Genomic DNA, 136360 nt, shown 5'->3' on the forward strand with positions numbered 1-136360 from the left:
TTATGCTTTTGCCGTGGCTTGCTAAGGACGCGTTTTGTGCTAATATCTCTGGGAAGAGTGACCTCGTGGAGGGCGTCTACCTCAAATGGTAGAGCGCTCGCTTAGCATGCGAGAGGTAGAGGGATCGATACCCTCGTCGTCCAGTTTGCACTTCCGTCGATCCCTTTTTTCACGCCAAACTGAATACACTTGTTGCTTCCGCTTCCTTATATACTGTTTTTACGCGCCAAGCAGAGTATGCTTGTGTCCTTTAGCCGCATCCACTTCCTGTGAATCGCAACTAGCAGGTAAGCCATCATATGCTTTTGCCGTGGCTTGCTAAGGACGCGTTTTGTGCTAATATCTCTGGGAAGAGTGTCCTCGTGGAGGGCGTCTACCTCAAATGGTAGAGCGCTCGCTTAGCATGCGAGAGGTAGAGGGATCGATACTCTCGTCGTCCAGCTTGTCATCGGATCACAGTTCCACTTGCAGAGCAAGCTGAATATGTTCATTTTGTTTACACATGTTTCTACGAGTTGTAGACCTCAAATCGCAGTGTTTGGTCTTCGTATCGTGTAGCTGTCCTCCTGTGAAGGCCTCTGACTCCTTGTAGCTAAAGGTATGGCTACCCCTTTGAGAAAATGCAGAGTTTCGTTTTTCCTGGAAGCCCAAAAATGAGCTCATACTTCATCATTGTTCCTGGCAGTTGAGTGCGAAGCCTTACAGCGTTAGATTATCATGTTTATGTCGACGGCGAAAATGGGAAAAAACTACCAGAGATGCCAAGCCCTAAACTCCGAACCCTGAACTCTTCACTTCGTCAAGCACACGGGCTTAGCGGCGGGAAGGCGCAGCAGTGCAGCGAGTTCCCGCTCGTGTTGATGTATGGCCGCAGCTGCCTCTCTCTTACGCCGTGCTTCTTTGTCCTGAAAAAATTATTCCCACTTTCCAACCCTTCAGCTTCGGACAATAAACCCTTATTTCTAAGCCGTGAAAATCAACTCATGGGCGATCCAGGGTTACAATTAAAGCTCGCACACAATCGAATACACTCAAGGCCTGGCCGTTTAAGACGAGACTTTAAGACGAGACCTTCGGTCATACGCCTTAGTCTAAAACTGTGGACTGTGTAACCTAAGCCAAAGTATCGTTTCTGCAGGTCAGAACTTGAACACTCAGTTGCAGATGCTACATCGAAAGCATTAAAGTCTTTAGCCTTAACGATGTGCCATGGGGCAACTCGTTCTTTAGTTACCAAAAAAGTTTGCATGGCGACCCTGGCTGCCTCTACTATTTCGTCTTGTGCTCGACGGCGTTCAAATCTGGCAGAGCATTCTAAAGCCTTCGCGGCGTCGCGCTGATCTTTTTCTCTCCTATTAACCCGCAGCAGCGCTGCCTGCAGCACCCAATAACAGTGGCTATTTCCTTCCCTTTGTTTCAGTATCTCTGCCTATGTTTCGTTTGTCTGCCACCGCTTTAGCCTCTTCACAAGCGTGGCTGCTCTGGTGTGAGCCTCTCCGCCCACGCGTCTTTCTTATTTGCTGTTGGCCTCTCTGCTGTGCTTCGTCTTGCTTTTCCTTTTGCCTTTAGTCACCTCCTACTTATAATGTTCTTTTTGTCTGCCTCCTCTATTCATCTGCCTGTCTAGGTAACTGTACGCCTCCTTATCACTTTGTCCCGCTACCTAGCCTTGGATCTGCCTGCACTGTTATTGCTATCTGTTCATGTCTATCTGCATGTGATTCTGTCTGTGCAGTGGTGACCAGTGGCCCTGCTGACTTCCTCTGCGAGTCTCTGTTGCTGTCTTGCCAACGCCGCTCTCTCCATGCCTTTGACCAGTTGCTGCCTCACTGCAGTGCATCAACAGCGCGCCACAGCAGAAAGGGTGAACTAAAATAAACACATGCCGATGCTAAAATAACTGGTGTAAACAGTTAGAAGGCACTGCAGTAATAAATAGGAAAACTGCTAGTTCATACCACTGAATGCCGCCCTCACCTGCTTGCTCTGCGAGTAGCTTGGTGCCCTGTGTGTACTCGTAACTTATCTGTCTCTCTATTTGTTCCTGGGCGAGAAACAAACAGCACAAAACAAGCCCTTAATCGTCGACCCTAGACCCCACGCCACAAGCCTTTTCTCGTTTGTTGTTGAAGTGAACATTCGCAACGGTTCAGCGCGTGTCTGGAAAAAAGCGCAAACATGACCGACTAAACACTGAGCCCCTGGCCCTTTATTCTTGGTTGTAAACCTTAAACCCCAAGACTCATCTGTCTACCTGCTGGAGGGCCGCTTGTCTTTTAATCTGCCCTGCTTTTTTCTCCAGCAGCTGCAAAGGCGAACCGCACAAACAAGTCATGCCTGTCATGTAGTTTTTTGCTTATATCGGTGGCTACTTTTGGTGCTGTTGCTGTGCCCAGTGCCACGTTTTCTGCTGTTTCCGTTACCCCGGCCTCACATTGTAACAGCTGCTCCTGCTGCTAATAGTGCTCGTGTTGCTGTTATTGCGCTCGCCGCTATGAATTCACCTGCTTTTCTCACTGCTCCTACCGGTCACGCACTTGCTGTATCTACTTTTGCAGCCTCTGCTACTGTGCCTGCCGCCCATGCTCTTACGCGTACTAAACTTTGGGGCTTCTACTGTTCATGTTGTTGCTACTACTTCGGGGCTGTGCGTTGCTGACCCATTTTGAAGCTCTGAGCGCGGCTGCGCCTGCTGCTAATCTCTCTGCCTCTTTGGCCCTCCGCATCTCCTCTGCGCGTCTTTCCCTATTGGTCTCTGCTGCTTCGCGGAGCACTGCCTTTGCACTGAGAGCACAATGGGACTCCCCTGCGGCTGCTGTTGTCGCTAGTGTTGCTAAAGCTGCTCTTTCAACTGTTGCATGAACCTGCCCAGCTACTGCTGCCTGCTGGGATGCTCCGCAGTTCGCCGTTTTGTGGCAGCAGCGCCCCGTTTTGTTTGTTTGGAGGCCACAAAAGTAGTTGGCTTGCCGCTTCATCTCTTTTTCTAGAGCTGTATACTTACCTCGCTACTCTCTCTGCCGCTTTCCTCAGAGCTTCCCATTTTTTTTGTCGTTCTTCCATCACTTTGTTGCGCCGTTGCTCAAGGGCTTCCGCTGCTTTGCGCTGCAGCAGTTATACAAGTACAGGCGTGCAAAGATTGTCACAGAGGCGCTGTAAGCGAAACAGCAGCAGTGGCAACAGCGGCAGCTGCTGCCGCAACAGCTGTAGCAGCTGGAGCAGCAACAGCTGTAGCAGCTGGAGCAGCTGTAGCAGCTACAGCAGCTACAGCAGCTACAGCAGCTATAGCAGCTGCAGCAGCACGAGACAAAAACGAAAGCTGGACTAAATTGTCGGCCTGCAGCGTTTTCTCTTATTTTCCTTGTCTTCATTACGACAGCACGGGAAGAAAGGTGTCTTTCTGCAGCGTCTTGTTTTATCTTCTAACCTTCATTATGACTGCGCGGATGCGAGTCTCCAAAAGTGACATTGAGCCAAGGAATGCAGCGTCGGTTCTGCTGTTGCCTGAAGTGGTTTGATCCTTGCGAACCCGTAGGCTTGCTGCTCTTTTCATTTCAGCAATGATTGATGACGCTCGAGTCAACTCCCGTAGCTGGGAGGCAGCCATGCGCTTCTTCACTGCCGTATCCATAGACTGCCTGCAGCAACGGCAAATAACAGTAAAAGTGGTGACTGCAGCATCAGCTACTATAGCAGGGTCAGCAGCACAGCAGAAACAGTCGCTCTGCTGATTGGTTGAGAGCTCACAGGTGCTGCAAAAACAGAAGCTGATCCAGCGGCTTCAAGAAAATCAAAAGAAACAGCAAGCACTTTGCGACAACAGCAGCGCCAAAAGGTCGCGGAGCCGCAGCAGTAAAGGTAGTAGCAGCAGCAGACGCAGCAACATATGCTTGCTTACTTGAGCAGTGCCCTGCGCAATTCTTGTCTTTCTCTCCGTACTTGCTCTGCGCGGACTGTTCTTCTGTCAAGCAGCTGCTCCCATAGTGAAGAGGCCAATGAAGCACACAAAATCCATCAGAGTAACGCATAGGCACATCTTTCTACTTATTGCAGGAGCAAACGCACACGCAGATGCTGAAATAAATGAAAGCACTTTGCGCCTCTACCTTTGTCTCCGTGTCTCCTGCTGTTTTTGCATCCCATGTTATCTTTGTGCCTGAACCTGCTTGCATTTATGCAAATGTTTATGCTGCTCCACGCTTTATTTAGTCGTACCTCCAGGAGTGCTTTTCTGGTGTTCTCTTGGAGTTGAGATCGTGTGGCCTGTCGCTTGACCGGAAGCTGCCGCAGTTTCTTCACTTCCTCTTCTTTTCGTGCTGACAGCCACTCCGTCTCTGTTTGTCTCTCTTTACGAGCCTCTGCAGCCTTTCTCTGTCGAGCAAGAACAGCAGCACGCAAAGCGCGAGCCCTGAGCGCAGCACACTCACGCAGATGCACTCGTGACAAAACTTTCTAACCCACGCAAATTTACGGCAGTGAGAGTGCCAAACTACAATCACTATCAGTGGCAATACTGGTAACGTCATCGGCAGCAACAGCGGAGGCTGCAAGGACAACAACCGCAGCTGCAGCAGCTGCAGCCAAGCACTAGCAGCAGTGGCCGCAGCATGAGCAATCGTAGTAGCGGTAGTGTGCATGGGATGCAGTAGCAGCACCAGTAGCAGTGGCACGCAAGCAGCACCAGCAAAAGCAGCACCTGGACATCCTCGCTTTTGCTTTTCTAATTGCTACCAGCTTCATTTTTTCTTCATCAACTTCGTTTTCCTGCATGCCGTTTAGACTGTCCAAAGAGCGGCTTCCCTCGAAAGAGCAAAGTGATTCGCCTTCCTTTCTGCGCCTCTCCGCCTGCACGCTCTAAGCCCTAAACTACTGTGTCTGATAGCCAGAGCCTGATAGCCTTGATATCCGTAGTTCGCTGTGCCATGTCTTACTCTCTACGTCATGCCTTGCAGCTCTGGCCCCAAAGTTTGTGCCTTTGGCCAATAGCTGGCGCTTTCGTTCTGGTATTTCATGGTTTATAGTTCAACGACCAGGGTAGAGGGCATCACACGCACGAATCTGCTGTGTTCTGTTTAGGGGTGTACCTGTAGCAGAAGCAAACTCTCAGCTCGTCTTAGGGACGCCGTTGTGTGTCTGACGGATTGCTGCGGCCGGCGGTGGAGAAAAGAAGGAAGAGAAGAGACAATTTTAGCTGCGACGACGAGCATACAAGCGTGGCACGTTTATCTATATGAAAAACTCAAGATTGTGAGTACTTGCATTAAGGCATTCATGAACCTTCACACAACTAAAAATACTTTCATGTTTATGAAAACTTCATCATTGTGAGGAGTTGTAATAACGCCTTTTTGCATCTTCACACTATACATGCTCAGGTGTGAACACATGTAAGCACTGCCATGCAGTGTAAGACATGAATGTATGTCAGCAGAAGCGAATATGCCTACGGAAAGACGAAAACATGAGCCTTGCCACTAATGCAAGGCCAAATACACAGTTACAGGCAAAAGCAAATGGACAGCAAAAGCGACAATGAACCGGAAGCATTATAAGACTTGAGACTTGAGGGGGATGAAATAGGTATTCCACCGGACAAGCAGAAAGGAACAAGCAAAAATGGAAGAAAAGGCAGTGAAGAAGCTCACGCCTAAAGAGATGTGTCGATTTGAATTTTTCTTCGGCTTGCAGACGCAAAGCGGCCAAATTGGTTGGTCTTCTAGCCGTCATAAAAACGAAAGGTCTGGGAACTGCAAAGAACAAAATTTACTGTAAAACAGTCAAAAACTAAGGAAGAGCCACGGATGCAGGCATTCTTCCTTGCCGTGATAAATAAAAAGCGCATTAGTAATGGGCAGAGGTAACGTAAAACAGACACAAACGCCCAGAAAACGAGAAGAGAGAACACAGCCACAAACAAAGAGTATGTTTTGCACAAACAGACTGGATTTTGTGTCCTGATGTGAGTTGCATATTAATTCGCCCCAAATTTGAACAAAACAGCGACCGCTGCGTATCACCTGTAACCTTCAAATTTGACCTTCCTGAGGCCTCCCTGGATACGCCCTTCACCGCTTGCATCTGCAGTTGCTGCTGCTGCTCTTTGCTTGAGTTGGCAGCTGGCGTCGATTCGATGTCGTCTTCTGTTGACATTTTCGGCGCCTCACTTGCTTCACCCGTTTCCATGGCTATGTCCGCTGCGTCCTTATTGTCTGGAAAAGAAACACCTTTGTCCTCGAGAGGAGGTGCTTCTGCAGCTAAGAGCACTTCACTGACAGCAGGAGCGGCATCTGCGGCCGCTGCACACTCGAGCTTCTGAGGAGTACCATCTTTGTTTTCGCTCCGTTCTGCAGTTGGTTTCTCGTCCCCTGAGAAGCGTGATGAAACCAGATTGGGCCTCGAGAGAGAGAGGACACAAGTAGCCTTTCTCTGTTTCATGCTTTCCTTGCACTTGTCGAGGATCCGCTGAGATGAGCCGGCTAGTGGCGTTGTGTGGCGCCGGCGTGGGGCCCCTCTGGGGCCTGCAGACCCCTCAGGAGCCGCCGAAGGACAGTCGCCAGTGGCTCCTTTGTCCACGTACAGGACGGCTCTGCCCTTTGGGCTCTTTTTTCTCCATGCTGCCTTGCCGCCGCTCGTCTCCCCTTGCGGGGGGCTATTAACTCTAGGGCTTTTAGATGCGGAGGAGCCCCCCGCGCTTCTCCAAGACCTCGGGACCTCTTGGATCCCCTGACGCTTCTTGGATGCTTCTGCCAACCTCTTGAGGGCGAAAAGAAGTGAATAGGATGCCTGTTGGGCCCGTTTAATCTTTGGAAAAATTGTAGACTCTATGTATTCTGTATCGTAGCAAAGCTGCCAGGCTGGAAGGACATGGCGTCGGAGGCTATCCTCATCAAACAAAAAGTTCAAGAGAGAAAACATCACTGAGGGATTTCCATATCCCTGAAGGAACAAACCCAACAGTGATGGGAGTTCACGTCTGTCCGCTACTATCTCCGTCTGATCCTCTGACTACTTACGCTTGCGCTTCCTTCTCCGTGCGGGATTTCGCGCATTATTATCCCTGTATTTCCTTAGCGTGTTTCCAGTCTGTTTCATGTCTTAGCTATCTCTTCTTTCCCTTTTCTAAGAAAATTCCTGCTCCTGTGGTGCCTGTGCGCTCCGTGCACGGGTTATTACCCTCTACGTTGCTCTCTGTATGTCTTAGTGTTTGCCCATATTTCAGTCTGTTTCGCGGCTCCAGTGTGTGCTATATTTGCTTGTCTCGCTTCCTATTGCTGCTTTCGAGCCTATGTTTAGTCTTGCAGAGACCTCGCGGGAGATCCGCACTGACTCGGACAAATCCAGCAAAAGCTTCGATTCCTATCTCGGGCAAGAGGAAAGTGGCCATATATACAAGCAGGCTGTACATGTGTTGGTGACCCTGCGTAGGACCCGAGCGGAACTGCCGCAGGAAAGAGTTCACTACTGGCTGCAGCAGCTGCTGTTCGCAGAGAACTCGGTCAGCCAGTTGACAAACAAAGGCCGCAGATGTTGCAGAGATATCTCTGAGACACGCCAAGATCATATGCAAACATTTACTTGTGGTTCCCCATTACAATATCATTCTTGTGTTCCTTTATCGCTGAAAGAAGAGGGAAATAAAGTGCTGGGGTGTATCCACAACCGCTGCTACACGCATGGAAAGTACTGCCCCTGCGTGCAGACTCAGACACCTCTGGTGCTTTCTGTCTACTCGCTTCTGCCTTTGTCTCTCCGTTACTTGCTCTGTCTTTTCCTTCTCCCCATTTTTTAAAGGAAATTCACTCGTCACAATGATTAGGAAGAAAGGTTGCAGATTGTGCACTAACGGGTTGCTTGTGGCTAATTGTGGCTAGCTATATATTGCGCCAGCGCCCCTGCCGTGTGCCCTTGAAATGCGCCCGAAAAAGTAAATTTCATCTTTCTCTATGTCTGCTTCGTGAAACAAAACCCGTTTCCAGTCAAGACAAGAGAGCAACTGACGGTAGGAGCGGGGGCACAACACTGCAATGATGTGCTTACACACACAACTGGACCCAGACATCTGCTTTCAGTTAACATGCTCATTTCTAAGTACTGCGAATGCGCGAATAAACTTGCAGTTCCTGTATGCAGTATCCGCCTACTCGCTACGTTTCGTTCTTGTACACATACGCGCGCAATTACAGCTGTACGTCCGTTTATTTATTTGCCTGCTTGCACCGGCAACTTATTTTTGACAGCTTTGTAGAATCGACTTTGACCGTCTCACTTTGAAAGGCTCGCCTGAATTATATCTATGCTTTGGTTCTCTTTTGTAAGGGCCTCCAGGACGGCGTTGCATTGATTAAGTAGTTTCTTGTAAGACAGAGAAGGGCTAGGGGGTCCCTGCCCCTGCGCTTGGCTGCCGCAGGGGCTGCAGCGTGGGGCCGAAACCCCACGCTTCACTGCAGCCAGTTGCAGACGCATGAGCGCCTAAGCTCGAATACCAGTGGGCTCCGGTCTCAGGAGCCGACGGGACCAAGGGACAGTGAGCTGTTTGCGTCAGTCCATGCCTCAGAACATGAGTCTAGACTCGGACGCATAAGTCCTGCATTCTGTGTAGCTACAGAGTTAACAGAGAAGAGCAGATGCTTTGAGGTGACCCTCTCAGCCCCCCACCCTTCTCCTTGGTTTGTCTGCTGGCCCCTGAATAATGACAGGATATGTACTGTTGCCTATTTGATTTTCATTATTATTTTCAATATTATGTTGCCTGTAAGTACGGACAGAGACGAGCAGCCGCATGCATGAGGGGGCCCCAGCCCAGAGAGCGTTTGCATCGAAGTGGCTGTAGATCCTTCTGGGTACGTGGGCTGCAGTTAGGTTGAGGGGCCTACTCTGCTTCTTACTCGAACGCTTTAGGTGTTGATTGTTTAAGAGGCAATAAACGTGTTATTAAACAACAAATAACGGGAAGCAAAAGGGAACAGCTGGGCGAGTCACATGCAGTCTTCCGGGCTTGGTGTGACCCTCCCACCAGCCCGGCACGCCGTGTATTCCGTGGTTGCAGAGGCTCAACTGCTGGACTGCTACCCTCATAAAAATGTGTTTAATTTTTAATTTATTAATGTACTAATCCAAATGGGATACACAAGGAAAACCGAGACACATGGCAGACACTAGCACACGCTGAGGTCCGTATGCCGGCTTCTGTAATGTATCCATCACTGACAACATTGGTCCGTTCTACACGAGGAAGGGGGAGCCGTTTGCTTCTATGTCTGTGACTTGTAACAATTTGATATTAGTACCTTGAAAAGAAAAGACAATTAAAATAGATAACGTAAAAAGGAAGTGAGGAAGTAGGTGGCGAATAGCTCTTTGCAAGATCTTACGGGCGCCAGGCTGCTAACAGAGGCGCAGTGGGAAGATGAAACAAAGAAGCCAAGTGCGGGACCTTCGCACTTTGGCGTTGTTTTTGCCTCGTTTTCCGACAGACCTAGTCTATTTATGAAATCTTAAAGGATTAATTATTGTTTTGTGGCGTTACTTATTTGCTTTTCCTCCCTGAGGGCCCCTACAACAAAGGAAAGGCCAGAGCACTGGCGCCAGGTGGCCACGGGGGCTGCTTTTTGAGCTCACTCTGCCTCTCTTCAGGCCAAAGCCGAGTTTTAGTAGGTCACTGAGGATTTTTCGGGACCTTCCCGAGTCCCGTCGGCAGCAAGCGGGCGTGCACACCCACTCCATTGACTTCAACCGCAGTGGCGCCTTTCTCTGTCCGTTTTCCTTGTCTTTTTCCCCTTCTCCAGCTGCCCGTCTCTTTGATGTACATCACATTGACTAGGCAGCTGGACTCCCAGGGCAGCACTAGCCGCCATAGGCCGACCACAGGACCTCTCGGTATCCAGACTCTTACGGGGGCCCGCGGCTGGTTCTTTAGACGCCCTTAGTAAGGGCTCATTTTCTCTGCAGCAGCTGCAGCTGCTGCATCTCGGCAGCGGTGCCACCTAGGTTTCCATGCAGTGGCGCTTGTGTTCCGCAGCACAACGAACTTTTTACCACTTAGAAGCAACAGCAGCAGCAAAAGCAGCAGCAGCAGCAGCGCCGCCAGCCGCAGAAGCAGGGGGAGCAGGAGCAGCACGATGGTTCGCAGGGCTCTGACTGTATGCTCGGACCTTCTGCCTTATGATCTGTAGAGGCACGCCCGTTGCCTCTGGTGCTCTGGCCTGCCTTAGGGGCCCCCAGCGGCTTCTCGCAGGCATTTGAGATGAGCGAGCCGTCGCTGTGGGGCAGGCTCCTGAAGCTGCTGCAGCGTACTCTACGCGATGCTGCAGCTGCTTCGCTGCGGCGGGTGGTGCTGGGGTCTCTGCTGAAGCACCTGAGTAAGCAGCAGCTGGATGTGGCGGTGCGAGGGGGCGAGGTATGTCTCCTATCTGTAGACATAGAGACGGGTCCTCTTAATGAGGCTCTTCAAGCTGCAGGCTGGGGCTTCTTGGCGGTGGTTAGTTGCCACGTAGAGTGCATCAGTCTCAAGTTGCCCCTCACCCTCAAAATCTTCAGGCCAGCCGTCGCTTTGCGCTTTCGAGGGCCCCCACAGTCTCTCGCAAGCCAGTGCCTCCCGTATCCCGCGCCTTACCCTTCAGTCCAACAGGCTGCAGCTACTGCAGCTGCTGCAGCAGCCACTGCAGCGGATGCAGAAGCCGCGGCAGCAGCAAAGTACCTGCACCAACGAAATCCCCAGCACTCCCACGGACACTCCACAACGGAGCTCTGCAAGACGGGGAGAGTGCAAGGAGATGCCCACATGTCAGGAGAAAATCTGGGCCTGGGGTCCGTGAGTGGTGGCTTATCGGCTGCTGCTGAGGCAGCAGCAGCACAAGCAGCAGTAGCAACAACGGCGACAGCGGCAGCAGCAGGCAGAGAGCCTGTGGATGGCAGCACATGTGTGCAGGGCACGCAGCATGCGCAACAGAATGAACGAAGTAATTTGATTGGAGGCCCTTTCTGTGTGGGATCACTGGGGCCTCCGGAGGTCTGCGTGGGAGCCCCCAGATGCTCCGAATGGGGGTCCCCTGCAGGAGCCCTCTTGGGGGCTCCAGGAGGGTGCGGGGGCCACCTGCCTGTGTCTGACAGTGCCTTGTACAGCGTGGACTCTCTGCTTGCTTTGCTTCGGAGGGCTTTGCAGAGCGCAGCAGGGGCCATCGACTTGTCCATAGAAATGGCGGTCATTTGCATTTATCAAGACGAGACGGCTGAACAGCCCCTTGAAAAGGGGTGTAGGGGCAGCCCTTGTGCACCAGAGACCTCGGGGGCTTTTGAACTGCCCACACGTTGGGCTGGCAAGGCCAGGGCGGCTGTGGGGGCCCCAGGCTGGGGCGGGGGAGAGGCAAGAGACACAGAGGGAGGGCGTGAATCCTGCGAGGCCTCTCAAAGGGACCCTCCGCGTTTTCGCAGCTTTGCTGCAGGAGAGGACCGCCGAGAAAGCCGCCGGCGGCGTCTGAAGGCGGGATCTCGAGAGGGTTCCTTTGAAGGGGCCCCCTATGGAGGGGCCACTCTTAGAGGGGCCCCAGGCCATGATGGCGTCCCGCGGTCTCTCTGGGCTGTACGGCTGCACCTTGAAGAAGTGCGCGGCTGCGACTCTTATGCGGGCTGCGCTCAGCTGCAGCTGGGCAGCTGCCAAGTCTCTCTGCTGCCTTCGCTTCCCCTGGAGGCTTTCACTTCGAGGGCCAGCAACAGTTGGCTCGGTGCTGCTGGACTGCTGCTGCTCAGCACTAAGGCCCCTAACGTTCACAGTGGCTGGCCTGCGCCTGTCAGCGCCTTTAGTGGGCCCATGAAAGGCTTTGTTGTGGCCCCGGCAGACGGAGCAGCAGCAGCAGAGCTTGCGGCACTCCCCGCCGCTGCTGCAGCAGCAACAGCAGAAGCAGCAGCAGCATCAGCAGCAGGGGATGATGGAGGGGGCAACGAGGACCCTGTCATCATTGGCAGAGTTGCCGTTCAGGCGCCGCTGAGTGCAGTCACCGCTATGCAGTCGGAGGCTCACACTGAGGACTGCCTCTCACTCTTAGCCCGGCAGCAGCAAGTTGATAATCCTGGAGCCGCTGCGGGTGCTGCTTCCGCTGCTGCCCTTGCTGTTCATGCCAGCGCGCCCCTTGCAGCGGCAGCGGCAGCAGCTGCGGCAGCAGCAGCAGGCGGATGGACCCCAGGAAGGTGCAGCTGCGACAGTTGCTTCCGTGGGTGCCCTTGCAACAGCATTAGCAGCAGCAGCAGTCTAGCAGCACAAGCTGTTTTTGACTACGGCGTTTGTCTCTCTGTGCCGCTAGTGCTAGTCCTGGTGGGGACGGAGCACCTCAGGATCCTGAGACTCATAGGCGAGACCATTGGCCTGTACGAGGGGGCTCCCGCAGGTCCTGGGTGTTCCAAAGTTAGGTGTCGAAGCGGCAGCAGCCGCAGTGGCAGCAGCAGCGACGGAGCGAGCAGCAGAAGAAACGGCCGCAGGAGCCACCTGGAAAGCCCAAGGGAGCTTAAAGAGGGTCTTTCTGCGTGTGGATCAGCAACAGCAGCAGCGGCAGCAGCAGCAGCAGCGAACGATGCAAAAACAGCCAACGAAACAGCAGTGCGAAGCAGGAACAGCGGCGACAACAGTGGCATGCCTGTTTCTGGCTGCAGCAGCATCCCTTGCTGCAGCAGTTCGAGGCAGCAAGGGCTGCTGGATGAGCTCACAGGCAATGTCATATCCGCTGATGAGGGGGACGAAGACAGAGAGAGCTGGCACTCTATGGTACCGTTGGGGCCCCCAGAGACTCCAGAGCTTGGGGGGGCGCCCCCAACTCGTGGCAAGCCGCTCCATGGGGCCCCCTGGTGGCGGCGCGCTGTGGCCTTCTGCCAGCCGGGGCCCCCGGTGGCTTCTCGTGAGGCGGCAGCTGCAGCCTTGGAGACTTTTGGGGGCCTCCTGGATGCTGAGGAGACAGGGATGTCTTTGGGGGGAGAGGTGCTGCCTTTTCCTCAGTTCGAGCAGCAGCAGCAACAGGAGCGGCTGCAGCAGCACCAGCGGCAGCAGCACGGACTTCAACGGAAACTGCAGAAAAAGGTCCAAGACGTGCAGCAGCAGAAGCACCAGCATCTGCTGCAGCAAGGCGGGCAAGCGGGGGAGGGGCAGCAAGGGCTACTGCAGCAGCAGACGACCGAACTAACCCCGCAGCAGCAGCATCATGGCTCGCGTCTGGATAAGGCCGCAACGGCAGCAGGAGTGGAGGCGCAGCAGCAGCTGAGACAGAGAGGAGCAAGTAAATCCCTTCACGGTCGCCTAGGGCCTCAAGCGCACCGTCAGCAGCAGCAGGCGCAAATGGGAGAGGCATTGCAGGCATGCAGCAAGGCTGTGGCTGCTCCTGCTGCTACTTGTGGCGCTCACAGTGAGGACCGTCCTGCTGCCTATGCAGCTGCTTCGGAAAGCTGCAGAGTAGCAGCATGCAGCCTTCCTGCAGTAGCTGCGGCTGGAGCAGCAGTATCGTCGTCAGCAGCAGCGGCGCCTGCAGCAGCAGCTGTTGCGGCTGTCGCTCCTCGTGCTTCCTACGCAGTGAGCATATCAGTTGAGTCCCTTGCTCTCCACTTTGTAGCCAGTAGCGACTTTTGTCCGCTGCTGCTGCCAGACTGCGGGCTGCCTTGGGGGCCCCAGAGGGGCCCTCCAGCCACAAGACGAAATTCCTCTAATTGGGGGATCCGCAGAGCATCCGCAGAAGACCTAGGAGAGGGGCCCACGGGGGGAGATGCTGCACAGCAGCAAGCCACGCGGCCTGCTGCTGCTGGGGAATTCGTGGGCACTGGGCGTCCTGAGGCGGCATCAGCAGCAAACGGAGCAGCAGCTGTTTCTCCCAGCTTGGTGAGAGCTTTCCTCAAGGGCGCCCCCTATTGCCTCCTGTATACCCCTTTGCCGTCTACGCACATCATGTCTCTGAGTGTCTCGGATTTCTCGATTTCCGTCTTTTCGCCGAACTGTAGCAGTAGCAGCAGCAGCAGCAGCGGCGGCTGTGGATATGCGTCTGCTGGCTGCGCATTTCCTGATACGGTGCTCCTGATGCCCAAGGCAGCGCCGGCTGCTGCGTGCGCTGCAGCAGCTGCAGCCGCACCTAGAGCAGGCTCTCACGCTGGCATTGCAGGGGGCATCCCTCCGCACAATTTGCTGAGCCAGCAGCAACAGCAGCAGCACATGCAGCAGCAGCGGCAGCACCGAGAGCAGGCCCTCCCTGTCTGCGTCATACAGAGCGTCGTCTCTATCGGCCAGTGGGCTCTTCAGTTTTTCGAGGCAAAGCGGCCAAGGGCCACAGCTGCTTCGCCAGTGGCCCCCGGGGGTCTTCTGACAAGAGTTTGGAGCTGCTTAGACAAACTGAATGGGCAGACCACAGCGCCAGAGAGACACGAAGTGCTCGTTGCTGATGCAACAGCAGCAGCGGCAGCAGCAAGCACTGCGCCAGCTGCAGCTGCGGCGGGCGCCGCAGCAAACGCTGCAGGGAACTCCCCAGAAGACGCCGAAGCAGCCAGGGACACTGAGGACGCTGTTTCTCTTGAGTCCCTGCGAGTTCCTTCTGTTTTGCCGAGCTCTCCAGCTCTGCAGCTCAGCAGTAAGTCCAGCAGCAGCCACACCAGCAAGTCCAGCAGCAAGCCCAGCAGCAACTGCAGCAGCAACTGCAGCAGCAACTCTAGCAGCAACTGCAGCAGCAACTACAACAGCAGCTGCAGCAGCAGCTGCAGCAGCAGCTGCAGCAGCAGCTGCAGCAGCAGCTGCAGCAGCAGCAGCAAATGCAGCAGCAGACTCAGCAGCGCCAGCAAACAGAGCAGCGGAAGCGCTGAGCTAAGTGACTTGGATGCGGATTGCCTCCAAAGAGGCGTGGGCCCTGAGGGCTCTAAAGGGCCCCTTAGGAAGGACGAGCTCGCAGACTTGAAGGGCAATGTAGCTGCAGCAGCAGAAGGCAGCTGCAACAGCAGAGTGGGTGCATGCCAGAGCGCACGTGTCCAATCACCCCACTCGAAACTGCCAGTGACACAAGCAGCATCAGAAGGGCTAGCAGAGACGGAGCAGGCTCTTGACACTATCAGCAGCAGCAGCAGTAACAGTAGCTGCCAAACACAGAGCAGCAGCAGCAGCAGCGGCAGCGGCATCAGCAGCTGCAAGTGCAGAAGCAGCAAAAGCAGCAGCCTCCAGAGCAGCAGCAGGAACAGTGAGGGCAGCAGCAGCGAGGGCAGCAGTAGCCGTGAAGACAGCAGCAGCAGCAAGTCCAAAACATCAAATGGCAGGAAAGTTGAAGACGGAGAAGAAGCCTCAAAGAGCCTTGCTGCGGGCGCCGCTCGTTTTGCATCGCCGGCAGCAGCAGCAGCGGAAGCAGCGACAGCCACAAAGCAAGATGCTTCGGAAGCAGCGGCAGACAGCGAAAAGGTGAATACACCCGTCTCAAGCGGCATCTCATATGCTGTTGTGAGAGGGCGCCGAGGGCGAACTTCAGCCGCAGCAGCAGCCAAAGCGACGGCAGCAGCAAGAGCAGCAAAAGCAGCAGAGGGAGTCAGCAGCACCAAAGGTAACGGCCTCAAGCATAAGGAACTCGACTCGGACGCTGCCGCTGCAGCGTCGGTGGCAGCAGCAGCATCAGCAGCACTTGCTGCCGCTACCTCATCTGTTGGAAAGAAGCAAGGGGCAACGCTGCAGCAGCCTGGAGGAAGGCGTAGCAGCAGCACGTTTGTCTCTCCCCGGTGCAGCAGGACGCCAGAGGCCGGCACTCCGGAAGTCGCTGCATCAGAAGCAGCAGCAGCAACGAAACCAGGAGCAGCAGCCAAGGCAGCAGCAGCAGGGCGAAAGAAGGCCGGCAGAGATTTCGCAAAGTCTAAGCAGGGCAAGCCTGCAGCAGCAGCAGCAGAGTTGCCAGCAGCAGCAACTGCTCCTGCTGGCGCTTCTGTGGGCTTCGCGTTGTCGCGGGGCTCCGCCAGCGATAGTGAGGAAGCTCTATGGAGTGGTTTGTTGGGGGGAGAAGTGCTCGACGACCCCCTGCAAGCTGTTCCCCAGCAGCATCTGCAGCAGGCAGCTGCTGCTGCTGGGCCAGCAGCAGCACTAGGAGCAGCCGAAGAAGCTGCAGCGAGCGAACAAGGGCTACCAGGAGCACCCCGAGCAGCAACAGCAACAGCAGCAGCAGTAGCAGCAGCCGTGAGACTTGTAGGCGACACTTCTTCTCTTTTCAGTTGCTTCACGCAGGCGCGAGAGACCAAGGCCCCATTGTTCACTGCTGTTTCATCAAACTGCAGCAGCAGCAGCGTGTCTTCCGTGTCACTCAAGGACAGCAGCAGCAGCAGCGGCGGCAGCGGCCTCCGTGATATGCAGCAGATGAAATCACTAACTCTTGAAGAGCTTACGGAGGTTCTTCAAGCTGCAACAACTGGGGGCGCATTTTGTGGGGCCCCGGATGAGTACAAAGCCCACGTGCTGCTCTTTGGGGCCAGAAGAGAGGCGCTGGCAAGCACAAAACAGGGCGATGCTGCAGTGGAAGCGGAAGCAGCAGCAGCAGTAGTGGAGAACCACTTGCATAGGCAGAAGCGTCGCACCTGCGAGCTCAGGAGGCACCACCCATTCATCTCTCGCAGCAACAGCAGCTGTGGCAGCAGCTGCCGCAGCCGCAGTGACTGCAGCAGGAGCAGCCCTTGTTGCTGCAGACGCCCAGGGGCCCCTTTTCCAGGCCTTAGGGCCCCACATGAGCAATGCTGCAGCAGCAGCAAAGGAGGAGCAGGCGGCTGGAGGGAGTGGCCGGAGTCCGAGGCAGGCATGAGTCTTTCTGGTGCCTTTCCGTGTGCAGAATACCACTCTCCTACACACCGAAGATATAGCAGCAGCAGCAGCAGCTTGGGTTTGTGGGTCATGAGAGTCCCAGAGGAGTTGGAACGATCAGTGCCAGACAGCGCCCTCGTGGCTCCGGTTTGCGCGCCCATTCCGTTCAATCGTACGCCGCAGAAAGCAGCAGCAGAAGCAGCAGCAGCTGGAGACTATGAAAGCGTGCTCTCGAGCTCTAAGAACGAAGCTGAGATTGGGCTTCCGCTATTCAAAACTTTCAAAGAGGAGCCATTCTGGGATGTCGAGAGAGCGGCAAATAGACCGTTGGTCACACTACGGACCTGCTACTTCTTTCATCCTTTGCTGCAGATGCCTCCAGCGGTGCTGCAGTGTACAGACATCATTGGGGCTGCCAGCGTCGCTTCAGGGCTCCACAGCGTTTCTCCCCTTTCAGCAGGAACGGAAGCAGTTGAAACTGTCAATCCGGCCAGTGCGTTTTCTCTGAGTCAGGCGATCCATGCAGATTCCTCACCAGCTGCGTCTGCTGCTGTTGCAGCTGCTGCTGCAGCAGCTGCTGCAGCGGCTGCTCTGTGGACAGATTTAAGCATCGAGGCTGTGATTGGTCAGCTTCCCCTTGACGCTCTAGGGGAGATCTTACAGGTAATGGCTGCTGCTGCTGTCAGTGCTGCTGTTTCTGCTGCTGGTGTTTGCAGCCACTTTGCTGTTGTTTCGGGATTCCTCGCTAGAGCTCCTGCTGCTGGACTCATACCCCACATTCAACCGCTGTGCTCTTGGGTGCAGTGTGTTTTGCTTTTGCTTCATTGCTGCGCTTGTTTGCTCCAAAGGTCTGTGACAAGGCTTCCGCTGCTCTATTGCCGGCGCACGGTGCTGCAGCGGCCGATGCTGCTGCTGCAGCACAACGCTTGGACTGCACAGCAGTGGCAGCAGCAGCAGCGGGGCAAGCAGAACCGTCGTGTCTTGCGGAGAAGCTGCCTGTATTTTGGGGAATGTCGGTATCCTGTTTGCGTCTCCACATCGGGGCTGTTAACAACATTGAAGCAAGACCACAGCCGTTAGCAGGAGGGGAAGTAGAGGCAGCAGCAGCAGCAGAGCCTGCAGCATTGGCAGCAACAGCAGCTCCAGCCAAGAAACAGACTATGGAGGCCGGCAAAGCTTTTGGAATGCGTGAAAAGGACTGCGGCATCAACACTTGCTGCAGCAACAGCAACAACAGCAGCAACAGCAACGGCAGAGACGATAGAAGCAGCTGCAGCAGTACCTGCCTTGTTGTAGATGTGTGCTCCGTGAAAGCCTCATACTGCCCAGGACGCAGGCTCTTGAGCAGCAGCAGAAGCGACAGGAACGAAAGCAGCAGCAGCAGTCTCACCAGCAGCAGCGCCACGGGAGATACAGAGTTGCGTCGGCCCCGCCAAGCGTCTCTGTCGCTGGAGCAGCACGTGTGCTGCTTCTTGCTTTACAAAGAGAGTGACCAGCTGCAGCTGCTGCGGTTCCGGAAGCAGCCGTGGGTGCACAGGCTTCTGTTTGCTACCTGTGTGCCTAGCGACTCTACGAGGGACCACTCACGGGCATCTCTTGGGGGCCCCTTGGCCGAGGGGGCCCCCTGTAGGGCCCACTTGGCAGCAAGTGCTGCGAGCGAATATCTGGGTGCAGCTCCGGCTAGCCTGAAGGGCCGCTTTGTGCCGCTGCTGGCGATGCTGACAACTCCAGCCCCGTCGGCCTCGTACGAATGCCTTGACCTAGTCGCCTACGAAACTCCTGCAGCAGCAGAAGCAGCAACAGAAGCAGCAGCAGGAGCAGCAGCACGCGAGCCGCCAGCTGCTGCGGCAAGTCGAGCGGTATCAAGCCCCTCTGAGCGCGTGTTTGCTGCGACAGCTCCTGCTGAAGCCACTGACAACGAAGGAAGGTGGTGGGCGGGAGCTGCAGAGCAGCAGCGCGAGCTGCGCTGCGCAGAGCAGCAGCAGCAGCTGCTGCCACAACAAGCGTGTGAAGTGCTGTCGCTGCATGTGCCCTTTGTTGAGGCGTCTCTGGACCCCGACGTAGTCGTCCCCTTGGGGGCCTTCCTGCACAGTATTTCGTCGACTATTGAGGCCCTTAGGAGAGACACGGAAATGCCAGTTGATGCAGAGCAGCAGCAACAGCAACTGCAGCAGCAGCAACTGCAACAGCAGCAACTGCAGCAGCAGCAGCACAGAGAGCCGTTGTGGAGGCGGTTGCTTTGCACGCCTGGCAGCAGTATCAACGTGTCACTCGGGGCCCTTTCACTAGATTGCTGTTTATATTCCGACTGCGGCAGCAGCAGCAGAAATATCAGCAACAGCAGCGAACTGGCAGTCTCTTATGGAGGAGCTGTCTCATCAGAAGGCTTTGCTCCTGGAAATGCAGCAGCAGCAGCAGCAGCAGCAGCAGCAATGCCGGTAGCCCGATGCGCCACCTGCAGCTCTGGGGTTTACATCGAGTTAGGAAGGCTCGTTTGTTCCTTGTCATGCCTTCCGCGGCTGCCCTCCACAGCAGAAGCAGCAGCTGGATCAGCAGCAGCAGCAGCAGATGTAAGCAACCGTCTGCTGGGGTCTCTCTCCTTAGGAAGTTTAGCTGCCTTCTGCTGCTCCGAGCCTGTCCTTTACACATGGAGGGCTTCTCTATACCACGGCTGCAGTTCCCCGCGTGGCGTGGCAGCAGCAGCGGCTACAGCAGCAGCAGCTGCTGCTGCTGCAGTGCGTCAAGGGCCCTCAGCCGCAACTACTGATGGAGCCCCACAAGGCGTTCCAGTTCAAGAACGAGACTGCGTCCTTTCAGTCCTGGCCGAGGCTTGCGTCCTCGAGGCAATGGGCCGGCGCGGCAGCAGCAGCATCAGCAGCAGCGGCAGCGGCAGCTGCAGGAGGGCTTGTGTCTCTGTGGAAACGGCAAAGGCGAACATGGAGTGCCTAGTGGGTGTCTGCAGTTCACTGGCGCTACAAGGCGCAGCGGCGGCACTTTCTGTTCTTGAGCGGTGTGCTGTGGCTGCTACGGCCTGCGAGCAACAGCAGCAACAGCAGCAGCAGCAGCAGCTACAACAGCTACGGGAAGATAGAGAACTGACAGTGTCGTTCGAGGCCCTCCGTCTCAAGGCCAGCGTATACCAGAGTTTGCTGCTCTTCCCACGCCCTTCAGAAGCTCTTCAAGGTCCAGCAGCCCCGCCACGAGCAGCAGCAGCAGCAGCAAGCACAGCTGCTGCGCCAGTTGCAGCAGCTGCAGCAGCAGCAGCTCTCCACGGAAGCTCCCCTGAATGGGAAGGGGCCTCTGATGGGTCTGCAGCGGCGCCCCCAGGCTGCGGGGCGGAGACGCCTCTCAACTTGGAGGGGTCGGGGTGGCTGGCTGTGATGCACGTAGATGCTCTTAGAGTTGAATTGCGGCAGCAGCAGCAGCAACAGCAACAGCAGCAGCAGCCGCAGAAGGGGAAAGAGCCAGCTTCCAAACAGGGAGCCACTGCAGCTGAAGCGGACACAGCGACGTCAGGTGCAGCAGCAGCAGCAGCAACAGCAGTAGCAGGCTTGCTTCTGGGGCTTAACTGCAGCTCTCTAGAGCTGTATCTGCTAGATGAGGGGACTCGTTTGTGCCGTTTAGCAGTGGAGGCTGGAGTGTCGCTGCAGCAGCTGTCGCTGGTGCCACTGCCCTCCCCGCTCATAAGTAGGCCCTTTGGTGTTTATGGGGGACGCAGGGACCCCTCAAACGCCCCCCACTGCTGCAGCTGTTGCAAGGGCTGCGTTAGAAGAGACAATAGATTAATTGGCAGCTCAAGCGACAAGGCGAGAGCAGCAGCAGCAGCAGCAGCGCCGGCAGCGCCAGCAGCAGCAGCAGCAGCAGCAGCAAATCACAGAGAGCCCGTGCCAGCTCTTGTCTTCAGGGCAGACGCAGCTGCTCCCCTGTTGCCTCTCTGCGGTTTGGCGCGGCTCTTGGTGGCTGAAGACTTGGCGTGTTCAGTCCTCCTGCCAGCGAGCCCTTGCGCCCAGCGCTCTCTGGGGGGCCCCGTTGAGGGGCCTCTCTCCCTAGGGGGCCCCCGTGAACCCCCCGGGGGCCCCTCCGGGGCTTCTCGGGGGCACCTGCGGTGTGGGGCAGTGGAGGGTGTCCTGTGTCCAGACAGCCTGCGCTGTTTCTTGTTCGTTTGCGCGGACTTGCAGTACTTGCTGTCTCTGCCGGAGCCGCCCCCTGCAGCAGCAGCGTTTATGCGTTCCTGCTCTCAGTTTCTTGCAGCTACAGGACTAGGGGCCCCCCAGGGGCCCCACCAAGAGGCCCCTGCAGCTGACTTAGGCGCTGAGGCCTCTGGGGTCCACCAGAAGGGCTTTGAAGAGTCCTGTGAGGAGCGGTCAGAAGGCGGCTTGGGGGGCCCCCCGCAGCGGGCCCTTCATGCCAAGCCCCGGGGGGTCCCACAAGGGGTCAACCTTCTCGCAGGGGTCGATTTGGGGGCCTTCCTGACAGACGGAGAGGAAAGGGCCCCACCTCTTGGGAGGCCCAGAGCAAGTTTTCACGAAGACTCGATGGGGCTGTACCCAGCGGTCGCCCTCCCTGCTTTTGCAGGAAGCTCTTCTTCAGCCGCAGCAACTGGAGCAGCAGCAGCAGCAGCAGTGGTAGCCTCTGGTGCTCCAGCAGGTTTGCCGAGAAGCTCCAACGTCGCCCTCATTAGAGATTACGTGGCTGCTGCCCCCAGCTTTCCTGCGGCTGGAGATGCCGCTGGCTCTCCCAGACCAGTGGTCACCGGGCAGTACGTGAAGGCAGCAGCTGCGAGCGCTGCAGCAGAAGCAGCAGAAGCACCGGCGCACACTGCAGCAAGCTTGAAGGAGGCTCTCGTGTCGGCAGCAGCAGCGGGGGAAGCAGCTGCAGCAGCAGTAGCAGCAGCAGAAGAAGACGACAGCGACGGCTCCGAGTCCTCTTGGGAGGCAGCAGAAGGGGAACCCACAGCTCCAGGGGCCCCTCGAGCGGGCCGCAGGAGGGGCCCCAGGGGGTGCGCAGCAGCAGCAATTCAGGAACTGAAGGAGGCGGATGAGGCAGCCAGGGCCCTCGTCATAGAGCTCTACCGCCCAGAGGGTGGAAGCGCAGCAGCAGCAGTTTCGCCTCGAGCGGGAGACAGCGGCCAAGACAGGGATGCTGTAGACAGCAGCAGCAGCAGCAGCAGCAGCAGAAGCAGATGGCCTGTGACGGTTTCTGTCACAGCAGAGGACCACTTTAAGCCTCCCGCGGAGGCCCTGCCCTTCGACAGCCCCGTTGGGGGCCCCCTTGGGGGCCCCCCAGCAGGCAACCGGAAGGCCCCCAGCGTGCGCACCAGCAGCCTGCCTGTGGGGCCCCCAGTGGATGCTCAGAAAGGGCCTTGGGGCCCCCAGTTGAGACAGAGGGCCCTCGTAGAGGAGCCCGAGACAGGCACTGTGCGCGAGGCCCCCTGGGGGCCCCTCTTGGAGGTCGAAGTTGCGGAGGCGCGCATTACTTTATCACAGGACCCGCACTTTTCGAACGGAAGTCCCTCGACTGTGGGACTCAGAGCAGATTTGCTGCGCCTTTGTTTGAGCAACACCAGCTTGATCGTCGCCTGCAGCAGCAGCGACAGCAGCAGCAACTGCAGAAGCAGCAGGGGTGGAGTGAGCCGGTTCTTCGGCGTCACCGTGAGGGACTTGAGCGTGGAAGATCTTGTTGAAGGATCTTCATTTGGGCTGCTGCTAAGGTATCACGAAGATGAAATTGTGCGCCCCCGGCCCACCACCTTGCCTATGGTGACTTGCCTGGCCACGGAGTACTATCTTCCGCAGCAGCAGCAGCTGCTGATGCCGCAACTGCAGCAGCAGCAGCAAGAGCAGCCGCAGGTGGAGTACGACGTCGACATCAAAGTGCTGCCTTTTGCCCTGTCGCTGCACCAGTGCACCGTCGACGCCGTCGCAGCTTTCAGTGAGCAGCTGCTGATGGCCGGGGCTGTAGAACTCCCCCCATCGCGCCTTCTGCCTGATGAGGGGCCCCCTCCCTGGAGATGCAGCAGGAGGGGTACCCCTTCTGCGGGGGCCCCCAGAGAACGGGCGCGCAGCCGCAGTAGTGGGGCCTCGCCCTCCACTTCTTATTCTTTCTCACGGCCGGACATGGAGAGGCTGTACCATCGCCACCACGGCCGCCAGCACCAGCACCAGCACCAGCGCTCGCACCCGCACAGGCAGCAGCAGCACGTGCAGCAGCAGCACCAGCAGAGGACGCAGGTGCGCAGGAGAGCTGAGCACTCCAACTTCGACTGGGGCCCCCCTGCAGCAGCAGTGAACCCTTTCGAGCTCCTAGTGTCACCAAGAGGGCCCCCCCGGGGCCCGACAATGGGGCCTTCTTGGGGCTCCTCAACGCAACGGCATCATCGTCAGGGAGGCGTCTGCAGCAGCTGCAGCAGCGGCGGGAGCTGCTGCTGCAGCGAGTCCCCACGCCGCATGCAGCGGACGCCGTCCTTTGCCCTGTTAAGTACCCTTCGCAGCGCCCCCTGTGCAACTGTGGCTGGCGTGGAGGGGGGAGGGGCCCTCTGCGTAGGGGCGGCCCCAGGGGCCCCTAGTGACGTTTTCATTCGGTCGTTTCGGCTGTCTGCTCTTTTGATCAAAATCGACTTCGCCGCGAGGCCTCCAAACCCCAGCGGAATTTGTCGGGGAGACCTGCGGGAGCTGCTGAACCTCTTTGCTTCGTGCTGCAGGTAAGCAGCATCGCTAGACACAGACACAACTCCATCTGCTTGTGTAGTTATCTTTGCCCAATGTTCCCACAAGCATGAATATTCATGCAGTGAGGAACGCGACCTTTGTTATTCACGAAAATCCACGAACTGCTTTCCTTGCATAGGGCCCGCTTATAGGGGTTTAAAGGAAAGTAAAAGTTTAGGAAATAGGATTTAAAGATGGAGTTTTGCGTTGTGTTTCAGGTTTGAGGGTATTGAGGTGGCAGTGCCTTCTCAGGTGTTGTGCGACATTTCTTCTGTTGAACGTCTCTTCAACAAAATCGCCGCCCACTGGGTGGCGAGTGTCAGCAGGTAAATCCTGCTGCAGCAGTGGGAGCAGCAGCAGCAGTGGCAGTAGTAACGGCAGTCAAAGCAGCAGCAGCAGTGAGAGTAGTAGCAGCAGTCAAAGCAGCAGGAGGAGTAGCCCTAGGAGCCGGTGCAGACGGGTTACCTTCAGAGGCAAGGGAAATGCGTTCAGCAGCAGCAGCAACAGCAGCAGCACAGAGCAACATCAGCACCAAAAGCATCAGCAGCAGCAGCAGCAGGATTAGTAGGGCTCGGATGGCTGTACCATAGCGGGCTCTGCTGCTGGAAATTCAATTTTGTTCTCTGTAGTTGCGTGGGCTGTGAGCTTGTTCACTGTTCTCTGTGCCATTTGTGCTGCTGCCGCTGCGGCTGCTGCTTCTGCTGCTGCTGCTGCAGGGCTGCAATGATGCGATGCATCAACAGCGTTGCTCCTCTAAATGGCCTTCTGAGAGGCGGCCGCACAATTCGCAGTTGGCTGCTGCGGGTGTTCCGGCGCCGCCGTGGCTGGGCTCGGAGGCCGCGTGGGGGCCCCCTTGGGATGCCCCCAGCTCAGCGAGCTGCTGCTGCGCTGCAGCAGCTGCTGGCGTCAGTAGATGCTCCGGGGTTGGCGCTGCTGCTGGCTAAAAATGTCGCTGCTGCTGCAGCCAGTGCAGGCTTCGAGGGACTGTGGGTCGCGCTGTGGCTCGGTGGCTCTGGCAGCCTGCTGTGGGCCTTCCAGCGCTGCTGCTGTTGATGCTGCTGTTGCCTGTGCTGCTGCTGGGGTCGCTGTTCTCGCTAGAGTGCCTGTGTTGCAGTCATCTCGTGCTGCTGCTGCCTTGCTGCTAGCCGTGAGCCGTGTTTGGACGGCCTCAACCTCAGGGTCCTGTTTCTGGCTCTCTCAGTGTTGTTGCTGCTGCTTCCGCTGCTGCTGCTGCTGCTGCTGCTGCAGGTGCCTTTCGGAAAGGGCCCTGAGAGGCCTCCATTCGCTGCTGTACTTGCTCGACCGCGCCTACACTCCCGGCAGCTGCCCTCCCTACCCGTCTGCAACATTCCGCACCCGCACAGGCAGTGACGTGATGCTGCTGCTGCAGCAGCACACGAGGACTGCCACGAACAGGCGGCAGCAAGCCAGCTCCCACGGCAGCCGCAGGCTTAGACTCGGGCTGCAAACCTCTCTTGCATCTTGTAAGGAAACCCTAAGCCCTAAGCCTAAGCCTAAGAGGGGGCAGCAGCCCCGGCACTACGTGTTTGCGGGGCTCACAGCAGCAGAAGCTGCTGCTGCTGCTTCGCAAGTGCTGCTGCTGCTGCTTCCCAAGTGCTCCTGCTTGTGGCGAGCTGCTGCTGCTGCTGCTCCGCAAGCGCCGCTGCTCGTGGCAAGCTGCTGCTGCTGCGCAGATGAGGCCTCTTCGGCGGACGGGGGAGCCCGAAGCAGCTGGGGAGGTCCCGGGGCTGCTGAGAGCAGCAACGAGTGGGCAGTTGTGCAGCTGGGCGCGGAGGGGCTCTATGAGGTTTGTCTTTGCAGCTTTTTTCGTTTCTGCTGCTGCCACCTTGCTTCTTCTTTTCCCCAATTCTCATTCCCTTGTCTTCAAGTTTGATCCCCACTTAGGACAGGCTGCTCCTGCGGCTGTCTCAACTGCGGCTTTTCGCTTTAGCTGTTGCGGCGCGCCCTTTTCCCAGTGCTGCAGGTGCATCTGCTGTTGCTGCTGCTGCTGCTGCTGCTGCTGCTGTTGCTGCTGCTGCTGCAGCCCGAGGGTGTGGTTGCAGGGCTGGGGGACGCCTGTCGGTGCGTGTCTCGGGGCTTTTCTTCTGCGCGAGACGTGTGCCTGCGTCTGTACACCCCAAACTGCCTGGGGCCCGAAGCCCTCCAAATCGCCGGCCGCGTTTTCCCCGCGTTGATTTTGCGGCCTCTCTTGGGTTTCTCAGAGGGCTGCACCCGCGCAGTGCAGGTGGGCTTTGGGAGTCTTTGTAGTCTTAGGTTTAGATTTGCTGCTTCTCCAAGTGCAGCAAAGCGCAGGGTTTAGATATGCTGCTTCTCCAAGTGCAGCAAAGCGCAGGGTTCAGATTTGCTGCTTCTCCAAGTGCAGCAAAGCGTAGGGTTCAGATTTGCTGCTTCTCAAAGTGCAGCAAAGCGCAGGGTTTAGATTTGCTGCCTCTGCAAGTGCAGCAAAGCGCAGGGTTTAGATTTGCTGCACTTGCAGAAGCAGCACTTCTAAACCTTGCGCTTTGCTTTAGGTGTGGCTGTCGCCTCAGCTCTGGCCCAAAGCCACTTTGACTCTTTTGGGGCTTTACTTCTACTGGGGCTTTCAACTTTGCTGCTGCGCGCTGCTGCAGGGCGCCCGCAACCAGCTCAGGCCAGCTGCCCGCGCGGAGTGGCTAGCTGGGGCCCGCCGGCCCCGGGTGGACGTGGGCCAAATTTGTTCTGACGAAGACGACGACATGCTTATCGCGTAGACACCGAAGACCTCTCCAGCTAGCTGCGCAGTCAGCTAGCTAGCTGCGCAGCTGCCTGGGGAGCTGGCTATGCTAGCTATGCAGCTAGCTGTGCACCTGGCTCTGCGGCTAGCTGCATAGCTAGCCGCACGGCTAGCTGCGCAGCTCGCTCTGTAGCTAGCTGTGCAGCTGGCCGTGCAGGTACTTGTGTAGCTACCTGTGCAGCTAGCTGTGCAGCTGGCTAAAACAACGAATAGCTAGCTAGCTAGCCGCAGGCACTGTGCCGCGAGCCACACACTCGTGTGCTGGGCCAGCGCTGTTCCCCGGCGGCTGCCCGGGCTCCCACCAGACACTTGCAGCGGCAGGCTGCAGCTAGCTAGCTAGCTAGCGCTAGCCGGCTCCTGTGGCGGCGCAGCAGCTAGTTGCTGGGTAGCTAGCAGGCCCGCCTAGCTGTCTCAGGGGCCAGCTAGCCAGCAGCTGACGGCAGCGAGCTGGCTAAGTACCTAGCGAGCTAGCTAGCTGCCCACTAGCTAGCTAGCTGGTGCGGCCGCCAGCAGCTTGGCTAGCTAGCCGCCGAGCCGCCAGCTAGCCAAGCTGCTGCAGTGGGCGAGCGCCTCAAGCCGCAGACAGTCCGAGCCACTGCTTCCATCGAAGGCTCAAAACAGCTAAAGGCCTCTCAGGGGCCCCTCGGTTTATTTGTGTCTGTTAATTCTACTGGCCTTTTTGCTTATGCCCCCTACGCGAGCGGCTCGAGCCGTCGGGGCTTCTTTACCTGCTGCTGCTGCTGCTGCTGCTGCTGTTTCATGGCCGCTTCCTTCCTCTCTGCTGCTGTTGCAGAGGCTGCCCGCTGCAGGTGCTCTGCATGCGCTTTGCTGCCTCCAGCCCCAGCCCGCGAGTTCGCTGCAGACTGGGCGATAACACTAAGTGCTGCTGTCTGCTGCATGCACTAGCTGCGTGTCATTTAGGCATTTGAAAGAAGTGCAGCGCAGCAACACGAGCCGCAAGCGCCTTAAAAGATAGTCCAAACAACTAAGCCAACTGGCTCGGGGGGCCCCACAAGGGCCCCCCGAGCCAGCGCGACCCTAAGAGCTCAAAATGCCCAGATGGCGCTCCTCGGGGGCCCCCTCTGGGGCCCATCTTGGGGCCCCTCTAGGGCCCCTTTGGGGGGTCTTTTGGGCTCCAGGGCCCCCCGGGGGGCCCCCATGGCGCTGCAGAGCCTGGCAAAAACTTGCTACCCTCCCTTGCTGGCTGGGGAGGCCCCGCTTGCTGGGGGTTTCCCAAAGATGAAGTTTCCCCCCTGAAGGGGCCCCGAGCCAAAGCCTGGAATGCCTCCTGCGCCTGGGGCCCCCGTGGTGCCTAGCCCCCCGAAGATGCTGGCGCCACCCGAAGGCCTGGCTTCTGCTGCTGCTGCTGCTGCTGCTGCTGGCTGCTTGTTGCTGCTGTCTTGCTGCTGGCTGCCGAAGAAGCCGAAGGCCGGGCGGGCCCCCAACCCCTCGCTGGAAGACAGCAACGCACCCCCAAAGATGGAGGCCCCTTGCAGGGGGGCCCCCGGGGGGCCCCCCTTCCCTGCTTCCGAGCTCCGCAGCAAACTGTTCGCGAGGGGCCTCTCTGGCTCTGTCCTGCTTCTTTTGCCTCCGCCCCCTTCGGAGGCTGGCGCTGCGCCTGAGTGGCTGGGGGCAGCCAGTGGCTGCCCAAAGAGGTTGGGAGCTGCTTTCGCTGCTGCGCTGCTGCTGCTGCTGCTGCTGCCGCCAAAGAGGGAAGGCTGCTGGGGGGCCGCTGCAGTGTTGCTGCTGCTTCCGAAGATAAACGGCTTCTCAGGTGCTGCTGGTGCTGCTGCTGCTGCAGTCGTGTTGCTGCTGTTGGAAGCACCGAATATAAAGGGACCCTTTGAGGATGCGCCGCTGCTTCCAAACGGACTCGGCTTGCTGCTGCCTACTGCTGTGTTGCTGCTGCTGCCGCTGCTGCCAAAGAGAGAAGGTTTGCCTTCTGTTGCTGCTGCTGCCGGTGCTGCGCCGAATAACCCCCCTCCCCCTGCTGCTGCTGTCCCGCTGTTGCCAGCAGCGCCAAACAGTCCCGTGCTGCTGCTGCCACCAAAAAGCGAGGGCTTGCTGCCAGCAGCTGATGTGTTGCTGCTGGCCCCGAACAGCGAAAACGGAGCAGCAGCGGCAGCAGCGCCGCCTGCACCCCCACCCAGGGGCTGTCCAAAGAGCGGAGTCATTTGTGAGCTGTTGCTGTTGCTGCTGCTGCTGCTGTTGCTGCTGCTGCTGCTGTTGCTGCTGCTGCTGCTGTTGCTGCTGCTGCTAATCCCGGCGCCAAATGTAAAAGGTGCAACCTGCCCTTTGTTGTTGCTACTGTTGCTGCTCCCCCCACTGTTGCTGCTAGTCCCAGCACCGAAAGTAAAGATTGACGGCGGCTTCCCGCTGCTGCTGCTGCTGCTGCTTTTGTTGTTGCTGCTGCTGCCAAAGGTGAACAGTGAACTTGCTGGTGGCGCTGCCTTCGGTATGGGAAGATTCCCGAAGATGCTTGCTCCTTGCAGTGTTGCTGCTGCTGGCGGTGCTGCAGCTGCAGCAGGTGCCGCAGCAGCACCCGCAGCGGCAGGCTTCGCAGCAGCAGCAGCAGGTGCAGCAGCTGGCGCAGCAGCAGACGGATCCTGTGTGCTATCTTCATCAGCGTCTTCAGCAAATCCCTCTGGCTCGATGTCCACCTGGCAGGGCTTACCAACATTTGCTAGCCACCAAGGAACAGCAGCAGGCTTGCTGCTGCTGTTGCTGCTGTTGCTGCTGCTACCTGTGTTTGTGGCTCCGCTAGTGTTGCTGCTGCTGCCGCTGCTGTCAGTGCTACTGGAAGGCTTCTCGCTTGCCTTCTGTGTGGCAGCAGCAGCAGCAGGCGTGGCAGCAGCTGCAGTCGCAGCAGTCTCGGCCCTCTCTTTATTTGCCTCTTGTGCCCCAGCAGCAGCAGCAGCAGCAGCAGCAGCAGCAGAAGTGAGCCCCTCCGCAGCACCCGACAAAGTGCTGCCAATCAATCCCTTGCCTGCATTATCCGCAGTGGGGGCCCGCACGGTGGGGGCGCCGAAGAGGCGGAACGGCGCTGCTGCTGCGCCGCCCTTGCTGCTGCTGCTGCTGCTGCTGCTGCTGCTGCTGCTGCTGCTGTCGCTGCTGCTACCTGTTTCTGCAGCTGTTTTGGCAGCTTTCTCTTCTGCTGAAGCTTTCTCGGCAGCGCCTCGAGCTTCCTTAGAAGTCTCCTTGGGATCAGCAGCTGCGCCTGACGGCTCTGCTGCTGCCTTTGCTGCTGCTGCTGCTGCTCCAAACAGGGCCGGCCATTTTGCTGCAGCAGCAGCCTCGGCAGGCGTAGCGGCAGGCGCAGCAGCAGCAGAGTCTCCCGCAGCAGCTTTCTGGGCAGTCAAAACGCCCCCAAACAACGGCGCTGCTGCTGCTGCTGCTGCAGTTGCTGCTGCCGCTGCTGGTGCAGCAGCCGCTTGCTCTTGCGTTGGTTTCGCCGCTGCTGAGCTGCTACCAGCACCAAATACGAAGGCACGTGGGGCCTGCTGCTGCTGCTGCTGCTGCTGCTGCTTATCGTGCTGTTGCTGCTCATCCTGCTGCTGTCGCGTGTCCTGCTGCTCTCTCTGCTGCTTCTCTTTTGTCTGTTGCTGCTCTGTCTGCTGCTGCTGCTGCTGCGGCTGCCCAAACGAGAAGCTGCGTGCTTCAAACAGGCTCCCCGCCGCCGTCTGTTTTGCTTCTGGTCCTCCCGCTGCAGCAGGTGCTGCTGCTGCCTCCTCTGCTGCTTCGGAGGCGCTGCCTGCTGCTGCTGCTGCTGCTGCTGCTGGCGCTTCCGCAGCAGCAGCGAACAGGGTAGGTGCGGAGGCTGCTGTTAACCCAAACCCGCCAGAACCAAACAGAGACGTTGCAGGCTTGTCTGCTGCTGTTGCTGCTCCTGTTTCTGCTGCTGCTGCTTTTGCTGCTGCTGCTGTTTTTGCTGCTGCAGTGCACTCCTCAGCTGCAGCAGCCGCAGCAAACGGCTTGCCTGCTGCCTCTAACGAAGGTCTGCGGGCCCCCAGCGAGGGAACGGAGCCCCTGCAGGGAGCTGCTGTTTTAGGAGGGCTGCCTGCTGCTTCCTCTTCAGCAGCAGCAGCAGCAGCCGCTGCTGCTGCTGCTGCTGCTGCTGCAGGCTGCAGTGCTGCTGCTGCCTCAGCCAGCACTGCCTTCGCCGCTGCTGCAGGGGAATCCTTGGCTGCGCCTGAGACAGTGTCGGCTTGTACTTGCTGCCGCAGGGTCTGAAGCAGCTCCAGGCGTTTCTGCTGCTGCTGCTGCTGCTGCTGCTGCAGCTGCCGCTGCAGCGCTGCCTCTGCGTCCGATTGAAACAGCTCCAGCAGCCGCGTGCGCCACCGCAGAGAGTGGCAGCGGAGGTACAGCTGCTGCAGCTCAATGGCAGATACATCTTCTTGCTGCTGTCCCTGCTGCAGCAGCTGTTGCTGTTGCTCCAGCATTGTCTGCTGCTGTAGCTGCTGCTGCTGCAGCAGCTGCTGCTGCTGCTCGACTATTGCCTGCTGCTGTTTCAGTGCTGGTTCCGTTGCTTCTGGTGCAGCAGACGAGAACAACGGCCGTCTCCGGCCCTGCTGCTGCGGCAGCATCTGCTCCTGCTGCTGCAGCAGCTGCTGCTGCAGCAGCTGCTGCTGCTGCCCCAAGTGAGACAGCGCCGCAAGCTGCGGCTGCATGCGCTGCCGGGGCCCCAAGGCCCCCCCCACATCTCCAGCCCACGCAAGCGAAGCTGCTGCTGTTGCTGCTGAGTTGGGTCTGTAGAAATTGGTGCGGTGCTGCTGCTGCCGCTGCAGCAGCTGTTGCTGCAGCTGCTGCTGCTGCTGCGAGGAGCAAACGTACGGGAGCGAGGAGGTCGACAGGTCTGCTGCTGCTGCTGCTCCTGCTGCTGCTGCCGACAGCTCCGGCCCCCACGCCGCGTGGTGTCGGCGGTGGTGCGGCTGCTCCAGCGGCAGCTGCAGGAACTGCTGCTGCTGCTGCTGCTGCTGCTGCTGCGTCCCGTGGAACGGCGACCCTGAAGCTTCGCTGCGCGTCTCGCTGAAGACCGAGCTGCACTCGCTAGCCATTTCATTGTGCTGCTGCTGCTGCTGCTGCTGCTGCTGCTCACTAGGCCCTGTGGCACCCTTAAAGGCTCGACAGAAAAAGGAAGAAACACCAGCAGCAAGCCGCGACAGCAGCGACGGGGGCCCCCGGGGGGCCCCCAGAGTGCCCTGGGGGGCCCCATAAGGATGTGCTCTGTGGGCATGCCGCCTTTGGGGCTGCCGTCTCTCTACATGGGTCGACATTGCGGCTCAAACTGTTGCTGCTGCTGCTGCTGCCGCTGCTGCTGCTGCTGCCGCTGCTGCTGCTGCTGCTGCCGCTGCTGCTGCTGCTCAGGAAGGGCTCCCTGAGCAAGGGAGGGCCACAATTGAAATCAATTACAAAAATGATGGCCAAGGAGGGGCCGGGGGAGAAGGGCTGCAGCTGCTGCAGCTGCTGCTGTCTGCTGCTGCTGTACGGCGACTGTGGAGGCAGCAGAAGCTGTGGGGCCCAAAATGCCGCAAAAAGAAGCAAAAGCTATCCAAAAGCAGCATAAATTAAACGTGCAGGCAGCTGCTGCTGCTGTTGCTGCTGTTGCTGCTGCTGTTGGCCGTGGATGGTCGTCGCCAGCGAGTGCAGCAGCAGCAGCAGCAGCAGCAAGGGCTGTGCATGCAGCCCCTGTTCACGAGTGCATGCAATGTGAAGCAAACAAGACACATTTACTAGCGGCAACTACCTTGACCGTTCTCAGCGCCGTGGGAGAGGGCTCCAAGCGCTAAGGGTTTAGGGTTTAGGGTTTAGGGTTTACGGTTTGGTGTGTAGAGGGTAGGGCCTGAGGCTGGTAGGAGTTCTCGTCTTGTCTTTCAATTGGAGACTAAAATAAAATGGTTGAGGAGTAGCGCTGCCAACAGCTGCAGGCGAAGCAGCAGCAGCAGCAGCAGCAGCGAAGCAGCAGCAGCAGCAGTAACACTCGCAGCAGCAGCAGCAGCAAAAGCAGCCGCAAATGGATCCCTCAGCGACGACTTTGCCACAGCAGCTGCAAGCAGAACAAGAAGCACCCAGAGAGCCGCTTAAAAGCCACTGCAGCAGCAGCAACGACAGCAGCAGCTGCAGCAGCAGCCTGCACAGCAGCAGCAGCAGCAGCAGCAGCAGCAGCAGCAACCTCGCGTGGCAGCAGCAAGCCCGCAAGTGCGTGCAGCAGGACTTGTCCTTAAAGGGTTTCATCCTTAAAGATGGAACTTCTTTCGGAGCGGATTTTCTCTCTTACGTTGGCGACCCCCAGGAGGCCCACGCGTCCTTTCTGGTGTACGTACACCGCATGCCCAGCAGCAGCAGCAGCAGCAGCAGCAGCACTAGTAGCAGCAGCAGCAGCGTGAGCTGCCGTATTGAAAGTGGCGAGCTGCGAGAATCCGGTGGGTACAGTGTGAGCGGTAACAGCAGCAGCTGCAGCAGCACTTGCTGCTGCAGCTGCTGCGACGGCAGCGCGTCTTGCTGCTGCTGCAGCAGCAGCAGCACAGGCTTCGGCCCTGCTTTTTCTCTCGTTGCGCTGCAGCGTCTCGCCAGCAGCAGCAAAAAAGCAGCAATTTTGGCACTGGTTTGCTGCTGCTTGCGGCCTCCGGTGTACATACAGCTGGACCGCATTAAGCCTTCTTGCTTCTATTTCGCGCTGCTGTTGCTGCTGCTGCTGTTCTTGCTGCTGCTGTTCTTGTTGCTGCTGCTGCTGTGGGGCCTGCCGCTGTGTTTGCCGTTGCCATTTCTGCTGCTTTTGTTTCCTTTGCTGCTGCTACTATGGCTCCCACAGTAACTGCTGCAGTGTTTTCTTCTTCTTCTGCTGCTGCTGCTGCTGCTGCTGCTGCTGCTGCTGCTGTTGCGGCGTCAGTCGGGGAAGCAGGATGAAGACCCCCAGTGAAAAGGCTGGAATGGCTCTGTGCGGGCTTTTAGGGTTTAGGGTTTAGGGTTTAGGGTTTAGGGTTTAGGGCCTGGGATTGGTCGTTACCCTACTTGCCCCATGGCCTTATTGCAAAAGTTCTTATTGGCTTCTTGCGTCTACAAGAGCAGCGGTTGCTGCTGTTGCTGCTGCCGATGTTGCTGCTGCTGCTCTTGCTGCAGCGGCTGCTGCTGCTGCTGTTGGCGCAGCAGTTGTTGCTGCAACGGCTGCTGAGCAGCACTGTGGGCTGCAGCAGCTAGCCCGCAGTGCTGCTGGGCCAAGCTAGCTGGCTAGCTGCAGCTAGCTAGCTGCAGCTAGCTAGCTGCAGCTAGCCGGTGCTGGCTGCCTGCAGCTCCAGGTAGCTAGCTGCAGCTATATAGCCCTGTCTAGCTGCAGCTAGCTAGCGCTGGCTGCCTCAAGCTTTGTAGCTAGCTGCAGCAAGCTAGCGCTGGTTAGCTGCATCTGTGTGTAGCTGGCTGCAGCTAGCTAGCTGCAGCTAGCTGCTGCTAGCTGCAGCTAGCTAGGCCTGCAGCGATCATAGCTGTAGGCAGCTTTTCCCAGCTGCTGCTCAGCCCAGCTAGCTGTGGCTCCCCGCAGCTAGCAGTGGCTGCCTGCTGCTCGAGACAGCTAGCTGCAGCTAGCTGCAGCTCCCCACAGCTAGCTGTAGCTAGGTGGGGCTCCCCACAGCTAGTTGTAGCTAGCTGGGGCTCTCCACAGCTAGCGGTAGCTAGCTGGGGCTCTCCACAGCTAGCTGTAGCTAGCTGGGGCTCTCCACAGCTAGCGGTGGCTAGCCGCGTGGGCTGGACTCTCGCTGTCTGGTGAGAGCAGCTAAAAACAATGCCGCGTGTTTTAAAAAGTAATTTAAAAATTAAATTTTATTCTTAAATTCCCAAAGAGAATTATTTCAAAGTAATTCATTTCTAAAGAAGGTCTGGCCGAGGACATGAGTGCGACGATACCTTCTTCACTTTTGAGTTCTTTTATTTAAATGACAATATTATTAAAGTTTCAAGAAGCAGAAGATTAGGTGGGTCCTCGGTGTACGTAGTTGGAGTGTACGTACACCTGAGCGTGGTGCGCGAGTGGCTAGGCAGGTCCTGTGGCTTCTCGAGCGCAGCGAAGCCCTCACATTATTTTATTTGAATAAATTTTATTTTTTAAAGTTTTTAATTCTCTTCAGACTTTTTATGCCTCGAAAGACAGCCAGCCAGCAGCCAGCAGCGCCAGGTCAGGGGCCCCTCGCATGCAAGGCCGGGCTGTGCAGCTACTCCGGACTTCAACTTTCTTTTCTTTTTTTCTCCTTTTTGCATTTTTCGCTTTTTTTTCTTTGAAGTTTTCTTCTGCAGAAGTTGCTGAGGCTGGAGGCCCCGCCGCCGCCGCAGACGACAGAGGGGGAAGATGAGTGCGGGGGCCCCCCAGAACAAGTGAGCTCAGGGAGAAGGAAAAGTACTTCTTTGCAGGAAAAAGAAAAAATAAACAGAAATATAATAGTGATGCATGCATTTAGTGCCGCTACGCTCTCCAAATGGCGCAGCGTGAACGCAGCGCCTGCGCCGCACTGTACATACACCCGAACTGAGCGTACACCCCAGAGCTGTCCGTACACCTGAGCCACGCGCGCAGTCCAGGGGCTGCTTGTGTGTCTTTCACTTTTATTTAGTCTGCTGAAGCTGCTGGACTTCAGCCAGTGCGAATGCCGCAACGAGGCGACTCCAAATGCCTTTCTTTCTCTTTTGCAAAACCAAGAAAAAGCCAAAGACCAAAACTGCTGCCTTGAGTCCGGCAACGAGGACCCGCAGCTCTTCATCTCAGTGAGCCGCAGACGCAAGCTCCCCTGCAGCGGGGTTTAGGGTTTAGGGTTTAGGGTTTAGGGTTTAGGGTTTGTCTGCAGGTGGGGTTTTCTGTGCCGGTGCGGCTCACTGGGCTCCGGCTGAGGGCCCCCAAAGGCTCTGTTGCTTCTGGAGAGGCCCCTCGCCGTCTTCGTCTTTTTTTCAATGACCCAACGAAGTCCTTCTCCGACGCAGGTAAACCCTAAACCCTAAACCCTAAACCCTAAACCCTAGCGCTTTCAGGCGCCAAGCCCTAGCTCGCTGGCGACTGCGGATACGGAGAGTGGCTGCAATGCACGTCGCGGTTTGGGCGCTGCGCGCGTGATTAAACAGGGTTTAGGGTTTAGGGTTTAGGGTTTAGGGTTTAGGGTTTGGGGCTCTTGTGCTGCAGAGACAGACCCAGCGACGGATGAGTTTGTACGCCCTTTGAGAGCAAAGAGAAGGGCGCCCAAAGGCACAAGTAGAGGGGCCCAGTGAAGTTTAGGGCTTAGGGTCTAGGGTTTAGGGTTTAGGGTTTAGGGTTTAGGGTTTAGGGTTTAGGGTTTGCGCAGGACCTGCCGGAGGACGAAAGCATTGAAGAGGGCCTCTTGCTTCCTCTAAAATCTGTCCGCTACAACGGCGTGGCTTCTCTGCAGATATTTATAGGTGAGGCAAGTTGGGGTGTACGTACACCTGAGCAGGGCCCCACAGCCCGCTTGCTGCTGCTGCTGCTGCTGCTGCGCCGCCGGGCGCAGCAGCTGTGGGGCCCCACAGCTGCTGCTGCTGCTGCTGCTGCTCTGTGCCCGCAGAGGACAACCGGGGGGCCCCTACGACGAAAATAGCTCAAGTGGATTTCTTTGGGACTCCTGTAGACAGTTTGCAGGTATGAAGGACGCTGGGGCATCCTCTAGGGTTTAGGGTTTAGGGTTTAGGGTTTAGGGTTTAGGGTTTGGGGTTTCGGGGTGTCGGCGCTGCGTAGATGAAGGACTGGAAGCCCTTGAAGCCGGAGGAGGCCCTCGCCCAGAACGACACTTGAGTTCTCTTTTTAGTGTCTCCCTTTCCCCCCTCTCTTTGTGCAGCAACAGCAGCAGCAGCAACAGCAGCAGCAGCAACAGCAGCAGCAGCAGCAGCAGCAGCAGCAGCGGGAGTCCAAAGGTGCACGCACACCCGAAACTCCAGCGCTGCAGCGCCCCCTAGAAATAGCTCTTTAGGGTCCCTTGGGGCCCTTGGGGGCCCCCCAAGGGGCCCCAGGGGGGCCCCAGGAGGCCCCCAAGGGGGCCCCAAGGGGCCCCCAAGGGGCCCCTTGCTGCAACAGAGAGGCCCCATTAGCGGGAGCAGCAACGAGCTCTGGCCCAGAGACAAGGAAGCCTTAAAGCTGCAACTTTGCGCAGCACTCAGCGCATGCAGCACCCGAGGCCCCTCTGGGGCCCCTCTGAGGCCGCAAGGGGGGCCCCCAGGGGCCCCCACGGTGGCCCCAGGGGGCCCCCCTGGGCCCCCCTGGGGGCCCCCCCGGGGCCCATCTGGGGCCCCTCTGGGGCCCCTCTGGGGCCGCTGGAGGGTTCAAACACGCTGCAGAGAGAGCAGCCAGAGAGAAGAGGGACTAAGAGAGACAAAGCTTTGCTTAGCAGCAGCTGCTGTTGCTGCAGCGCGGGCACTGTGGGGCTTAGAGCAGCACTTGGGGGCTCAGCGTAGGGGCTCGTGGGGGGTTAAATTGGAGCATATTTAGCTAGAAGGGGCGCTAAAGTCTTGCAAAATCATTTAAATCATTTTAAATATATTTATTTAAGCATTTATAATGTTTTGCGCCTTTGTTTGCATTTGCTGTTGGGGTTTTCTGCCTACTGAGCTGCTACGAGCCTCGAGGTCACTTGCCTATGCCTGGCGGCAGGCGGGGGCCCGAGCAAGCTGCCACAAATATTAAATCATTTTTGCAATTAAATACTCGAATTAAATTCTAAAATTAAATATATTTCAGTTTCAAAATAAATTAAAAAGAGCTTGGCGCAGATTGGCATTTGTTGCATGCCGGCAGTTGGGGGCTGCGCCGGCTGCGCATGCGCGTGAGCTTTGCAGGTCCCACGACGGAACGATATTTAGAACTGACAAAATGAATTAATTCTGAAGTTTTATAATTTTATTTGATTTATTTCATTGGATTTAAACCGGGGGATTTCGTGCCAGCCATAGTCTACTTGAAAGACTGCCTGTGAGTGACCCCGGCAGGCCCCAGCAAAGCCTCAGGCAGCAAACCTGGCACAGCACAAGCACACGCGGGAGGATAATAATAATAATAATAATAATAGCAATAATAATAATAATAAATGCAATAATAATAATAATAATGAGCTCGGACAGAAAAAGGAAGACCAGCGGCCCTCCCTGTTTCCCCCACATGCGGCTGCTCGCGCTCGCATCCAAAACTCAGGTGTACATACACCTGGGAGCGCACTAAGGCACTTCTAGGGCCTAGGGAACTTGACGTTGAGAGCTAGAAACACAGGTTAATAGTCCCGCGGAAGCACCAGCAACAGCAGCAAGTGCTGCTGCTGCTTCTGCTGCTGCTGCTGCTGCTGCTGACATTCATGATGCTGCTCGGCATCGCCCTCGAATTCAAGGGCGCCTCGAGCCCCCCGCCTTGTTACTCATCCCATTGGGGCGCCACAGCAGCAGTGCCACTAGGCCTCTACCCAGCAGCAGCAGCAGCAGCAGCAACAGCAGCAGCAGCAGCGGCAGCAACAGCGGTAGCACTGAAGAGGCGAGCAACACGGGGCCTCTGGCCCTTCGACCGGCAGTCAGGAGAGGCCCTGTTGCTTTTGCCCCTTGTGCTGCTGCTAGCGCTAGGGCAGGCTGTGGATGCAGCAGCAGCAGCAGCAGCAGCAGCAAGACTTCCTGTATCAACTGCTGCTGCAGGCCAGAAGGGGACGTGGGATCTACCGCTGCAGCAGCTGCTGCTGTACTGCTGCTGCAGCGTTCTCGCTGGATTAGCCGTAGGAGGCCAGGGCCTTTTAAGGGCTGGGGCTGGGCTTGCTGCTGCTGCTGCTGCTGCTCACCTGTACGCAGCAGCTGCTGCCACTGCTGCAGAAGACGCCGCTTCCCCATGCAGCCAGCCAACAGCAGCAGCAGCAAATGCTGCAGCTGAAGCAGAAGCAGCATTAGGAGCACGACTCCTGCTGCTGCAGCTGCTGCTGCTGCTGTCATACACTGCGCCAGCCCCCTCCAGCAGGGCCCAGCGGCCTGAAATGAGCGAGCCACAGCAGCAGGAAGCTCAGCAAGGGAAGTGCAGCATGCAGCAGCTGCTGCTGCAGCAGCAGCATGCGCAGCAGCAGCAGCAACAGCAGCAGGGAGAAGTGTTGCCGCACGAACTGCACGGTGAAAAGCAGCAGCAGGAGCCGCCGCAGCAGCAGCAGGGCTTGTCGAGGGAACTGCAGCAGCAGCAGGAACTACTGGGAGAAACGCGAGAGCAGCAAAAGGAGCAGCAGCCACAGCAGCAGCACCACCAGGTCTCGCTGCAGGGCGCGCACAGCAACCAACAAGAGCAGCAGGAAGAGCAGCAGCAGCAGCAGCTGCTGCTGCAGCAGCTGCAGCAGCTGCAGCACGCCGTAAGGTGTGCGCTTGGCGTCGCCAGCGCCGCAGCGGCCTTGGGGTGTCTGTACACCCGAGTGCCCCCTCCCCCTCCTTGGGATGAAAAGCATCTTTTCTGTTTTTTTCATTTTTGTTTATTTCTGCTGCCAAGCAGATTCATCTCCCGGCACCTTGCCCCCAAACCCTAAACCCTAAACCCTAAACCCTAAACCCCACTCGTCCCAGTCCTTTCTCTGTAAACTGGCTAGAAGAAATCTCCCAGAGCTTTAGCTTTAGGGGCCCCCTGTGGGGCCCCCTGGGGGGCCCCCTGGGAGCTCTTGGGGGCCCCCAGGGCCCCTACGGGGGGAGCAGAGCTACGCAGTCTACTTTCAATTAAGAAACGCTGCAGCAGCAGCAAACAGCAGCAGCAGCAAACAGCAGCAGCAGCAAACAGCAGCGGCAGCAAACAGCAGCAGCAGCAAACAGCAGCAGCAGCGCGCTCTGATTTTTTGTGCTCCAGCGCGAGCTGTTTGTTGTGGCTGTTGCTGCTGTGTAACAGCGGCAGCAGCAGCAGCAACAGCAACAGCGCCCCTGCAGCAGCAGCAGCAGCACTGCCTCAGCAGCAGCTGCTGCAGGCAGCAATTGCTGTCACCCTGAGAGCAGCAACACTGAGACTGGGCTACAGGGAGGGCCCCCGGGGCCACTTAAACCAAACCCTTAGAAGGGTTTGGGGGGGCCCCTGGGGCCCCTCAAACCCTTCTAAGGGTTTCAAGAGGTCCTAAAAAGCCTTTAATGCCATTCTAGAAGCTGTGGGGCCCCCTGTGAGGGTTCACGCACTAGGCGGGCCCCTAAGGGGGCCCCCAGGGTACATGCAGGAACTCAAAGGGGCCCCTGGGGCCCCTACGAGGGGCTGTAGGGCCCCCTGGGCAAATCCAGCGACGCAGGGGGCCCCTTGGGGCCCCCTAAGAAGGTACGTGGGGCCCCCTGGGGGCCTCTATGGGCTAAAAGATCTCAACGGGTCTATAAAGTTAAGAAAAAAGTCCCCAAGGGGGCCCCCCGGGGGGCCCTTTTGGGGACTTTTTTCTTAACTTTATAGCCCCCAGTAACCCGTGAGTGCCTTCGAGGGCCGGACACCTTTTTGGAGCCCCAGCAAACGAAAAAGGGGTCAAAAGAATCCATTATTTCCTCCTCTTCTCATTTTGGGATGTAAATTAAATAATTATTTTCATTTAAATGCGCAAATAAGAAACGAAATGGCGAGAAGAGCCAGCAGTGTACGTGCCGGGGGCCCCCAGGGGCCCCCGAAGGTCCAGCAGGGGCAGCCTCGTCCGGGGGCCCCTCGCTGAGGCCCCTGGCAACTAAGTTTGTCCTCTTTAGCTGCCTTTTTCAAATTATAGACTGGAAGATTTGCTGCAGCACATTAAACAGGCTGGAAGAGGCGCAGCAGCAGGAGCTAGCAGCGCAGCAGCAGGGGGCCTCCTGCTGCAGCAGGGAGAGGGGCCCCAGCGGGCCTCCTTTGGGGGCCCCTGTTGCTTCCCGCTGCTGAGCAGCGCCATGTCTGGCACTGTGAAAGTGCAGTGGCTCTGTCTGCTGCAGCAGCAAAAGCCCCTGGGAGGCCCCTCTAGGCACTCTCAGTGCTGCCACTTCTCAAAGAAAATGGGTCCCTTGGGGCAGGCCAGCTCCCTGCGGTGTACATACACCTGAGCTGCTGCGGGGCCTCAAGTCTGCGGCCCCCGAAGCCAGAAGCAGGGCTGCAGACGGTGCAGCAGCAGCAGCAGCAGCAGCAGCAGCAACCGCAGCAGCAGCAGAAGCCGCAGCTAGAGAAGCTCCACCCGCCTACGCGCTACGGCGCAGAGCCGCAAAACCTGCCGCTGCAGCTTTGCCCCCGTCGGTCAAGCCGCTGAAGCAGCAGCAGCAGCAGCAGCAGCAGCAGCAGCAGCAGCAGCAGAAACAAAGAAGACTGGGCCCCGGAGTCTTTAGGCGCCTTCTGGAGCGCGTGGGCCTCTTGAGCGCACAGCGAAAGGAGTGCGTAGGCCCTGCAGCTAAGCGGACTCAGCCTTGAGCGCCAAACCCTAAACCCTAAACCCTAAAAAAGGGTTTGCGCTGTTGCCTGCAGGCTGTTGCTGGACTGGCACTTGCTGGGGGTGCCGGTCTTTGCTGTCGTGGACTCCGCCGGGAACCCCTTCGTCTACGCAGAGCAAACTATCATGCTGCCCAGCAGCAGCAGCAGCAGCAGCAGCAGCAGCAGCAGCAGCAGCATTGGGGGACTTCGCAGCTTGTTCAGATGGCGCAAGGCCAAGACAGGCACTCCTCGTTTGGTTCAAAAGGGCCTTTTGTTTTTCAATGCTGCAGATGCTGCTGAGTATCTCGACCAGCTGCTCAAGTCTGCGCGTAAGTGCTGCTGCTGCTGCTGCTGCTGCAGGGTTTGCTGCTGCTGCAGCGGTTGCTGCTGCTGCTGCTGCTGTAGTGTTCGCGACTGCTGCAGCTGCTGCAGCGGGAGCTGTACTCGCTCGTTCGAGGCTCGCTGTGGGTGCAGCCCACGCTCTATGGCGCTGCTGCTGCTGCAGCACCTCCGCTTCTGCTGCAGCTGCTGCTGCTGCTGCTGCTGCTGCTGCTTCTGCTGCAGCAAACGTGGACGCTCACCTTGCTGCCTTCTCCCTCGCTCGTGTGTGGCCAGAGCTTCGCCGTGTCTGTCGGCTGCAGCTCAGTTTGCCCCCAGACGGGGGCCCCTGTAGGGGGCCCCCAGGGGGGCCCCCGGGGGGCCCCCAAGGGGCCCCCAGCGTGCCTGGGGGCCCCTCTGAAGCAGATGAAGAGGGGGGCCCCCAAGGCGTTTCAGGGGCCCCGGGGGCCCCCCCGCTGTTTCAGTGGGTACTGGTGCCCTCTCGGCAGTCGGTAGGCCTGCTGTCAGCTGCGCTGCTGCTGCTGCTGCTGCTGCTGCTGCTCTAGCTGCTGCAGCTGCTGCTGCTCTAGCTGCTGCAGCTGCTGCTGCTCTGCCGTCGAAACTGCTGCCGCAGCCGCAACTGCTGCAGCCGCTGCAGCAGCAGCTGCTGCTGCTTCTGGTGCTGCTGCTGCAGCTGCTGCTGCTGCTGCTGCTGCTGCTGCTGCAGGTAATGGACGCGCGGAAGCTGGGGAGTGGCGTGGCGGTGCCGCTGTTTTACCGGCCGGGGCTTTCAGTGCAGCGGAGGGGCCGCGCGGTGCTGCCTCTTTGCTTCGAGCTGCGGGACCTCATCAGGACGTGGGCAGCAGCCAGCAGCAGCAGCAGCAGCAGCAGCAGCAGCAGCAGCAGCAGCAGCGGCGGCGGAGGGAGTGGCAGCAGCAGCGGCGAGGACGGGCAAGTGATGGTGCTGGACTTGCTGGATTTGCTGCTGCGAGCCGCGCTGCAGCAGCAGGTAAGCGTTCCCACTCTTGAAACAGCAGCCGCAGGAATTTGCTGCTGCTGCTGCTGCTGCTGCTGCTGCTGTTGCTTAGTCTTATTCCTAAACAGTGTCCCCGGTTTTCACGCAGGCGATCCCCACGAAGATAGATTCGGCACTAGCGCAGCAGCAGCAGCAGCAGCAGCAGCAGCAGCAGCAGCAGCAGGAGAGTTTGGCCGAGCTCATTGACTCCGGCCTGTGGGGCCTCGTGCCCAGCTCTGAGGCGCTGCAGCAAGTGCAGATGATGAGGGCCAGGGGAGTCAGGAAGGCCCAGCTGCACTTGAGTCTAGATGACTAGTTCGGCAGCAGCAGCAGCAGCAGCAGCAGCAGCAGCAGCAGCAGCAACGCAGACAGTGGCAGACAGTGGCCGCTGTGGCGGCGGCTGCAGCCGACGCAGGGCGAAGCAGCACGCCCGGGCCCGCCAGAGCTCTTTAGCAGCTCGCGACGCGGGAAGCTGCAGCAGCAGCTGCAGCAGCAGCAGCAGCTGCAGCTGCAGCAGCAGCAGCAGCAGACGCAAGAAGCAGCAGCGGCGCCTTAGCGGCGGCAGCAGCAGCTGCTGCTGCTGCTGCTACTGCTGCTTCCCACTGCGCCCAGGGGCGCTCGGGGGCTGCCGAGCCGCCAAATGGCGCAGTTTGCATGCAGAAGTTTTGTTGATTTTGTTTTGATTGTAAAGAAAACCGAAAAGTTTAGTTTTCTCCGTTTACGGCGTTGGCGGCGGCGCTGCAGATGCGCAGCTGCGCGCTGCTGCCGCTGCGGCTGCTGCTGCTGCTGCTGCTGCTGCTGCTGCTGCTCATATAAAAACAACTAAAGCAGCACAGCTGCAAATATAGCATGAAAGAACTCTAGAGACAAAACTATTAGTTATTTTCTGTTTGTTCTCGTTGAGCTCGGGTCACTCGCGGCGGGAGGCACGGAGGCCCCACGGCGCTTCAGGTGTACATACACCTGAGAGCGGAGCCCGCCAGTCTTCCCCTCCCTACCTGTTCATCGCATCATTTGTTTTTATCTTTTCGAACTTGTGGCTGCTTTAAAGACAGGAAAGGTCCTGCGGCGCCGTCTGCTGCAGAGCCGCTGCAGGCGCAGGGGCCCCCAGCTAAACCCTAAACCCTAGCCCGCAGAAACCCTCGACTATGACTTCTCTGGAGGCCCTAATAGCTCAAAACTTCCTCGATGAAGACGAAGACCCCCGAAGTGGTCCTTTGGGGGCCCTAAACCCTTCTTACAGAGAAGAAAGCAGTTCAAAAGACCCTCAGGAGGGGGCCCCCTGGGCTGCGGCCGCTGCACTGGGGGGGGCCCCCGGGGGGCCCCCCAAGTGGGGCCCCCAGGGCAGCAGCCAAACTTCGCCTCTTGCCTTTCCGGTCCCTAAGCCCAGGCAGAAGACCCCGCAGGACCGCCCTGCAGCAGCAGCCTCCCCAGCAGCAGCAGCAGCAGCAGCAGCAGCAGCAAAGCCGGGAGAGCACACGGAGGCACCTGCTGCAGCTGCAGCAGCATCCCCTGCCTCCCCAGCAGCAGCTGCAGCAGCAGCAGCAGCAGCAGCGGGGCCAGATGGGGTGCCGGTGGTGAAGTACGGGCCTCTCTTTGACTTCTCCGAATCCGCAAAGGATGACTGGGTGGCAGTGAGGAATTTGCCAAAGGCCAGGAAGAATAAAGAAAGGGGGCCCCCCGAGGGGGCCCCCGGGGGCCCCCAGGGCCCGGGAGGCAGCAGCAGCAGCAGCAGCAGCAGCAGCCTAGACGAGGAGCGCAGCCGCAGACTGGCGCTGCTGCAGGCCCTGCCGAAGCCCCAGAGGTCCCTCGTGGGGTGTTTGGGTGCAGCAGGATTTGGCAGGGGAGTTGATTTGCTGCTGGGGTCCAAAGAGGAAGCTGCCCCAGCAGCAGCAGCAGCAGCAACAGCAGCAGCAGCAGCAGCAGCAGGTGCAGCAGACGGAGCAGAGGCGGAAGCGGCTGCGGGAGATGCTGCTCTGCAGATGATGCCCCGCGTGCTGCAGCAGAAGCAGCAGAAGCAGCAAGTGAAAAAAGAAGAAGACAGCTCCGAAGCCCCTTCTCAGCAAGCAGCAGCAGCAGCTGCAGCAGCAAAGGAGGAAACGGAGCAGCAGCCTGCTGCTGCTGCAGCTGCGCCTCTAGGGCCAGCAGAAGGCGCAGCAGCAGCAGCAAGTGATAAGTTCTTGACTTCCATGTTTACACTTTACGATTCGGACGAAGAAGAAGAAACAAAAGCAGCAGAAACAACTGCCAGTAGCAGCAGCAGCAGCAGCAGCAGTAGCAGCAGCAGTAGCAGCAGCAGCAGCAGCAGCAGGACTGAAGAGGCAGGGAGTAGCTCTGGATCGTCGTGGGCACCAAAAGCAGCAACGGCAGAAGCAACAGCTGAAGCAGCAGCAGCAGCAGCAGCAGCCGCAGAAGAGGCAGCCGCAGAACGGGCAGCAGCAGAAGGAGCAGCAGCAGAAGAAGCAGCAGCAGCAGCAGCAGCAAATCGGTATTGGGAGTACGGGGAGGAGGATGCTGCTGTAGAAGAGTTAGGCATAGAGAAGACGTTGCTTGAAAACTCGGGGATTTCGACGGCAGAGGTAAGGGTTTAGGGTTTAGGGTTTACGCTTTAGGGTTTAGGGTTTAGGGTTTAGGGTTTAGGGTTTAGGGTTTAGAGCTGAGGCTTTTGTGTGCAGCTGCGTGACTTGCGGCGCATGGGCGCCACTTCGGTATTAGGTGCTACTCTGCAGAACCCCGACTGGTAAGCCCTAAACCCTAAACCCTAAACCCTAGCTCCAGGCCTAGGCCCTAAACCCTAAACCCTAGCGTTTCGCCCTAGCCCTAAACCCTAGGCCTAGTCCCTGTTAGCTCTGCACCGCAAACCCTGACGCTAAGCCCTAGCCCGAAACCCAAACCCTAGCCGGAAACCCCTGCCCCAAGCCCTAAACCCCAGCCCTAAACCCTAAACCCTAGCCTGGTTCGCAGAGCCCCTCTGCGTTGAAGTGCAACAAGGCTGCTGCTGCTGCTGCTGCTGCTGCTGCTGCTGCTGCTGCTGCTGCTTTGCTGCAGGCACCTGACCGCGCAGACGGGGCCCCAGAAAAAAGCAAAACTTCGTTTGGCTACAAAAGTGTGGAGTGCAAAGGATAGGGCAATTACGGAAACCCTGGAGCCCAAAGTCATGCAGAAGAGGAAGCACCAGGTCGGCGAGGGTTTAGGGTTTAGGGTTTAGGGTTTAGGGTTTAGGGTTTGGGGCTGCAGAGCCTGCGGGCGCGGCCGCAGGCAGTGGGGGACTTGTGCACGGGTAGGCAGGTCTGGAATGCCTCGCTGGGGTTTAGGGCCTGGAGTGTAGAGCCTAGGGTTTAGGGTTTAGGGTTTAGGGTTTAGGGTTTTGCTTGGGTGCTGCAGATCAACTGGCTGGCTGCGGAGGCGCACGACAAGGAGATGGAGCTGCTGGAACTGACGGCGAGGACTCGACAGACGAAATACCAAACGGCAATGAAGTACGGCTGGTGATGCGGTGTCTGGACATCTGGGGTGTCTAGACACCTCCTGCGGTGTCTAGACACCTCCTGGGGTATCTGGACACCTCCTGGGGTATCTGGACATCTCGTGGGGTGTCTGGACATCTCGTGGGGTGTCTGGACACCTTCTGGGGTGTCTGGACACCTTCTGGGGTGTCTGGACACCTCCTGGGGTGTCTGTACACCGTGTGGAGTGTCTAGACACCTCCTGGGGTGTCTGGACACCTCCTGGGGTGTCTGTACACCTTGTGGGGTGTCTAGACACCTCGCGGGGTGTCTGGACACCTCCTGCGGTGTCTGTACACCTTGTGGGGTGTCTGGACACCTCGTGGGGTGTCTGGACACCTCGTGGGGTGTCTGGACACCTCCTGGGGTGTCTGGACACCTCGTGGGGTGTCTGGACACCTCGTGGGGTGTCTGGACACCTCCTGGGGTGTCTAGACACCTCGTGGGGTGTCTGGACACCCTGTGGGGTGTCTGGACATCTCGTGGGGTGTCTGTACATCTCGTGGAGTGTCTGCCTGTACAGCTCGTGGAGTGTCTGTACACCTCGTGAGATGTGTGTACACCTCGTGGAGTGTCTGTACAGCTCAAGCGAGGCACACACAGCCGCGGGGTGTCTGTACACCTCAGGGTCGACAGCCGTAAAGTGCGGCTGCTGCTCGCTCGGGGTGTCTGTACACCTGGCGGGCCGTGAGCTCCGAACTTTCTGGGGTGTATGTACACCTGCCCCGAAGGTGCTGCGGTGTACGTACAGCTCAGGCTGTGCGTTCAGGGCTCATTTAGTTTGTCTGAAGGGCCCATCGAGAGCTCTTTTGATGTTTCTTTTAAGCCAACAACTCAGACTTTTTGTAGTTTGCTCTTCGGGTGTATGGACGGGAGAGCGCAGCCGTTGCTTTCAGGTGTACGTACACCTCAGCGCTGGGCTGTACGTACACCACGCATGGAGGCTTTTGTGGATTTTTTTAGAGTTTACAAACAAGAGCTTCTCTAGCGAGCAGCACTTTAAAAAATAGTGAAATATATAACTTAATTTGGTGTTTAATGCCCTCTCACTGAACTGGAAGCGAAGTGCAGCCTAATTGAACTTTGAATTAAAAACCCCAAACCCGCAAAAGCAGACTAGATAGCACTCAAGGCCCCGCCCCAAACTCAGTCTCTTCGGGCACAAAATGGCTTCTTCCCTGTTGCCACAAATTGCAAACTCCATTCCATTCGTTCTGGGGTGTACGTACACCTGGGGTGGGGGTGGACGTACACCGCAGGCCTGAGGTGTACATACACCCCAGGGCGCAGCAGCAGCTGCACTACCTGCTCGCGCCGGTCGTTTCTTCTCGAGCTCTTCCCCGACAGACTCACCAACAACACAGCAGCAGCGCGCGAGGCTGCTGCTACTGCAACTGCTGCTGCTGCTGCAGCTGCTGCTGCTGCTGCTGCGCAGCAGCTGCTGCAGCTCCTGCTGCTGCCGGCGGTGGCTTAGGTGGTGCTCTGAGCGTACAGGGCCAGGACCTTCAAGCAGGTGATGAATCTGTCTCTCTTTTCTACGCCGCCTTCTTCCAAAAGAAAAAGACGATTTAGTTGTGGGGCCCCAGAGTCGCAGTACTCCAGCATCACGAGGCAGTTCTTCGCTGCGGTGTCTAGACACCTCACGGCCGGGTTCTGCGCAAGCGCTGCAGTCGACTCGTTCGCCTGCAGAGCCGGAAGGCTGTATGCTTCGTGCAGCTGAGCGCAAACCCTAAACCCTAAACCCTAAACCCTAAGCCCTAAACCCCTCGTCTTCGAGGCGCAGCTCACGCAGTGGGGCTCAAACCCGAGAACCCCAAGTGAAGCGCTGCGCTTGTTGCAGCAAGGGGCTTGGGCTGCGCGCTGAACCCTAAACCCTAAAAAGGGGTTTTGCTGTCTAAACCCTAATTAAACCCACAGCTCCAACGGTTTCGCGGACTCATCGCGGAACTCCAGAAATTAACCCCCACCCCTTAAACCCTAAACCCTAATCCCGACCCCGCCTCTAACCCCAAACCCTGCCCCTTCTCCCAAAACCCCAAACCCTAACCCTCGCCTCGCCGGGCTCAAACCCCAAACCCCAAACCCTCGCCCCAGCCGGCCCAAACCCCAAACCCTCGCCCCAGCGGTGGCAAACACCAAACCCTCGCCCCGGCGTGCCCAAACCCCAAACCCTCGCCCCGGCGTGCCCAAACCCCAAACCCTCGCCCCGACGGGGCCAAACCCTAAACCCTCGATAAACCCTAAACCCCCGTGAGCGCGCACAGCTTTGAGGGGAAATGAGTGCTGCACTCCGTCAGCAAAAACCAACTTGAAGCTGGTGAGGCTTCTGTCAAGAAAGTAGCGACCGGGAATTTGGCGTTTTGTGGCTAAGTCCAAAAAGGCGCAGGGGCAGCCAGCCACTGCAGCCCTGGCGAAGCTTTTCACCTGCGGCCAGCGAGCAGCAGCAGCAAAAAGGCCTGCTGCTGCAGCTCCTCTGCTGGTCCTTTGCTGCTACTCTGCTGCTCTTTTGCTGCTCTTTTGCTGCTACTTTGCTGCTCTTTTGCTGTTCTCCTGCTGCTTCGCTTAAGCCTCATCTACTCCCTGATTGGCCCTAGCCTGCCTGCTGCTGCTCTACTGCAATTCATAGCCGCTCTCTGCTGCTGCTGCTGCTGCTGCTGCTGCTGCTGCTCTAGGCTATGGGAGAAGCCCCAAGCTGCTGCTAAGTCCGCCCCCAAATGCAGGCGCTGCTCAGTGCCCACAAAGTGGCAGCAGCCAAAGCGGTGAAAAGATTAAAACAGAAATGAAATAATAATAAATAATATAATAATATAATAACAATACAATAATATAATGATATAATAATAATAATCGTGGTAAAATGGTAAAGAAATAGAGACAAGGAGAAGAAGAGTTAACCGCATGCAAAATAAATAATAAAAAGAAAACTGGAAATGAAAAGAAGAAAAAGAGGTAAATAGAGAGACAAAGAGGTAAAGAAGGGAAAGGAAAAGAAGACAAACAGATAAAAAGACAAAAAGGTATGAAGACAGGAAGAGAAAGAAGTAAAAATATAAAGAAGCAAAAAGGTAGAAATATGAAATAAGCAAACTGACGCAAAGGGAGGTCCCATACAAAGAAAGACACAAAGAAAAGGAAATAAATAAAAGGAAATAAATAAAAGGAAATAAATAAAAGGGAATGAAGAAAAGAAAACAAAGAAATGAAAATAAAGAGAGGCCATAAGGAGAACGACACAAAGAAAAGGGAATGAAGAGAATGAGACAAAGAAGCAAAGAGAAAGAAATAATAAAAAGCCGCAAAATGGGAAAGCAGCAAAATAAAAGAAGCAGCAAAACAAAAGAAGCAGCAAAAGAAAGTTCCTTATGAAGACACAAAACGACGAAAAGACAAAAGGAAAGATAAAAAGGAAAAGACAAAGAAGAGAAACAGAAATGACGGCGAAGAAGGGAAATAAGGATATTAAAAGAGGGGCAGCAGCAGCAGCAGACGCAGCAGCAGCAAAAGTTCCAGCAGCAGCAGAAGTAGCAGCAGCAGCAGCAGCAGCAGCAGCAGCAACAGCAGAGCCACAAAGACCCGCAGCCCGCGCATGGGGCTAAAGAAATGACTAAAAGAAACAAGAGAGAGATGAAAAGGACCAAAAAACAAAACCAAATAAAACTAATTTAATTTAATTTAATTTAATTTAATTTAATTTAATTTAATTCTGACCAGCGCCTGCAAACGCTCCTTCTCCTTCTGCTTCTGCTCTGCTGTCAGCGGCAAGTCCTCGCACGCATCCTGCGGCTCATCCTCGCACGGCTGCACACACAAACCCTAAACCCTAAACCCTAAACCCTAAACCCTAAACCCTAAACCCTAAACCCTAAACCCTAACCCCAACCCTAAACCCTAAACCCTAAACCCTAAACCCTAAACCCTAAACCCTAAACCCTAAACCCTAAATACAAACCCTAAACCCTAAACCCTAAACCCTAAACCCTAAACCCTAAACCCTAAACCCTAAACCCTAAACCCCTAAACCCTAAACCCTAAACCCTAAACCCTAAACCCTAAACCCTAAACCCTAAACCCTAAACCCTAAAACAAAACCCTAAACCCTAAACCCTAAACCCTAAACCCTAAACCCTAAACCCTAAACCCTAAACCCTAAACCGCAAACCCTAAACCCTAAACCCTAAACCCTAAACCCTAAACCCTAAACCCTAAACCCTAAGCTGACCACTGCGCCCTAAACCCTAACCCCAAGCCCTAATGGCTGAGAGTTGATGAGAGAGCGAAATAAGAGCAAGAGAAACAGATGAAACGCAAAGACAAAAGGCGAATGAGCACTTAGAAACAAAAAATAAATAATGTCGCAACATTAAACAAATAAAGACTTATTAAATTAATTTAAGGGTCATTAAATTAATTTATTTATTTCATTCTCCAGAAAAAATGAAGAGATAAATGGAGCAGATAAAATCCAAAGGAAACAGCAGAAGCAGCGCCGGCGCTGAAGAAAGAAGCAGCACAGCAGCGGGCAGCAGCAGCAGCAGCAGCAGAGAGTCGCAGCAGCCAGGCAGCCGCAGCAAAACAGACACGGAGCAGCAAAAAGAATGGAGCAGCAAAACAGGCAGCAGCAGCAAACCCAGCAGCAGCAGCACCGCCGCGGGGCAGCAAGGGGAGCAGCAGAGGAAGACGCGAAGAGCAGCAGAGATAAAAAGAGCTCAGCAAATAAAGAAAGAGCCAAAGCATACACAGAGGCGGAGCCAGCTGCTGCTGCTGTTGCTGCTGCTGCTGCTGCTGCTGCTGCTTGGTGGCCAACATTTTGTGCTCCAGCAATGAAAAGCGAAGCCGCAGCCACGCAGGGAAAACGGCAAAGAGCTTTTTACCCACCTGGACTTGAGTTTGTGTTTCCTCCTCTGCTGCGGGGTCGCAGTTGCAGCACGAAAAGAGCGCCATTTGCTTCCAGTAACTACTGCTGCTGCTGCTGCTGCTGCTGCTGCTGCTGCCGGGGACACGGGAGGCCATAGACGCGCGCCGCCGCCGCCGCCGCTGCTGCTGCTGCTGCTGCTGCTAACGCCAGAGCTGCTGCTGCAGTCGAACGGTCTCAGGGGGCCCCTGCCAGCCACACCGCCCACTGAGGAGCCCCCTGGAGGCCCCTACAGCTCCAGTGGGGGCCCTAAGCACCTGAAGTAATCCCAACAGCCCGCAGCAGCAGCAGCAAGCGGGGTCTTGGGCGGTGTCGCTGCGGTGGCGGCCAGGCGCAGCAGCGCAGCAGCAGCAGCACTGGAGGTGCGTAAGAGAGGGCAGTAAGGGCACTAATGGGCAAATGTAGGTTCCAAATCCTACAAGTGACTCCAATTTAATGGTTTAGAAGGGCCGGGGATTAAGGGTTTAGGGTTTACGGTCTAGGGTTTAGAACTCGGGGTTTGGCGGTCTCAGGTGAACTGACCCGAAGAGAGGCTGCGCCACGTTGGGGTTTCTGTGCAGCTCTCAACAGGACAGCAGCTAGTCGAATGAGACGGAAATGCAAAAGTAATTGTATTTTAAATTAATTAAAGAAACACCAAGGCGAAGAAAAGCGAAACGGCAGCAGGTTTCCCTCAGCCCCAAAAGACCCAGCTGCTGTTCAGCTGCAGCTCCAGCTGCTGGTCCGCCTGCAGCAGCAGCAGCTGCTGCTGCTGCAGCTTATTGGCCTCCATGAACCCAAAAGAAGCATTTGGTCAAGACAGGAGGGCTGGGACCTGCTGAGGGGTGGCGCTGGCGACAGTAGCAGAGGGGGCAGGAGAAGAAGCAACAGCAGGAACAGAAACAAGCCAAAGACCAAAGTAAATAGAACACTGGCAGCAGCAGCAGCAGCAGCGGTTTGCTGCCACAGCAGAGCTGTGGATCACAGCACAGCTGTGGGACAGTGGTGACCTTCAGAGCTTCTGTTGAAGCTACCTTTACGTAACCAGCCAGCCCTAGTGGCTAGCTTTGTTCTATCAGTTTCAGTGTCTGCATGCAAGTAGAGAAAAAGAGTGTGGGGCCCCACAGGGTAAACAAGGACAGTGTTTCCAGCTGGCTCATGTCCAAAAGTGCCTGAGAGCCTGCAGGGGTTTGTAGAGTGCAGCAGCGCCTGAGAAAGGCGAAGGGGTGGCCTGCGTGGCAGTGCTGGGGCTCTGGAGGTTTAGGGTTTAGGGTTTAGAGCGCGAGACCTTGCTCCTGGGGGTTTAGAAAACAGCCCTTAGCCACAACTGCTGCTGCCAGACTCTGGCCCTGCAGCTAGCCATGCAGCTGGGGAAGCTGGGAGCTACTGGGGGCAGTTTGCAACAAGCTGCAGTCTAGCTTTGGCCTGCTGCGGGCGTGATGGGTAAAGAGAGGCATTTTTGGTCCATTTGGGGCAATTCTAATTCAATTTGCCCCACAGCTCGGAGGCCTCAAGTCTAATTTGCAAATCCCAGTCTAATTTGCAAATCCCAGCCTTTCTTTAAAGCGCTTTGCGCCTTCAAGAAGGACTCCTTCTGCGAGTATTGAACTTTCCTGGTTTCCTGGCTCCCTTTTTTAGCGCCCAATGGCATTAGGCTTTTCTCAGTGATAATCACTTCGAAACTTTCGCCGAAATAAGATGAATCGTGCAAAGACAAATCAAAACGAACAAACGAGCCATACACCTACGTGGGTCATTTGCCACTCCACGCGAAACACACACCCTAGCGACTCAGCTGTTTCTCATTTTTCCTCTTTCTAAAAGAATTAGAATCCATCGGGCAGCTCGTGTGTCTGATCTGTTCAGCTTTTGCTGGGTTACGCAGAAGCCTCTCTGGCGCTGCCCAGAGCTGAACTTGACTGCAAGCAGCAATTCAAGTCAGTGCAGCAGCAAAGAGCTCGAGCACAGCAGCTGCGCCTCTCCATGGGGGTAAGCAGAAGCAGCAGAAGCTGTGAAGTGCAGCTTCTGGGCTTCTGCGAGCAGCAGCTTCCACAGAAATGGGCCTTGTTTGCTTTGCATGCATTCAAGCATGCGCAGAGCCCCTCTTTCGCCTTGGTGGCCTTAACGGGGCACTGCATTCGTGGCGGAGCTGGGTACACAACTCATTTGCGGGTCTCAGAGATTCAGCATTTTGGCTCTTGCAAAGACTTGAAACTTAAGAGGCCAAATATAGCGCAGACGCCACTTACTGCCTTCTAATCAGTAGGCAAAGACCTGCGCTAGGCAGATGTGGCGCAGCTCTAGCTGTGTGGCGACTTCTGCAGAGCTGCCGACGCTTCGCCTCTTCTGAGCACTCTGTACAGCAAACGAAAAATTGCATTCACGAAACAGCTCTTCAGCCAGAAGCGGCACACTGGCTCTGTCTGAAAGGCTTATTTTCGAGCTTTTTTGCCAACTTCGCGTCGTCCTAGCAGAAGGTTTCACCAGACGATAATATCCTTGAGCTGGAAGTTTGGGTTTCGCGCTGCTGCGCTGCCACAGCCTGTGGCTCACGCTGCAGCAGCACAGCAAAACCGTCAGGACTTCGTTGCAGGGGAGCGCCATAGACTGTTATCTGCAGTTATAAGAGTCCGTCTGCTCTAGCGAAAGAAGACATGCAGGTTCAAAGAGGCCCAAGAGAGGCAGTCCTCAGTTCAGCCAATTCGAGTTATGTTCTAATTTCCTATTCACAGGCTAAGCAGCAACTTTTGCAACGATTGAGCAGTTTTGTCAGCAGTCTTTCTCCCCTCGTTGTTGCTGCAGAATCGATGCCCTCTCGTTCTTCATGCAGAAAACTGCAATTATAAATTAACTTCGTTGGCCATCAGAGGTTCACTTGCAGCAGGTTGCTGCCTTCCTAAAAAAAGCACGCACTGGCCCCAGGATGCTCCCCCTCACTACCATTGCATTTGCAAACTGGCTGCTTCTACAGCCGTTCATATTCTTACCGCAATACGCCAAAATTTGTTTGCTTGGCGGGGCTTATGCCCCGCTGGCCTGTGCATGCTATCACTTTGGCTTCACTGATCGAACTGTTTTCTGCATCGAAAATAACGATCCCTTCCTCAAAAAATGCACTAGAAGAGCAGCAGTATATTGGCGCATCTCTTTGGTGCCGTTGCTGTTTCCACAAAGACTGGCTGGTGCTGCTGCAAATGCACAGCAGCCGCGTTCTGTGGCAGAGTGCAGCAGCGCCTGTCAGCGGAGCTTTTCTTGAAGAGGTGCCGTTCAGTTTCGCTGCTCACTGGTATCACAGTGAACTTCCATAAGCTTCTATTTGCACACTATAAGCCTCTATTTGCACTTTTTCATATCTCCAAATCTTTTTCCTGCTGCATTCTTAAGGTGCCACAATGCGGTTGCTGCCTGCCAGCCACCGGCTAACAAGATCTCAGTTGCTCAGTTGCTGTACCGCATGGAGATTACAAAAGATGAAATGAAATGGATGTTGAGCCTCGGAAGGGCTTTTGAAAATCCAGGTTGTTCCAGACAAACGGCCTTCTGCTCGAAGGCAGATGCCTTGAACCAAAAATGCAAAACGTCTAATGGCGGCAGCAAAAAAAGCAAATCTTCACCGCATGCTGCCTCCCGTCAGACGGGATGCAAGCGCAGAAAACTAACATAAATGGCTCCCGCACAGTTTCTTAGAAATTGTTGCAGTTCTGTTGATCGTGGGTACAGCCTTGTCGAAAACGGAATCAGCCCAAGCCCCCATGATCGCTTCAAATGTGCTTCTAAGCGGAAGCTGTATGTTCAAAACTTGCCACCCGCGACGAACACAACACAGCAAAACTCCTAATGTTTTAAAAATTCTTAAAAACCACTTCAAAGTAGTTTTGTGTGTCACGGGTTCGACCGAACACCCGGAATGACAAATGACCGAGCGGAAAACAAAACATCTATTGTAGCTGCTTCGACTACTGTTGCTGCTGCTGAGCGGCAACGCACGTGCACCAAGATGCAGCAAAAGCCATCGAAACTGCAAATGTGCTGCTGCACCAAAAGCATTAGCAAAAGCAGCAGCAAGAACAAGAGCAGCCCGAGAAGCCGGAGCAAGAGTCTCAGCGCCAGCCTCCCGGCATGTCTAATTGCTGGGCTTTTCGCCCAGGGCCCCGAAACCGAAACTGCATGCAGTGAGGCCCTCTAAGCCTAGCTACTTGGGTTCGGAGTTCACCCTCACAAAGGGAGCAGGCTTCGGCTTTGGCTTTGCCTTGCGGGCTGTGGCGCCCTTAGCCACCTCCTGCAGCAGCACAAACAGCCCAACTAAAAGCCCTGCCCGTTGCAGAGGGTTTCTACTTTTCAGCTAAAAGACACAAGACAAATGGGGCCCCTCTGAGGGCCTCCAGAAGCTCGACAGCCCTCCTAAATGGGGCTAAAAAGCCCCGAGAGCTGCACCTCTTCTCTGCAACTTACCTCCAGTATTGTCTGGACAGCCTCCTTGTCTATTTCCTCTGTTATCTGCACAAGCTGGCTTCGCCAGCGACTCAAGTAAGTCCTCTCAGCCTCCAGACGCGCAGCCTCCACCCCCACAATATTCCGCACCACAGCTGCGTCTTGCTTGGCCTGGGCAATGGCCGCGAGGGCCACGCGAGTTCGTTGGTCAGACACTGAAGCCGCAACACACGCAGCAGCAAAGGCCGCCGCAGCAGCAGCAGCACAAACTGCAGCAGCGCCACAAGCAGCAGCACCACCACAAACAGCAGCAGCAGCACCAGCCGGAGCAGCAACAGCCAAAGCAGCAGCAGCCGAAGCAGCAACAGCAAAAAGAAAAACAGCCAAAGAAGCAGCAGCCAAAGAAGCAGCAGCCAAAGCAGCAGCAGCCAAAGCAGCAAAAGCAGCAGCAAAAGCAGCGAAAGCAGGGCGCAGTCTTTGGCTGTAGGTGGCAGCTGCGGTGGGGGCTTTGTCTCACAATCCTCGATGATTCCCGGAAACAAAAGCCCCTCTGTGTCTGAGCCACTGGAAGTGAAGACCATGAGGCGGGCGAGGGCCTCTGAGAGTCTTCTGCGGCAAATGCTGGAGAGCAAGAACAGCATCAGCCGCGCAGCCTTTTCTTTGTTTTTTGAATTCAAGAGGCCGGCCTTTTGCGAGGCTTCTTGGCGAGTCTTGGCGAGCTCCTCCTCCATCTTTGTGCGCCCGCACGCGGCCAGCAGCAGCATCAAAGAAGTACCCAGCTGCCGCAGCCGCCAGCGACACACAATGCTGCGAAAAGCACAAACAAATAAATGCATGCGCAGCGCAGTGCCTACACAGCAGCAAACTCCGCGCTGGCCAGCGCCAGCTGTCTGTACACTGGAAAGTGTGCAGCACGGAGCTGCGCATACACCGCGCGCCCGCGCGGCGCTGAAGAGCAGTTCGGGGCTTTCTCAGCTCAGGAGTTTGCGGGTTAATTGCATGCATGCAGCAGTCACGGAAGAATAGTTGAACATAATAGTTGAATTCGAAATAAAATGCAATTACCCCTCGATCTTGGCGATGCCCCTGCCGAATTTGATGGCCATTCCCGACGCCTCCTGCAGCTTCTTCTGCTGCAACTCCGCCATTTTCCGAATCAGCGTCTGGTGCTCCTCCGCCTCTTTCTTCAACTCCAACTCCAGCTGCAAAGTCTTATCCCTCAGGGCCTCGCTTTCGTCCGACAGCCGCCCGATTTCCTCGTAGGCCACAAAGGGGGCCCCCCGAAAGATGAAGTGGTGGGGCCCCCACCGCACCTCCTTCCCGAGCTGCTCATCAGTCTTCGCCAGCTCTGCAAGCGAAGTGCAGCAGCAAAAGGAAGGGGGCCCTCTTCAACTGCTGCAGGCTGCTGCAGCTGTAGCAGCAGAGACCAAGTGCGAGGCCCTTGCCCCTCTCTGTGTCAATACGAACAGTGGGCAGCAGCAGCAGCAGCAGCAGCAACAGGAGCAGCAGCAGGAGTAGCAGCAGCAGAGCCAAGTAAGCGGCAGAGACAGGCAGCAGACGCCCAGAGCTGCCCACTGTCTGCAGGAAGACAGAAAGCAGCAAGAAGAAGCAAAAGCAGACGCAGCAGAGTGCCACAAAAGGCCCCGAGCAGCAGCAGCAGCAGCAGCAGCTGGCGCTTACTGGGGTAAACCAGCTTGGGGGGAGAAGGGACAGAGTCCTCTTTTTGCTGCTCCAGAGGCTCCGGCTTTGGAGGGGCAGCAGCTTTTTTAGGCGGGGGGGACAGAAGGGCTGGGGAAGGAACACTGAGGGCCCCCTTGGGGGCCTCAGCTTGCCGCTGCTGCTGCTGCTGTTGCTGCTGCAGCAGTAGCTGCTGCTGCTGCTGCAGCTGCTGCAGTTGCTGCTGCTGCTGCAGCAGCAGCTGCTGCTGCTGCTGCAGCTGCTGCAGCAGCAGCTGCTGCTGCTGCTCCTGCTGCGGGGACGGTGGCGGAGGAGCAGCTGCTGCAGCAGCTGCAGACACGGGAGGGGCAGCAGCCGGCGTGGGGGAGGCAGGAGCAGCAGCAAGAACCTGCTGCTGCATGCGCATGATCTCAGCAGCTCTTTGCTGCTGGTCCTCCACGGCCTGTCTCAGCGATCTGGCGGTGTCTTGGAGTTCTTTTTCTTTTTCTTCAATCAGCTTCTGCAGCTGCTGCTGCACTTCGCGCCTGCGGCGCTCCCTCTCCTCTCTCTGCTGCTGCCGCCTGAGCTTCTCCTGCTGCTGCTGCTGCTGCTGCTGCTGCTGCTGCTGCTGCTGCTGCTGCTGCTCTTGCGTGTCGGTGCCGGACTGCGGGGTCTCTGGCTGCGGGGCCTCGGAGCTGCTGCCAGTGTCTTCTTCTCTTTTTTTTTCTTTTTCTTTTTGCTTCCTCTCCTTCTCGCGGCGGCGCTCTTGCTGCTGCTGTTTTGCTGCTTCCAAGACTTTGTCGATTTGCCGCTGCGACTCTTCAACTTGCTGCGCCAGAGCAGCAAGTCTTTCTTCTCTTTCTTTCTTTCTTCTTTCCTTTTCTGCTTCTTTTGCTGCTTCCTTTTGCTTCTTTTCCTTCTCCTTTGTCTTCTTTTCCTGCTGCTTCTTCTCCTTCTGCTTCTCCAGTTCCGCCAGCCGCTGCACCGTCGCGGCCACGTCGGTGGCGCTGATCTTCAGTGGCTGCTGCTGCTGCTGCTGCTGCTGCTGCTGCGCTGCAGCAGCAGCAGGGCGGGGGGACGGGCTCGCGGCGCTGCTGTCTTTGGCTTTCTTTTTGCTTCCTTTTTCTTTTGCACTGTCTCCTTCTGAAGATTCTCCTTGTTTCTTTTCTGCTGCTTTCCCATCTGCTGCAGCATCAGCAGCTGCAGAGTGCTTCTTCTTGCTCTTTTTCTCCCCGTGGCCCTTCAAGTCCCCCTCGCCAGCCGCCTTGCTGCTGCTGCTGCTGCTGCTGCTGCTGCCCGCATCTTCCTCGCTGTCTTTCTTTTTCTTCTTTTTCTTTGTTTCAGGAGCTGCGGCAGTTCCCTTCGCTTCTGCTGCAGCAGCTTCTGCATCTCCTTGAGCTCCCTATACACTCCAAGTCACAGCCACAGCCACAGCTCTGATGAACACATTTGGCGCTCTGAAGAAGCAGCAGCAGCAGCAGCAGCCAGCAGCAGCAGCAGCAGGGGCCCCTCCTGTGCAGCAGCGAGACAGGCAAACGGCTGCCCACTGCAGCTGCGCTGCAGTGCATGCATGCCCCTCTTGTCCTTTGTGGGCCCCAGCAAAAGAGACTCAGCAGCAGCTCTAACTTAGTTGCGGCGCACTCCACTTGAGTGAGAGCTGCAAGGACACCTAGCAGCAGCAGCAGCAAGTGCAGCAGCAGCAGCAGCAGGCGGGCTTACTGGACTGGCGGGCTCTTCTTCAGCAGGGGTGTCGGAGTACCCAAACCAACTCCAAATGCCCCCGCCCGAGCTGGCCGCGGGGGGCGGGGAAGCCTCATCGGGGGCCTCTGCGGGGGCCTCGGCCTCGCTTGCTGCTTCCTCTGCAGGGGGGTCACTGTAGCCGAAGAGGGACCACATGGGGAGGCGCAGCGGCGAGGAGTGCAGCGCCGCGCGAGGCTTTCATTGGGGGAGGCGTGGGGGGCAGCGCAGCTGCCGGCGGCCACTGCAGCAGGCGAAGGCTGGGCTGAGCAGCAGCAGCAGCAGCAACAGCAACAGCAGCAGCGAGCAGCGCCCACGTGCGCGCCGAAACTGCAGGCGAGCAGCGGCGCTGCGCAGCTCCGCGGGTCAGCTGGGGGCCCCGAATGGCACTGAGGAAGGTGAGATCTGCATAGGGGATTCAGGTGTACAGACACCCAGACACGCGTGGTCCCAAGGGGTGACGCGGCGCCGGCAGTCTTTGCAGAGGCCGACGCTCAAGCCCCTCTCCTGGGCTCGAAAAAGGCCTTCAACGAGGTCAGAAAAACCGATTTCGTTTCAAAATTAAACATGTTTTCTAGTGGAAGCCTGTGGAGGCCGGAAAAAAGCAGCAGTGCATGCAGCTGCTGCACTCCAGGTGGCGCCCTCGACCGGTCGGTCACCTGTTCAGTACACACACCGCGTCGGGGCGCGCCGGGGAGCTCCTTTAGAAGAAATAGGAGCTTTTTAGTGTGGATTTTCCGCCAACAAGGCCATTAAATGCTCGAGTTGTTGTAAATACTAGGAAAATTAACTAAACTTGGCCCTGCAGTGGCACCAAAGACAGAGAAGGCAACAACAGCGCGGGAAGGGCTGCGGCCCACCGCGCCCTTCTGTTCGTGTGCTTTTAGAGCCGTCGGCCAGCGCCTTTGTTTCTATATCTTTTCAATAAGTGGAATTCGCTTTTCGGTCGCTCGTACAAACTCAATTAACTCAAATAGAGACACTCTTTTAGCCCGTTGTCTGCGTGGGGCCGCTGCCTGACCTTGCTTGTTAGCTTGAGGCGCCCGTCCGCCTGCTGCCTCCCGGCCTGCTGGGTGTCGTTCTTCTTCTTCTGCTGACGGCTGTTGGCTAATTGACTGTTTACTTGAATTATTGAGAAACTTTTGGACCAGCAGACACAAAATGCAGCTTTCTGGCCGCGTCCTGGGGTTCCTATTCGCAGTCGGTCTTGTTTGTTGCTTCACGATGCCCGGCGCAGCAGCAGCAGGGTCCTCCCCCGAGGAGCTGCAGCAGCATTTGGATAATGCAACTCAGGTACTGTGTTGCTGCTGCTCAGCCTTGCTGCTTTCTGCCGCTTGTCCTCTGCTGCTGGGGCCCCTCTCGGGGGCCCTGCAGCCGCCAGCAGGTTGGGGGCGCTCCCGGCCCGCAGCTTCTGTGGCTCTTTCTCCCCATAGTGTGCTACCTCGTTTTGTGTTAGCTTCTGTCCTTGTCTGCGGCCCCTGGCAGTCGCGAGTGGCACTTCATCGACTTTCTGAGTTGCAGCCGCATGCAGCGGTTGCCAGTGTCTGCCGCTAGTGCCACTGCAGTGGCTGCGTGTGGGCGCTGGTTCCCGTGAGGTGACCAGTGGTCCTGACCGCTGGTGCGGCGCAGCTGCGCGGGTGGCTCCGCGGGGCCCCCTCAGGCTGCTGGCCCGTGTGGCGCGTTTGTGGGCGCTGCAGGTGGTGGAGTTCTCGCACGTGGGAGGCGCGGAGTCCGCAGACACTGCTGAGATCCGCGTGCCCGTGGGGTCCACTGTGGTGGTGCGGCTTCAGAGCGTTGGGGGCTACAGGCCAGTGTTGGTGAGTGCCCAGAGTGGGGCTGTGGGCCTCTCCGAGCTTTCCCAGGCTTCCCCCAGCTCGGCCGAAGACGTCAAGCAGCTCATAGAACAGGGGCCCCCCATCCCCGAGGGTCTGCAGGTACAGCTTCCCACGCCTTTCACCGGTAAGCCCGCTTCTGTGCCCTTCTTTTTACCTTTTTAGGACTCATTTTGAATTTTTGAGTTTCCCTTTGCTCCTGATGCCTTGTAATTTGGCTTGTGGCCGCTGGCCCGTGGCTTTTGCCCGAGGCGGGAGCCTCAGGCCTTCTTGAAGGGTCTAGAGCCCCAGTTTTTCTAGCTAAAAGCTGCAGTGGCCTTGTGCAGAGGCCCGGGCTGAAGGACTCAGATTGGAAGTGCTACTAAAAATAAGATAATAATTAGAACTCTGTGGATTTTGTGTTTGTGTGGGGGCGTTCGTGGCTGCAGCCCCCTCAAGCGGAGGCGGCATGGGCCTCGTGGGGGCCCCCGTCCCGTTTCTAAGTGTGATCCGGGCGGGCGAGGCGGGCACCTACTCGCTGAGATATGACATTGTGAGGCCCTGGGCCCCTTCTGATGGCTCCCAGTTCCTGCTGAAGCTCCACGTGGAGAAGTCCTGAACGTGCTGCGGGCCGTTGAAGGCCGCTGCTGCTGCTGCTGCTGAGAAGCTGCGGCGAAAGCAGCAGCTCAAAGGGTAAATTGCAGCAGCAGCAGGCTGCTGCTGCTGCTGCAGCGCCGCCTGAAGACTGAGGCCGCGTGGCGGCCACTGCAGCCAGCGGAGCGAAGGTAGAGACAGTAACAAATGTTGTGGAGGCTACCGAAGCTGTAGAAGGGGCCGCTTAAAGCTTAACTAACTGGAGGCCCGAAGTGCTTTGTGGGAACCAACTTTTAATGCCAAGTGTCAGTTTCCCATGTTCACAACTCAGAACAGCTACGAGCAAATTAGGAACATAACACAAATGAGTTGACTGTAGGGAAGCACCTGAGTGCAGTGCGAAAGGGTATCTGCTGGTACGGGTAGGGCGGCCTGAGCCAAGCCCCACTGTAGTTTAGGGAGGCCAAGCAGCAGCCGTTGCAGCTGCTGCTTTATTTACACAGTGTGGTTATGAGTGGGCAGTCTGAACGGACACACAGCAGTAGGCGTAGAAGGAGCTACCGCGTGAAGGAAAGCACAGGCTAATGGCGCGGCTTGTTTAGTCGCGAGACAAGGTGGCTGCATGCCTCCGCGCGAGCACCTCGAGAGCCTTCCTGATAACGCTCTTGGATCCCTCAATGTCCTTGGGGATCTCAAGGTGGACCACACGGCTAGGTGGCAGTTCGTTTTTAGGTATCGGGAGGCCAGGGGGTGGATTTTTTGGGACGGTGTAGTAGACGACCCACAGCCATCTGTCAGGGTCGTCTCCCTTCTTGGTGATGAGCCCAGAGCAACTCCAAGACGTGAAGAAAGGGGTCTCTCTCGCTAGGTACGTGCAGCTGTCCAGGATGTGGGTTTCGTTCTCGAGGTACATGTCCTGGGGCCCCGTGTACCCTTCCAGCGGCAGCTCATTCTCATCAGCAAAAAGTAAACGAAAAATTAGCTCCATTTTACGGCAAACAGTAGCGGAGGTGGCGGCAACAACAGCGGGCGGTAGGCAAGCACCACCGACGAGAAGCTCGAGCAAACGCAGCCAGCGCTTTGTGCGTTTGATTTCGAGAGCGGAGAGAAGCTGTTAACTAAAACAAAACCTTATAACCGTATTAAAAGTGGCCAAGAAGCAGATCTGCTGAAGAAAGAGGCACTCGGCAGCAGCAGAGCCGGCGGTTTGCTGCAGTGCAAGCTGTAGGCAGTGGAGTGACCTGGTGTTGAGCCCATGCAAAGGCTGTAGTGGTGCCTGGGGGCTCCATTTTCGAGTGTTCTACCTTTTGCTTTAGTGAAATGTCAAATTGTAACTATAAAAAGCAATTACGTTGAGAAAAAGCTGCAGACAAGGGCCTGCTAACACTCATAGAGCTGGTGAATGGTTCGGAATGACGGTTCTGCCGACGTCGAGTCGTTGTCACTATTCCCTGTGTGTTGGCTAAAATTCCAGTTTTTGTTCATTCCCAATGCATTAAAATGAATAATTCCTAATTAAAAACCTGACAATGAGAAATTTTCACTGAGATTGCGCTGGTCAGAGCAGAAAAAGCGTAGCTGTTTCGATGGCTGTGGCTTGCCCGAGGCTCTTCCCCCCCGCCTACTTGGTGAGCTGCTGCTGTTCGCGCGGAGGCATCTGGCATGATATTAAAGAGGCACAAATATATTTCTTCTTGCAGTTGCCTCTTTTCGTCTTCAACTAATTTTGTTTATACTCTCTTTCCAAGATGAAGGTCCTCGTTTCAAGCGTCGCTGTGGCAGGGGCCGTGGCCCTCTGCGCAGCCTCAAGCATGGAAATGGAGGCCCCAGTTGAGTACTACTCTGCCGTGACTAGCGAGCAGATTGAAGAGCCGACTGGCTTCGAAGCCGAGGCTGAGGAGGGCCATGAGGCCGCCTACTCTCCAGAGATGGAAGGCCTTGGCGCTGAGGAAGAAATGGAAGAAGGCGTCATGGACAGCCAAGTTGATGACGAGGAAGACGAGGACGAGGAGGGCGCTGAGAAGAGAGAGCTGTGCCACGGCTATAAGTGCAAAAAGGCCAAGGGCAAAGGCAAGTACTACAAGTACAAGAAGGCTCACTATAAGAAAAACAAATACGCCTCATATGTTGTGCCCCAAAAGGCCGCCGTCGCCGCCGTGCCCGCCAAGACTCCACCCGTACCCACAAAGTACGTAGCTCCAGCGCCCTCCAAATACGTGGCACCTCCTCCCCAGAAATTCTCTGCAGCCCCCACTTACGTCCGCGCCGCGCCCCAGAAGGCCGCGCCCGCATACGTTGTTCGCGCCCCCGCAAAGTACTCTGGAGTCGTACAGGCCGCCCCGAGCAAGAGCTCGCAGAACAACAACCTTCTGCAGCGGCTCATGCTCCAGCCGAGCAGCTACTCGCAGGGCAAGCAAGGCTAAATGCACTGCCACGGCAGTAGCGCTGGCGAAGCACAGCGAGTGAGGGACTAGGCAATAGTAGTTGCAGCCGCAGAGACTCCAGACTGGATGTCTCTCTGAAGACGCGGCCTTCTTACAGCGCCGCTCTTTAGCGGTTTCCCGCGGAAAACCTTTTGAAGCAGCTTTCAGGCTGAAGGCTCTTCGTTGCCTCCATTGGTGTCAGTCTGTATGCACTTGGCACACTGGTGGCGACCCACTGCAATCATCAGTTTGCATATTTTGTCAACGCCTCCCACACACACAACTCTGTGCGGTGTAGGGAAACAGGCAGAAGGCTTTCTGGGCAGAGAAAGCGGCTCCAAGCCCCCACTATGGGACTTGGCTTTTTTGTGAAGCAACCACAGCCTAGTTTTGTTTAGGCTATTGCCTGCGTTTTGTCCGCACAGACCTGTCTAGCTTTTTATAAGTAGCCTTTTCTATATATAAGGCGTATCGGCTTTTGCTATATGTTAACAGCAGCTGCTAAACTGGTGTTGCTCGCGACGGTACCTACTTGGCTTTTGCCAGGACAAGCACACAGAAACAAATACGGATTCGCCGAGGAGTTTCATCGCTAAGGCTAGTCGCAGACGCGTAATTGCTGGCTCGAATAAACGTAGGATGATGAGAATTAATACATTCCGTTCTGGAACTAATGTGTTTACTAGAGCTTCATTAGTTTCATCGACAAGGTTAGTCGCAGACGCATAATTGCTGGCTTGATTAGGTGTTGGGTAGTGCGAATTATAAAAATGCTGGCTCGAATAAACGTTGGATAGTGCGATTCAATACATTCTGTTCTGCAATTTATGCGACTCTACCTTCTTCAGTTTTATCCACTAGTTGCGGACGCATAATTTCTGGCTCGAACAAACGTTTGATAGTGCATATTTATATTTTAATGTTGGCTCGAATAAACGATTGACAGTGCGAATTAATGATTTCTGTTCTGTAACTAATGCCTGCTTAAAGATTTCTCTAAGGTAAGTCGCAGACGCATAACTGAAACAACAACAAATGAGCGAATCCCCAGTTATCGGCAGCTGCTAAACTGGTGTTGCTCTCGAACGGTACCTAGTTGGCTTTAGTGCGAACTGTTATATACATTTATAAATGCTGGCTTGGATAACCGTTGGATACATTCTGTTCTGGAATTAATGCGCCCCATTCGAAAGAGTAGTTTTTCTGGTAGCTATTTATAACGCGTATTACTGGACATCTGCAACATAGTACACTCGAATTTTATTACTCCGCATCGGGATCCCTGTCCGCATTTGGGCGCACAGACGGCTCCATGCTTCCTGAGAAACGTGTTTCCATCGTACGAATATGCTAGTGAAGTCTGAAAAAACGGCAAAATATCCGTATTTTGCAGAATGAAATGAGTCAGTCTCATCAGTGTGCGGGCACTAGCTCTTACACCCTGACCTGACAGTACACTAAACCACGATACGGAAACTTTCCAGTGACTCTAGAGCGCACAGGCCACAGCATAAACCATAGCCCCTATCTCCTGGGGCGAAAGTTTTTGCTGCAGTCTGCGGAATAGCAGAGTGTCTACGGCAGCGTTGAGTGTGAAATCCTAACGTAAGATAGTCTTTGACGGCCTCCATCTACGCCCGAAAATTTGAAGCTGCTTGTGCGTGGAATAAAAAAAAGCAATCCACGCGGAAAATTTTTGTGAAAAACTTTACAGTGTGTCGGCGCTTGCCCCAGCCGGGCGCATGCAGCCACAGCAACACTCGTTGAACAACGAAGCACGTTCTGCAAACCCTTAGCTGCCCACCCCACATACAGTGTTCCTGATCTTATCGTCAAATCTTAGAGTATAAATTATAAAACCCAAATAACAGGGTTTGTAGAGAGAGCTAAAGGAAGCACTTTTGCTGCGCCGCCGCAGAACCGCTCGACTAACACTGGGTCACCGCGGCCGCTCTAAATCCAGAGCTCTTGGCGTAGCCCGTAAACCCTCGCGTCTGTTTGGTGACGCCATGAGGGGAATTTAATTATTCAACCCAAACCCTAAATATGGGCTCTTCCAATGTCCGGCCTCGTGTAGAAGGTGAGCGGCGCTAGACCCGCAATCTCAGACACTACATGCGAAATCACAAGCCCCTAACTCCAAACCGTTTCTTCTGCTGCGTGTGTCGCAGCCGCCTTCCCCAGGGGAACACTGCTCCTGAGCACTGGCGATCGGTACAAAGGGTGGGCGGCGCCTTCCGCACTGGCTGCAACCCTAGACGCTAGCACTAAACCGAAGCCCCAGCCTGCAGCTATTCGTTTGTGATCTCCCCCTGGTGTGTGTGGACTTGAATTCGTGCAACAAGATTTTGGCGTTTAAGTCTCAAAACTGCGTTTCAGGCCCATTGATCCTTCTGGCGTTCCATCCGGTCGAGGCATTCTTCTACTCAAGTAAGAAGTGCACTTTGAACTCTGTAAACAAGCTAGTTAGAGCTTTTCAGCTTCTCCCCATAAAGAAAATAACAGAAAAAGAACTAGGAACGTGGGGCAGCCTGCAAACTGCAGCAAAGTGTTGCCCCCAGTGCCTAGAACACAGGGAGAAGCGCTACAACTCAAGTCTGCTGCTTTAGGGATGGCCACTGTTTCTCGGGAACCTTCAACAAGGGGCGCCGCGAGGGCCCGGGCGTCTTCGTGGAGCTCCGCAGCGGGGGTGGCCTCGCCATTCACCAAGGTGAAGAATGCCCCACTCTTTTCTTGCCTAGATCGCATTCTGGGGCCCTTATTTGTCACCTAAACCCTCTACTCGCATTAGCGGGGCCTCAGTGCTGCATTTTAACCCACTTGAAATGCTTTAATGCACAGAAGCCTTTTTTCCCAACAGTTAGTGAGGAGCGGGGCCCTAGGCAAGAAAACTTGGATTTGCTGGGGCCACTTGAGACCTTTTTTCTCCCGCTTTCTTGGCTGCTCTCAAGGCCGCATGAAGGCCACTAAACCCTTAATATCTGAAAACCTCAGGAAAGGGAATAAAGCGAGCAGCTGCATATTTTGTGGTTTTCAGAAATAGGGCCCATGCTAACCTGTGCCGCTGCGCACAGGCACATGGCATGAGTGTTTCTTGCACGGCCCGTGCCGCTCCCTGCTGCTGCCTGAACGCCTTCTGGTCTATTCAGAATGGTCTTTGGGCCGCAGAGTCCTCGTGAGGGGCCCCGGACTCCTCAGTGAGGCCCGCAGCCCCGTGGCTGCCCCGGGCCCCACAGCCTGCAGCGCCCACGATGCTGTGGGACCTCTTGCCTCGCCGGTGCAGGACGAGACGGCCCAGGGGGCCCCCCAAGGATCCTGCAGCACGGGGGGCCGGGGAAGCCTCAGCAGCGGCCGCAGCGACGCAGCGAACGGCACAGCACGGCACAGCAGATCTGCTGCTGCTGCTGCTGCTGCTGCTTCTGATCGGTCGTGCTTGGAACGTAAGGCGCCACTCAAACTCAGGCAGCTTTGAGGGGAAACTTTTCCGTTCCCCCAGCTTTCTATGTTTGACGTTTAGGATCTAGGGTTGAGGGTTTAGGGTTCAGAGTTTAGGGTTTGGAAGTTCATTCCTAGCGTTTGATGCCGTTGCTTGCAGGCGGAGATGCGGCCGAGCAGACATGGCCAGAAGAGGCAGAAGGCAGGCATCAATGCACTGCTCCTGCTGCTGCCGTTTCTGCTGCCAATTGACGCTGCTGCTGCTGGCGTTGCTGCTGCCAATTGACGCTGCTGCTGCTGCCGCGAATGCAGCAACTGTAGATGCTGCTGTCTTTGGATTAACTAGAACTTAGAGCCTAAAAGTCGCTTTTGAGGTATCAGGGCTAAATAAGTAGGATTTGACATTCAAAATTCAGGCTTTAGGGACGATAGTTCAAGCAAATGGGCTCGCTGTGCGTCCCTTGTTGCAGTTACTGTGTGGTAGCAGCCTCAGGATTTGGGAATCAGGGTTTGGAATTTACTGTGAAGCTTGTTGCTGCATTATTGGCATCACCTTGCCGTCCTGCCTGCTGCTGCTGCTGTTCCTGCTCCTGTTGCTGCTGGTGCTGCAGCGGTCCACTGGACCCCTTCTGAGTTGGCTCGTTGGCTTCGCCTGGCTTCAAGCGAACTGCGCAGTCAAAAACTGCCGGAAGGTTTTATTGAGGCGCTTCTAGCACGGCGGGTGGGAGGTTAGCAGCAAACCCTAAACCCTAAACCCTAGGCGCCATCGACTCCCCACACGTGCTGTTGGGTGGCATGCATGGCTTGTGCTTATTTTTGGACCCATTTTGCAGGGGAAAGCTTTCTCTCTCTGAACGCCGCCAGGCTGAAGAGAGAGTTTGGAATGGCAACATTCGGGGGCAGGAACAGAGTTCTTATGTTCGTCAAGCTCCTCAGGTAAACTAAAGCCCCACACTTTGTAGCTGATTTTGGGCAATTTTTGCGTTAGGTAAGACCCTCAGAGCTTCCCTTGTGGAGACAGGGCTTAGGGTTGGGCCTCATTTAGGGTTTGTGGCGCAGACTCCAGGCCTCTCGCCGTCGTCGTGTGCATCGGCTGTTCTTGAGTTCTTCCCCGAGCAGCCCTTCTGTGGATTCTCAGACAGCTTACTCTTTGAGGGGTTCTCCAGGGGCCCCCCCTCTAATAGGGGCCCATGCCCCTTCTCCGTACCAAGGGCCGAGTCTCCTGGGGGCCCCTGGTTGTGGCGCAGCCACACGGACGTCAACGTCTGTCTTCTCAGAGACTGATGGCTTACCGGGGGCCCCTCGAGGTTTCTCGTACCCTACAACGCCTCCTGAGGGGCCCTCTATTGGAGCTTCCCGCTGCAGCATTGACAAGGGGACCCCAAACTTGGGGTCCCTGATCCCGTTTGAGCAGCTGCACTTCGTCAGGTGTTTGGGGGGCCGCCGCACGAGCGTCTTTTATGGGTTTTGGCTGGGGAAGGAAGTGGCAATTAAGGTGTTCAGGAAGCAGCACTTCTTCTACCACATGCCTACGAGTGCTGCAGTGCCAGCTGCTGCTGCCGCTGCTGCTGCGGCAGCAGCTGCAGCAGCTGCCGCGGGACCGCCGTGGAACGAAGGCCCCCTCACTTTTCCTTTGCTTGAAGGGGAAACTCGAAGCTCTAGGGCGTCGATGGGTTCGCCGAGCCACCTGTCGGGGGATGCTGCTGGAAAGCTGAGGGAGAAGCTGGTAGAGGTGCAATGTAACAACACAGACTTGCTGTTGCAGCACCTGCTGCAGCTGCAGCAGCTGCGGCATCCGCATCTCGTAATGCTTTTGGGCGTTTCGCTGTCCCACTCTTTCCACGTTTGCCTCGTAATGGAGTATCTCTCAAAGGGTCCTTTAGGAGCCCACCTGTCTCCTGGGGCCCCTCATCTAGGCCTACCCCCCAGGCACCCCTTGGGGGCCTTCTCCCTTTCACATAGGGAGGTCCCCGCTTCGGGGTTCCCCCACTGTGAGGCCTCTGGCAGCCCTAACAGCGGAGACTGCTCTTCTCGCTGCGGCTCAGTTGAACAGCTCCACTGTTTGGCCCCAGGGGCCCCAGAAAGCTCAGGCCAGTCAGCTGGCTGCGCCACGGCAGCCAGCGCTCCTGTGGAGAGCGGCAGCTCTCAAGACGCAGTGGGGACCTCCACCGAGCGCCGTTGGAAGCATGACGAGTGGGGTCAAAAGCGCCATAGCAGGGCCCCCAACGGGGGCCCTAGTGGAGTCCCGGTGCTGGGACCTTCTCAGAATGAAGAAGACCCTTTCCTTCTGCCTCCTGCATGCTGCGTCGTTCCACTGGTACTCGCAGGGGCCCTTGAGGGCCCCCAGTACACTGATAAGAGCCCCACAGTCTCTTGGAGTTCTCCTAGAGGGGGCGCCGTGGAGGGGTCTCCTCGCGAGGGAGCGCATGCTGGGGGAGGCTACAAATCAGCCCCTAAGAGAGATCTTCATAGGGCAAGGCACTCTGCTGGTGTATCTCAAGACAGCGCTTCAGTGGGCTCCCCCCAATGCGCGCATAAAGGCAGTGGCGAGCTGAACTACCGAGAGGGGCCTCGTGCTCCCTCCGGTCTCCCCTCTTCATCGCGTAGTAGGGCTCTCTCAAGAGGCCCCTCGTGGGAAGAATTGGGGGGCAGTCAGGATATGGGGGGTATTCAGGGGCACTCAAGTAGTCAGAGTGCCCCTGCAGGCATTCCTTTGGGGGCTCTCGCTAAGATGTGCGGAGTACCCTTCGCAGTGGCGGGCCTCAGGGCCCCATGTGTGGGTCACACAGACCATCGGAAAGGTGCTGGAGGCCTCCACAGTCCAACGAGGGGCCCGTGTCTGCCGCACTTGCTGGACGCCTTGAATCTTGCTCGGGGCATCGCTTTGGGCTGCGCCTATCTCCAGAGACAGCAGGTAACAAGGAAACCCCAAGAAGTCTTAGAGGCCCTGTAGAAGCACAAAAAGCCCGTTTACCTGTTGCTCTGTGGGAAGGCATCGAGCACCCTGGCCGTAGAGAGCAGGGGCCTGCAGCGCTCAGGTCTCCATGAGCAGAACTGTAAGGGCCGAAGCTGAATGCATTCTGCAAGCAGCAAGACCTGTGTGTGTGGGCTGCTCAGGTGTACCATTTGCAGCTCAGTCCTTCGAAGGTGTTGCTTGATGGGGCCCTTGCCCCGAAGCTTGCGGGATTTGGTAAGGGCAGCGTAGGACACAAAAGAAACGGAAAGCAGAGAAGCCTCCGTTCTTTGCATGGGTCAGACCCTTTAGGCCACAGGGCACCTCTGTAGGCTTTGGGTTATACGCACTTGTGTTTGAGCCTGCGTTTGGCAATTGAGGCTGCCTGTGTCAAGTGGGCTGTTGCTTTCGCTTCTGCACCATTAGTTTGTGTTTGTTATCTGTGCCTCTCTGCGGTGCCCTCTAGGAATAGCGGAAATAGAGTCCCTGTTGGCGCAGAATGTGCGTAGTTGCATCCAGCAGGCGCTCGAGGGGCCCTTAATGGGCCCTGCAGGCGCCAGTCAGGGTCCCACCCAGCAGGGCCTCTCGGCCGAAGCAGCTCCATACAGACGCCGTGGCTCGGACGAAGGCCCCAATTGCCCAGCAGGTTTGTTGAGTGCAGCTTTGCCTCTTTTGTGATTTTCTCAAATCCGGTGCCTCCCTGTGGGGCCCAAGGTACAGTGGCCCATATCTCAAAGAGGTTTGAGAGGTCACGAGAGGCCTCTTCCTCACAGAGGCTCCATGGAAAACTACACACACGTTTCTGACTGTGTGTGTGCCTTAGATAATAGGGCTGAGGGAATCTCTTTGCAGCAGGATCAGCAGCAACAACAGCAAAAGCTGCAACAGCAGCGACAGGAGGATCTCCAACAGCAGATCTCTGCCGCCCGCGCCATCTCAGCCGCCCTGCGCCAATTCAGTTGGTATGAGAGGATGCTGCAGTTACCGTGGAGTCCTCCTGCGGTGAGGCTTTGCTGCTGCTACCACTGCTGCTGCTGGGGCACTTGATAGCGTGCATGTATAGCAGCAGCCCGATTGTAAAGTGAATATTTCATGTCTAGTGCTACTGATTTTGGGGCTCTTTATTCAGGTGTGTTTGGGCTTGAGTGAGCCGGACGAGAAGAAGTACATAGACGTCTACTCCTTTGGAGTGGTTTTTTGGCAAATCGTAACTTTGCACCCTGCTCCCTACAGCCCATTAGTCGACCTCATTAGAAACGTACAGCTGTGCAGCACTGTTGATTCGAGGGTTTAGGGGAAAGCCGTAGGGCTTTAAGACTTATGCTTTTGGGGTCGTGTCCTTGCAGCTGACGGGTCTACAGCCCTTTGCCGAGCTGTCTTCAGCGCAGATCGTGGTGAGTAGGAGACCCCCGGTGAAGCATATCTAACTTGGGCTCCTAGTGGGGCGTAGATCAAAATAAGCGGAGGCTGCAGCTGTGCCTGAAAAGCCTCAGTTGAAATGCTGACACTTCCAGGGGCAAGAACTCAGCGCATAGACATATGCGCAACTAATTCAGTGTCGGCAGTTTGCTAGCTGTTTGTTTGCTGCTTGTAAGCTTGTGTATTGCACTGCATACCCGTTTGTTTCTTGTGTTTTCAGGGCTGCGTGGAGTTCTGGAAAGAGCCCCTGGGGAATCCTTATGACTACATCCCTTATCAGTTAAAGGTAGGCACTCACCCTGTTGCTACTGAAACTGCGGCTGCTGCTGCAGTTCCCGCAGCCTTCGCTGGTACCCTGTAGCTGTCCTTGATATGGCTTCCGTACTCTTCCATTTGCAGTGACCGTGGATACATCTTTTGTGGTTTTGCGTGAAGACCTTAATCGACAAGTGCTGCCAGCGAAATGGACACCGGCGGCCAACTTTCCTGACAATCGTCCATGCGATAGCTGCTCTGCACGCACGGGTGAGGAAGTGCAGTCAGACCCTTGGGCATCCAGGGGCATTTCGATATCCCGCCGGGCACTGGCTTCACTCAATAGTTAAATGGGTTCCCTCTGCACCCTAAGTAGTGGGGCTGATCTCGCAAATGCGTAGTTTGCATGCGCTGGGTGGTTATGCATGGCGTTGTCCCTTTGTGGCCGCAGACAAGAGATTCAGCAGAGGACGCACTGGAGGAGTTCATGGGGGCCCTCTGAATTTATTTGTCAGATGCCAGGGGCCCTCAGACCCTATAAGCCCCTGAAGCCCAGTCAGGGCCTCTTTAGGTGCAAAGCCGGCCCCTTCACCATTTTTAGTAACATGTATCTCCATGTGTTTACGATGACGGTCACCATCTGAACGACGGCAACCCGGTGCCTTCGTTCAGACGGTGACCTGCTCAGCAGTGTCAGTTCTAAACAAGTGGGGGTTGCTATGTTGATTTAGAACCCTCTCTCTAGGCTTTGGAACCTTCCATCACTCACGGGGCTCCCTTGGGCCCGGTCCCTTCAGCCCATTGACAGAGCCCCACCCTGTCCTTGGTGCCGCAGCTCCAGAGATCCCCCAATTCGTCTGCATTTTACAGTGCTACGCAGTGAGGGGAGCACTAGGGCTCCCCTTAAGTCAGGGCATTTCAGAGACAATAAGGGGCACTAGAGCTGCCTGTTTTGTGTGCGCTTTGTCTGTGTACGACTACTAATTTATACGAAAGTCATATAGACGAAAAGCTGACACGCAGGGGGCCGCAATAGGGCCCCCCCGAATTGCCGCGAGTGGGCGCTAAGTTGCACATCAGAGTTTTCCCTCAAGCGCAGTGTACGTGAGGTCTTCTTGTCGAAGGCCTCACGGATATCCCTTAGTTGCCCCATTTCCCTGAGTGTTCCATACTTTCCCTTTGGGGACCTAGCAAGGTCCCACAACTCGACGGCCCTTTGGCTCACCAAGAGTCCCTAATTTGCCATTATGGGCCATGGCATGCGGAACTATACTTCGAGGACAACGCTCCCTCTTCAGAGTGGAATCTACCTGATATGCCTCGCAGCCTCTGTATGCGGATTCTGCACGTGCTGCAAACAGGTCAGAAGACCGCTAAACGTAACATCCCCAGTCTTCTGCAAAGCTGTCGGCATCTTCGGTAACCCCACATACGCTGAAAGCCTCCTTAGTTGGGCGCATGGTCCTGGAGACTCGGGGGCACGTACTCCCCCCTATGCGCTGCGAAGCACACAAGAAGAACATTCACAACACCGCAAGCCTGAACCACTTCAGCCCGGAGCAACTCAAGCCGGGAATACACCCTTCATTCCCAAGCTCTGAAATGTAAGCTCTAAAAACCTCTGCCCTAAGCTCTCAAGGAGTACTTCGTCTCCGGCGGCTCCCCCTAGGAGGGGGGCTTTCCTCATCAGAGAAGTAGCTGCACAAGCCGGACACAATGAACAGCTGCAGAGGCAGTGAACAGCAGCTTTGAGAGCCATATTACTCAGGGCATTACGCTTCAGAAGACTCCCTCTCATGAGGATCAGTAGAGAGGGCCGTTTTCAAATACGCTTGGAGTTAAGGCTTCGAGTTTACTGAAAGTATCCGTCATTTCGAATGCTTGGGTCGCTGGCGAGAACCTTGATGTGCACATGTGCAACCTGAATAAGCCAAAAGTCCAAACACTGGTCCACATTCCCTAAGCAGCTAATAGTAAACCCTAGCTGTGAAGGGCGCAGGTCGGTGAACGGGAGAAGCTATTGAGCTCTAAGGGCGGCTACTTTCTACCTGCTGGCAGCGCACAACTTCCACTTAGTTTAAAACATTATGTCATAGGGCTTCGAACCTCTGCAGTTGCTGTAATGTCTTGATCCAAGCTGCCTTCCCCTTCCTCATCTTCGCCCTCTTCGCCATCTCTCCTGCGAAGAAACCCTCGACCACAAGTATCACGGTGGGTAGCCTAAGCCCTGATGAGGCTGGGCCTGTGTGCGTTCGAGACCAAATCAGACTAGGAAGTGTCTTAGGTCTTGCCCACAAACTTCCAGGCGTAAATGTATCGCCTAGGCGCCAGGCTTAGGGTCTAGGGGGCCCACGCTGCTTGTTTACACTTACGCTGCTTTGTGTCCGCCCAAACGGAATGCCAGAAGGCCCACAAGCAAAATCAGCTGAATCCAAAAGACACAAGAACGCAAGACGAAAAGCAAGAGAGGTGTGCCAAAGAATAAAAACAGGAAAACAAGCAAGAATGGGAGGGGTCAGAGGCGGGTAGAAAAAACCGATCAATGAGTAAAAGCTCGAAAAGGATGCACCCAGAAAATAACCGGAGTGAGGGTCGAACAGCAAAGCGCCAATGCAAAGAAATACAGGCAAAAAGGACAACATTGACACGCAATGAATTCGAAACAGAGAGCAAACACGTAGGCAATTCTCAAAAAATAATGGAGTCGGCTGCTAAAGTGTTTGGCTCGTCCTGTTTGTCCATAGCATTCACCAGACCAAAGAAGTCCGTGGCCTTTGCCGGAACCGCGCTGTCACCCTGCACAAGCATCCGAAGAGCATTCACACCAATATTCAGCATTTGAAAAGTGTGCTTTCGCAAGTAAGTACAACACTAACCTTTCCATCCTAAACAGTTTGCAGCAGCAACCGCAGCTGGTGCTTTCTCCGCTGTCACGGCTCTAGAGTGCATGGTGCCTCCTTAATGCCTGGTCCTAAAGCCCTAAACCCTAACCCTAGGCCCGAAACCATACCTCGAGGTAGCTTACCACAATCAGCGGAGAGTAGAAGGCCATTGAAGTCAACGGAAGGCGAACAGTCATCACGAGGAACAATACTGTGGCTCCACAGTGTTTCAAAACCTGCGAAAACACCCTAAACCAGAATCCCTTGAGGCACCTTTGTAAGATATAAGCCCCGGACTTCCGGATAAATGGCAACAGGAAGACGAAGCAGAGCTAGCGGCTACCTTTAAAGGCTTCATCCTGAATTCCAGGCCGTCAACCTTGACTTACAAGCATCGAGCAGACATTGTATATTAAGTTGAACAAGACATAAATGAAAACTTCAATCTGAGCACCGCAGACACGCCCAGACCTTGAACATACAACGACGCAGCTGTGGGAATAGTCCAGGTCCACTTCGCAGCTTCTAGGTTAAAAGGGTCACTGGCAGTTCTAGGGTATACCTACCCATGCCCCCTGGCAAGAATCACAGGGAACTCCTGTGAGGAAGCCACAATCCTGTGCAGAGAAATCACAGAAAGCCTAGGGAGCGAATGCTGTGGTGGAAGACAAACAGGAAGTCGTGTAAAGATACAACGAAAACGCCAGACAAAAGCGCGTAAAGAGAAGTGCAGCAAAAGCGCGTAAAGAGAAGTGCAGCAGTCCTCAAATATCTCATCTCGGAGTCAAAGAAAAAATACTAACGTATCTCTGGCTACCCGCGTAAATCAGAGAAGCAGAGACACATCGACAAGATGGCAAGTCAAGGAGTGCCATGCAAGAAAGATGAATATTAACGGGCAAGGACGAAGGCACAAGCGGAGCCATAGGCAGAGACTTAATCAGAGGCACTATGAAGGGATCAAGTTAGGCAAACGCATAAACACAAGCAAAGAAGTTGAGCATTACAGGAGAGGTGCAGACACACGCAGGAACAGAAATAACTCAAGAAGGCCTTACAGGTGGCACAATAGTGTCCGTTCCAATCAGGCATTTGCCACCATCCAGCAAGCGGTCCCACAATTCCCCCAATGGAACACCTTCTACGATCCAAGAAGACACACAAAGATGGAGCACATGGACAAGGAAGGGAGCACATTGACTGGGATATAAGTGCAAAACCTTTCAGTATAAACGGGCTGAAGCAGTAGAAAGGGTAGCTATTCGTGAGGCAGGATCTGCAAGTGTTGTTTTTAAGCCATTTCTAGGGTTGGAGGCCAACCCATTTTTAGTGTTGGCTGTTAAAGCTTTAGGGCCTTCAGCTGCACCATGTACCCTTTCCGAGAAGTGGAAGAGATGTGAGCGGCAAGAGGACAAACCCGACAAAAAATTGAAAGAGGGCCACCCAGAACTGCAGAAATGAAGTATTCATTTGGACGCCCCGGAAAGCTATCTCCTTCACCACGTATGACAGACTGCTGGGCTGTGCGTACACCCCACACGTCACAGCAACTTCAAAAATTTACCTCGAAGCGCGCAAACCTGTGCATTCTCCGCTGTTCCATCTGTCACCCTAACGCGCAAGTGCCTACAAAAATGCATTAGGCATGTGTGTCCATTCTTGAGAGCACATGGAACGCCCGCCTACCCATGGGGCTGTATGCGCCACTTATTAGCATGAGTCCAGCAGAGTTGAGTCCCCGCACGCCCATTAGTGAGCAGAGAAACGAAAACAGAGAAGGAGAAGTGTTCGTGCAAGGAGTAAGTGGGTGGCGCTAAGAGCTTACAAGAATAGACAATAAAAATAAAAGGTTGAAAAAAGGAATATTGCTGCTGTCCTCTTTGCTTGGGTGCAACAACCCGGGACTCTCAACAACTAGGACACCAAATATAATCACCGCCGCCCCCAAGTGCTGGATAGCGTTGTACCTGCACATCCACCCAAGCTCCTGAATTCTACCCCTTGAATCTGCCAATAATTGCATTTAAATGCAAACCACAAGCCAGCAGGGAGTCCATACAGCTCCAGCGCGTGACGCTTTAAGCCCTAAACGAGAAAGCGTGCATGATGACCCTGAAATACCATCTCTAAATCCTAAACCCTCAATGCTGGAAGACGCACTTCTTGCCCAGCATGAAGCGGCAGAGGATAAGCATCACTGGAATACCCAACTGAGACAAAACCACCTGCGCCGTCCCTGTTAAAGGTCTCAGAAAGGAAGCAAAGCACAGGCTTTAAGCTTCAAACCCTGAGCCCCATAAGTCCGGAGCAAATACAATAGTTATTTTTGCGTATTTTGGGGTCCGAGCTCTGGGGCTAAAACATAGAAGTGGGGCAGTTCCGGGGCTCCCTAGTTCTAGGGGAGCCCCAAGCTTCTTTGAATAGCAATCAAAGCACAAAACCCCGAATCTCAAATGCTAAGCCCTGTGCGCTTGCACCCAAATCACCTGAAGTGTGGACGCCTCCTACGACCGACATAATGCCACAAACCCCGTCGAGACACCCCATCAGGGCGAAATTCTTTTTGGGAAAGCTTAACACCTCCTGAGCACAGTCACTTAGCCCTCAGCTCTAGGTCTCAGACCCTAGAGTATAAATTTGCTGCTAATGTGCAGCTCTCACCCTTAGGCCTTACACCCCAAATTCTACACCCCCAGCCCTTGCCTGCGACAGCTTCCCGACTGAGTATTGGTAGAGGCAGAAGGCGGCAAACACCGGGATGAAGACGAAGTTTGTGAGCTGGTTCAAAAATCCCGAATAATTCGGCATCTTGTCAAGCATGCGCCTGCAGATCCACTAAGTCGTAAAGTCCAAACCCTTAACCCTAAACCGTAAAACTAGGGTTCCCGGTGGCACAGCGGGCTTTCCAGAAACATAAACGCACGGAACTGATGCAATTAGTTTCAGCCTTGCAGCGTGGAGTTTATGCCCTATGACTGAAAGCTTTGAGATGGCCTCTAGGGGCTCAGGACTCAGTGCCAAAGCCTCACTTGAAGGCTATGGTGTTCCCAGTGGAGGAAACCAGAAGCCCTGCGGTGTAGAGGAGTACCTTCAGCTGCCTTTCGTTAGTCTTAATCCAGAAAAGCAGAAACCTCAGGCCCAAAGCAAGCCGCCGGCGTACTAGGTTAAAGTACACACTCAGCCACCATGCAATTCTTTCCAAACGGGACCTCCAGCCTTCAAGGCCCCGCCCCCAACGAGGCCTCCCTTGATAACCTCGCGGAGACCCCCTAAAGCGCGACCCCGGGGAGGTGCTTTCCCCTTCATCTGCGCTGCTGCCTGACTCTGCGTCGGTCAGGTGGACATATACCTCGCGGTCAGCAGCAACTTGCGAGAAAACCGCTTGCCCCTGGCTGCCCCTTCGAGGTCCCCTGAGGTTGAGGGTACTTGTCATGTCTTCTTTGACACTGGCCTGGGGAGTGGTTGCACGGGTTGGCTCCTCGTAGGAGTAGGACTCTGCAGGGAAACCCCCCTGGGGCCCCCTCGCTGGGCCCCTGGAATCCGCCCTTGGGCCCCCCATGTCAGCAGGGAACCTATGCATACCTGAGGTGGCTCCCTGAGTAGCAGGCTGAGCTGCATTAGCTCCTGCAGGACTGATTCCACGGCGGGAACCATCCGTGGTAGACGAAGGCGAGGGCGAGGACCAGCAGATGGGGCCCCCAGGGTCTCCCCTGCACGAGCCCGCGTGAGACCCCCTGGAGCGAGAGGGACTCTGACGCTCCCTTGGGGGGCTAGGCATTGCTAGGAGCCCAGAACGTGCACCAGTATTTGTCTGAGAAATGTCTAACCAACGGAAGCACCAGCTGTGAAGTGTCCGTACAACTGAGGGGTGCCGGCCGTTCCCCCAGTTCAATGAAGGCGTCCACGCCGTTAACACAGGCTTAAAAAAAGAGGATAGTCGTCGACTGGACCCACATTTAATCTCAAGGGAAGAACAAGGGATACAAAGAAGAGGCAGCGTGCATGCAGGCAGTCTAACAACTGAACACCAGGTGTTAGATATTTCACTGCTCTACAGGAAACAGTTCGGCACTATAATAACAGATAAACTATATAAATCTGGACTGGGAGGGATTAATGACCGTCTGATGAGGTGCACATACGCAACAGGCGCAACTAGCAGCCCGGTGGACAATGCGGAAAGCATACGCGGTTTGTCGGTTTGCGGTAATAGTACACTTTTGGGACCTGCGTTTGAAGAGGCCTGCATTTAGGCTGGTCTGTTAATTGCGGAAACATTGAGTTTCGCCTTAGTATCTTCCTCTGCCGCTCCGTACAGGTGCTCCTCCATGGTGTCCAGTGGTGCTTACGGGCCCGTCTGGCCCGTCTTAAAAGCGTGGTTGCCTTCTTTAACATTCAGGGCCAGTCTGTCCCATAATTGGCAACCTTACATAGAATTAAGGGAACTGAAGTCTCATCGGCCACTGTATGAAGATGAGAATCCACAATATTTCCTGCTGAGGAGCCTGCCAGCGGAGCAGAGGCCTCAACAGAAGGCCGAATCCCCCATGGAGCACGTAGTTACGGGCTCAGATAAACTACAACTTGGCTAGAGCGTTTTTGTTTGCACCTACGGGGCCCGCACACGTATGCGTCGCCGCCGCTGGGCAGCTAGGCCCAGTGGACGAAACCGTACTTGCCGCCCTATGGTGCTCTGTGTTGGCCTGACAGCCAGAGTCGAAACACCTTGCGATACAGGCTGGCAGGGGCCCGACACGGAGAGCCCAGGGAACCTTCGTTTCGGAGGCGGGCTGTGGGCAGTGACGCTGCCAAGTAGGTAATTGGACACTCTAACCGTGAAAGTTCTGTAGTTAGGGACCGATTTATTGAGTATCAGTGGCATCTGTGTCGAACTAAACCGCACTTAACATGTTCGCAGCCTTACAATGGCAACTAACGGTTGAAAATGGAGCGCTTGTGCAGTGCCTTGGAAGTATGGCAGCCTTAGCTGCCTTTGCTAGCATTTACGTATCTGCGCTGGCGTTGGCTCCCTTCTACCATGTCTTCGCATACATCGGAAAACAAACACACTGGTTTTGCCTTTAAGGGGAGGCTAGCTTTTCCGGAGTCTTCAGTGGTGGTCCGTTGATCAAGGACCCCCTAGGGTGGCCCGCAGAGAGCGCTAGTGCATAGCAACTCGAGAAGAAGGCGTCGAGGTAGCCCAGCGCTTCCCACCTGTCTGTAGCACAGCGAACTAAAGTGGTTTTGGGGGAAACAGTGAACTTGAACAACAAGTGGTAGCGCGGAGGGAGGAAGATAAGTGCACGCATTGTATCTAGTTGCGGCCCAGTTGCAGGGGACTGCACCGGGATTCCTGAAGCCTCAGTAGAGGGGGCATCCAGCCCGCCCTGCACGCTTCTTTCGGTGTCTGTAGAATCTTTGAGGATATCTCTGTAAGGGACTTGGCCGTCGAAATAGTCATCCAGGAATACGTCGAATGAAGCAGTATCAGCATTACCTGCCATCTGTGAGACTTCTGCTGCTTGCCAGTCTACCCCCTGAAGAGCCCCTTGGCCAGAAACGCTCTCCGGCACGGACGGCGAACTCGGCTCTTCTGCTAATGTGGCACCACCTAGGGGAGGGGCTCCTAATGCAAATGCTGCCGAAGAAGCCTCACATGCCTCAGCTAGAGGTTCCGGGTCCTCGTGTAGGTACTGGTCCTGCTTGCATGCGCAGACACCAGGCATCGGCTACGGCTACAGTGTCGCATGTATCGAACGTAACCAATCGATGCACTTGTGGAAGGGCTGAACGCAGAGCTTTTATGCCCTAGAACCCAGGGCACTACGTGTGTGCAGAGCAGCATGCACCCACACGCGTGCAGTCGCTTGCATGTGCCTTGTCGTAAGAAAAGGACGAGGCCTCAAGCGAAAAAGGCATAGAGATGCCGCTAAGACATTCGCTTCGTAAAAGCACGAAAACGCACCCGACAGAAGTCGAAGGCTTCTGTCTCTACTGAGAAGTCTTCTTCAATTAGAAAGGGTCTCAAAGACATTTCAATCATTTGCTTCACCACTGTGCTCTTTAAGTCAAGCGTCTGTACACACCGTAAAGGCATAAGAGCTCCAAATCCAGCTTTCCGAGCAGAAACAACCAGGAACACAATCTGGAAACCCCTAGAGTGAGGTATAGTGGCAGGATCCAAATCTGATGCACACGCCAGCAGATCTTAGTAGCACTACGAAATCGCTCGTTCTAGGCTGTACACCGCAAAGTGCGAACCTTGACCGATTTAGCAGTATCCGTCTTCTTCCATATCGCATCAAAAAGAACGGCACGGAATTCGGGGGGAGCGCAGACCTGAGTGCCCACAGTGACCCGGAGACACACGCAGCAGAAAGACGCAAAAACCCACCATCAAGCTGACCAGAGAGATGCGTCGAATGCGACTGAATGCTACTCTTTACAAGAGAAAATCCCACATAAGGTCACTCACATACAGAAAACCACAGACTACGTCCAGCAGAAAGAGTCGTACAGTCAGCGGCATCAGCAATAAGTAAAACAGCAAATGCGCAGACCGGCAGGAAAAGGTCCTGAAAGGAAACAGAAAAGGGCGGCAAGCTGCCCGAGTACGTGGCGCCTCTTTCATCACTGAATCGAACCCCCACAGAGATGACGGTGGGCACAGGCTCAAGGGGCTCAAGCCTAAACACATAAGCTTCAGAGCGCAAGCAGGCGCAATCCCTCAGCTGCTGACCATCTGTGGTCTAACGAAACAGAATGAAAGCACGAACAATCAGAATACTCGAGAACGCATTTAGTCTTTCTGCTGCTGGCCTCGCTGTCGGTGGTTTTCAGTGACACGCACTGCAGACACGGCGAACAGATAACAGAAAGTACAGCGAGCGGCAGCCTTGGCAGCAGCGCCAACAGTAGCAGTGCCAGCAGCTGCAGCTCATACTTGAGGATTATTTCGTAATTAAAGGGAAATGCATCCTCAGAGGCCTCTTGGAGTATCTTCTCTTCATTTTTCGTAAGGGGGCTCCACGCCTCCGCCTGAGACCCTACCGCAGGCCCTGCTTCAGGCCCTGCTATAGGGCTTTGCAAGAAAGGTATGCAAACACTGTGGAGCGGACGGTAATGGGGAGAGTGAGAGAAGAACAACTCAATAGAGTACAGAGCGCTCAGGCTAAAGGATCCCTGAGAGCCCCAAATTGAGAGCGAGGGGGCCCCACCCAGTTCAGCTCCAGCCGAGGCCCCAGTTCCGTCCAGGGACTTATGCACGCCCGAAAGGGGTGCTCCTATAGCCCTCAAGCGAAACGGCAGGCAAACGGAAAAGGAGTGAGAGGCCAAGAAGTTGTAGTAAGCCGCCACTGCTGAAGGCCCCTGTAACAATTCACGAGGACCACCCCAGCAAACCCCGGTTGGGAGCGCCTCTTTATCAGATGGGGTTATCCTGACGTATGTCAGCGCCTGCACGAGAGACATGAAGCATGAGCATACAAATGCGCTAATACAAGCAGCAGCAGCGTCGACCAGCGAACAGACATCGGCTTTTGAATAGTATCTGACTGCGTGGGCCAACGTGGCGATTTAAATGAAAACAAAAGCAACAAGAACAGCAACCGCAGGAGTCGCTGAGCCAGTGAAAACTACCTCGATGGCAGGGCCTCCGTGCATCTGGTTGTATACAGCTTCAAAACAAGCCTTCTGCTTGTCTAAGTCCTGAAGCTCTGCCTGAAGAGGGTTCGTAGGCGCCTCGTGTGCTTCTGCAAGGCCTCCTTCAAGGCCCCCTGGGGGGCTCTTTGGAGTGAGGAAGAAAGCAGATTGCTCGTCTAGCAGCCCACAGAGAAGCCGGCGCTCTCGTGTGGATTTGCAGAGAGAAAGGAATGGCACAGAGCCATTAAATCTGTGCAAACACAGAGATAACTTCGGTTGATAACAGAGCTCATGGTTTAGGGCTTACAGCTTATGTGCAGCGCCGCACCGTTCGCGCGCAGACACAAAACTGGAAACGAGCAGGAATCTAAATCTCCAGTGCAGGAGAAGCGCAGCTTTGACGAGAAACATCAGCTACACCGGTTCAAGCAGTAGCAGGCAATAGCTAACAGGTAACAACCGTAGCAATGCGAGTGGCGGCAGCACAGCCAATGGTGCCAGCAACATCCAGCATGGCTCTATAAAATGAAACCACTGCGCTGAAGGACTGCAACAGTGAGGGCACTTTGGGCCTATGATGTCCCTCCACCACCAGCAGCAACTTTGACAGCAGCACGGGGCATACTGGCAACAGCACAGGCACAAGACTAGGAGGGGAAGGGAGGCGGTGGCGTACCAAGCAGTGTGAAACTACCTGCTTCCTAAGCTACGGTACTCACCGGAACTGCGGCGGGGAGACATGAGAAAGATAGCGCTCGACGAGTGGCTCTGGTTCGCCTCCCTGTGGGGTCAGCAGCGCCACTGCAGCAGCAGCAACCGAAACATTTAAAGCATAAGGTCCCACCGGCAGCACAGCAGCGGCAAAAACTGAAAGGCAATATGCGCACTGCTTGTTTCCTGCAGCCTCGGCTGCAACATCAACATTCGGGCCTGCATTAATAGCATCAGCTGCAGCAGCGTCTCACTGAGTGCATTGGCGCTGGCGTTGTTAAGTGCTCGCAGCAGAAGCTCAGCTTCTTGCCGGGTGTCCAATTCCCCAGGGCCCAGGGAGATCGTCTGAAGAAACTCTCCGACGCCGTCTCTAACTTCAGTGCTCCCTCTGTGGGTCAACAGCAGCTGCAGCAGCAACGGCAAAAACAGTAGCAGCTGTCACGGACAGCCAAATGATCAGCTGAAAAAGCTTTTGCAAGGAGCCTCTGTCGGCAGTCAAATGATTAGTGTCTGCCCTTCACACTTTGGATATGTCATGCAGCCCGTCTTCACAATAACACCAGATTTTAAGGCCTTATGCTCTCTATAGGCGCCTCCTGTATTTCGTTCGTAAATGCACCTGTTTAGTCACCGCGAGGACACAAAGGGCAGCATGCCAGCTGCGGGAACTGTCTCCTTTATCTGCTGCGGTAGCTGTAAGACTCAGGCGTCTGAGGAGGGGCAAAAGTCGCTGGGGCGGAATGATGGGGTAGACCGATAGCTCAAAAATCAAGGGAGAAAAACAAACTAAGTCCTCGGGGGGCTCAATGGTCTCCAGAAAGTATACAAGAGGAAGCAACAGAGACTCGCAGACTGAAGAAAGCGTGATAGTCCACAAACACCGGCCGCTGAGACGGGGCCCCTTGTACGCAGCTGCAGCAGTAGCTGCAGCAGCGCGGGAGGCATGGTGTAGCAGCAGCAATACGCTTGGCCCGAGCTCTACAGGGTGGCACCTGGAACCGCCGACAGCAACACCACAACCAACGCAGCATTTCAGTTTCCCATGTTGCTGTTCTTACTTTAAGGGATCATTTCGCCGCAATAGAAACACGAGCAGATGCAGCAGGATCAGTTACTCAAGCTTCCAGATCGCTCTTTCCAGAGTGTATCCATCTCTGTGGAATCATAAGGTCAGCCGGGCGCTTGTGGTTCCAACAAGGCGTCTGCGGGCACCTCTAGGCTACAAGGCAATTACAGGCCTGCGAGACCCCCCAGACGACAATACCACTAGTGCCTCTGAAGACGCAATGGCCTTTAAGGAGCCCTTTGACTTTGTGTGGTTACCTGAGGTGCTCGCAGAGAAACGCCTGCAACTGAGGGCTGTAGAGATGAGGCATGAGAACGCTCCTTAGCAGGAACCTAAAAACTACAGCATGAATTTCCGGGGCTTTTCGGACGCATCTGAACTCGTACATGACTCCACAGACATCGTATAGGTTTGCTGGCGAGCCCTTTCTGGTGCTGCTGCGGCTGCTGCAGCGCAGCAGCAAAGCTTGCAGCAGGTGCTCCTTCACAGAAGGCGGGTCAGCTGCTGACGGGCAAAATACGGACGGGGAGGCCGAAGAAAATGCCGCTGAAAAATCAGGATGCTGCATTAAAGCCATGTACCACCTGCAAACACACTCCAAATCATGAAATCTAAACCGTTAACTCCAGAGGCTTCAAGCGAGTACCAAGTATTTACAGGGTGTAGGGAATCGGTTTAGTTCTACCTGATGCACAGAACGCGATCGTGTGGGCTAAGCGTTTGGTCTTGCAGTAGGCCCCTGAGTCTCTCTTCCAGGAGAACTGCGTGGGGCCCAACTGCTTTGGTGAATGGGCACCGCGCCCTTTGGGGGCACTGGCCGGAGCCCGTGGATGGGGGCCCCAGGGCCTCAACGAGGAGTGCCCACGCATGGATGAGGTGTAGACGAGATGAGAAGAGAAACGGCAGCAAGACATTAACTGATGAAAAGGCAGGTAGGCAGAGAAGGCTGCACACGCGAGACAAACAAAAGAAACACAATAAGACGCACCACGCAAAAGTCAATTCTCCATGACTCTCTGGGCTTGCGTATGAAGAGGCAGGGAGAAAGCCCCAACAACAGTAACTACCTCCACCCCTTCCTGCTTTGAGCAGGTATTCCCTTATTAATAAACGCTTCAAGGCCCTACCGAGAGAAGAAGGCAAGCTGCATGCATACGGACGCCTGCGCCCAATCCCCGTAGCCCCACAGCCCCTCCAGGACTAAAGCAAGCGCCTTCTTTAAGAAGAGAGTCAAAGACCGCACCAGCCGCGGTGGCCTCGAGCTGGTGTTGCCTCTGCTGCTGCTGAGAGTAATGGAGGGAAGAGGCACGGGGGATACGCCGATCGAAGGGACTGAAGGCAAACGCAGGATGCACAAAATCGGGGCTCCTCAAATGCTGCACTTGCTGCTGCTGTTGCTTCTTCTATTGCTGCTGCTGCTGATGCTGCTCCTGAGGAAGCAGTTGGTGCCACTAATTCCCGTAGCCCAGCAGCTGTGCCCGCAGTTTCTGAAGCTTTGAGACTTAGGGTCCATCATGAGTGCGTCATACTTTTGTAATGCAGATCCATCTGCGGAATTTCTCCTCCCTTTGTTCGTGCGTGTCCTAAAGGTCCTCCTGGAGGCCTTCCTGTGTGTGTCCCCTTGGTGTCAGGCTCCAGACTGAATTTGAGCATTTGCTGGTCCCCACTCACACCCCTGCTGCTGAGGTCCGCGCTGCCTGCAGGGCTGATGTCCAAATGCGCAGAAGGCCCTTCAGAAGGCCCTTTCCCTTCAGCACGGCCTGTGCCCTCTGTGTATTCCTCCTGCGTCTCTTCCCTTGTGATCTGTCCCTCACAAATTACATTTTCACAGAGGTGGCGCATGCAGCGCAGCAACAGAACGGCACAAGCCTCTCCCCCGAGCTGCGCTTCCCTCTGGAGAAGATCCACAAGGAAGAGGGGCCCCTTAGGGGGCCCCTGGGGCCCCCAGAGGGAAACTGAGGGGCAGAGCTCGAAAGTGCCCGCAGCAGAAGCGCCGAGAGGACCCTCCAACCCCTCCGGCCCCAACAGAGGAAACAGCAGCCCTGCAAAGAGGTAATCAGACGCCGCAGCAGCCGCAGCCAGGAACCGTAGAGACACTGCAGCACCAGATGAAGTTCATGGGCCGAACCTAACTCTCAGTTCATCTCTCTTCCCTTTTAACCTCGCAGTTATACTTGCACACGGCTTAACTTGCTGCTGCCAACCCCTGCTTGCTCAAGGCGCTAAATTCCGCTTCATTAGCGGCGCCTCTAGCCATAATCCCCTAGCATTAACCTTCTCCTGGGACTCCCAGCAGAAGTCCCGACGCCCCCCACCACCTTGTGCGTGCTGCGAAGGTCACCTGGGTGAGACAGCTCCAGCTCCTCCAAGCAGCTGCAAGCAGTCGCTCGGATGGGCTGGTCCGCCGCGGTCCCGCCGCTCCTGGCGAGCGCATGCAGCAGCCCGACAAGGCGCTGCAGCCACTTGGGGGCGACGAGGAAGCAGTCAAGGGTCACTGCCATGGAGACCCAGACCTGCAGGGACAGCAGACGAGACAGCACTGAAAAGGGGCGGCGAACCACCACGTAAGACTCGGACGAGGAGACTCGAGGCGGGCACGGAGGGCGACTAGCTGTTAAGCTCTTGGTGTTGTTCATACTGCTGCTGCTGCTGCTGCTGGGAATATCCGAAGGGGGAGAGGGCGGCTCAGGAGGAGAAGCAGATGCCACTGAGTCGCTGCTGCAGGTGAGTGGGCGCCCTGGACTAGCAGCTTCTGGCGACTCGGGACCGGGAATGACAAGCTCTTCTTCCCTTTGCTTCTGCTGCGGCTGCCATCGCTGGGGAAGCGCAAGAAGGTCTGGCCTTGCTGCTGGGGTCGCAGCTGCAGCCAAGCCTGCCGCTTCTGGTGCTGCTGTTGCTCCTGCGACTTGTGCTTCTGCTGCTGCCGTTTCTGCTACTTCTCTCGCCTGAGAGCTACTTATGCCATTCCCCGCCACTGGCTGCCCGACGGGGCCGCTTGGGGGGCCCCCTTGCAGCTCATATGAGCTGCTGCTTGCGGTGCGGGTTCCTCTTGAGTCCTCCTTTTTTTGCGGGCCCGCATTCGCTGCATTTGTTGCTGGCTTTGCTGAGACTCCCCCTCCCTGAGAAGTCTTCCTTCTTGAGCCCCCCGTCTTAAGGGTGAACGGCACGGCATTGCAAACAATAGCGTCCAAGGCAGTGAAGGCCGCATGTAGCCGTTGTGTGTCCGAAAGAAGCGACACACAATTAGCCTCCAGAGTCAATAGCGCAGACACCCGAGACCTGTCATTCCGCGCTAGAGCGATTGAGTACAGCAGATGGCCCAGGTGGCCCTCACTCGCAGAGGGAGCCCCGGAGAAGCCTGCGGAAAGGCGCCCAGAGGGGCCCCCCGTGGATGCTCCAGAAGAAGGTGACTGAGAAAAGGATGCATTTGGATGACACACACGCGAACCGCGGAGTCTGCTGCTTGCCTCCTTTGCGCGAGTGGAAAGTGATGGGGGTCCCTCGCCGCTCGTGTGTGTTAAGTTGGGGTAGTACTGGGGGCTTTCAGAGAGCGATGACATTTCCCTACTTATTTCCAGACACGGACACTCCAATGACGGGACGAAGCCAAGGCAGGAGAGCTTGGAGAAGGAGACCACGGGGGGCCCCCTGAGGCGCAACAGTGGTTCAGGTCGGCACACAATGCTTGTTTCCTCTGCTCCTACGATGGAAACTTCATGAGAAATTAATGAAATGGGCAGAGTCAAAGCCATATCTTGTCAATCTTAATGGAGACATGGAGCCCAACTGACCGTAGTGCACGTCGGCTCAGCTGCTACAGCTGCTACAGCAGGCGCCCCACGCTGCCACCAAATTAATTAAGAACTGAGGCATGCTGGACAGGCTGCTTGCATATTTAGTTTGGAAAAACCTGAAATATCCTGAGGGATGATATACAGAGTTTCCCACTTTGCTCACTTTGGTTCCATTTATCTGGCCCAGGTGTGCCCTCTTGACTAGCATCGAGTGCCTGCGGCGGCGAAGTACGTTCTTACTGTTTTTTGTTCCAGGCTCTTTCATTTGTTCAAGCACTGTGCATGAGAGGGTCCACACTGCGAGCCCGCCATCTCACTGGATCGCCCTCTTTCGCAGTGAGCGGTATACAGAAGAAGTCCCTTCGATTTGCCTCAAACTGGAATGATTACTCGTAATTGCCTTACTTAAGGTCTGTGATGGAGAACAGGATCCGCTAGCTTTTCATGGCGTATGACAAGATGAGGGAGGGTGCACGGGGTGTCGCTGTGGGCCTGTTTTTCCGTTCATTCACTTTTTCATGCTTGTTAGCTTCTGTTTCCTCCTGCGCTCGCACCTTTCACTCTTTCTTCTCGTCTTGAACCGCCTTGCAGAGTATGTTCAAATGGAGAAAACAAGGAAGAGCGGCTTCTTTGGTGTAAGGGACCTCCTGTGTCCTGAGGTTTACAATCACCTGGAGCTTCAGTGTCCCTACTCTCCCGAAGCAGCTTCTTCGTTTGATTCATTCATCGACAATCTCCTTGTCCCCGCACCAACCAGAAGCTTGAGAGTTAACCGAATTAACTGTACAGACAGCTCAGTTGCACTTGCAGAGGCTGAGCAATGCATTGGAATGAAGGGTCACGTACACCCCCAGTTCCCAGACATCCTCATATTCCCCCCAAAACAAGCCCCTGAAGTTCCCCCCAAACGTTGTTCATTTCTCAACTTGGAATTCCCAGATACGCAGGAACTAGCTGCGGAAGACGAGGTAGGGGGAAACCCCAAGAAGGTGACTGAGGATATGGGAGCCCCCTGCCGGCAAAACAACTCCATAATGGTGGTTGTAGGCCCCCAGTGCGGGCAGGCTGTACTTCGAGGTGCTCACGTATATGCCCCGGGAGTCCTTGCAGCTGAGCCTGGCAGCAGGCTGGGCTCTGTGGTGTCGGTGTGGGCTATTCCTAGGCCTAGCAAGAACACACCAGGCTGCGCGGCCACGTGCATGCGTTCGCTTGCGTTCCTGAGGGGCGCATATTTAGATGGAGAGAGAAGGAACGAGGTAGAAAAGTGGGGTGTTTTCTGCGGAAGAGGCACGCTGGCGCAATCGCTCAAAGATGTTTTCCTTCACAGCAAGGGTCTGGCCATTAGAATGCAAAGGTATGCACATGTGGGGCGCGCATCTCGTGCAGGTCTCGCTTTGTTTGCATAGACGAAAGTCTAGAGAGCTCATTCGCGTAGATAGGCCGAAGTCTCCCGTGACGGTGCAATGTAACTTGCAGCGCCTGCATGCATGCATGCTTGGATGCTCGCAGGCCTTGTTTTGAATGTATCCAAGCATTTATGGGTTATTTGCACACGCTCTCAGCTCGAGCTCAGATCTTGTGATGTGGTGGCTGGTGATGACGGCCAATCGCCATCCCCACATCCCCGTTATGTACGTGGAAGAGAGGGGGGAAGTGGCCTGCTGCAGATGGCTATCTCCAGGCACATATTGATACTGCAGTGTGACTGTGTGTGCTTCGCAGCGCTTGCGACCTATCGTCACTGCCTGCTTCTGTAGTAGCGCAGCAGTTGCCCTCGTGCGTTGCGGGGTTCGTTTTATCTCCTCTTCCAGGGGAGCTGGTGTTAGACATGTGTGCCGCTCCTGGGCACAAAACCTCTCACCTTGCGTCTCTGATGAAGAATAAAGGAGTAGTAGTGGCCGTAGAAAGGAGTAAGAAGAGAATGGAAGAGATGAAGGCGCACTTGGCTTCTCTTGGTGCATCTGCTGTCGAGTGCATTCACGGGGATAGCGCCAAGAACAAGTGGCAGTGTTCTCTCGGAGGGCCTACTCAGCTCAAGGACCGCTTTGATAAAGTCTTGGCAGATGTGCCTTGCACGGGACTTGGCCTCAGGCCACGCATTGTCTACGACGACGTGGACATGCACTCCGTGAGGGAGGCCGCCCGGTACCAGCGGGAGTTTCTAGCCGCAGGGTGCGCCCTTTTGAAGCCAGGAGGTGTTTTGGTGTACTCTACATGTTCTATTAGCTGGGCAGAAAATGAGGAGAACGTCCTTTGGGCCCTCGAAAATCTGCCACTGACGGTAGAACCTCCAGAGCCCTACTTCCCAGGTGCACAGCCACCTCAAAACAAAGTACCCGTGCAACGCTTCTGCCCATCAGGACAAACCATTGGCTTTTTCATTGCAAAATTCAGAAAACAAAAGGAAGCCACTTGAGGTTCTTCACCCTCAGGGCTTCAGTATTAACTGTGCCCGATGGAAAATCCGCTCAAGGTGAGGAACAGCCCCTAGGAAAAGTACGGCTTCCCTCTTGCGTCCAACCAAGAACAAATGCTTGGAGTCCACGTAGTAAAAACATCATCTCTCGACTTATTAAAACGTTTGCGCACTGTACGAGGCTTCACGCATTGATTGATGCTGTATATATGCTTGCCTGGCTACATGTTTTCAAACAAGCACAAAGGCAAGCATGTTCCGGTACGATTTCGCAGCACGAGAAATCGCGGCCTCCGGAAGTCACGGCTTCGTGGCTCTCCTAATGGGAAGGGTCCTCACGCACTACCTGCCCTTTATTGCTTGACAGTTGTGTTGGCCAGTGGTTAAACAGACTCTGTGACTTGGGGGAGCGACGCAGCTATAGGAACTGTCTCCTCAAGCTTTTCCTGGCTGGCGAGTCCCCTGAAATGTGCGTAGGAAGCACCCACGGCCACCATTGAAAAGAAGATGTGCACGCAAGTGAAGACGATCCAGTAGACGCTGAAGTAGCTGAAGATGACTGATATCATAGAAGCTACCCCAAGAAAGAAAGAGACCGTAAAGCATAAGACTGTCAGGCTCCCCAGCGTCTTCTGCATGCACGCGGGCAGAGTCACGAGGAAGCCAAAGATGCTGCCTATGAGGGCGAAGGCGTTAGTGGCCGTAATCAGAGAAAGCGCAGTGGGATATTTTCCAGCACCCGCCGGATGCGCAGTTTGTGTCAGTAGATATATGGACAGAGCAGCATACACCAAGGTCACCACTCTGAGGCCTGCATTCCGTCGCTCCCCAGGACATTCCAGCTTACTCTGTAGAGAATTACTGGAATCCATTTTGGCCTAAAAATTCAGCACAGCAATCCACACGATACCTAGTTCAGTTCCACTCGAGATAAGTGAAATTGCACGGCTAGTCGTTTACTGTCCGCAGAACACCACTTCGACGAGCCGATGCCGGCTAGAAGTTCCGAAACGTGGCATGTAGACTCAAGATTTTCATGTATAATAGTGCTGGAATGCCCTCAAATTCTTACGGAGTTTTGAAAATGCCTTCACTCGGTTGTCAGGAGGAACGAGGGAAGGGACCAGTTGGCGAATGAGACCTCAAGGGTGAGATGGTTATTCACTGTCTGTTAACATGTATTGCGCACGAAAAGCCCAAAACTATTGTCAGGTAACTGATAAATATCAAATGGTTCACACAAATTAAATGTTTCAAGCTGGAGAAAGAAATGGGCCGTTGCCTCAGCTTCTAAGCTGTATCAGGCTGACCACCGCGCTAGTGGGAGAGTCGGCTAGACCACTAGAGGTGCCTCTTAGCAACTGCTGCCATATACTCGTTTCCCTCTCTAGTTAAAAAAAAAATTATCTTCAGTTTCTATCCATCCAAATTTATGTTTATACTACATGAAACGCCGGGCGTTGCTGCGACTCGCTGAAAATGCATTGGCACGTCGGGTATGGCTTGGACCAGCCGACTCGCCAACCATTTTTAGTCGAGGCGAAACAGCCAGCAAAATCCTCCGGCTAGATAAACAGCCCAAACCCGAACAGTAAGAACTGATGCATGCACCTTTAACGGTACTCCTAAGAAATATGCCGAGCAGTGCAGAATCCCGTGCACAGGCCAGCTCTCCACGAAGAGACCTGTCTGCGACAGGCTCGAAACTGAACGAGATACACCACTGGCCTTTTTGCTGTGCATTTTACCTTAATCATGATTTCAGTCTACGACATGAACAGCCCTGAAGCCGTAGTCCTTCACGAACAACTTCGGAAAAACGTTGCGGTCCTTTCTTGTGGGACCCAGATAGGGCAAGGTATGTCGCAGGCAGAAACAGTGCGAAACTAAAGCAAACGCTCCAAGTGTCCATTTTTCCACCTTATTTCCGCCGCGCTAATACCTGTAGGGAAGTCCGTCGTGTAGTTATTATGGATGACGACGCCTGTGCAGCGATTGGGGAGAGCGGCGTCCCTGTTCTGTGTTCTGCCTGGAGCAAACGGGCTTGTTTACCCTTAGTATTTCTGAAAGAGGTCCCCGTAATAATTAAAGATCTCTTCAGCTGAAATGCGATCTTCTCTCTCTGGTTGGAGCAATTCGAGGGTGAGTTGCTGCCACCTGGGGGTGGCGCTTGTCTGCTCCAAGCGGCTCGCTAGTTCGGAATTGGAGACTTCGCCATTAACGAGTTCGTTTCTGAGTCGTTTGCTGAATGCTTCACCAGTAAATAGCTCATAGAGAAGGACTCCTAGACTCCACATGTCACTCTTCTCATGTGGAAAAACAGCCGCACCCTCCGTCATGGACTTCTTGTAGTGGGACAAGAGCTGTGGTTCGGTGTAACGAACTTCTAACTGCGCTCGCGAATGCAGCCGTTCCCCAATTCTCACTGCCGCATCCATTCCAGCCAGATAAAACTCCCCATCCTCGTTAAGGAAAAAGTTGCTCCACGTGAGGCTGTTGTGGCTTACTCCAGCCTCGTGCAAATGCAACGTCTGGAGAAGAAGGCGACGCGCGATGTATTCCTTGGCTTGCGCAATCTCCCACAAAGGTGCTTGCAAAGCAAAGACAACGCCCCTAAGGTCAGTTAGCAACCTTCCGTATAGATCCACACGCTGAAACACCATAGTTGTGCTCTTAGACTCAGTAGGTGGTAAATTACCTAGGTTGCCTACGTGGTCTGCCACGAGGAGGCCCCGCAGGTTTGCAGCCAGCACCGCTGGGGTTCCTGCGCAGGCGAGAACAAAGCCCCTTGTCTCTATAGCCTGGTCTACCCACAAGTTCGCTGCCTCCACGGAGAGCAGCTGGCTTTCCTTTGCTGCGCACACATGCATGCGGAGGGTGACATATCTGCCCGCTGCCATGTCCTCAGCTTCAACAAGAAGGCTAGACGCTCCAGAGCCCACAATGCGCGTGATCTTCAGGGGGGATTTGAACTCGCCGGGAACGACGGGCTGTCCCAGAGGCAGCAAGTTGCTGAGGTGAATCTTCAAGCCGATAAGGTTTCGCGTGGCTCCTCCTGATAGCGTTTCCGCCACGGCTTCTGCCATCCGCAACTGCGCAGGGGTAAGAATAGCTTCAAGGGGCCGCTGAGCAGAACTCTTAATCAGTGCCTCGGCAACCCCCGCAACAGTTTTTTGCGCGCGCAGCGTCTTTACAGGAGTGTTACCCTCAGGCTCATCCACGGACGGTATCCTTTCCCCATGGTCAACGGACGTCCAGGCTGGAGGCTGAAAATTTTTTTTCTCCTCTTCAGGGCTAGAGACCTCATATACTTCACTTCCTCCACTTTCTTCTTCTTGAGGACTGGAGAACTCGGAGGGTTCGCCTCCTTGCTCATAACTGGCGAAGTGCGCCGGGTCAGTGCGTGAGGGGAACAGCAATGCTTGTCGCTGTCCCTTGTGCTGGTCTTCCTCTGATGCCCTCAGCAAATGGTGGACGAGGGATCCCTTATCCCTTATTTTCTGCCGCGATGTCGCCATTTTCGTGACAAGAGGCCGTGCTGCTCCGAAGACTGTTAGGGCCAGCACCGTACTAAGTATGGCCCAGCTGGCGGCTCGCCTGTGCTTGTAGCGATTACTCGGGCGTGTGGCCGAGCTACCCGCAGCGTGCACGGGCGTTTCACCTGTTGCAGTTGCAGGGCTCGACTCTCCAGGCTGCTCCACAGCTACAACTGAGTCATCACCCCACAGTGCCTTGCCCCCCTTCAAGAGCGTTTCAAAGTGCAAGGGCATTTTGTCGCGTTAAAAACCTTAGTGAAAGCAGACGCAGGGGACAGCTGGAGGACTTTTCCAGCAAAAATAGACTTAGTTCAGCCTAAGCCTAGTTGCAAGCAGAGCCAGAGGGGCCCATTGCAAGCGGCAGCCCTGCCGCCTCGATCCCTTTATGCCTGTCGGCGAAAACAGCACTTCTTCACACTACTCCATTGAGGCCGAAGATTGTGCATTACTTCGTAGAGCTCGTGCACCGACAGGCATACACAATCCCGCTTGGGCGCAGTGGGTGCTGTGGCAACAGCACCCAACCGTAAGAACGCCTACTGTATAGAAACCATATAAGTCCCAAAACGGTACCCTTTTTTTGCTTTCCGAAAAACAGCTTTGATGGGGAAAATATGGAGCAAAGGAGCTCGGACCCATCATAACATCAACGTGAGAGGAATGCTAGACAGGCAGTGCTCGTTCCCGCAGCCAACCGCGCCAGTAGCACTACCTATGTTTTCCTGAATTCGCATCCGTCACGCGCTGGTGTTGTAGTGTTCACTCTAGCCCAAAAGAAATGCAAATTGATAGTTTTACAGGGGAAGTCGTATGGTCTTCCTATTTCGCGCACTTCATGCAAAAACGGATTCCTAGCGTCGATCCAGTCGCGCAAGGAGCTCGCGCAGGCCTCATAGAGGCCTTTGCATTCCTGATTTCAGTAAAAACACCTACTCTGTGATTTAGTTGTGGGCTCTACAATGTGTGACCTAGAAATAGACATTTTGCCATGGACGAGCAAGGGGACCTCGACAAGGACCTACCTTGAGCTGCGCTACATGTGATCTCGTCCTGCAATGTAGAGGCTCTTACTGCAATGAACGGGCTGTTTTGTGAGCCACTTGTTTCAGTGTCCCCGTTCTTTTTCCTCTTATCACAGTTTTTCCTAAGCATTATTTAGCTCATATCTCTACTTTAGCCAGTAAACATTTCTGCCGCTGCTGATCTGCACACTGGGTAGCAAGAAGGTTTCCCCACCTCCAGTCATCTCCGGGGCTCCCGTACATTGCACATAACTTGCACTTTTAATCAACGAACTAGTTAACCCTTGCTTATCTGTTGGCAGTCACTCACAACCGCACCAAAAGAGCCCAGAACACGTCCAGTGCTCTTCTTCCCAGACGCGCTTAAGGCGAAGCAAAGATCAAGAGCAAACCAGAGGTCGCGAGCAAATAACTAAAGCACAAAGCTTTTGACCACTTACCCCTATCCTGCCCATTAAAGGAAGAGCAAGGCTAGTGCGTCCCATCCAGCTGGGCCACAGACTGCAGGCAAGGCATGACACGTGAAAAAGTATATGCATGCACCGCGGACCTCAACTACACTTGCGATTGTGTGCGGGGCTAGCTGCAAAAAGCGTCATCCATACAGTTGCATGCAAAGAATTCAGTAGCATGCGATTGTGCATGGGGCAACCTGTGCATCCTCACGCTTTGTAAAACGAAGTAAGCGCTGTGTAAAACGGCCTACTTAGGGGACCAAGTTAAGACGTGAAACGGATGCCCTCAACGAAGAACTGGACAGCATCAACTTGCTATATTCTTCCAAAAGCCACCTACAGACACTACATCACTCCACTGTACATCAGCCGAAGTGCAACGAGGAGCTTTGCCCCGGGACAGTCCCCCAAAGGGACAAAAATGGTTATACGAATATTTGTGCTATTTACGGATGTGCTGCTGTTACAGGAATTTCAATTTTCACTAGCCTGCGTGAAGCAGCAGGACTTGCACGTTTGCGCCTTGGGGCGGAACGAGCGCCAACCTTTAAGCGGAAGGACTTTGGAACGGCGGAACCAAACTCCAGCTATGGGGGCTGTGCCTCTTCCTCGCCAAGCGAAAGTATCATGCCACTTTGCAGCTTCAATTGGAGCACGAGTCGCCGAGGCCCAGTCTTCATGGTGTACCTCCCACTTCAAATGTCGTCCAGTTGTAAAAGGTCCCCGAATTCACGCACGATATCCTCAGAAGAAATGCGCTTGGCTCTGCTTGGTTCAATCAGCCGGATGACCAACTGTTGCCACTTCGCGCTTGCCCTACTGTTCCGCAGCTCTAGTGCTACAACGTTGGTGCCTGTCTCCTGAAGGCTCAAAATATCCCTAAATTGGCTGCCGCTGAAGAGCTCGTATAAGAGAACCCCTAAGCTCCACAAGTCGCACTTCTCATGAACCTTGGCAGCGAATCCGCTACTTTCAGAATTTTTTAAGTCCGCCATTAGCTGTGGCTCAACAAAACGTGGGTTTATCCTCGCGGAGAGAGGTAGGCTGTCTCCGAAACGGGTAGCCGCATCCAACCCCCCCAAAAGTACAGTGCCGTGGGTGTTTACAAACAGATTAGCCCATTCTAGGCGGTTGTGACTAACGCCTAACCTCTGCAAGTTAAGCGTTTCGATAACGAGCGTTCTTGCTACATAGTTAATGCCTAAATTGGCATCGAGTCCAGGCGCACGCAGAGCGGATAACGTCCTCTCTAGGTCTCCCACGAGCTCCTCATAAGCTTCTGCATCCTTCAAAACTACGTAATTACCACACACAGTTTCTGCAGCCAGCCCCTCCAAGCTCGCTGTAAACAGAGGCACCAAGAGTCCACTGTGACTCGTCGCCAGGGCCATATCTGTACCTCCATGAGCAAGAGCCGTTGCTTTCATTTCCTCCACCACAGCCGTCGTCCTGTTTGGAGAGCTACGCAGTGTATCAAATACGCGGATGCGGACAGTTAGCACTGCATACGTGCGTACATCTCTAACTGCTACAAATATGCTGCTATGTTCAAATTTAATAATGCGGACGATCTCCATCTGCCGTTTGGCATACTCTGGGGCAGAAACAACGTCAGAAAAGCGGATACAAGTGCCTACCAATCCTCGTGTGGCCCCATGCGAGAGTACCGCACCTACAGCTTCTGCCATTCCTCGGTTAGTGGCACTGAAGGCTTCCTCAGCAGGCTTTGCAGAAAAATAATGCGCCGCCAACTCTGCCGCGAAGTATACAACATCCTTCCCTTTTTGTGTTGCGGAGGCAAGCTTCTCTTGGTCCAGCAATTTTGGATCGAAGGGAGAGACATTTTGTGTGGGAAGCGTGCCAGGCTCTGCTGGATATGAAGCTGAAGCTGTGGGCTGCACTGTTCGTATCCCCTCTGCCACTTGCGGTCGTTCAGACCTCAAAACCTCAGGTTTTGAAGAAGGAACACGCGGGCTGGGTGATCCGGTATTGGGAATATCTCGTGCTGAAACTGGCATCAATGAAGCTAATGGCTGCATCTCCCGCCCTTCCTTTGCACCTTGTGACCTTTCAAGCCATTTCACAGGGCTCTGCGCTACAAATTGTGCAGGAACAGTGTCATGTGCAGCGAGATTCTGCGAACTTGGCATCCTCACTGCCATATGTACATGCTCAACCTTCCCCGCATCGTCCAGCAACAAATGGGGGGGGCCTTGCTCGGGCGGCCCGTCGCCGTCCTTCAAAAGGAGCCATGGTGAAGTAGAAGGGTACTGTACAGAAGGCGTATCTGGTTTTCCCTCACGAATGAACAAGTGCACTGCATTAATAAGCGCGTTTCTCTTCACAAAGTATTGCGAAGCCCCCAAAACACCACAAGCGAACAGGAATACCAGTGCAGTCCACAAGGCAATGTGCACGCTTCCTTTTTTCCGGGACCGAAGCATCCCTTTTGTATCAGCCACCTTGTTTTCATAGTTCTTATTGTCCCTCATCTGCATAACTTCAGCTTCACCGTAAGCCTTATCCGAAGCTGCAGCAGCAAGACTCCGGATTTGCATTGCGTCTTGCATTTTGGACGTATATTTCCATCCAAGGCGCCTGCTTGGTGTCAAAGACTTTGATATACTGTGGGGGGAAAAAACTCAGGGCGGAGATCCAACAACGCATTGAAGCCTAACCGCACGAAGATAGCTTGGCCCACAGGGTAGCCAAAAGTGGGCAGCAAAAGCACTACGATGCGCTGTTGATAGCCTGAATTCTTCACTTGTAGATACGATCACGTATACATACTACAGAAGCATCCATATCCGCCCAAACCATGAGCACAAATGAGCGAAGACGCAGCGCGTGTGGGCCGAGGTCTGCATGATGAAGGAAACCCCCGAATCACAATGAAACGTTCGCGTGGGTTCAGCAATTTTTTGTCTAGAAAACCCTCCAAACTTTTCCTGTTGATGAGTGAAATGGAAACAAGCAGGCGCCGATGCCCCACAGGGAGTTGATTGACCCATTCGAGTTGCGTGGATCCACAGGAGGAAAAGCACACCTGCCATGATGCAGCAATTAAGGACGTGATAGACCAGAAAACGCTCAAAATACTTAAACACTTAATGGCTCGTAATTGTAAATATGAACAGCATACGTAAAAATATGAGCAACGCAGTTTAGTACTGCACCGGTCGATGGACCACTGCGTTGTGTTACCAACCCCGATTTCGTATTGGCCGGTGTTCACACCTCTTTGTCAGCCCCATCGGGAGCTATTGATAAAAGCAACTGTTCGCAATTTCTGGAAGGTCCTTATATAGGAACTCATGGGCGGGCAATTCTTTCTTCCTGGTGTCAGCCAGACGCGGCGTTATTCTGCAATGTAATTATCCACCTGGCTGGTGGGTAGATGCTGGCCTAACCATTGTTGCCCTGGCTTATATGTATGTCACGCAAATTGATTTCTTCAGTACTAGAACACTTAGCTTTTGTTGCTGCTTGCCCGATGGACGAAACTAGCTTGTCCAGAAACACATGGTCTTGGACTGCTCGGAGCACTTGCTACTGTGGCTCTATGGGAGCTGTACCGTGCTTCACAACTATTTCCATACTACCATCGCTATTGTCCTGTTGCATTGCTGCAGGCTCTGGAGGGCTTGCCCCTCAACTCAGCAAGGAGCGCACCAAGATGAAGCGCCCAGCTTCAGAACCACTCCTCTGTTAAACAACTACAGGCTTTAGAACAATTGCTTTGCCACCGAAGTTTGTAGAGAATATAAGGAAAGACAGGATTTGTCTCTACCCTTCACGCAGATGCTCTGTCTGGGTTGCCGAGGTAAGAGGCGTCTTCTCGTACGTTCCTCCCCAGTACTTATTGGGCATCGAGCAATAATAAGCGCCAAGATTGGAGGAGTGCTATTAATGCCGTTGCAACCACTGTCAATGTTCGCCCATAACATCCATGTTCGTGGGCACTTGAGTGGGTTGCCTTGGGTGAGTGACAAGGTTGGCGCTTTGAAGCCTTTCAAGCCTCTTTTTACTTATAAAAAAAAGCTTCAAAGCGCCAACCTTGTCAATCACCGGAGGCGACCTACTCAAGTGCCCACGCTTAGTGTGAGAATGCAGTATAAATTATGTCAAGAATGGAGCGTGTGTGGTTGCAATGAACACAGTTTGCGCGATATGCAACAGATTTACTTCTTAATTTAGTGCTTTGAGAATTCGTGTGGCGCTGCGGTATACGTAAGTATGAATAGCAATGTGAACGTGAACTGCACTGTGGGCTGACCCTCGCGGATTCTTTACCAAAAGTCTTGCTGATACGTGATTTTTATGGTTTGTCTTATCAAAAGTCATCGGAGTGCTTCAGGGGGAACCCTTGCCACCGATTTGCTGCAACCTGTTCAGTAAGGACTGCACGCCAAGTAACGGAGAAATGTACGAGCGTCCCATGCTTTATTCCTCCAGTCCGTGTTCGCGCTTGTATCGTTTGGGCAGGTCCAGCGCACGACAGTATCGCCTTATTGAAGCCCTCTACGTAGACTGCGTTTCTGCTATATCGAGCACGGTTCTCACGTTACCAGCTTCTTCGTGTGGCAGCGGCTGTGACACCTCTCACTTTCGTCATGCCATGCTCTAGTGGAGGCATATGCCCCGCAGCTGCTACAGCAGTGTTTGTGCCCCGATATTGGTGAAAACGTCCCTGACTCAACATTCAACGCTTCCAGGTTTTCGCAGTAAGTGCTCCGCTGCCTTTGTGGCACGCTTTCCTATGCACAGATTAATGACAGACATTGTGTGGTCAGCACTAGCCCACAACGCAGCCCCAAAACGGACCTCTTAGTGGTCTTTCCAAGGGACCGCTGCTGTCTCCAACAAACCTATGATAGGTCGGCGACTTAAGCGGCCTTTATGCCACGCACTTTATGACGTTTTCTCCGATTACTATCTATGCTCTTGATACATTTCTCAGTCACGCTGTAGTAGTCATGTGGTGTAGTAACCTAGCCCCTACTGGCGGCAGGCCTTCAAGTCGGCAACGCTACGTTTCCACAGGGCATCAACCTGCGAAAACCTGGTAATGCCTTGGTTGCGCATAAGTTAGTTTATAGCAACGCGGAATTTAGTCAAGTATGCACCCGTCAACCACAGGGGCGCATTTGTACTTCAAGAAAATATATATCAAACAGCAGACTGGCAGCAGTTCGTCTGTCAAAGTGCCCAACAAGCTATGCGCATGTTTCCCTCCCACGTTTAGACACTGCTGATCCAACTCGCAGGGCTAAGCACATGAAGAATGAACTGCATATGTAAGCTGTGTAAGCTGTGGGGAAGGCTCACCCTAAGCACAGCGCCACTTGCAATGGAGTAGCATTAAGCTGCACTGCGGCATCCTTCATTAAGCAACAGCACCAACAGCAGTCACTGTCGTGATTTCTACACGTTTTGTCGACATGCAAGTCCCAACATGCTGTTTTCTGGTGCGCTTGTACTTTTAGACGCCCGATACGCCCAATGGGATTCAACCCTGGGTGGCACCCGTCTGTGCTGTGGCAGTGTCCAACATCAACCTTATTCACAGAATCACTAGCAGCAGTGGCGTCCCTTTCCATTCGAGAAGCCGTGCAGCTGCTAGTGGCAGGGGGCCTCGAAAGAGTAACGAGACCCAAAGGCTCCGCGTGTAAGAAAAGAACATCGAAAGCAGGAAGCCGGAGCATGCGCTGCCGCTGATGATGCGGTTGCTGCAGAGGAATCAACAGCTCCGTGGGCAGGGCCGCTACCCACAGATTAAGGTCCTGCAGAAGAAGACGCAGCCGGAGCAACAAATTCCATAGATTCATGGAGCTGTAAGCTGAGCGCCTGTTGGCAGCAGCAGTGCGCTTGTGCGGCAGCAGCAGCGGCCCCCTCTGAAAATGCATTCGCGTCAAGAGCACGTGCTGACATGGTGAATAAAGCCAACGCAGTAGCATACCTCAATGAACTTGAGCTCTTCAGACAGGCATTCATTCCTGCCGCTCTTGTGGGTGCCGTTGCTGGTGCTGCGGTTGCAGTTAGCCTGTATATCCGCTGATACAGCCGCCCGCAGCAACAGCTCCACAAGTCTTTTCCCCAGTGCATGTGCGAGGGAACTCCTGAGTCCCTGCCTCCATCGTTCACCAGAGAGGAGCCTTGTATGTAACTCATGTTTTTGCCTCTCCTGCTGCAGCTCCTCCATAAGGCGCCTGGGAAGGCTCCTGACATAAACCGCCGCAGCAACAGCGCCAGTCATCAGTTTCTCAGAGCCTCAAAATCCACTGCAAACAGGAATTCTATGCCACACAACTACTTGCAAGCGTGTTCGGCTCAAGGCAGAGGGAAAAGCGGCACCCGCTGCTCCGGCACACGTCTTCTCGTAGTGAAAAGACAGTAACATCAATCCGCACCTGATAATCTGGCGCTCCAAGCTAAAAAGACGGCGTCCAGTAATCAAAGACCCTCTATTCTGTTGCCAACCGTGAATGTCAGAGCAGCAGCAACGCGAATTTGACTCTGCCCTATCATTCGAAGCAGCGGTACCAAGGGTGGGTGAAAGTGTTGTCGGATCCCCTGTATCTCCTGCTGCTGCTGCCGATGCTGCTGCTAGCTGGATGCATGGTGCAACAAGATACTCTCCCTTTGTTGCTAGGACTGCAGCTGCTGCATCTGCTTCATGAAGCCTCAGGTGCAGCAGTACGGGAATAACGGCAGCAGCAGCAGAGTTGCTGAGTGTGACAAAACGCAGCACCGATACGGAGACAGGGCAACTGCCACCTGCGGCATCTCCTAAAATTTCTGTCAAGGGTCCCATGGGCTGGATGCGGACAGTTTGTTGCTGCAGCCACAGCTCAGTCTCTAAGTAGTTGTGGGTTCTGCTATTGCTATTCCTGTTCTCGCCAGCAGCCCAGTTTCTGCAGCACCGGGTTAGAGTATGGCGTGCGAAGCCACAATGCTGCAGTCTGAGCAAAACAGGACAAACAGTGAGAACCCTGTCCCCGCACCAGGCAGCATACAGTCTTGGGCTTCGATGCAACAGCTGCTATGATGCTCCATCGCCAGGGGCGACAATAGGATACCTGCAGCCAAGCCCTACCCGGCAAGGACTTCGTGCACCTCCAGCCATTCAGGCAGCTGCCCCACGCGGCACATCAATTCCAACACGCATGCAGCGTTGTCCTGAGCCGCTGTCGCTGCTGCTGCTGCTGCTGCCGCTGATTCTGCTACAGCAAGGGTCGCCTCTGCCTGTGTTCCTGTGATCTTACACGCGGGCGTTTCTTCCTCGCCCGTATGTCCTGCAGCGACAAACATTGCTGGCTTTGTGCCTGTTGCTGTACCTGTTCCCAAGCTGTCCGATGAAATGTCTTCAAGGGTCTCCACTGGCTGTTGGCCCCCTTCTCCCATGAAAAAAGCCTGGGCTAGAATATCACTGCTCCCCAATGCTTGCCGTTTCCTGCTAGTTCTGCTACAGTTGCTGAGCCGCAGTGTCAGCTTCGGGCGCCGTTTCATGCTAATGCTGCCTGTATCGCAGAAAGTAGCCGCCGCTGGCCAAGACAACTCTGCTCCTGCTAATACAACTTCTGTATCTGTTGATGCAGATTCCCCTTGCGTTGCTTCTCTCTTGACGCTCGCATCCGATGAGTCTGTCGCCCGTGTCGGCCCTGCTGGTGTAGACACAGCCGACGCTGTGGCAGCAGCGGCGCTTGAGAGACCTGAGTATGCGTTAGACCGCCGATGCTGCAAGCAGGTCAGCAGCGCAGGAAACACAGTGGAGAGCTACAAGTACAGCGGCGGTCTAGACAGAAGATGCAAGTCCTTGCAGTTTTGCTGGTGCTTTTGCACCTAACTTAGAGGTAGGAAGCGTCTCAGGAGCACAACTCACCGTATACCCCTGAGGTACTGGCCCCTGGCCCCTGCCCCTCCAGGGCAGCAACAGGAGCTTGGGAGGAGGAACCTTCTTGCGTGTTGATTCTACCACTATGCGAAGCTTTGCTGGCAGCAAATCGTCCCGGGTTCGTTGCTGCTGTTGCTGCTCAAGATAGTGCAACGCTGCTCCGTTTTGCATGTCGTGCATGTCTACCACCCCTTCCAGTGGCGGCGGCAGTAGCAGGGGACTCACACCCGCAGCACCTCCTGCACATGCTGTTGTTCCTGCTGCGATTGCAGCACTGTCTGAATTCGTTGGCAACTGCGGCAGTACCATTCCTGTCAGCCAAGGCCCCAGAGGCACAGCAGCAGCAGGAGCGGCCGACGGAGGAAGCGCCCCATGGGTTACATCATCAGCAGCTAAAGGAGCAGCAACAGGAATCGCAGGAGGAGCAGAAACAGGAGCAGGGGAAGCAGCAGCAGCACAAGGCGGAGCAGCTGACATATCTTTCATACCCATCGCCTCTAAAATCTCTGCTGGCGGGGCTTCAATGATATCAGAAAGTCTCGGCGAGTCTCCCAGTGAGCGGACGGGCAGAAGAGAGCCACCCGCAGTATCCCCTGTTGAAACCGCTGCATTATCTCCTGCTGGTGCAGCTTCTGCTATTTGTTGGGCTGTAATTTCGGAATACAGGGACGAAGCATTTACTGAAACAGCGGATGCTACCGACGGCCCAGGCGGGGTCTCAGCACTGTTCAGCGCGACCGACGAAGCATCTATGCCTCGAGTCCCACCTAGAGTTGTCGCAGAGCATGCGCCTGCCGCGGTTTCTCCCACCACTGCTACCGTCGCGAGCTTCGCCTGAATAGCGGGAGGATCAGCCGACTGAATGGCCGTCAGCTCAGCGGAGGAAGGAAACTGGTAGGCGTCAGAGACTTCATGCTGTAGCTCCGCGATCTTCTGCTGCTGTTGCAGCTGAGGGTTGCCTCGGTGTGAATATTTTTGATGCTTGTGCTTCTTACTCTTGTGCTTTTTGCTGTCTGTGGCTGCGGCGGCAACGTCTGCTGTGGGCACGCCTGCGTCTCCACCCAGTTGCTTCACGTGACTGTGTTGCATTGCAAACTCTCCCCGAAAAGCACCATCGCCAGCCGCATGATAAACAGAAGTCTCAGGAACAACCCCCGTCATATCATTTGCCTGCTGCTGGTGCAAGTTGGTGGGGCCACTGAGCCCAACACTGCCAGGGCCGTCAGAGTGAAGAGGCCCATCTCCTGCTCCAGATGCGCGCGTCATGGCTTGCTCTTTTTCCTGCATCTCGCGTTGCTGCTGCTGCAGCTGTAAATGCTCGTGCTGCAGAAGCTGCTGCTGCTGTTGCAGCTGTTGCAGCTGCTGCTGCAATGTTTCTTGAGTTGCTCCCCTGTCCACAGAGCTGTTGCTTGCATCTTCTAGCGCATCCTCACCCAGAAGGTCAACGACAAGTGCTCTGCAAGCGTACATAGCAGCGAGTACTCCACTACAGAGTCGTCAACAGTAACAAATGCTACACCGCCAACAGTGGCACCTGCAACAACTGCATCATCAAGCAGTATGTCTGAAAGTGCACATGCCTGTACTTCGGATCCTTCGCGGCGGCGGCTGCATTTGCTGCCATTGCTGCAGCGTCATGTGGCTCATCCGAGCCTCGCTGCTGGTGCTGCATCTTGTGGTGTTGCAGTTGTGGGTGGTGCAGGTTAGGGTGCTGCAGTTCTTGTGGATTTGGTGGCGAGAGTGCTGTTGATTGGTGGTTTCGCCTCTCCAAAAGTTCAGCCCTGGCAGCTGCCAATGCTGCAGCGATGGAAGGCTCTGCTTCCACTGCTGCTGCGGCTGCTGCTGCCTCTGCATGCTGTAGCACAGGCGGTGCCGCTGCTGCCCCTGCTGCGTTGTGCTGAGCAAAGGCGCGCCAAATACGGACGACCCATCGGCGCCATCTGAGTAAAAAAGCATGCAGCACCGAAATCGTCTGAGCCACATACCCATGATGCGTAGCGTCAACAAAAAAGCAACGAGGAATTGCTTAGCAGAACTAGGGTTTACCTCTCCATGAACTTATCCCGGCTTTTCTCCGCCACACGATGCAACCAACCACACTGCTGGTCGTTCGGGGGATTGAAGGCCATGCAATTAGAGTACACCTGTTGCAGTTATAAAAGCAACCGCAAAACCGTCGATATATGAGGACTGGGGGCAAATGTGATGTGACGAATGCAAATGATGTGAAGAATGCAACGAGAGTGTCGTGGAGGCTGCCAAGAAGCGAACCGTTTGTCTGCCCTACTGTTCAAGGCCCCTATTTCCTCCGCCGCAACTGCTACGTTTGCTAATGTTACTGAAGCTGTTGCTGCGTACCAGGAACATGTCTTCGAAAAATTCCACCGGATGGCGATAGTCTCGGGCAGTCAGTTTGGTCTGCAAAGTGTACAGTGGTGGGGGAAGTGTACAGTGGTGGGTGGGAAAACCATCTTAACACGACAGGAACGACAAGACTTATTTCCACCAGAACCCTGGTGTTTCAAAAGTTAAAATACCCTTCGTTTTCCCATCTCCATGCTGCTGCGGAAGCTTCCTGTGGGCTGCAACCTATCTGCTGTTGCCGCGGCAGCTGTGGCATACCCAGATGGTGCCGTAGTCCATTGGTCTAGCAATGACAGATTTATACGAGGTCTTGACCGCGTCAGGAAGCTCGGGGCTGTCCAAAACTGGAGTGAGGAAGAGATAAGCGTAACGATCTCCCTTTAGGGGCCTCAGGATCTGACAAAAACCCCACGGAAGCAGCAGCAGCAGAGGCACTTGTGACGCAGCGAACAAACATAAGCAGCAACGCATGCGTTAGCAATAACAGCAAAGGCAACAGGAAGGGCTATACAAGTTGGCACGGGCAGGTATCCAGATGAAAGGAAGTACAGAAAGATGCCACGCGCCGGCTGGCAAACGTGGACACACTGCAAGGAAAGATAAAGAAACCACGGCTAACATTACGTAGACAGAGGCACAAATAGACACGGAAAACAGCTACGCCTGTTCAGCCTGACGTTCGCCGTGAGCGGAATATTAGAACGAGAGTACGACACGCTAGGTATTACTGCTTCTAGAGCCGCTTGGACCTTCAAGCAACAGAAAACCTCCGCACAACAAAATGCTCAAATGAAGTCCAGAATCTTGCAATGATGCGCGGTAGAAAGCGTACATTGTCTCTGCAGTAGATGTACCAGCTTTTCCCCGTCGAAGAGTTGTCCACATCTATGATCCCTGCAGGTTCAGGCGCAGCCACAGCAGTGACAGCAGCAGAAAAGGGAATGAAGGACGCAAGAGCAACCGCTCCACAATAGATGGCTCGCGAAGAGTCAGCAGGTTTATTAAGTTGCTGGCCTACAATGTCGTCCCAGACTACCGCCAAAGCCAAAGTCCACCAGGACTAGCACGCTAAGAACGCACCTTGTCCTGTTTGACCCCCCACATCTCCGTGCCAGGCATACGCAGCACCAATGTGAGCCCCTGATGCTGCAGGGGTAAGCAGCTCTCTGGAAGGAGAGATACCAGCAAGAACAGAAGCGGCTGGGGCCTCTGAAGCCTTCTCAGGAGCAACACAGAATCCCTCGACCCCTTTTGACAAAGTGCCCTCTGAAGCTGAAGCACCGTCCTGTGGTGCAGTCGAATTTCTCATGTACGCGAGTCCGCCTATATAAGGAACCGTTGGAGAAGCCCCCGCCACGTCACCACCCGCTCCCTCAGAGCTCGGCTGCTGGTGTTGGAAGTCAGCAGCACCTGAACAATTCGGAGCCGCCGCTGCAGCGGCAAGAACTCCCGTTGCTGGTAGCGAAACATCGGGCACCGACGATATCCCAGAAGCAGCGCGCTTCGATGATCCCCCGCTTTTGTTCCGAGGCCCCGCCTTCTGCTTTCCGTGAGAAAACTGCTGCTCAAGTGCTGCCCACAGCTGCGCAGGCATATTCCAGCAGCAGCAGAGCGTGCAGAATCACGGTTAATATAATTCGAGGTTTTAAAACGGCTCACAGCCCTCCCCAAGACTAAAGCCATTACAGTAACAGCAGGAGTCTAAGTAGAAACCCAGATACAGCAGCACCATTCGATTTAACAGTAGGAATAGTGCAGCTAGCACAGGCAGCAGAAGCAAGGCATCAGCATCAGTCCCAGCAGGCATATACCTTCGAATCCTTGTACGCCTTCTTGAGATCCTCAAGGCTCCGTGTCTCCGCCTCAGCGCACAAACGCAGTACAAACTGCCCAGCTGGTGTTGACTCATCGTTGAATCTGCACATACACAGAGTGCACCGAAACCGCTAGGCTTGTCAAGGGCCTGGTCTCTTCAGAACCCTGTGCTGTGTACTCTTAAATCCCTAGGGATCTTGGACTTCCCAAAGTTTCGGCACCTCTCCCTGCAACCGAAAGCAGATATGCAGCTTCAGCTACAATTAGGGACTGCCGTAAGTAGCACTAGCTGACGTGCGGCAGTTGCGGAAGATTAGCAGCAGGTCAGAGATGAAAGCCTCCTCGCTTCTGTATTCGTCTCTCTCAAGTTTTGCCTGCATACCCGACGAACCAACGCGCACATATGAAACCTGCAGCGTCAAAATCAATGATCTAGAGAATCAAATAAGGCCAAATATGGTAGTGTCGGCTAGTTGTTGAATTCGTTGTATCACGATTTGTAGCCTGCCGATACCTCCATGGTGCGCAGGTCCATTGGATATTTTATGATATCGTAGTATGTAGGACACTCCATCTGCTCGACATCAACCGGTTCCAGAAACAGTCGAAAACTCTTTGCGCGGCGCCAGCCATCTAGAAGACCCGCGAGCTTCCGCTTTACGTGCCTTGCGAGGGATGCCCCAACACCACCAGGAGCCCCACGCTGGGGGTCTGCTCCTGCATTCGCCCCACCGTCTGATGGAGCAGACCCCAACGAGAAGCCAGTACCTGAAACTGGCATGGTGACACCGCTGTGCGCGCTGTCCTCGTCTGTTGAAGGCTACAGAAGCCTGTCCCCTTCTAACGCGCACGGCTGCAGCAACTGCTGCTGCCGTGCTGCTGCCGCTACAGCGCAGCAAGGCCGGAGGTTCTTGCGGTCATTTCTAAGTGCATTGAATGCTTCTTCTGACGCGCCAGTGCGGCTCTAGCACTTGCAATTGCTCGCAACTGCAGGCGCCATTCTGGCGTCGGACTGCAGCGGAAAGCGCCTTAACCTGTTCACCGAAGGATCCGTCAAGTGGAAAACGCACAAACAGCAGCAGCTGCACGAGACCCCCTCTAAACTGAAAAACAGTGAGGAGCTGATCAGTAACGCCTGTTGCGCCAGAGGGTTGAATGTGATGCAGACAAGGACGGCAATAGTTCTTAACAGAGAGTGTAATCCTTTTCTCTTGGTCTGAATCAACAGAGGGGCTTCATGCAGTGACCAGTAGAAGGCTGGCCGTGTGGCGTGGGCAAGGTGAGTACGCGTGGTACTATTGTCCGATGTTGACGATGGCTTTTCCGCCACTCCTGTCCTACTTTCCTCTTTTCCTTAAGAGTCTAGTTCTCAGATTTGTGTACAGGGAAAGTAGTACTTGCTGCATGATACGTTGATACAGGGGCCAAGGCGCAGCTGGGTCGGTTGTGCCCGTTGCATGCGGGCTGCTGCAGTGAACCGCAGCTGTGACTAAACGCTGATTATTCGCAGAGTCGTAGCTAAACTAATTATTGACGAAACAGTTGCTGTAGAAGTTCAAGGTATGATCTAGAGGTCGCAGTTCTTGTATAACGGGTGATCCCGAATCATCCAACCGCAGCCGCCACTGCTTTTATTGTTGTTGAGCATAATCGTACATGAGTTTTGTCGTATGCATTATCGCACTTGGATCTCTTCCAGTTTGGTGTTCAACGTATTCCAGCAGGAGGCTTGAGAAGGGACAGTGCATGCAACCAGCTGCCAAGTGAATCATGCGGCTTGTAAAAGTGCCCCAGCTTGGTCCCTCATGCAGTTCAGAGCGTGCGTTTCTCCAGAGTTCATAGAATGCTGATGGGCATTAAAGTGTTGGGGGAATCGCGTGCAGCAGTGGCCAGTCTTCCTCTGCCCGCTTAGCGACGCCCCCCGATAACAAGATGCAACAGCAGCAGCAGCTAGAACAGATCTTTGTCGTACTGCTGCTGCGTTGTGGCATGTCGTAGAACAGACGCAGCGCGAAACGCCTCGCGTTGCTCTACAAGCCGACGCACATTTCTGTATGCATTTCAGGGTGTAAAAACTTCCCGTCTGCGAATTCCGAGGAGGCAGATACTCGGTACATTGTGAGATGAAAGTCTTGTCGTAGGGCGAGTTGAAAACTATAAAGCACATTTTTGATTCGCTGTAGATAGCAGAGCGGGGGTTATTAGTGGAAGAAGCAGCACAGATGAGAAAGCAAAACAGCTATGGAACGTCACGTTCAGTAGCTAAGAGGGTTGTAAATGGGAGGGAAGCAACGGCGAATGTTGATCTATGGCCCCGCCATCTTGACGTCCATGTGATCGCCAGTCAGTCTGGCTGGTTGCTTGTTACTAGCTCATTGTCGCAGAGGCCAGACGGACGCTCCCCACAATTGCGTGTGTTCACCTTCGGCAGCCCATGCTATGCATCAGATCGGATGTACTAGGAAGTAGGATCATGTTTGTGCAACAAAGAGACTTCTCTCTATGCTTACTTTGGATCTATGAGTCCAAGGGAATTCACTCAGTAACGTCATGCGTAACAAAACTTACGGGAGACGCATCACGCTTGCCAAATTTTGAAGGGCTCCCCACTAGGTGAGTTCAAAGAGCTTACAATATGGTGCCGAGAGGTGTGGCTTTATGGATAAGTTTTTAGTGCGCGACTTTAAGAGCGCACTGAAGACCTATCGCGACTTTAAGAGCGGTGCGGGCTAGCCCAGTTCACACTTGTAAATGCCCGCAGGTATGGTGGGCTGCACGGCAGTAGCGAAGACACAGTAAGGATAACGAGAGAAGTTGTTCTCAAGAGGCCTGGAATGTCCCGAATTTAAGTCGTACAGGCCGGGCATATCCCGAGTGTAGTTTGTACAGGCTCGGTGTACCCTAGAATGCAGGTCGTGCTGCCTGGGACAATACCGGCGAGCACCTTTTCCTCCACGCATGTCCAGCGTCATTTTCCCTGTCTTTGTGGGCCTGAATTGCTATTGGTAGCATGTAAGGGCCTTTCTAGTTTTTCGAAGAAGGACTCCCAGAAGTGCAGGAGTGGTACAAATTATCAGGTCGATATGCTGCATGTGCCGAAATACTTCATGGGGTCATATCCTTAGCACCGTGGGCTCTTCCAGTGCTGGGAGCCTTTCTATTGGGGCCACATGCTGTTCTGAGCAGTACTTTGCCTTACAGCAAGACGGTTCAAGTAACTTGATGCGCAGAGAGCGCATAAACAAAGGCCAAGCAAAATCGCGGCAACCCTCTTGATACACTTCGTGGGATCGCATATTCTGCACCGTGGTTTCTTGCAGCGCTCGTTATCCTGGGGAACTGCTAAGCTCGACGAAATCGGAGAACCGCATCTTCGCCGCGTTGAACCCTGGAAAATGAAAACTGCACGGTGTATTCTGCTTTAGACCGAGTCCGCATTGTCAACTGAACGTCTCGGAAACTAAATATTCCTTGATTTCCTCACAGCCATGTGTGGCTTTCCCTCTAGTGAACCACTTCTCTCCTGGGAGTCTCTACGAGCACAGTGTTATATTTGGACGCCTACCTAACTGCGCCAGTTTTTCAAGGCATCTCCCAGACATCTTTTAGTGCCCCACCAAAACGGCATCACTCTTGGCGAAAGAAGTTCCGACGCTACGATGTAGGTAGGAGCACTTCAACGTCAGCATGCTCCTGTGCTGATGTGGCCCCATGCACTTCGCTGCTTACTTAGCTTGTACGACTCCTGTTGCTAACTGGAGCAAAGCTGTTCATTTGGACTCAAGAACAGCCGTAACAGTGTCAGCTAGGTTGCCAGCAGCTGTGTCATGTCGATGCTGATGGGGGACACCGGTTCCCCTCGTGTTGTGCACAGATTTCCGAAGAGCTCGCTACAATGTAGCGAGCTCTTCGACTCACGCGTGCAAGCTATTAGTCGAAGTTTCCTCAGAGTTTTAAGACAGCACGTAAGGTGCGTCGGGACTGTTCCCACTTCTTCTACTCTCTCGCAAGCAGGTTGGCAAAGTCCCTAGGTTAGCTGCTGCAAAAGAGTGCCCCTTGCGGCATACCTAACTGTAGAGGTTGCAGCGTGCTTTCGCCCATGGTAAAGATCTGCAGCATACTCACGTGCTCAGTGCGAGCTCCCGTTCACTGCTGCGGGCAGGTCCCCACCGTGTTTACGCTTGAAGCAATGACGGCGACGAGATGCACTTCCATATCCTCGAACTCAGCAGCAGACCCCAATGATGCTTCTTAGTGTTGCAGCTGCCCGAAGATGGCTACCTCTTAAGGGAACATGGTTTGAAAAGACGGTTAAGCAATTCCCGCGGAGTTCTCACAGGGCAACCACTTGGTGCGCAGGTGGACCAGCAGGCTGCCAGCGCCTTTTGTGGCTGCTTTCATGCTGTCTAGTACGCAGAACCTCTATGTGTGATTCAGGGGAAACACATGCTTTGGTACAGCAGTTCCCAGCAATTAATATGCTGGCTTATATGTTCACTCTCTCGCCCCCATCGTGCGCATGTATCAAATCTGATTAGGCCCGTTCCCGACACACTTCCACTGCGCTTAGTTACACTCTCCCTTCTGTATCGGTTTTGTAGTTGTGTTCAACAAAGGCCTCAGTTTTAAGGACAAGAAGGCGATGGACACAATTTCAGCATGAGTGTTGAAGAGGCAGCTACGTGAAGGCTACGAGCTGCCTGGAGGACACTCTTTGGCTGTCAGCAGTCTCCGTGATAGGTAAAGTTTGTTTGTTGAGGTCTGTCAGATGCGACAGAGTAGTGTGACTGAGGGCTAGCTTCTCTTGCGTGCCGCCCTCCCGCCAAACAAGGTCTTCATGCACATGGCCTCAGTAGAGAAGCAGCATGATCCAGCCGTTTCCTTGTCCGCTCCTAACAAGACAGCGGCTCTGAGAGGCAGACGGCGCTGCGGTGCATGCTGTATGAAAGGAACCAAAGCGTCTGCTTGCAAAGGATGCCTCTAAAAGGTCATCCTTTAATCTGCGTACTCCTCGCTTACGGCTGTATGCACTGAGGGATACATAATTTTGTCGCGGAGCCTCTACGCTTTGCAAATGTGTTCATGACACCATTTTGGAATCATCGGAGGACGTAAGTCGCTGCGAAGTGTTCATGAGACACGTAGGAAGGGGCCGTAGCTGTAGAGGTGGCAGATGCTTTGGTAGGGCTGTAGTTCTGCCCTGCGCTGTTGCCGCCGCGGGTTATGTCGCCGTAGGTTTGCTTGCCCCACGAGAAAGGAAGGTACTTGTACTTTATCATTCTCTTTACTTGCTGCTTCATGGTAAGAATAAAGAGGAGTATGAAGTAGATCAGCAGGATGGGCCAGAAGACAGGCAAGTCGAAGACTTGGAAAAATGTCATGCCGATAGCGATAAGCAAAGCTCGCATCCCCGAAACCCACGCTTTAAACTCAGGGACTTGGCGCAAGAAGGGGCGAAATTCCCCTGCATCACCCTGCGCGCCACCACCTCCACGGACAGGTAAAACATACTCGTCTGTCTCCGGGTCCACCTGTGGCGAGATGAAGCCAATGAGGAGATTCAACAGGTATATGCCCAGTCCGTAGCTCACTACAAAAAATCCAGCTAACAGATACACGCGAACGATGTAGAAAGCAAGACATGCGAAAAATGCAAGCCAACGAGTCTTCAGATATAAAATAGATCTATTCAAGTACGTGCTGCTGACGCGGCCCACGCTCGCCCATACGCGTGAGGAGAAAGGCTGTTCAGCCAGCTCTTCTGCACTCATTGAGGCCATCATCGTCGTCACAGCCCTCTCCTCTGGAACCTTGAGGAAGGTATCTTCACCAAGCTCGACCCTGAGGGTCTAAGGGAACTCCGGAGGGAATGCTGCACCACGTATGCTGCTTCCACCTACCCCAAAAGGCTTAGAAGTGATGCGTTGTTGGGAGGGAGGGGGATCTGTAGGATTGGACGTGAGGATAAGCCTCGCTCCGTCAATCAAGTAAACAGCAGCAAGCTCCTCAGCAATGCTCAGACGCGTCGGGGGGAAGCCCCACGTCGCAAAGCGACACACAGTCTTTTCTTCTAAAGCTATTGGGGCTCTTTCAATCTAAAGAGTCCACAAAATATAAGCCACCTAGCTACAGACATGCTACGACGAGCATGGGTGGTTGGGACTGGAATTGATGGCTGCTAAGGCGGCTGCCACCCGCGGCCGAGGACCCCAACGGCAGCTGCATTTGTGAGGAGGAAGGCGATGTATAGAAAGATATTGGAGACAAATAAATTAAGGCCATATTGCGGAACGAAGACAAATTTAAAACGAGGGCGATACTCACGAGCCCGTCTGGAGCCGTTAACGCTATGCACGTGCAGGACTATGAATGAAGTCACGACAGTCAGTACTTGCACGACTCCTTTGAGCATGAAATGAACGGATGCTAGTTGTTTCTACCTTCAGAAGTTGAAACTGAGGGCGTTCTTACATGTTGAGCTTACGTGTTGCGCGAACACAGCGCTTGTGCGTGGGAGACTAGCTGCAGCGGTCCGCCAAACACTCGCAGTGAGTTAAGACAACCCTTTAGAACAAAACCAAGTTAGAAACGAACGCTTCATGCTTCAGCGTGGGTGGACCCGCTGACGCAGTGCACGTGCGCGGTACCACGAGTGTTGTCGCTACAGCCAGTATTATCTGTCGAGCTTACGCGTTGCAAAAATGCAGCAACTAGTCGTGTCAGAAACCGAGTGGGACGGCCCGCTAAACAATTGCAGCGAAGCCAAATGTGTGGGAGCGTGCATTACCAACCAAGTTCACGCTAATTCCAAAAGGCCCGGAGGAACGTCACAGCCTAAAGAAGGGCTGGAACCCCTCACTCCCGTATTAAAGGCTGTAGTAGGATCACAGTTGCAGTAGACTACAATACGCCGCTCGGAGTCTCTCCCTACTGTATTTAATACACGACTGGAAAGACAGTTGAAGTACACTACAGTGCAACTATTGGAGGAGAACAGCACTACCTCTGCGGAAATGTCTAAAACACCTGAGACTTCGCAGTAGCAATTCTCTGACAGAGGATAGACGGGGAGGATAGACGGGGTGAGTGAATGGGGATGAGGCGGCTGTGCACCTTACACCCTGTCCTGAAGTGGGCCAATCTGTAGAATTGTGGAGCCCATAGTTTGGTACGGTTACGGTTTTCAGAGATAAAATGTCCGTACTCCTGGTCCGAATCCAGTGGGGAGCAGGTAACGAGTATATTGGAGAGACTGCAGAACAGTGAGTCGTATGGCAGTGATGAAAAACGAGAATTGCTGAGTCTCCACTGCGCAGAGTCTTTACATATGGAGGTTCCGAAAATATCTCCCGCAGGAAGCGCTTTTCTCAACCCTTCTTCATGTTGCTGTCGCGTCAAGAGCCCTGCATTCCTGCCGCTTGCTGTGAAAGTTTAACGCCATAGACAAGGAAACTCAACATGTCCTTCCAGCCTATCCTCGAGCATGATGCATAATAAAACAGTCCTAAAACTACCCAGAGCAGTTCCTTGTGAATGTGCAAACTACCCTAATGACGACAGAGGGTCGCTGTGGCACCACGCTGTGCATGAAGAGACGCGGTCGAACGGCTGCACGGTGGAAGAGTAGAATTTCCGACGGAGGTACCAGATGCATTCGGAGAAAACAGGGCCTGCAGAATTACCGCCAAAACAACCCCACCGCCTACTCATTTGCGTTAAAAACTCCAAACGAAGTCCGAGAAGCGCTGCATGATGCCCAACCCGCTCAACGCTGATCCAGACCAGATTGCCTGAGCGTGAACGCGCACTAAGAACTACGCTGCAGTTCTCCCAATAATGATGGGTGCTAATCTAGAGGCCCAGTTGAGCGAGGCCTCCGCTCCTATCCCGAGATGTTACACTCCGGCATGGTGCTCCATGGAGCGGAAGGACCCCACCGCAGCTGTCATGCATAGCCCACAGTGAGCTGGGAAGGCACGGGAATCCCCAAGCGGCCTCCTCCAGAAGTTAGAATTCGCATCGCCGCGACTGTGTCGGGGAAAGGACGCAGAGGTCTACGTAGACGCAAAGCCCTAAATCAACACCCGTTGAAATATCCAGAACTAGCACTCTGCTACTTAGGCGTTATGCAAATCACTGCCACCTTCATTCGTTAAACGAGCATATCGCAAGCGACCGGAGGCACGCAGCACCCAAGGTCCCTGCCGTGGAGGCCCGAAAGACGGAAAACAGTACAACCTAGTTCGCCCAATATGTGAAATGCCGTGGTGGTCGCGTGCCGCTCGCATCCAGCAAATACCCAACCCTCCAGCGACCAAACACAATACGGCTGTAGAAAACAGCCGGCTGGACAAAGAGCAATGCAGGAAACGCATAGTTGCCCTCAAATACTAGCCCCGTGAGCACACGGGCAGGCAACCTAGCACCCATGTCTAAACTATCGACCGAAATGCTCCCTGGTGCGGCAGGGTTGGCAGTCGCTTGCCGCAGCGGCCGAGTCGCTTCTTTTTGATTGGGTGTTAAGTCGTCGGCCGTACATTGGCGCCCTCGTTGCCAATCGCCCTCCGGAGAAATAACAATGGAGAAGCTTATGCCGCGACACCCGACTCCATGAAGAACCTTACGCCACGACGCCCGCATCAGTTTCTTCATGTGGCGCTTCAGAAGCCTAGGATACTACTGTGAATGCGTGGTCTGGGCCTTCATCGAGATATGGGCGACGACCTGGTGCACCGAGTGCCGCACACTCCCCATCCCTACCGTAGTGACTGCGTGTTAGGACCCTGTGATCCTGCATCCTGGGCCATGCCGAAGGAGAACAGTCGCATATGCCTGGCGGAAGACAGCTCGTTCAGAAGCGACGAAGCCATGAAGTCCCCTCCATGCGCGAGCCCAACCGGAGAACGTGCCGAGGGATCTCCCCTGACGCCGACATGATCGGCCAACCGGTGCCCCTAAAAGGCAACGCTGAAAGAAATGAGCGACTTCCTGAGGAAGCTGTGTTGCAAAGCGCCACTTCATCCCAAAGCCAGCGTCACCACCCAGTACTGCAGTGGCGTGCTCCTCGATTTTGTGTACTAGAGAGCACGGAGGCTCCGTATGGACGAAATCCGCAGAATCCTCGACGTTTACGACTGCCCAGCAGCGTCCAGAAAAAGGCGGGATGCCGTAGACAAGTGCGGTGACCATTGTACATCTACAATCAGAAGCGGTGCTCGCAGTGTCCTTGCTAGAGAGCCCGCGGCCTCATCCTGCCCACACGAATGAGCCCGACTAATGAAAAGCCGTGTGAAAGCATAGCAAGCTGCAAGTCTGACTACGTACTCCCAACGCACAGAAGTGTCCATGCTCGCGAAATCAGTTTTTGCGTGCCGTCGTCTGTCGTGACAGTATGGGCGCCAAACAGGAAACGTTGGAAGCGGCTGCTGCACACCGTTGCAGTCTGAGGCAGTGGAGAAGGCGAGAGGGTCACCGCAGATAAGCCACACTAGGGCCGAGCCAGAAGAAACGAACGTACAGAACTGGGCCGGCAGAACCCCAGAAGCGGGGCTTTTCAGCACCACCCTACTATGAGCCAGGTTAACGTGAGAACCAGCCTCACGACAGGTTGGCTGCTCGCGAAGGGCTAGACGCCAACGCAGGCACAAGTTGCAGAAGCAACTCCATGACACATGGCGGATGAGTGCCAAGATAAAAAGTGCCTCAAAGAGCGCAAAGCCACCAAGTGTACTCGGCCTAACGCTCGCCGAAGAGAAGCACTCTACAGCAAGTACCGCAGAACAACCTAAAAACATGCCCACCGCCTAATTCCGCAGCTGCAGCCGTTGTGAAAGCAGTGCGCTAAAGAGCACCAACGACGTAACGCAGTGGAGACTACCGAAGCTGCACCTATTACGAATGGCGTGTCATAATGCTCGTGCGCCAGCGAAGTATGAAAAACGATCCACTGTGGCGTGCCCCCGAGCCAGAAAGCAGGAACTTCGCGCAACCCATCTTGCGCCAAGCAGACGAAATCTCCGGACGTGGCCGTAGCCGCGCAAGTTAAGAATAGCCGACCTCGAAGCACGACTAAACATGCTAAGAGAAGGCTGCCGAGGTAGCTACGTAAGTAATGCCAAATAAATAACTAGATTCTCGACAACTCGCTCCATCTATAGGCCAGAGCACGCGGAAACTAACCAGTCTACTATAAGTTGCAGCGATCTAGCACTGAGGGCGTCCACGCCGCTTCGCCCAAGAGCCCCTACCCAAAACGTAATAAAAAGCACTGGAAAACCGTGTGAACGTCTCAACGGTGGCCCCGCAGTAAACTAATCTATATATACGTTGACTTGCAATTCGCAGTTTGAAAACAGACCTGAAATCAGGCCTTGCAACGTCTGTTTGCAGTGGCACTCCGGCTACCGCTTAAACATAGAATAAGGTCTCAAGAAAAAGCAGTAAAAGTCCAGCCTCAAGATTTACTGCCATAATCAAATAATAAAACTGTCATAAAGTAACCCTTTCGAGCGACGCCTCGTCAAACCCATACGAAGCACTGAACGTCCCGATAACTAATTTCAAATAGCAAAAAGGCGGAGAACAGCCACCAAACAGAATATATTCAAAATTGCATAGCAACCATGCCCTGTGGCGCTACGAACACTCGCAGCAAAGCCAAAGGCTGACTTACTCACTTACCTCCCATTCCCATAAACAGCCAATCAAAATAGTGCAACACTCCCGCAATGTGGCGAACAAGAGCCAATAGCCTGACACGTCTCATTGATCGCTCCCTACAGAGTATTTTCCTAAAAATAGACCTGCAATTCGCCGCTTGAAAAGAGCAAGCCAACTCGCTCAGCACCTACTCGACACGCATGCCCGTAGGGCAGCCTACAAGGAGAATGGCTATACAATTTGCAGAGAACGCCACGTTCTAAGGCGTGCTGCAGGACAGGGTGTCTTGCGCCAAACAGCTCCGAGCTCACAGATGGGCGGCATTGCTCGTTGTCTAGCCACGTCCGCCGGACCCATGCGAACTGCAGCTGCTGAGCATGAAACTCCGGGCCGTCCCTCGCAGGTATGCTGATAGGACATGATTGCAAGTGAATAGATGGGAGCATGCACCATGCAAAAGGCTAGCCACAGTATCGTCCATCACGTGATTCAGGTATTAACTTTAGGAGCTTAACTCCCACTGCCCCAGACCAGTGCATGCTGCTTCCTTAGCTCACTTGCTGCAACTGTTGTTTTGTCCAAGATGCGCCAGAAGGGTCCTCCAATTCTGCACATTCTCGTACGCATTGAACGTAAACAGGGGATTCAAAATCCACCTTTCATCTATAGGATCCACATAGAAGCCTTGCGATCACGGCGAAACAAGAACATACATCCTTATACCAAACCAAAGATCCTCAGCAAAAACTGCATGCACACGCCATCCACATACGGGAATTGCGAGTCAGCATACAGCACACACCCTTACTTGTAACAATGCAAGGAGCATACGTGGCGCTCGGCAGGAAAAACTGCCTTCAAAGTTACTAAATAAAGATGATGTGCATGGCAGCTCAAGCAAATCGGGTCACTCACAGACTACAAAAAAATATATAGAGCCGATCCATGACCTCTTCTTACAATTTTCCTCACAGCAAGCCGTGCTGTGCTTAAACTGTCGACCCTAAAGCAGCAAACCAACTTCATACGGGAGGCAAAGCAACAGATATGCAGAGGCTCAACAACGTACGAGCTGACCGCAAGAACAAGCTGAATGTGCCATAAAATACAAAGTGAAAGGGATTTTCTGGATCCTTTATGCATAAAATATACCAAACTCGGGCGGCACACGCCGCAATGCGTTTATAGTCCATGGCCAGCACCATAAACCTGATTATCCCATGCTCTTACGATCTGATATCCCGAACGTGGGCACAGCACACGGAAAGTCCTTTTCCTTGGCACAACAATGACTAGACACAACGCAAACAAACTTGGGAGGCTTTCCGTAAGCACAAAAAACGGCTCTAGTCAGCACACGCGAACGTACGCCCTGCGCGTGGTCGGAAACAAAGAAAAGCAGCTCGAATCCCAGAGCCACCTTGGAATTCTGTCAGCGCAAACGGGATCTGGTCGCTTAGATGCAATAAGGGAAGTGCCGAAGGCGTGTAGGAGATGCAGTAGAAACCGCTGGGAATTATGACGAAAGCAATACCAAGTGTAGGGAATGATCACAACAGCAGTGGCGAAGGCCATCGAGCCGCACAGCCTGCGTTGATGTTACATAGCTCGCTGCAGGAGCTGATCCGCAACTATGGCTAAGGCGTCATGCCCGATGATCTGATTAATGGCACATATGGGATTATTAAGGCGACGTCGCTGCATCCAGGCACAGAGCTGAGCTAGCGTAGCGCAACTTACAAACTGCATGAATGAAATTGCAGTTAGCTTTCCGCCACCGCTAGCTCGTAGACGCAGAGCTCATGAGATGAACTCAGAAATATGACGCAAGAAGCAAGTACGACTGCACCGATATTCTCGCGCCAGGCTGCTTGTGAGCGCCATCCGCCTAGCGCGGGGGTGGCTTCATGAAACGCGGGAACAAAGCTCACGTCCTGTATCCAAATAATTATGAGCTAAAAATGAAGGTGGTTATTTCATAACTGCGCAGCGGCTAATGAGCGTCCCTGACATCTTTCCGTAAGCCATTCCGAAGCCATTCCGAAGCCTCCTCATACGTATGTACAAGCACCGAGCCTACTTCCTGCAAGCACGTAAACGCCAAATACTCTGCATTGTCCTGCAAAAACCCAGCAAGGTCGTGAATGCCTCAGAATAGCATGCCACCTGGCACATCAAGACAGAGCTATGACGATCTTCGAAGCTAGCCAGAGCCCACAAGAATATCTCTGATCAATCACACGCACTTCCTGGTCAAAAAAGGCAAGCCATGCCAGCATCCGCCAATGTACTCCATCTCAGACAGCTGACCGAGTTGTATGGTCCCGGAACAGCGTATGGATGCGTGATTTGAAGATGTAGCACACTTTCTGAGCAAGCCACAACCGCTTCACTGTTACGAGAAAGCAGCATTACCAGCTCTGGGTGTGGTCAACTGACTGTGTCGAATAAACAATCCAGCGGAGTTCCAGCTGGAGCCGATGACTCTCAACAACGCCAAAGACCTTCACAAGTGGTTCCCGCGCCGTGACAAGGGCGTATCACACAGGTTTGTCCACGCTTTATAAAACGCCACCAGATGAAAATTCGTGATGCTTTACGGTAGAACCATACCGGACCCACGCACAGCTGAACTCCTGTATTGACAGAGCCCTTGGTTTTACACATGCGTCACCGAACGCACCAGCTAGAACCGCAGCATCCACGTCGACAGAGGTACCGGCGTCCCACGAGCGAAACTATTGAATCCACCCTCAAGCAAGCAAACCGAAGGATCGAACCACATACTCCTAAAAGCGTCCCAACCACACACATCGAAAGCATTGCAATGAGAAGGAAGCAAAAGGCGTCCAACAGAAGGTGCGGCGCACTGGGGGCAGGTAACCAGCGAAAGAAGCTGCTTCTGTTTTATTATGCGGCCTACGCTCAGCATCAAAGCAGCATCTGAGCATTATATGGGCCAGGGCATTCAAAACAAACTTTCTGTAAGGGTGAAAACGTCAGCTATCTCTTTTTGAATAAGACCTAGGTGCGGATGTTTGGGACACTGGTGAACATTCTTCGCAGCTTGCATGTGCTGGCAATGTGCATCGCAAGCGAGTAAATGCTACGTTGTTTCAAGTTGGCCCAAGGCATTGGGTAGCAAGATGCTGCCTGTTCTAGCTCTACAACTCCTCACAGTGCCCCAGCTGCCTGGTGCTAGACAGTGAAGAGCGAACTCTCTGATCCCACGGAAAGTCGATCTCCTAACCATAATAATAAGTATCCCACGTAGAATGCTTGTGCATCTCACGCACAGTGCTCAACCACGTACCACCATAACTCTGCACAGTGCCCGCATGCGGTGTAGGTGCTGCGAAGCCCTCAAGCGTAAGCGCCACTTTAGTAGTCACTCTGCAGTAATGGGTTCGGCAAAAACAAGAAGGAAGGATTCGATTGATCTGCCACAAGACAGGCTATGAAGGCGACAGGATACTAACTTCCTGAACAAAATAGTATTCAGCGCCAGTGGCCACACGGCAAAAGTTACCTCTTCAGTCGAGTGCATACGCAAAAGCAGCAGTGCGAAGGCGGTGCGGTGCCACTGACTTGCCAGAAAAGCCACTAGACTAAAGCACTCACAGATTGTGAATCTGCATAGCGCTGATGAACTTGCCCCAGAGCTTCGCTCACAAGACACAAGCATGAAGGACGCAAAAGTTGCTTGTCAGCGCAAACATACTAGCTGGAGCCAGATACTTCTATCGCTCGCTTTCAACGTACAGCCCAAAAATATGCAATTCACAGTTCGACATGGACAGCAATCATGAGCAAACGGACCGGGAAATGTCGAAAGCTAGTATCCACTTCCAACATGTCGAAAATAATAACTAGAAATGGACCCACTTCCTATAATTGATTTTTCAATCCACGTGCGACCATGACAAGGTTTTACAGGCAGCTGTTCGGCAGGTTGCAGCGCCCAGTCCCATATGCCCCAGCTCTACGCCCCAGCTGGCTCGTTGCAGCGTGACAAAGGTTCCGTGGTGAACTCACCGCCTAGTGAATGATGGTCGGACAATGCAGAACCGTCCATTGCAAGAAGCTCGCATGTACATTCATGTTATCTGAAAGTAACGTCTGCTGCCGAACTTGATGCGTGGCAGGAACTATACGCAATTAAAAAGCAGACTACCACTATGTCCTAACAAAACGTAGACCAAACTGCATTGTTAAACAAACCGTACTTGTGTGGGAAAGCTCACGGTCTGGAATATCGACATCCAGCGGGAAGAGCTGTGTCCAACGTGTGCAAGTGACTTTCACCCTCGGCCTCAAAAGAACTACTGAAGGTTCAGTAAGAGGCGCTCAAAGCAGCCGATGCAGAAGCAGGCAATATGGCGACATACATCCTATTTCGCAGCAGCGATGTTTGCATCATTGCCCAAACATATACGGAATAGAAATAAGTAGTCCTGTGTCAGCACAAACTGCCACTATATTCCAATTAAACGTGGTTCCCAGAACGGGCATCAAATATCCCGAAGATTAGAAACGACGGACGCACTTGCTGCATGTGACGCCGGACGAATATCGCATGCAGAAATGAAGACCAAATCTGTCGTAATTTGCACAGTTGTTTCGCCGCATAGCCCCTACCCGACCCAATACCTAAAAAGTTCCCCATTCTGAATGAGCCGTCGAGGCGAAACAACTGCGCTGAATGTCCCTGTACAGAGCCTTTCGCGTATGTGGCGCCTGTCGCCTTCCCGTCAGCAAGCGCACACTATGAAAGGTCTGCTCTTAGGTCAGATTTTCACATGGCCTTGCCACTTCGAGAATGCCTGTACCTAGCGTGGCAAAGGCACACAAAACGGGAAGCAACTGTAGGAAAACAGCACCGTGGTCGATGGATAGATCCGCACCGTCTGAATGAAGGTGTTGAACCCCATATCCCATTATCAGCATGCATTTTACAGACGCAGCCCACGCCAGCGCCGGCGGCCCTGATATCTTTGCCAACTGAAAATGGAGCACTCCGAGTATCGTAGTGCGCTTGATTAAGCATACGCATAGGCAACCATTTGAACGCACCCATTCTGCAACGCCTCGAAACGCTCAACATGCATATGCAGAGCGCTTAATTACGATGTCTATAGGAAGAGCTGCTAGATTGGGAAATGTCAATACCGTTCGCACATCTCAATAAAAATAAATTGCGACACAAAGTTTGCCCAGGGTACCTGCAGGCAAAGAAAACCTCTTCAACTCTTCGTGGGGCTGACCAAAGCATGGGCGCTGAGATGCCTACTCTGCTAAAAATGTAATCATCATCAATTGGTGATTTGAAAACAGCGACACGTATCACCTGCTTGCCCAACAAACGGAAACGCCGCCTTCTCGTGCTTCCGCTGATAGCTCTTCTGCTTACCTACGTCAAGCTTTTATGATCCATTGGTGCTCCGCTGCCATGTCTCTCCTCTCAGAAAATGGCACGCCTATGCCCACACGACGGTCGGGCACATCTTTCAGCAATGGTAAAGAGTCAAATGCAGAACTTACAGTCTGCACCGCAACGAAAACAAAAGTACTTCACACAGGAGTGCACAATGAACTCAGACCCCTCAAACATAAATGCCGACCTGCCCAACGCAGGTACAAGAGAAGGAACGGCGGCTAAGAACACCCGTTTCGGTGTCATAGGACAGAACGTACCAACTGATTGATGAGTAACCTTGACATTATACCCGAAGACCTTGTGTTATTCACACCTTGTATGGACCGCCAGGCTGAGCACCCCAACTGGTTTTCAAAACCGTCGCTGCATATTGTGGCCTGTGAAAGTGAATGTTGCTCACAGAGGACTCTAGCCTGTCAACATACTTTCTGCAAACCAGCAGGTGCGGAGAATTAGTACATTCAACACTCAAGACACTTGGGTAGTCACTTTTTTGCGCTCAAGCATGCAGGGCTATTCTGGCTTCCTACAAAGCTTATCGGGATATAACCGTTAACCGACCCAGCACAAAGCCGTGACAATCGCATTCTCCCGTCAAAAAACCGGTATGCACAGAAACACCCGGAGTCCGTTGTCTGTTCAAGCTGTGGTGAAAGCAACGGAGCAAGCACTGAGCAGCAATATGCAAAGTGCAAGAAGCGGACACATTCAGGTTTTCATGTTATGGTCCTTTTTCGGTTTCTGTAACATTATCAATTCACCATGCTAGGCCACTCACGGACTGAAGTACCGCCGGCTCTCTTCCCTATGGATGGAGCATGCAATCGCGCTGTTCATAGTGTTGAGCGCTGCACATAGGAATTCGTCTTTAGGGCGAAGAAAGCCATTTATGAATATTTTGCATGCCTAAATGTAAAGGCAGTGCATTGGGCGCTCGTGGTGGATTACGGTTGCTTCACAACAGCAACATAGGGAATGCAGGGAGTAGCAGCGACCTTCTGGGAAAGAGAGATGCAACCAAGGCTCTGCACAGCGGTGGATATTGCTGGAATGGCACTCTACAAAAGGACTCACTCTCTTTAGTCACACAAGTTCATGCAAGCTCGACTAGAAGACTTTCCCGTGCATTGTGCAATGTCTGTGCTGTGGCGTCAAGCTAACTTCCGTGGCTCACGAAAGTATAGTATGATGACCTACCAGCTATCCCAGAATAATCTGCCCCCTAGGTCACAGCTTCATAGCGGGACTAACAAAGGCGCTTCTACAAGCACTCTTTATGTAAAAAATAGGATCATAGTTCCTTGTTTGTTTGCCAGTCCCTAAGACTGTGCAAGTTGGGCCGCGTATGATCCTCTGTGATGCAGGGAAGTGCATACTAGCTGCTTTCAAAAGGAATCGCCGTGTTACGCTCATACGCTCAAGCGGAGCCCGTAAAAATATTGACGTGGAAAGGCCCAACAGTGTGTAAAGCCTTTGCACAGCTTGACAGAGGGAGGGAAAAGCTCACATCCTGCGGACAGCAAGGCAGCATCTTAGGTGGGTGACGACTCGTTTCAAACAAGTCCTACCGTGGGAAGACACTAGTATACAAGTTCCAGAAATCTAATTATGAAATAAAGCTGAAGATTGCGTGTTGCAGCATATTCTTGGGTGCACCTGATTTGCGCGAATCCTCGTAGTTCGCGCAATACACTATATCCGCAGTATGGTTCAGCAACGAAATCTTGATAGGTAATCAAACGTTCACGTTATCACAGCTACCTGAAAAAGCTGAGCAGTGACCTGCAAATGGAAAAGCGCATGGCAGGATGCTCTCTGCAAAATGATCTGTGGCACTGGTACACATGCGAAGCTCTGCATTATTTCTAATCATCTGCTACCAATGCGAGACCATGCAACATCCTCATATTCCTCAGCCTTCTTGGGCACTAACCGTCTGTTTCCAAATCGCATGATCGCGACCTTGCTCTGTAGCGAACACTTGCATGCTGAACAAGCTGTGCTTTGCCCTTACTGATTCACAGATAAGAAATACTCTAAATGGCACTGCAGGGAAGAAACTCCACTGCAGTCGAGGCACGTAGCAGCCAGTGTATAGCGTCAGCCAAACGAAACACACAATCTGATGTTTTGAAGTCGTTGTTTGGGTGGCCTGCACTATACAGGGAACGGCACTTCTCCAAGACTGCTGGAGGCAGTATATTGCTGCGCGTAGACTAAATTTCACAGGTGATATCAGTCGTGTAACGATATGCATGCATTACCGGAAAGTTCAGGTGAATTTTCAATTTCCGTAAAAAAAGTGATCAGAATCCGATGACAAACTCACCTCCTGCATATCAGAACGCAAAAGGACAAGAGAGCACTGGTAATTCTTGCGCCGCGGGCCGACCTAAAGATTGGGTGTGAAGACAACGGGAACGGACCACTACCGCCGACAAAAACTTACCTTCTGGCATTCAAGTGTCCGCAGTCCAGATATTATCGCAATGCAACGAATCATGAGATACGTCAGCTTTTCCCCAAAAATAAAGACGGTAACAAACAAAAAAAGAACGAAAACCCATAAACGTTGCCAGTAATTAAACTGGACGTAACCTACTCCCTAGTTTGAAAGTATTTTCACGCCAGCAAGAAACATTGCAACAGTCAACTCCGCCGAGTGACAATCGTGGAATGCAATAAAAGGATGCACTGTAGCAGAAAAATGCAGCGAAAATGGCGACAGGAATACGCTCCGAGAAATATCTGCTGAGCTACTTTTCTGGAACCCACCAACTGAGTCCCACAAAGGTGTCTCCGAAGCCGTTGCATCGAGGGATTGGTTAGGAAAAGGAGCTTGCGAACGGCCAAGCAGCTTCATTAAAGTTGAAGCGTCTATCTGGCGACGGCATACGCGGAAGCTGAAACTCACTTGCTACAGCAATTATGCTCATAGGCCACAACTGCTGCAGCTAATTCTCGGCTGCACAGCGGCCACATAACGCGGAGCCTCAAACACAGGCGCTCTAAGCCAATGAGCTCAGTAAATTAAGCAAGCGGAAGCTCACTTCCTGCCGAAAGAGCCACAGCTCATATTACAGGGATGGCCATACGATGAGAAATACACTACGTCAGCGTTCGTGCATGTGGCAAAAACGTTGCGTCGAGCAATCCCCTGTGAGCAGTCTTGAACATACTACCTGAGTTTTGTATGCGTGAGGACGTAATATACCATTCTTACGTTTGGCATTTCCAGTTTGCACGGTGGAACTTTCCTTATGAATCGAAAAACGGTCGGAGCAACGACCCACGTCCTGGAAAAAGAAAATTAGAGGCCGGCTGCTAGGCCCATTTGAAAGCCTCACTCTAGCAAAAACCAAGTTCACGAGAACTTTTGCGTAATTCGTGTTATCCCGGTAGGCACGAAAACGCGCCTGTGACTCATCTAAAACCAGGCAGCTCCACGTGGGGGAGGTCACTACATGCTTATTCCCCGTGTCTCAGCACCCCCAACCCTTTCTAACTGCATGTAAATTGTTCAGATCGCCCGCTCTTGTCAAAAAAAAAATCAGCACTCTTCTGGGTGTTGCCATTTCTCCTACTATGCACGTAGCATATTCAGACACAACATGTAGTCAACCACACACAATCTATTTTCGAGAAAGGGAGCCACGGAAGGAAACGCCAGAATTACCCGAAAGCGGCCCACGTGTCTACATGCGCGGTGCTTGCAAAAGCCGACGTCAGTGCTTTGAACTTAGTGTTCAACAACCATGACAGTCGCCACCAATCAATTTCATCCTCGGAAACTGCCAGCGCGCCTGCTTTCGCCATCTCGGCATTCTGGTAAAGTGTCAAAACGCACATCCTGCAAGACCAGCGTAGGCCCATATATAGCTGGCTTCCTTCCTGCCTACTGACGTCGCTGAGTGCATGCATTGCCTTTAAAGTGCCATTACATCACTGTATCAAACAATGGAGTGCTGGTCTGTTGGTATGCCTCAGGTCTATGAAACATGCTCCCCGGTGCATCTATAGGCATGCCGCATCACGTCAAGTCCTGAAAGTCGCCAGGGACGCGTTACGAAAGAAGCGTGCTGAGACACGACATACATACATTGGTTGCATGTCCACATATAGCAGCGCAGGGTTTCACTGTCTATGCGGGCAAAATTTAGCCCCAGTTATGTTTACCAGGTCCCGCCATTCAACAAATGCATTCACAAACTAACCCTCTGTTGTTAGGTATGTGCATTCACGAGGCTAGGCTCAATTGAAATACGTGGCGTGATCGAAGTAGCAGCGAGTGATAAACTCAGCATCTGCCGACATTATATCTCAGCAGTGGTGCATCGGGATGCATTCTAACGCCTTCTTCTAGGGTCATTCATCCTATGGACCATTCCGGCACAAAATGTACAGCACGCATTTCGGCCTCTTACAGTCTGTTATGCAAGGATGTCCAATCTGCATGCGGGTGACAGCTGTGCTTAGCCAGTAGCATAGATATCCCGCTCAACGTTCACAACCGTAATGCAGCGAGCCCATTGCAATTTGCCCTCACCTAACCGTGGGACAGAGTTGGCTGCCCAGCAACGGAATCCACAACCAGCAAACAAAAACTGTTCACTGAGTATACGCCAACAAGTACAGCTTCCAAAACCTCATGCGTCATGCAGTGGGCTCTCTTTCCACAGAACAATAATTCAGGTGCGACACTCTTAAAGATATTCAAACGATCACAAGCTCTCGGCAACTGCCGGCAATTGTCGAGCTCACTTTCTGGAAACCAGCATTCTTTGCTGCTGCCGCTAGCTCATGTACATTCCATAATATGACAAATACTTTCGTAATGCTGTAGAAAATCTGGAAATACTTTTTTACCTACGAACGTCTAGATCCTGAGCTGCTTAAAGTGAATGCACTGGTACGACGGCCCTGCGCGAAAAACATAGTTGTTCGACACACTGTGTCGTCTACGAGGTGTTGTGTAATCTAAAACAGCGATACTCGGAACTTGGCAGCCTATACTGGTGCCGCAGGAACAACGAACTCCCTGAAGAGTTTGCGCTTGCGCCGGGTGTCCGCATGTGTTTAGAATACAGGGCGCGCGAGCATGCAGCCACAAGTGTGCCTGAGATCTGTGAGCTTCCGTACATGTGGCTGACTCACAAGCTTACATTATGCAAGGAGCCGTAGATGGACCTTTGTATACAGCGCCCATCGTGCTGATCTGAACAAAAACGCGGCCCGCAGCGTATTTCAAATTTGCTGGACTGAGAAAGTGCGCAAACGTGCAAACACAACGCGAAGGAATCTGCTATTGCGCCCGAAGTACTTCCTGTGAGAGCAGCACCACACCAAAATAGACGCGCACTGCTTTTTAACATAGGGGCATTGTACACAACTCAGCACGCACGAGGTAATGAAATCAATCTCGTATTTCCGATAATTTCCTCATCGCTGCACTAAGAAACGCGGGCCTGAGCCTGCCGCTGCAGCGGAAAACGGGAACAGGAAGCTAGCACTCAATGCTACGCTTCAGCTAAGATCAACGAACTTGCTGGAAAAAATAAAGAGCAGAGCACTGTACTATGGCGAATGTCGAACATTAAACAAATTCGGGAGTCGTCGACAGTATCTGCATACGCACACACATCAGTTCAACCAATATATGCAGCTTTCGTCTATCATCCGCTGAGTGCTGCATCTCTTCTGCATCTCTCAGCAAAGATTTAGCAAAACACTTTGCTGCAAGCACCGCACTATCTACGTTTTTAGCTGATTACCAGGTATTCTCCAGCTTTGGATGCGTGTTGCCTGCCAGCAGAGATAGCTTAGCTGGAAGCAACCCTGCATAAGCGCGTTTGGCATCATTGATATAGACTCGCGTAACAGCGACTATGCCAGCATGCGCACAAAGTCGAGCAAGCATTACTATTCACTGGAGCAGTATCGGAGCGAGAGGGCTCTGGAGCAGAAGTTCCCCCTTTGTCAACAACCGCGAGCTTTGACGTACTAGCTGGATGCACAGCAGTTGCATTGGCTGAGAAGCTGCTTCTCAAAACGAGTTATCTCAAGATTTGTGCTGAACGTCTCAGAAAAGGAACTGCAACCGAGTTGGGCGTTTCGTCGGTGCAGTGTGAACATACGGCCTTCAACAATGGGCGCATCAAGGGACCGCCTGCTCGCACAATGTAAGATCAGACTACAACGGGGGATATTCTTGCAAATTATTCTGGTTGGACGTTTTCTCTAGACCGATGAGTAGCGTGCTCATGAAGAGAGAACCCTCTAACGAGACTAAACTCACGTTCTGGAGGCGCGGTCAGAAGGCTAAAAGATCAGCGGCATGGATTCTTGACTCACGCTACAATAAGACAAAACTTAATCAGAACTGATGAGCGGTGGAGCAAAGTGCTTTCGGCTATCTATGACATACAGTACCTGTCAAAGAAGTTGTGCACGTTTACATCAGGTGGCGTAACGCACCGCCTGACAATGCATAAAATGCATTTTTGGCACAAAACGCCTATTGTTCTGCTCTACCTTCTCATGTCGTAACTCCTGAAATGTAGTTCACTCCAGAACCGCGGCATCTCCAAAGAGCAGCGAATTGCACAATGGCTGAAAGCATCACCTGGAATAGTCGTTATGCGTCGCCCTAAACGCACTAGCTGGTCCGTCGGAAAAAGCAGCGCCTACGAAGCACAATGCACTTCGAACTACTTCCTGGACATCTGATTCATTTCCCACTTTCTTGTTGCTTGCAGTACTACGCGAATTTGTCAGGGATTGACACTAAATCTCACCGCCTGTGGTATAGAATCCGCCCTCGGTGACCCGCAAAGGGAGATACAAACATCGTGAATGCGTATTCCACAAATTTTCTCATATCAAATGGCTTGAGAGCTGGACCCCAGGTGTTGCGCTGTTCCTCAAATGAAGCAGGTATCACTTTCCATAGACTGTCACGGCGCACACTGCTAAAGCCTTATGGGCACAATCCAATTCCTCAAAAAGATTTCGATGCCTGAAGCATGTGGCAGGTAATTATGCTGTCAATCAACGCACTTTCTTATTGCATCACTAACTATGCGGCAATGCCACCCGGAGTCATCCTCTTCTTAGAAGATAATTTTAAACTTGTGTGCTCGGGTTGGAAGAGCTGGCCCGCAACTTCCAGAAATATGCGATGGACTTCGCAGGATATCCCTAATAGCTGCGCCAAACTCGCCGTGAAGAACGTTCTTTTCAGCTCACAAGCTACACATGCAGGTAGTTGAAAATGGCAGACCCAGGTGATGCGGTAGTCTTTGCAATTATTACAACGAGCGAGGATCCAGCGGCCTTCAGCGCGTCACCCGCATATCCAAGCTGCATGAAAAGATGAATGATCCTGCTGTTTCGCAGCGATATAGCATTTTCTTCTTGTGAGAAAACGCGCGGCATGCCGGGACGTACGTCCTTAGAAATCACCAAATATTGCAGCCTGACATAAACCTTGCTTCGAACACATCTCAATTTCATCTTTAGTAGACGCACGTTCGTTGCTTCAGTGAGCCTAAGCATTTCAGTAGCAACTCAAGAACGCCGGAGTCGTATACAGGTGCCCTCAAGTGTTGATGTTTAGAAATTCTGCTCCCAAACTCACTGCCTGTGCACGGCAGCAGCGCCCGTCATTATGTTTCAAGTTTCACTGTTTTGATAGATATCCCACCAACACCGCCGTTTACATGGCTCATGACACCAGCGGCCCACAAGTTATTACGCCTCCCAAGCTGCCATGAATACCTAAAGGCACACACTTCCACAGCATTGCACGCTATATACAAACGCACGTTCTATGCCAACGACGCCTCAAAGAAACGGAAAACGAAAAACATCGACCTATTTTTGATATGAACATCAGCTCCACGAAATTTGTAATTCCCCAACTCAACTGACAAGGCACGCACTCGCTGAGCTCCATCCAAGCATAACGCCTAGATCCTCACGCCCAACCTCTGAAGGCGACTACATAAACCATAAGACGAGACCAGCCAGCTTCCAACATCGTCGTCTTTCCGATGTTGTCCCACAGCCGCGATGCACACAAAGCAGGGGTATATAACGATTGCATCGATATATTCTCAGAGGTGCAAAGTCTTCTTTCGCTTCAATCCAGCACGTCGGAATTACTTTCTGTAAGTAGCAATCAAGCTCCGGCGCATTAAGACCGAGCTGTCAGTCTCGCGAAAAGCAGATCACGAAAAGCAAGCACAATTCCCCATTGGAGTGCGCGTTTTGCGGAGCTAGAGGCCCGAAGCACGTGCAGCACTAGCAATGCACATGCTGGCGAAAAGTCTAGGCTGAGGCTTTCAAAGTGTCATACAGCTATATCGAGTGTACACTGCTGCCCAGGAGTACTGCACCATGGGCTGTTCTAACGGACGGACTTCCTGCGTGCAACAGACAATGAAAATAGCATCATTCGTAGGACACACTGATAAGCAATTGCAGCTGAGGCTTTAAAAAGCCCAACAAAGTAGCACGTACTAAACGTCCGAAGAAAAATCCGCCATTCACACATATTTTCATCAGCTAGCAGATGCACTCAATCTGGGACTTTTCGCCACAAATGGAAGATTCTATCCCGCCAATAGATCTCATGCGTTAGGGGTACTCAGACTAACCAGCTAAGTCGCAACAGGAGAATTCAAAGCACTTCTGGACACTCCTCAGCACGTCAGGACAAAGAAAAGTGCTTAATGGCTGCCACAGGCAACGTCATCCGTAGCAACTGAGTGCATGCTTTGCACACAACTTTGAGTCGATATGCTGTGCTGCAGTCCTGCCTGTGATCCAGCTAGCGAATTGGCGGCTTGACAAGGCTCAATTGCTATAAAGTGCGCAAAAATATTGCAGGACAGTGGCAAATATCAAGACAACCCAGTTTTACACACGGCAGACGCTTTGCACGAGACATACTTCCTATGCAAGCGACACGTTGAGTATAAGGGAAGAACTAAAACATCTGCCACATAACACCTGTCCATCTTTACCACGGCCAACAGCACTGATATACTGAGTGCTTTCATCCCTGATATGCACGAAACTGCGGTGCAGCCTTTGGCATCTAGAAAATTTCAACACGGAAAGGAGGCAAGCAAGAATAGTCTACAGCAAAACGCTGACTACTAAGATATAGGTCTGAACTGGAAACCTACTGACTGCATTGCACGAGATCGAAACACGAAGAGCAGCGAACACTTTCCCATGCAGCCTCAAACTTCATGCTGGTCGAAGCAACGGCTGCTACTCTGTCAGAAGGACAGAATAGGAACACGAAATGTGGTGGCCACACGAACTGCAGCACTTTTCTGAAAGCAAGTCTGCCGTTTGAATGGACTATACCGGGCCCAAGCAATCTATCACTAAACTGACAATCTGCATTGTAGCAAACTCTTGCCTTTTCACCTTTGTCAGACCGATAGAGTCAACCGCATGCTGATAGATGAACAAGGCTACGCAACAGTTACACTGACAGGGCAAAAACGCAGTAGAGTGCAGTAGGACCATATTATTGCCCCAAAGCATGTGACCTGTAACCACCACTGCTACGAACACTTTCCCAAAGGCATTCCTAAACTAGCATTCAACAACGACGGCAGAAGCCTGAAGCCACATTTAAGGCGCGAAAACGTTTATTACAACGCACATAATTGCGACATACTGAAATGTGAAGGGTTAAATGGCACTGGAACGCTGTAAAAAGGATTCGCGCTAGATAATGATGCAGGAAAAAGTTCAGGGCAGCATACTGTCTACACACGGACGAAATAATACAGCATTAGGCGGCAAATTGCCATACCCAAAATGCATTTGCAAACTGCAGTACCTGGACATGAATCGAATCCAGACAAGCACTACTACTGCTTGCCAGACATCTGCAGTCTAAGGTTTTAACTCCTGGGAACACCTCCAAGAGCTGGAAACATACAGACACGTATGTGCATGGCTTGAAAGCCGTTCTGATCCGCTCTTCAGCTTTTTAAATATGGCTATGCAATATGCTGAATTTTAAGTTGTCACGTAGACAACAGCGCAGTTTCGACGTTGAGGCAAAAACTATCCAAAAATGGCGCGTCCAACTAAACAGCGCATCCAGTGTGACCCATCAGAATTGCACGTACCGGATACAGCTGCGATTTGAAAGCAGGTTGAGATCACCCCTGACCGAATTTGCCCTCACAGGCTTACCATCTGCACCTGGAATGCGTTGGTGCATCGCGAATCGCCAAAATTTACTTGAGCCATCAGTTTTCTAAGCACACCCAAGTTACGCCATTTCAAGGCACAAGGATAACAACTCAAAAGCAAACGCACGCTCTTTGGGACAAAAAAATGCACGATCGCGTCCATTAATTGAGTAGCAATGGAACCAAGCCCAACGCTAGTATCTATGAAAGCAAGCCTAGGTCTTGAATATTCCAGACACTCTCAGTGCACGTTCTTCACACTCACCCACACTCAAACATTCACCTGGTAGTGCCATAGGACACTAAGACCAATATTACGGCTGACGCAATGCAAAAGGTACGAATTCCTGTGTGCACATTTAGGCCTTCGCATACAGCAACTAAGAAAGTCCGCAATGCATTTCTACAATTTGTGAAGAGTTGCGCACCATTTTTTCCAGATTAAGATATGCTGATCGTAATCGCGCGAGTGTTCGAAACGCCGCCCGCATTCAGGTCGTTGTGCACAAAACCAGCCACGCTATCACTCCATGCTTTTGACGCAGGCAACCTCACCAGTTGGCTCAAAGAACTTGCGTCCTTCGTCCGAAGCACTTGTTTGCAGTAATCGATTATAAAGAAGGCGGCTAGTCTTATTCCTACTGAGGTCATATGCATGCTTGCCCAGCAGTCCTCCAAACGCACCTGCTGTGTTTTGCAAGGAAATACTACTGGAGCCTGCCTCAGGATGGCGGAACACCGTCAGATGAGTGCTAGCATGTAGTCCCCTTCTCCAATGCAATTCTCAGGTCCCAGCGTCCATGAAATAACACCAATGGCAACTCAGATTGTCCGTCTGGCAAGCTCACCCTCTTTGGCGGCATGAATCGCTTCGCAGTACCCTGTTAGGTATGCAATAAACGTGTGACCCAGCGTCTTTGCCTGCCAAAGACCAGAATCACTCATGCCGGTCTCGTTCTAACAGTACCCGTTATCTTCTCAGGGGTAACTGGCAGAAGACACTACGGCTGGGAGTGGCAAAGTCCATGAAACATGGGATTCATAAGGCATACGCCTAGGATTATCGCGCACATTGTCCTCTACCTCGAGAGTGATGTTCGCGTCAGGCAATCACCACAGTGAGCACATAAATTCGCGAGCTGCCCAGTCTTTGGAGTAAGCATTGGTTCCCCCGCTTCAACGTCGGCGTCACATATTAGTGAGACGGATGCGATACGCTTCCTTCATAATGACTCAACACTGGACGTGTCATCCATACTGCATTTAGGTAAAACTTCTCCATATACACACACTGATCATATTCATGATCAAACCCAGTTCAGTAAATTCCACGTACTTTCCTCATTAGGACGAACAGGCCGATAGACAGGAGAATTGCCAGCGCGATCAATCTACGATGGCTCTTCCTCCTGGTCAATCCCTCGTCAGCATTGCGCTTGAACGAGACATGCCTTTTCGATCCAGTGAAGCCTGCGGAGACTCGCACTGTTGTCGACGCCTCGTGGGAATGGTCGTAAAGCCGGGCCGTCGATTGCCGCTGTAGTGGCTCTTGCTCCGCTGGAGACTCCAAAGACTGCAAGGGGTCAGCCTCTGGTGAGTCTGGAGCTTCGGGTTCTGCATCTTCTACATCAGGGCTAGGCACTGCAGCATCCTGCTGAACTGCCGGGGTAGTTACTAAGACCTCCGCCTGGAGCTCGAGCGGAGCTACTGCATGCGCATCCTCTGAGCCAGAGACAGTTACTGAGACAAACGCCAACGCAGCTAGGAGCAGGAGCTGCCCTAGCCAAGCGAGGCCTCCTGCGCGTTGACCGGCCCGAAAGCCCTGCTGCAAAGTTGAGGCCATTGTGTTTTGGAGGATAAGGGAGGCCTTGTACAAGAACTTGAATGTCAAAACTTCTAGTTTGCAGTAACTGTTTGCGGACAAACGTTTATGCAGAATCATCCCTGTGCGTTGCACCTTGGCATCGTGTGCGCCCCAGACTGTAGGTCTGCCCCACCAACCGCACATCACGCAAAGGTAGCGGGTTGCAGCCTATGCGTAAATCTGCCATCTTAATAAAGAAGGAGTTCTGTTCATTTATAATATATGGTTCATAGGTGCCTAAATGCGCTATTTTGTCTTGTGAGCCTTCCGCAAGCCAGTGTGCTCGATATCTTCGCAGAGCAGAAATACTGTGGCGTTTCTGCGAGTTGATGTTGACGCGTCTGCTTGACCTAGTTTCTGAAGCTATAGCATTCAAATAGAGTTTTGGGTGTACTGGCATAAGTTACTCACCAAATAATTAATGTCTTTTTAGTCCATGCGCGGACTAACTCGCCCGAGCTGCAAGTAGCACGGCCCACAAGCTAGGCAGGGCCTGTGGGCCCGTTCTGGGTGCGGGCCCGTGCGACCTTTTTATTTCCTGCGTAAAGCTATAGCCAACACTGAACAAAATTCCCCGAGTGACTCCATATAATAAAAAATGCATTTCGAAGGTACATTTCCACTGCCTGCCGCGTATCCTGCTCCTGTGGCAGCGACATTTGTTCCCGGTTTGCTCTAGCTGTTACTGCTGCTTCGGCAGTAGCTGTTGTTGCTGTCTCTGTTGCTGATGTTGCAATTTTTGTTTTGTGAACGGCTGATTTCGTGTGCTGCTGTAGTTGTTGTGATGTTATTAGTCTAGTTAAGGTCTCTGTGCAGTTAGACATCAGTAGCAGCAGCACGGGTCTGTGGGACATAGGTGTTTTGCTGACGCTACGATATTAGGACACACTTAACGTTCCCATGACGTCCTGGGCACTGGTAGACTCAGCGCAGACAAAGACATACGAGGAATGAGTGGAAGTATTTTCCCCGAGAAGCAGAAACAGTTGAAGTTGAGCGCAGACACTCAGAATCTATGAGAATGACACTGGAAGAGTTCACAGCATCAGCGACGCTCTGCCTTGGACGGCGGGACTACGAGGGCTTAGGCGTTACAAAATTCCGAGGGATTTCGGAATGTCTTGGCCCTGCCAAGCTTCTGAGTCACTGTTCGCACTTCTATGTTGACGTTGATTGCACTGTAATATCTCTAGATCGACATACAGAACTGCGGTCGCCAGGCGTGCATATAAAGGACGCCTCCAGTATTCTGGAACTGGCGCTTTCTAGACATTGCCTGCCTACGGCTACTCAATCAAACAGACCTTCCTGAAGCCTTCCCAAAGGCCTGTATTCCTGCATTATTGGCCTTTCCTTTTCCTGGCTTTCCAGCCCTGAACGCAACCTCAGTCTCTTGCGGGGCTACTGAGCTTACAAGAGCGTCGTCAAGCACAATAGTGTCTTCTGCATCCACTCATGAAACATCATATTGGTTTTTTAACTATTTTTTTTCAGCGAGCCCACTTGGAGTGCGTCGCA

General features: G+C 54.1%; 17 protein-coding genes across 17 annotated transcripts; 5 read left to right on the top strand and 12 right to left on the bottom strand.

The window, feature by feature from the left end:
- Window positions 1-1707: 1707 nt before the first annotated feature.
- On the bottom strand, window positions 1708-7402 carry ENH_00020400 (hypothetical protein, conserved; the record flags this gene model as incomplete). Its single annotated transcript, XM_013584442.1, has 11 exons — window positions 1708-1829; window positions 1978-2044; window positions 2255-2305; window positions 2661-2784; window positions 3002-3102; window positions 3425-3635; window positions 3745-3776; window positions 4213-4405; window positions 4469-4541; window positions 6015-6933; window positions 7325-7402. The coding sequence occupies 11 exons, from the start codon at window positions 7400-7402 to the stop codon at window positions 1708-1710; spliced, it is 1971 nt and encodes a 656-aa protein (XP_013439896.1).
- A 2838-nt stretch (window positions 7403-10240) lies between these two features.
- Window positions 10241-25801, top strand: ENH_00020410 (hypothetical protein, conserved; the record flags this gene model as incomplete). Its single annotated transcript, XM_013584443.1, has 7 exons — window positions 10241-17437; window positions 17623-23474; window positions 23700-23807; window positions 24198-24467; window positions 24730-24848; window positions 25176-25288; window positions 25526-25801. 7 exons carry the CDS (start codon window positions 10241-10243, stop codon window positions 25799-25801), a joined length of 13935 nt encoding a protein of 4644 aa, XP_013439897.1.
- Window positions 25802-27441: 1640 nt separating this feature from the next.
- ENH_00020420 (hypothetical protein, conserved) lies at window positions 27442-58378 on the bottom strand (the record flags this gene model as incomplete). The annotated part of the gene is made up of 2 exons (XM_013584444.1): window positions 27442-28914; window positions 58328-58378. 2 exons carry the CDS (start codon window positions 58376-58378, stop codon window positions 27442-27444), a joined length of 1524 nt encoding a protein of 507 aa, XP_013439898.1.
- Window positions 58379-59334: 956 nt separating this feature from the next.
- Window positions 59335-60603, top strand: ENH_00020430 (hypothetical protein, conserved; the record flags this gene model as incomplete). The annotated part of the gene is made up of 3 exons (XM_013584445.1): window positions 59335-59466; window positions 59871-60132; window positions 60434-60603. 3 exons carry the CDS (start codon window positions 59335-59337, stop codon window positions 60601-60603), a joined length of 564 nt encoding a protein of 187 aa, XP_013439899.1.
- A 573-nt stretch (window positions 60604-61176) lies between these two features.
- ENH_00020440 (hypothetical protein, conserved) lies at window positions 61177-61566 on the bottom strand (the record flags this gene model as incomplete). Its single annotated transcript, XM_013584446.1, has 1 exon — window positions 61177-61566. One exon carries the CDS (start codon window positions 61564-61566, stop codon window positions 61177-61179), a length of 390 nt encoding a protein of 129 aa, XP_013439900.1.
- A 760-nt stretch (window positions 61567-62326) lies between these two features.
- Window positions 62327-63001, top strand: ENH_00020450 (hypothetical protein, conserved; the record flags this gene model as incomplete). Its single annotated transcript, XM_013584447.1, has 1 exon — window positions 62327-63001. One exon carries the CDS (start codon window positions 62327-62329, stop codon window positions 62999-63001), a length of 675 nt encoding a protein of 224 aa, XP_013439901.1.
- Window positions 63002-65047: 2046 nt separating this feature from the next.
- Window positions 65048-71565, top strand: ENH_00020460 (SAM domain-containing protein, related; the record flags this gene model as incomplete). The annotated part of the gene is made up of 16 exons (XM_013584448.1): window positions 65048-65081; window positions 65173-65224; window positions 65381-65431; window positions 65611-65711; window positions 66076-66441; window positions 67048-67164; window positions 67270-67372; window positions 67496-69350; window positions 69554-69626; window positions 69856-70035; window positions 70213-70391; window positions 70519-70596; window positions 70736-70783; window positions 71029-71094; window positions 71244-71333; window positions 71515-71565. The coding sequence occupies 16 exons, from the start codon at window positions 65048-65050 to the stop codon at window positions 71563-71565; spliced, it is 3444 nt and encodes a 1147-aa protein (XP_013439902.1).
- Window positions 71566-72915: 1350 nt separating this feature from the next.
- Window positions 72916-77723, bottom strand: ENH_00020470 (Drug/Metabolite Transporter (DMT) Superfamily putat, related; the record flags this gene model as incomplete). The annotated part of the gene is made up of 14 exons (XM_013584449.1): window positions 72916-72984; window positions 73170-73242; window positions 73436-73488; window positions 73815-73859; window positions 74089-74181; window positions 74335-74391; window positions 74512-74562; window positions 75004-75086; window positions 75319-75466; window positions 75771-75912; window positions 76106-76181; window positions 76432-76528; window positions 76634-76769; window positions 76975-77723. 14 exons carry the CDS (start codon window positions 77721-77723, stop codon window positions 72916-72918), a joined length of 1872 nt encoding a protein of 623 aa, XP_013439903.1.
- Window positions 77724-79026: 1303 nt separating this feature from the next.
- On the bottom strand, window positions 79027-81879 carry ENH_00020480 (hypothetical protein, conserved; the record flags this gene model as incomplete). Its single annotated transcript, XM_013584450.1, is given in 7 exon segments — window positions 79027-79644; window positions 79911-80021; window positions 80207-80284; window positions 80506-80632; window positions 80889-81400; window positions 81584-81760; window positions 81766-81879. Coding segments are annotated over 7 exon segments (1737 nt in total).
- A 422-nt stretch (window positions 81880-82301) lies between these two features.
- Window positions 82302-86923, bottom strand: ENH_00020490 (hypothetical protein, conserved; the record flags this gene model as incomplete). Its single annotated transcript, XM_013584451.1, has 8 exons — window positions 82302-82387; window positions 82552-82702; window positions 82929-83289; window positions 83621-83947; window positions 84049-84309; window positions 84491-84695; window positions 84893-85459; window positions 85705-86923. 8 exons carry the CDS (start codon window positions 86921-86923, stop codon window positions 82302-82304), a joined length of 3177 nt encoding a protein of 1058 aa, XP_013439905.1.
- An 836-nt stretch (window positions 86924-87759) lies between these two features.
- ENH_00020500 (NOL1/NOP2/sun family protein, putative) lies at window positions 87760-89573 on the top strand (the record flags this gene model as incomplete). The annotated part of the gene is made up of 2 exons (XM_013584452.1): window positions 87760-88511; window positions 88880-89573. 2 exons carry the CDS (start codon window positions 87760-87762, stop codon window positions 89571-89573), a joined length of 1446 nt encoding a protein of 481 aa, XP_013439906.1.
- Window positions 89574-89956: 383 nt separating this feature from the next.
- Window positions 89957-90445, bottom strand: ENH_00020510 (hypothetical protein, conserved; the record flags this gene model as incomplete). Its single annotated transcript, XM_013584453.1, has 1 exon — window positions 89957-90445. One exon carries the CDS (start codon window positions 90443-90445, stop codon window positions 89957-89959), a length of 489 nt encoding a protein of 162 aa, XP_013439907.1.
- Window positions 90446-91627: 1182 nt separating this feature from the next.
- ENH_00020520 (hypothetical protein, conserved) lies at window positions 91628-93343 on the bottom strand (the record flags this gene model as incomplete). The annotated part of the gene is made up of 1 exon (XM_013584454.1): window positions 91628-93343. One exon carries the CDS (start codon window positions 93341-93343, stop codon window positions 91628-91630), a length of 1716 nt encoding a protein of 571 aa, XP_013439908.1.
- Window positions 93344-95281: 1938 nt separating this feature from the next.
- ENH_00020530 (hypothetical protein, conserved) lies at window positions 95282-97156 on the bottom strand (the record flags this gene model as incomplete). Its single annotated transcript, XM_013584455.1, has 1 exon — window positions 95282-97156. The coding sequence occupies one exon, from the start codon at window positions 97154-97156 to the stop codon at window positions 95282-95284; it is 1875 nt and encodes a 624-aa protein (XP_013439909.1).
- Window positions 97157-99910: 2754 nt separating this feature from the next.
- On the bottom strand, window positions 99911-107440 carry ENH_00020540 (bromodomain-containing protein, putative; the record flags this gene model as incomplete). Its single annotated transcript, XM_013584456.1, has 14 exons — window positions 99911-100369; window positions 100546-100807; window positions 100997-101548; window positions 101683-102323; window positions 102469-103936; window positions 104067-104420; window positions 104527-104624; window positions 104839-104898; window positions 105103-105240; window positions 105677-105738; window positions 105925-106426; window positions 106656-106761; window positions 106954-107033; window positions 107174-107440. The coding sequence occupies 14 exons, from the start codon at window positions 107438-107440 to the stop codon at window positions 99911-99913; spliced, it is 5049 nt and encodes a 1682-aa protein (XP_013439910.1).
- A 4318-nt stretch (window positions 107441-111758) lies between these two features.
- ENH_00020550 (RER1 protein, putative) lies at window positions 111759-112442 on the bottom strand (the record flags this gene model as incomplete). Its single annotated transcript, XM_013584457.1, has 1 exon — window positions 111759-112442. One exon carries the CDS (start codon window positions 112440-112442, stop codon window positions 111759-111761), a length of 684 nt encoding a protein of 227 aa, XP_013439911.1.
- A 21854-nt stretch (window positions 112443-134296) lies between these two features.
- On the bottom strand, window positions 134297-134821 carry ENH_00020560 (hypothetical protein, conserved; the record flags this gene model as incomplete). The annotated part of the gene is made up of 1 exon (XM_013584458.1): window positions 134297-134821. One exon carries the CDS (start codon window positions 134819-134821, stop codon window positions 134297-134299), a length of 525 nt encoding a protein of 174 aa, XP_013439912.1.
- Between the last annotated feature and the right edge of the window lie 1539 nt (window positions 134822-136360).

This window comes from Eimeria necatrix, genomic scaffold (genome assembly GCF_000499385.1).
Source record: "Eimeria necatrix Houghton genomic scaffold, Enh_scaff16, whole genome shotgun sequence".
In the NCBI taxonomy this organism is placed as follows: domain Eukaryota; phylum Apicomplexa; class Conoidasida; order Eucoccidiorida; family Eimeriidae; genus Eimeria; species Eimeria necatrix.